General features: G+C 44.6%; 7 protein-coding genes across 11 annotated transcripts; 2 read left to right on the forward strand and 5 right to left on the reverse strand.

The window, feature by feature from the left end:
• Positions 1 to 2,220: 2,220 nt before the first annotated feature.
• LOC149348763 (cytochrome P450 3A4-like) lies at positions 2,221 to 20,124 on the reverse strand. 4 transcript variants are annotated; one of them, XM_089588326.1, is made up of 14 exons: positions 19,886 to 20,120; positions 18,894 to 18,990; positions 17,001 to 17,053; positions 15,583 to 15,679; positions 14,513 to 14,638; positions 11,709 to 11,961; positions 10,733 to 10,863; positions 9,349 to 9,457; positions 9,130 to 9,250; positions 8,276 to 8,384; positions 8,113 to 8,201; positions 5,810 to 5,950; positions 3,192 to 3,357; positions 2,223 to 2,550 (listed from the first exon to the last, which is right to left on the reverse strand). In XM_089588326.1, the coding sequence occupies exons 1-14, from the start codon at positions 19,939 to 19,941 to the stop codon at positions 2,470 to 2,472; spliced, it is 1,629 nt and encodes a 542-aa protein (XP_089444452.1). In that variant the 5' UTR covers positions 19,942 to 20,120; the 3' UTR covers positions 2,223 to 2,469. The 4 variants fall into 4 exon arrangements, with proteins under 4 accessions (XP_089444454.1, XP_089444452.1, XP_089444453.1 ...); XM_089588327.1 differs by having other exon boundaries at positions 9,157 to 9,250; positions 19,886 to 20,118; XM_089588329.1 differs by lacking the exon at positions 2,223 to 2,550 and having other exon boundaries at positions 3,239 to 3,346; positions 19,886 to 20,124.
• A 2,759-nt stretch (positions 20,125 to 22,883) lies between these two features.
• On the reverse strand, positions 22,884 to 54,848 carry LOC149348764 (cytochrome P450 3A4-like). 2 transcript variants are annotated; one of them, XM_089588330.1, is made up of 14 exons: positions 54,689 to 54,848; positions 53,911 to 54,007; positions 50,754 to 50,806; positions 48,194 to 48,290; positions 46,337 to 46,462; positions 43,459 to 43,711; positions 40,750 to 40,880; positions 37,341 to 37,452; positions 36,184 to 36,277; positions 34,224 to 34,332; positions 34,044 to 34,132; positions 28,518 to 28,658; positions 26,737 to 26,902; positions 22,884 to 23,084 (listed from the first exon to the last, which is right to left on the reverse strand). In XM_089588330.1, exons 1-14 carry the CDS (start codon positions 54,742 to 54,744, stop codon positions 23,001 to 23,003), a joined length of 1,608 nt encoding a protein of 535 aa, XP_089444456.1. In that variant the 5' UTR covers positions 54,745 to 54,848; the 3' UTR covers positions 22,884 to 23,000. The 2 variants fall into 2 exon arrangements, with proteins under 2 accessions (XP_089444456.1, XP_089444457.1); XM_089588331.1 differs by lacking the exons at positions 48,194 to 48,290; positions 50,754 to 50,806.
• Positions 54,849 to 60,570: 5,722 nt separating this feature from the next.
• Positions 60,571 to 64,514, reverse strand: LOC149348765 (chymotrypsin inhibitor-like). The gene is made up of 2 exons (XM_089585896.1): positions 64,384 to 64,514; positions 60,571 to 62,261 (listed from the first exon to the last, which is right to left on the reverse strand). The coding sequence occupies exons 1-2, from the start codon at positions 64,460 to 64,462 to the stop codon at positions 62,053 to 62,055; spliced, it is 288 nt and encodes a 95-aa protein (XP_089442022.1). The 5' UTR covers positions 64,463 to 64,514; the 3' UTR covers positions 60,571 to 62,052.
• Positions 64,515 to 70,817: 6,303 nt separating this feature from the next.
• LOC149348766 (uncharacterized) lies at positions 70,818 to 74,114 on the reverse strand. The gene is made up of 2 exons (XM_089585897.1): positions 73,957 to 74,114; positions 70,818 to 72,216 (listed from the first exon to the last, which is right to left on the reverse strand). The coding sequence occupies exons 1-2, from the start codon at positions 74,027 to 74,029 to the stop codon at positions 71,486 to 71,488; spliced, it is 804 nt and encodes a 267-aa protein (XP_089442023.1). The 5' UTR covers positions 74,030 to 74,114; the 3' UTR covers positions 70,818 to 71,485.
• Positions 74,115 to 76,968: 2,854 nt separating this feature from the next.
• LOC149348767 (uncharacterized) lies at positions 76,969 to 82,343 on the reverse strand. The gene is made up of 2 exons (XM_089585898.1): positions 82,046 to 82,343; positions 76,969 to 77,360 (listed from the first exon to the last, which is right to left on the reverse strand). Exons 1-2 carry the CDS (start codon positions 82,116 to 82,118, stop codon positions 77,035 to 77,037), a joined length of 399 nt encoding a protein of 132 aa, XP_089442024.1. The 5' UTR covers positions 82,119 to 82,343; the 3' UTR covers positions 76,969 to 77,034.
• Positions 82,344 to 94,481: 12,138 nt separating this feature from the next.
• Positions 94,482 to 97,159, forward strand: LOC149348768 (ixochymostatin-like). The gene is made up of 2 exons (XM_089585900.1): positions 94,482 to 94,629; positions 96,427 to 97,159. Exons 1-2 carry the CDS (start codon positions 94,554 to 94,556, stop codon positions 96,627 to 96,629), a joined length of 279 nt encoding a protein of 92 aa, XP_089442026.1. The 5' UTR covers positions 94,482 to 94,553; the 3' UTR covers positions 96,630 to 97,159.
• A 10,711-nt stretch (positions 97,160 to 107,870) lies between these two features.
• On the forward strand, positions 107,871 to 115,827 carry LOC149348769 (ixochymostatin-like). Its single transcript, XM_089585901.1, has 2 exons — positions 107,871 to 108,164; positions 115,594 to 115,827. Exons 1-2 carry the CDS (start codon positions 108,086 to 108,088, stop codon positions 115,806 to 115,808), a joined length of 294 nt encoding a protein of 97 aa, XP_089442027.1. The 5' UTR covers positions 107,871 to 108,085; the 3' UTR covers positions 115,809 to 115,827.
• Positions 115,828 to 143,049: the final 27,222 nt, after the last annotated feature.

The following is a 143,049-nucleotide window of genomic DNA, read 5'->3' on the forward strand; positions in this document are numbered from 1 at the left end:
CATACGATTATACATCTTATGATAGGCCCCGGATACTTCCAAAGCCCCATTCGCTGCGACTTCGATGCCAAGACGGTTTGGCATAGCAATGCCTCGTGATCGGTGAGCTGCCGGCTACATCGGCAGTCGGAACTTCGCAGCAAGAAGCGCGTGACGACTCAAAAGCCGAGGTGCAGTGCATTTTAGCGTCTACATTAGATAAAAGCTTATCCATTGCCGTTTTTCAATTATAGAATTATCAACATATCGAATTATCGTGAACCTGCTCGAGTTCGGCATATGAGGTTTCGAATGTAGTTCCGGAGATATCTTTTGTCCTTGCTCGGCACCCTTTCCGATTGGTATTTTAACACTTTTCCTGTGCAGGACTATGGTCGCTTTGCAACCGCTATAGATATTCTCCAGTACATTTAGATATGCCCCTTCTGCATCCTGGTAACGCTATGCCTGCATGACTGGTGAAGTTTCGACAGAGTCACATGCTTTCTTGTAATTTGTGAAGGCTATAGTATACAGTGGTCGTTTGTATGTTGCGCATTTGGTTATATCCCCACTGGTGGTCTATTGCAGTCTATCATCGTGTAACCCTACAGTAAGCTAGCGCAGTCTTTTTCTCGATTGATATCTAAGTTTGGTCTAATTCGCTAAAGTTACCTGAATGAATACCTTGAAAACAAGGCAAAGCCAAATGATCGGTCTCTATTTGTTCAAGTCCTTGACCTCTGCTTTGATATGCATTACAATAATGTTAGTGTCCTTGCAAGATACAGATGCACGGGAGTTTTTGAGTCGCGGATTATACAGGTGGTAGGTACTAGTAGAATGTCAACAGTTTTTTTAGGAGGGTAGATGTGTAGGCCAGTTGGTGAGACATGAAGGAGCTAGACACCGCAGCGGACACGGGACAGAGAAAGAAGACGACACAGGTCTTCTTTCTCTGTCCCGTGTCCGCTGCGGTGTCTAGCTCCTTAATGTCAACAGATTACTTAAAAAAAAGCTTCAGCTATTTCATGATCACCTGTCGTTTTCCGTCTTTACATTGTGAAGCTTTCTTTACTTCGTCTTTCGTTACTTGTGGCATGTCCAATTTCATCACTCCACTAGCTTCGTCAGTCACATCCTCATTATTTCGGCTGCTGTACAGATCTATGTAGAAGGTTCTGGCTACTTAAACTGCCTCATACATATTGGTAATGTCATTGCCCCCCCCCCCCCCCCTTCCCCCCGCCCTTCGTTCTTAGGGTATGTTATTAGTAAATAAGATGGTCTCATTGCCTCGAGGTGCTGCTTACACACAAATAAATACTGCCACTGTGAAGATAGCCGAGAAACCTCTAGCTTTTCCGAGATAAAGATTTTCGTGGTCTTGTGGCTATGGCAGGTAGGTGCGTAATTCTTAAGGTATGTACCATAACAACTGGTCAGCCAGCAATGATGACTGTTTATTTAAAGTAGGAGCCCTTAAAGCAGCTTCGGTCAGCCCACAGGCTTTATGAAGGCGTTCGTTGTAGAGGGATGACGCAGGGTGACAAAGTATCCGGTTATTGATTTGTAGGTACTTCATTTACAAGAAACAGGAAATCTAGTGGGTTGGTTTCTAGGCTCAGGTTGTGTTTTTATGCGAAGCATACTACTTTAGCTACCACTTCAGCCCTTCACCGTGGTTATGCGCCTCCAAATCACGTGATACATGACGTCACACCACGTGACACGATGACGTCACGACAGTAGAGAAACGGGGGCCCACCTGGCGCCGTCGCTGTGGTTGTGCGCCTCCAAATCACGTGATACATGACGTCACACCACGTGACACGATGACGTCACGACAGTGGAGAAACGGGGGCCCACCTCGCGCCGTCTCTGTGGTTGTGCGCCTCCAAATCACGTGACACGATGATGCCACACCACGTGACAAGATGATGTCACGGCAGTGGAGAAACGGGGGCCCACCTCGCGCCGTCGCTGTGGTTGTGCGCCTCCAAATCACGTGATACATGATGCCACACCACGTGACACGATGATGTCACGGCAGTGGAGAAACGGGGGCTCACCTCGCGCCGTCGCTGTGGTTGTGCGCCTCCAAATCACGTGATACATGACGTCACACCACGTGACACGATGACGTCACGGCAGTGGAGAAACGGGGGCCCACCTCGCGCCGTCGCTGTGGTTGTGCGCCTCCAAATTGCGCTACACGATGATGCTTCGCATTCTCCAGGCTTAACCAAGTTAAGACTCAGCCATTTTTTTTTCTTTGTTTTTTTTTGGGTATGGAAACCTCTGAGAAATTGGGTTAGTTTATTGTGTTAGTTTTCACTGTCTTGAAGAATTGTGGCTAGTGAGTCACAGGGCACGCATGGAGAGATCAATACACACTGATTGTTTTTAGTTGTGAGTGGTCTCTCTTTATTTCCGATCATGATGACCACTGATGTCAGCTTACTGGAGGCGCGGGAAGTGGGCAGCTGGTCAGATTTTTTCGACCTTCAGCCAGATACCATCTTCGGGGTAAGCAAAGAGAAAAGAAGATCCTATCTTCAGCTCCTTCTCCTGCAATTGCCGCAGCCAAATGGGTCAGTGACGAAAGATGATGCAGACAGTCGCTGAATTGTCATCACTTGAATTTCTCAGATTGCTGAATCCTCAAGCCCTTCTTCTATTTCTGCGCCGCACTCACAGCGTCGTCAAACGGTGTCCTTCAGCCTACTGCCGTATTCAGGACTTAGAACTGTTCAATAAACATTCAGTAAAGTGCTCATTGTGCAAGATGATTAACGGAAATGTCGAAGTGTTACGAAGTAACCAAAGCATGCCAGCCGAGGAATGGAAAGCTTCTGCACTTTTCTCTCTCTCACTAGCCCTCTACACAACTGAGGGGCGGTAGTCCTATCAATCAATCAATCAATCAATCAATCAATCAATCAATCAATCAATCAATCAATCAATCAATCAATCAATCAATCAATCAATCAATCAATCAATCAATCAATCAATCAATCAATCAATCAATCAATCAATCAATCAATCAATCAATCAATCAATCAATCAATCAATCAATCAATCAATCAATCAATCAATCAATCAATCACTTCTGCTCCTGGTGTTAAAAAGATGAACTTTTCCAGCGTTTTTATGATTCATATGAGAAGGGCCGACCTTGCACTCTGTAATTATTCGTAATCAGCACTCACCTTCACGTGACGGTCGTCGAGGATAAACCTGTATTTGGCGAGTGTCTTAGCCATCGTGAGTTTCATCTCCATTTGAGCAAATCGCATCCCGATGCAGTTTCTTGGGCCCTGACCAAATGGCTGGTAAACCGTAGGGTCAATCTGGCTCTTATTTCCTGTGGAAAATCTGAAATGAAATTCCACCCGAAAACTCGAATCACAGTCACACTTCACATCAGTCCAAAGGGCCGAAATCTTTGAGAAAAAATGTGTAACTTATAATTTTAAGCTCTTTTTTCATACTTTATTGCTCACTCATCTAGTCAGATGCATTCGCTTTTGGATTGAACCACTTCATATAAGCGTTCCAAACCAGTGATTGGCTTAGACTCATTGATCTCCGTGGACCAAGTCACACTTAAAAAAAATTTAACCTTCGCAAGCACTCAGTGGAGTCATGGGGAGCATGCGGAATATTTCCTAATTCCATCTGGAATGGTATTAAGGAAAGTGACGTATTTCACTGTTGAATCCGGATCCCCACTGGACGCAAATCGAGCCAAGGGAGCCGCTGCTCAATGTGGACTTCTCTAAGGTGCCAAGTTTCCTTTCCGTTTCTTTAGTTAACTGGTGCTAAAACTGGAGTTTATTACTCGTTACCTTCTTTGTTAAGTATGTGTAGTAACCAGGCACTTATTGTGCAATCAGTCACCGGGCCCAGAAAATATTTCCTACACCTGCGAATTTTGCTTGCAAGAAGCTTGCGTGATCCATGTTTAGTATTGCATTTGCAGTACGCATAAAGAAATAATTAAACTCTCAAAATTTATTCTAGTTTCTCACGGGTTAAGTTCCGCATTGCATTATTTGCTTTGTACAGAAAACCTATTTCCACGAACGCATTGTCCAGTTGGCTGAGTTATGGATATGAACGGCTTGCCTGCGCGACTTGTATAGGCGTATAGCAGCCATGAAGTGAAGATTGAATACAAACGATAATATTCGTAGACACACTTTTTGTGCACATTTACTGCAGAGAACTATATCACGTGACATGAGATATGGGAATAATATTTACCATCCTCGGATTGCACTTAATACCTTAGATTTTGCTTTATGCTCCGAGCATTATTGAGGGGACAGCATTTTCATAGGAAAACTTGGATGAACGATCATAAATTTGATTTTGACTCTTTGCTTGCGTAAAACGGATCCTAAGCATCGCGGGCAACAAACGCAGGAAATAAAAAAAAAATTCACCGCAATGGTGGCGTCAACCACCATAATCACTGTACAAAGTTGGGTGAGTTTAATGTAACAGGTTAATGTAATATAACACTTTTTATTGTTTAATGTAACACTTGTATAACAAAGGCCACACGTAGGACAAACTGTCTCCTCCTGCCCGTCCGTCGTTTCTCGTTCGTGCGGCAACTACATCATGAGCGTCATGTGGCTTCGGCGCTTCCGTTTTTTTTGTATGTTCAGATTATGCTGAATAAAGATTATTATTATTATTATTATAACCACCTCTGAGCAGCTACCACGTTTGGCAAGAATTACAATGACAATTCGACTTGCAACAACTCAATGCTTTAAGCGCAAATTTAATATTCATTCTTACTGCACTTTTCTGTTCCAAACTGCAGTTTTGGCCGAGTTTCTTCCCGTTGATTTTCTGGTTTTTACCTTGATATCTTTATTGAAATAGCTAAGCAAGAACGAAAAACATCTATGATAACGGGCCTACAAACTGGTTGGCCGCTCAACCCTTGTGTAGGAGAAACAGTGAAATAAATCAGGCTGAGCAGAAATGTTTTGTCACACCTGAGGAGGGTGCATATTGGGGGAGCCAGCCATGTAACCACTCGCAACAACAGCCGCCACAGCAATGCTTCACTGCAGCGGGTTGTATTAGGCCCGTGTACTGTGCGATGTCAGTACACGTTAAAGAACCGCAGGTGGCCGAAATTTCCGGAGCCCTTCACTACGGCGTCCCTGATAGCCTGAGTCGCTTCGGGACGTTAAACCCCATAAACCTAAACCAAACCATATTATGTTTTAAGTTTGGTTTGGTTTATTGGGGTTTAACGTCCCAAAGCGACTCAGGCTGTGAGGGACGCCGTAGTGAAGGGCTCCGGAAATTTCGGCCACCTGCGGTTCTTTAACGTGCACTGACATCGCACAGTACACGGCAGTCGACTTTCGCCTCCATCGAAATTCGACTGCCATGGCTGGGATAGAACCCGCGTCTTTCGGGTCAGCAGCCGAACGCCATAACCACTCAGCCACTGCGGCTGCTCGGGCTATATGGTAAGGGTTGCCCGAGCAGTACTCTGAGCAACCACGTACAAAGACTTCTTCAATGGGATCAAAAGTACTGTACAGAGTACTGCACGTGATCCCGCTTTGCTCAACTCTGTCACAGTTACGCTGCGGGTGGAAGCCGAGTTCGCGTCATTTTTTCGTATGCGATAAGGCATAAGATTACTTTGATAAGTATCAAAACTAGCTGCAAAAATTTTCACCTTGACATCTAGACAGACGAAAGAGGAAGCATTTCGCAACAGTGCAGTAAAATTGGGGTCATTACATAAAGGAGCATTGCACAGGAGGTGAACTTCGAAAGGCGATATTACCTGTCCGGATCAAATTTAGCAGGCTCTGCCCAGTAGGTCGCATCGCGGCTCATGTAGTAGCTGGGCACAAGAATGCTGATACCAGCGGGAACAGTCTTGTTGTTGTGTACGTAATCGTGAGTGCCGGTTCTTGTAATGAACCTGTAAAGAAAGGCAGGGGTTTGACTAGTAGGCAGCATGACAGCGGCACCAGAGGATTCAAGCAAAGTGAGCGAAATTAACGGAATTCAATCACGCTGAAGTACGTTAAAATAGAAGATTTAAAAAGGTAACGAGGGTTAATAGAAGTCTCGAATACCGACGAATCCTGATTCAATCGAACAGGATGAAAGTCTGCAATCAGTTATGGCTGTCTAAGGAATCTGCATGGAACTCTTATCAAATGCATCATTTGAAGATAAACGCACCCTTTGCGTAATATATGCTGCCAAACTGTTTTCTTTTATTAACAGGACGAAGAAATATTGCCTGCTAGATATACTCCATCAATGAAAATACTAATCGTTTATGTTCATCTCGACTCGGACTGTATCAGCGACATAGTCATTCTTTCTGCGTGTTCTGAACGAAAAATTAATGCAAATAATTTGCCTTTTCTTAGTGTTAGAACAATCACTCACCACAGCCTTATCATTTCAGGTTGAGAGAACAGGAAAACATTTATTTCAATTTGCTGTACTTATCGAAAAAGCTGCATCAGCTATCTCGAGCCTTCTATGTGAGGAATCGATGAAAAACTTCAATGCTGCGCTGAATAGAGCTACCTGGTACTGTTGGCAACAATAAAGTAAGCGTAGACGGTCCACTTCGCAAAGCAAAAGAGAGCGAAAGAAAATTTTGTGAAGAGAGCTTTTGATCAGGAAAATCAGGTAGGCATAAATTACTCAAGCTCTGTTGGGAACCGTACACCATGTCAGCAATGATTAAGACAAAATAATCAACATCACTCTGACTAGGTCTACTGTAGGGCAAATGCATGTCCCACTGACTACCGATTAAGTCTACCCTGAGCCAAGAGTGGACACATTGTCCACGCAAAACTTTGAAATCTCATCCGTCCACCTGACTCCTTTGCTGCCCCTCGTTACGTGTGCTATCTTATGGAATATACTTGGTCACTCTAAGGCGCCATCGAATATCCTCACTTCGTATTGGTGTCCGTGCCCATGTGGCTTTTATTCTTCTTAGTTTTATCTTGGACAGCATCATCATCATCATCATTAGCCTGACTACGCCCACTGCAGGGCAAAGGCCTCTCCCATGTCTCTCCAATTAACCCTGTCCTTCGCCAGCTGCGGCCACCGTATCCCCGCAAACTTCTTAATCTCATCCGCCCATCTAACTTTCTGCCGCTCCCTGCAACGATTGCCTTGTCTTGGAATCCACTCCGTTACCCTTAAGGACCAGCGGTTATCTTGCCTTCGCATTACATAGCCTGCCCAAGCCCACTTCTTCCTCTTGATTTCGACGAGGATTTCATTTACCCGCGTTTGTTCCCTCACCCGCTCCGCCCGCTTCTGTTCTCTTAGCGTTACACCTATAATTTTTCTTTCCATAGTTCGCTGCGTTGTCCTTAACTAATGCTGAACCCTCTTTGTTAGCCTCCACGATTCTGCTCACTGATACATTCTGCTCCCGTCCTGGCTCTTAACGATACAGATGTCATTTTCTTTATCGTAGGACTCTGCGCTGTTCTAAAGCTAATTTTCAAAGCATTTCTTTAGTTTACAAGATTCTTCCCACAGTTGTGTACTGGGAAGGTAAAATTGTTATACACTTTTCTCTTGACGTATACCAATAAGCTAGTAAGAATAGAGAGAGACAAAACAGAGTATGGTAATGCATAGATGTTTCCACATTAACAACACTATGAACGGGATGTGAATCGTGTAAAGTTAAATGCTTAACAGAAAGTAGAGTTTCCCACCGTTAATCGAACATTTGCTATTGTATAACTGTACCAATTTCTGCCATGTTTTATCATTTAGATTATGAAAATATTGGCAATGAGTAATTTGACATGGGGGCAACATCAAAAGCCAGGACTTATGAAGATGAATGCTTGACAAGTGTTCTACAGTCGTTGACACTCCAGCCCTGTGCGAATTGATCCCTGTGTTCACCAGAATCCTCAACTCATGAATAATGACTTCCGTGCAGCTCACACGATTGCTACCACTTATTTATTTTTAATTTTCTTCGCACAATCAAGTATTGCATAGACGACTGATAACCTTTACGAATCGAAAACTCATAAACAGGCTGCAATTCTTGAAACTGCTGAACGCCTTCGGATAACTCACCCAACAACCGAAGGTTGGTAGCGAAGCGATTCCGAGATGACTTGATCCAGGTACTTCATACCAAAGACATTGTAGTAATTGAATGCACCCTGAAAAGTTTTTGACAGCGCCATTAAATCTGCCCACGAGGCAATTTAACGAATTTGCAGCAGCGGATTCGTACGTCTCTCTCAAGGACGGCCAAGACTTCTTTCCGAAGGCGGTCTTGAACGTCCTGGTGCCGTGCAAGCGCATATGATAGAAAAGACAGCGCCGTACCCGTAGTCTCGAACCTGCAATGCGAACGGTGGACAAGTGTTGGAATAATTGTCGCGGGGTGAAGTACTTAGTGAGGTAGAGAAACCCTTTAATGAAAAACGCAAAGAACATAGACGGTGTTTAATAATCGCTGGCATTCTACTGTGCATGGAGAAGAAAATTTGGGGGATCAAGACGGAAGGAGAGCGGTACGGGAAAGCTAAAATAAAAATAAAATAAAAAATAACAGAAAAACAAGGGGAGAACATAACGAAAAGTGCGTAGCAACAGACAAGGCCGCCTGATTGTGCGAGTTATATTTCAGCATTTCTTGCGTTCTTCTTCACCACTACACCTGAAATGATATGTACACAAATAAAAATTTATTGTGTACCAACAAACAGTGTAGTACATACATATCGTCCCCATATCGTTTAAGTAAACGCTGTCAAATTACTTTGTACCAGTCTTCAGGCAGAACGCTACCTAGTTGGAAAGCAGTTCTTGTTTTCTTATCGCTTTTGATGAAAACGATAATGGACAGTAAAGGGAACTTAGTATAGACTGGACGAATCTTGACGATATCTTAGTTGACACGCTCCGCGCAGAGTGTGAATACTTTTTTTTTCAAAATAATGAATATTTCTCTCAAGCCGTCATTAAAAAATGGGGGGCAAAAACTCCAGGAAGTATTATTAATTTTTGTCATAAGACTTTGTTACCCTTCTTTTTGTTGCTACAGATAATGCACATCGTCTGGCAGAACAAGCGATAAGATACCTCATTGATAACAGATGACATTCATACCCGGCTACAAAGAAGAGGAGACCATTGGCCACGATTTCCGCATTTGTTAGGCCGGGCGTTTTTGGGTTCTTGTTTTGCTTCTGAGCATCGTTTTCTGGAGCAGAAATAATTGGATGTGACGTCACACAACTTGAGCGCAAATAATATATCATCTTAAGGCCAGCGTCATAGAGAACGGAATGCTTTTAGTACCTTCCGCAGCACGCTCAGTGTCGCAGCCTGTTGGAAGCGAGTTATCGTTAACAGCTCCTTCGTCCGCTTCGGAGTTAAGCATCAGTTGAAGAAAATCGGTCGTAGTCGCCTGTGGAAAGGAAAAGGAAATATTATTGCGAAAGCATCTCTTGGCTCATCAGTGGCATCCGTCCAACGAGACAGATCCATAGCCAATCCAACACTAGCCACATAACAATCCATACATTGGCTAAGCTGGCTAAACAGTCCTTTCTTTGCAAACAAACGAAACCTCAAATAAAGACAGAAAAAAAAGAACTATTGCGAAAAAATTAAAGAAACAGAAATAAAAAAGAAAAGTAATAAAAACCTAAAAAAACAAACATTTTGAACAAAAAGAACAAAAAGAACAAATGAAAACAACAAATAATAAAAAGTGAAAACAAAGATAATGACCAGGAAAACGAAAAATTTGGAGGGAGAAAGGAAAGGGAAATGCTTTAGAATTTCCCTTTTTGAGCAGACTTAAAGGGCAGCTGCATCACTTTGTTGAGAATTTCGCCATATTCAAGGATTGAAATCTATATAGGATGTAGGTAAAGCATTCCAAGTGTTTTTGCACTAGCATTTAAAATAGTGACGTAATCGACGATTGAATTTTGCGCTTCTCCTCAATGCACCAGAGGAGTGCGGAAAAACTCAGCGTGACGTCACGCAAGGTATGATTTCAAATTACTGCTGTCGTCAGCCCCACCCTGCCTTAACTCGTTAAAGGCTGCCGAACAACACTCGGCAGGGTTCGCCTTCGGTGGTGTTGGTTTCTTTTTTCCATCAAAGCAGGCGTTTGTGCGTTGGAAATGTACCGATACCTTCGATGACGTCATCATGCGCCCCCCACTTGGCGTTGTGCGCTGCGGAGAAGCTTGAAGGGCGTCTAGATTTTAATTGGTGATTACTTCACTATTTCAAGTGCTAGCCCAAAAAGACTTCGCGTGCTTTACCTGCAAGTTTCACACATTCGGCCATCTTAAGCTTGTTGATTTCTAAAACCTATGCAGTTTCCCTTTAAGTGCAATCCTGTGATTTTTTTGGGTCGTAGTACCTGAGATTGATTGACTGATTGATTCCATTTTATTTAGATGACACTGCGTATCACTTATGAATGATTGTTTCTTTCGTAAATATTTTTCAACTCGACATAGGAATTCAATATTAATATAACAGCGCAAAAAGCGACGTACAAAGAATAAATTGCGATACAAGACCTTGCAAGGCAACAGACCCTATAAAGTTTCAGCCACGGTCACCCTAGCCGATTAAATTTCCCAGTGTTTCTTCTAAAACATACTGACTTTGAATAAAAATATCAGTAATGAGTAATTATCCAGCTTTCCTAACAGCTTACGTCTCTGTTTTCGCGGCGGTACTGCACGATGGGAGTGACGTCATCCAGAATCATGTCCGTAACGGTCTTGTTATACCGGGACGTCAACCAGAGAATCACCCGCCAGAAAGGGCCAAGCTCTGGAAAGCAGGCTGGAAAAGAAGATGTGTACTTGCTCTACAACACATAACACATTAATCTCGCCATGTTTATTGAATTTGTGCATTGTCTCTATTGTGGTCTTGATGACAGTAGGGCTCATCGGGGCACTGCTATGCTAACTTTGTTAGAGTCATGAGGAGAAGAAGTGTCTGGTTAAAATGGGGTTATTACCTGTGCATATTGCGAAACGCCACTCTATTCATGACATGTCTATACCATTATAACTTTTAGGATATAAACGTTAAAAAATACTGTTTTAGAAAGAGGATACAAGTCCAGGATTCTTGCACACAAATTTTGAATATTGTAATGTTGCAAGGTACTGTTACATAAATATTGAAGCTAATTTCCCATTCTTATTACGAGTAGCAAAGTCTTGCTTTTAAATTTTTTTCATCACTCGCATCGAGTAGTCAAGACTGGCATAGAACCAGTGGGGAAAGGTTTTCACGAATGAAAAAAACGTTTATAGCGAAAGAATGCAAGCCTTCCGACGGGAGTCCTGCGGATTTATTAATTGGTAGAATTAAATCTCACAATGTATGAAAAGATTGCGTTCACAAACTATTTCCAACTGACAAAATGCTTTTTTCAAGAACTTCTGGGTATTTGTCTCCAAAGCATGTTAGGAATTTAACTGCAGAAACTTTATGTCCAGAGACATACCGCTGAGTCCTGCCCCGTTTCGCTTCTTACCTACCCTTTTGTTTCTCGCTGCCAAAATTATAAATAAATCACCACCGCTCGCTTGACAAACAGTCATTTCCTATGTGACCACGTCCCGCCTTATTCGCAATGAACATGAGAGCATGGGCGCTTCATAGCATCCTCTTACTAAAAAGGTAGCCTCTCCAGGAGAGCCGGAACATTTTCAGGAGCCCAATGCTGCCCTGGAAGAGTGACTCAGCAGTTTTGTTGCTGCCTGTCCTCTGCTGCAGGCCCGACTTGAGTCCGAACGCAGATCTGAAGATGCCGTCGGCCGACAGCCTCTGGAAGAGCTCGCGTGCTTCGAAACTATCGTTCTTCAACCTCAAGTGCTCGACCACAGAGAGGAACTCGTCGGTGCAATCCTCCATTAGACTTGCCATCTGAAATGGACACACCGAGTTTTACTGGCATAGCTTTACTGACATAGCAGACTTAGTAGACTTAGACATAGTAGACTTAGCAGACATAGCTTTACTGAACCCGCCCACTCCTAACCTCCCCCTTTCCCATTGCAATGAGTGGACACAGTTTCGGGCACGTGGGCCACGTGACAGGGTTGTGGCATTTTCTTGGAAGCGCCAAGTCTCAGATCCGCATATCCCCATGGCTTAGGCCTAGCTCTCCTGAGGCAACAAATGAACGCAAGTGTTTTCGCTTGCCTTCCCCTGTTAGGTAAATTGCCGTAGGAAGGTAATGTAAATCGTAGACTGTAGCCGCTCTCAGCAGAGCCTTTCCTGGAGGTGCAACCCCTGTAGAACAATCTCTTTCCCGATTATCTTGCTGCCTCATTCAAATTTGGGCACCTCAATACTGAGCCTAAGCGATAATGGTGATAACGTCTACGCCACTTTGTTTCCCAGGCTCAACTTTTCAGCCTGAAAATGCTATTCCGAAAGGTCGCATTTTAGGCTACCTGGGCCACGATATACTTTATTACCGTGCTGCTGATGCAATCTTTTGAAAGTTTTTTTTTTATGTTTCAATTTGCGTTACACTTTGATTCATGCCTCACACCCGCCTCTTTGTATATGCACTTTGCACTTTTTCCATCCCTGCCTTGTCCGGAAACAGGCCGCTGGTAGTGTTGCAAATAAAATAAATTCAGCTACCAGACAAGCAAATAATTACTGTGGACAAAAATTTTGCCCCTTCGTACAAATAACGGAGATATCCCAAGCAGCACAGGCAATCCGGCCAATATTGCAAAATGGATGATTTCAGTCTGGTCGTTTGTAGGGCCGGCATTTGCCGATATATCTCCAATAATGGGCCGATTAATTGTGCTGCTTGGGATCGGCAACCCTTGAGAAACAAAATGGCGCCCCTCAACCGCATAGCTGTCGTCTCTATCACCGAATAGACGCGCTGACATGGAGCTCCTCTTAGTTCAACACAGCAAGCAATGCCTTGTCTCACGGGTCTTGTGTAACAAAGAGTTTTAAAGCTGTCGTACCACGCGATACGGCGCGTCGGGAGGAATTGAGCCATCGTAAGTGGCCGTGCCTATCACCAGCCTCCAGACATTTGATTGATGCCGAGTCGACAGTTTCGTCAAACGAACGAATTGTATCCTATCGTCTAGTACGTCCACGCAGAACAAATGCTTTGCAAAACTTTGAAAAATTGGCTCTATATCGATGTTATCACCTCTGTCAGCACGCTCTGCGTGTATGACGCACGCTGTCAATAACTCACGTCAGCATTCTAACCTAACCTAACCTAACCTAACCTAACCTAACCTAACCTAACCTAACCTAACCTAACCTAACCTAACCTAACCTAACCTAACCTAACCTAACCTAACCTAACCTAACCTAACCTAACCTGCACTGCGAGTCTCAGTGCAGGTTAGGTATTGGGACAGGGCAGAGTGAAACACTGCATTGTATGTCCGATGTCCGGGATATTAGGAACTGGTGTCCCGGGATAGCGTTTCGTGACCTTTCGTTCCGCAGTCTTTTTGTTTGGTCGTCTGTCATTGGTCGCTGCTCCCGGTGACGTAGGTCTTGAGTTTTGAAACCACGGTGATCTTAGCTGGAGTGCGCCTATGATGCCTCTTACATGAAAGAACGCTGCCCACGACCATGATGCGCTAGGGGACCACCACCTATACCAATCAATGTCGGTGCACAAATACGCATTTGACATGTCGGAAGAGGCATTTTGGCGCTAGTTCGGTGTCAGGAAATAAACTTCGCAGTGGTTGTGCGACAAATTGGTGGAATGGGACACGGAGACTAGGACGGACTGGATGAGGCGTTGGGAGATTGGCTAGCGGCGGCAGCGCCTTCACATCGCCCTGTCTGTGATTGGTCGCTTGCTTTACGTAAATACCAAACGAAAGAAAAAGAAAGCAAGGCATTACAAAATTCATTCCCTGTAGGATTACACCGAAGCCTCGAAGGGCGCAGAGGCAGCTGTAGTTTCTTAAAGGCGTGTGATGCGTTGTTTTAAGCAAGGACAGAGAACTGGACGAAGACCAACGATTAAGCAACAACACTCTCCAATGTAAAAAGTGCCCAAGACAGAAAACGGTATGGAAAGAAAAGATATGGTGATTGTAGGAAGCAAAAGCAAGTTCATCCACCTCGTTTACGGGTTCGATACCCAGTGCCGCCGGGATAACAACCAGCGATACAATGGGTGCAAGCTTTCCTCAGGCCTGGTGCTCGGATTCTGTCGGGTGAAATGCTTGGACAATATATCTCCGACCCCACCTTGTCTGCGTACTTTACGGAAGCGTGCTTACTTTACGGAAGTAGAGCCCTCACAGATTCACCAAAGATCAAAAAGTTCTTTGAAGGTGAGGACAGTGGTTCTCTACCATACAGAGGTTTAGAGCTTGAGGGCTGGCACATTAACTTTAATGCACTACTGAGAAGCAAACCGTGCAGCCTGGTAACCTTTTGCAAAGACTGTGCGAGCGCTTACCTTCTTCATGTTACTGGTCGCGAAGGCACGTGTAATGAGGCTGCGCATCTCCTTCCATCGGTGGCCCGTCGTGTTGATGAGGTTCAGCCTGTCGATGGGATGGACTCGAGCGAAGCCACTGAACACCTGCAATCCCACCCAAATAGTAACGGTTCTTATTGTGTTTTAGCAAAACTCTCACACCACTGCAGTTTTATACAAACCCAAGCAGCGAAGGTAATCTGCCCAATATATAAAATGCCTGCTTTCACGCTGGCCCTTTGTAGGGCCAGCGTTTGCCAATATGTGTCACATATTGGACCAATGACTAGTGCTCCTCGGGAAGCCACTCATTGTGTGATAGGGCCTCGATCACTCTCGTCTTTCTTAAATGACTGCATAGTCCCATGTAGCCCAGATAATGGGCCCAATATTGCAAATGGATGCTTTCACTCTGGTCTATTGTAGTTCGGGCCTTTGCCAATACGTTTCCAATATCGGGCCGGTTACATGTACTGCTTGGGGTCGAATAGACAGGCCTGCTCGCTTTTTGCAGGGCGTTAAATGGAATTAAGCATGTGTGTAGTTAAAACTTCGCGGGATAAAAAAAAATGTGGAAAAGCATAAAGGGTGGTAAGTATTCTTTTTTTTTATGTTGACTATGTGCAGTTCAAAAGCGTTTTGGCATCTTTCTACTCCTTTTACAGCATGCACGATTTTGTATATGTTGTCCCTCCTGCCGTTTCTGATACTTGACAAGGAGGCTTTGTTACAACGTTACAAATACGTTGTGTAGCGGTAAGCCTACATACACCAATATACGCCATTGGGTTGCCTGGTCTACTTGAACGCCTTGTTTCAGCAAGGCTGAAAGCAGGAGCTAGATTAAATATTCTATGAGCAGCGATGCCTTTTGTAATGAATAGAGTTTTCGGATTACCTAAACCAATATAGCTTTCATGTAGGCCTATTCTATAAACACTACTAATTTTTTTTCAACAAGTGCTGCGCTGAAAAAAAGGGACAGGAGAAGGAAGGAATAATAGGTTTCTCATGAAAAGGTCAAAGAGCAGAACGAATTTTGAACTTACGCCTCTACTGTCGAAGTTGCTGAAATCCTTTATTTGGATATTTTTGATTAGCTCCAGATCCTTGACAATGAGGCAAGGGTAGGCACCGTTGAAGAATCTGCGATAAAACAAGATGCGATATCTAATCAAGATAAAACAAGATATAACAAGATATAACAATCCAGCATATATCGGGCCATGGCTGCCCAGAGCGAACGTCGTCAGCGAAGTTTGTAACAAAAGTAAGCAGTGGTAATTTCTGTCTACAATAAATTGTTAACACATCGAATAAATTTGCTGACCTAGTGAGCCTTTGTGAGCCTTTAAAATTTTCTCAAGAGGTTGGGAACACAGTCAGCGACTGACGGTGGACCTGATGCGTGTTTCAAGCCAATTTAGAAGCGAATATATTTCCAACACCCGAATCTACACTTCGTAAATAAGCACAAAAACCAAACAGAACATGAATTCATTTTATTGCAAAGTGAACTGTAATTTCTCGTGATGTTCATCTGTTCTGACCATTTGCAAGACATCTATAAACTCATTGATGATCAAACTGCGCTCAGACCAAGTCCTAAATAAGCACGAAAACCAAACAGAACATAAATTAATTTTGTTGCATAACCAACTGTAGTTTCGCGTGATGTTCATCTGTTCCTACCGTTTGTAAGTGATCTATAAACTCACTGAGGTTCAAACTACGCTCAGACCAAGTCCCCTTTGAATGACCGAACTTTAAGCGCTGAGTTGGGCAGCTTTATTTGCTAGACTAGGGACTTATCGTCACCAGCAATTCCATGCTGTTACTCAGTTAAGCTTTAAAAAAAAATATGCTTCGTTGCCGCTTCATCTTTCTGCCACTCGACGTGCCGTAAGTGCAAATAGCTGGTTATTAAAGGGCGATTGCTGCACTTTTTGAGAATTTAGCGATATTCAAGGATTAAAATCTATATATGCTGTAGGTAAAGCATGCCAAGTGTTTTTCCGCTAGCATTTAAAATAGTGAAGTAATACGTCACGGTAGGTATGATTTTAAATTACCGCTGCCGTCACCCACACCCTGCCGTGCCTAGTTGGATGCTGCCAAATAACGCTCGGTGGGCTCTGCGTTAATTTTTTTCCTTCGAAGCAGGTGTTGATGCTTTCGAAATGTACCGATACCTTCGATGACGTCATCATGCCCCCCCTCCCCTTGCCGTAGTGTGCTGCGGAGAAGCTTGAAGGTGGTCGCAATTTTATTCGACGATTACGTCGCTATTTCAAATCTTAGCCCAAAAAGACTACGCATGGTTTACCTACAAGTTTCAAACATTCGACGCTTTTAAGCTCGTAGATTTCTAAAACGTTCGCAGTTTCCCATTAAGAAAAGCTACCGAAGAAACCATATAAGAAACAATGGCTTGCGTGCCTTTGGAGAAAACAGAAAATATACGCACCCTACGTAGTCCCCGTACTTTTCTATCCATTCGTTGAAGGCTGCAGCTGCTCCCTACAAAGAAGAGTGAAGAATAGTCAGTGGGTCTAAAGACTGAATTTTTTTCAGAAGAATGGCCTGAGGGGCGAGTTGCTGCATGATGAAATGAACGCTGGCGCAACAAGGACACTAACAAGAAAGGGATGCATCTAGTGTGGTGCACATGTGGTGTCCCTTTCTTGTTAGTGTCCTTGCTGCGCCAGCGTTCATTTTAACTTAATTATTTCAACGCCGATGAGATCGGATTAGATTCCCAGGGGCATAGCATGTCATATGATTTATTTAGCGAGTGAAAGGGGGTCAACGGCTTCTACCAAAGTCAAAGTATTGGAAAAAAAAACGATGATTCTAGGCACTTGTGAACAAATGGGTTGAATAAAGCCCAAATTCTCCAGACTTACAAAATCTGAAGGCTCAAAAAGGGGTTGACAGTTTCACTCGTTGTCCAGGACTACTCCGTAGTACAAACGCGCTTCTCGTTTTCGTTGCGAAAGCAACACTACGCGAGTCGCCGAGCCATTTCGCGGAGCTGACGAAAGACCATACTACGCATGCGCGAGGAGCAGTGACGTCACTCGGCGCCCAGCTGGCGCGCCGCCGCCGTCGCTGCGCGGGTGACTCAGAGGTGCCGCCGCCGCGCTCGCCAGTTGCGCATGCGCAGTAGCGGCGCATAGCTAACGTGCCGGGGCCGCCGCCGCTGCCGCGCTCTCTCCATCGCCTCTCTCTCTCTCTCCTCGTTGCTTTCGCAGTCCTCCATGTTTAACCAGAGCTAAAGCACCGCCAATTTTTTTAACAAAGCCTTAAAGAACGGTGAAGAGAAAAAGTGACAGGAATTTGGCATCTTGTATCGCCTCCGCGTAGAATGTGACGTCTGGTGTGCGGGAACCGGAAGGCATGCACGCTCTCCGTACGCAGCTGTCAGTTTGTGAGCGCTGACAGCTGACTGGACAGAGGAGCCTGGCCAGGGGTTATTTATATATGCGAAATAACTATTTGAAGCTGAATGATTAACGCCGAAGATGTGTTTTACAGCGTTGCTCAAAGATGCATTTTCTTTCGAAGCTCTAGGCTTACTACAGCTAGGAGTTCATTACGTTGAGAGTCTACAAGATGACTATTAAGGCGAAAGCCTTTAATGGCTCATACTGTCGTCCGTTAACAATGCGTGTCATACGCGTTTAACTCGGGAACGAAAAATGATAGGAGAAACCCAATGGTTGCTTCAGATAGATGAAGAAAAAATGAACCTAGAAGCCGAGTTTGATGACTGTAGATTAATTAGTTAATTAATGATAGACAAAAATGTCGAAATTGCGTCGCAATAGCGCGGACGTCGATGTAGCCACGGGAACGGTGTGGCGTCACATACACCGGAAATCGTCACGACATAGTAAAAATTGTCACAGAATGGTCAAAAAAACGCCAGATTTTTGTCAAATTAGATGGAAAAATGTGTAATTAAGCGTAATTAACACTTAAGGTCCCCGAAAGATGTATAGTTCGGGTATCGATATAGCCACGTGAATGGTGTGATGTCACATCCACCTGAAGTCGTCACAGCATAGTGTCCCCGGCTTTGGCCTCTAAACACTTTAGTTGGCAAATTGTTCTCGCAATTTTTTTATGGCTACTACTTCCACTAAAGTGCGTTACTATTACTGCTAAAGGCTTCGTACGCAAACATTACGCAGCAAAATAGCCTATCGCGGTAGGGCAGTCCCCGGGCTTTAGTGCGCAAAAAATGTCGCGCGAGATATTTGTAATTTCAGTAACACACGGAACACGTCATCTAAGGAATCCTTTAAAATAGTTCTGCACGTAGAAGTAATTTCATTTGTGAGTGCTTCCGTCATACCTTGGCAAGAATTTCGGAGAGATTCCCAGAAATAAAACTTGGTGGCGGCCCTGGAATCCCGAGATCCTTAAAGATGGAAAACTTTTTTCTCCGCTCCCTGAAAAACAACGAACAACGCAGATCATGTCCCCATATGAGCGGCAAGTGAGGCTAGGGAACTGTTATTGTTCTTTTCAAAAACACTATAAGTGCGAAAACGTGGCTTTCAATGCACGCAGAGATTTTTACGAGACACAGACTGCACCCCCGCTCAGACAATCTCATACATGTCGTTCCTTTATATATAACCGCCACTGACCGACTTACATGTGTCGTACGGCGTTCGGATGGTTTCATTACATTTCTAGTTGCATATAGCTTACACGTGCTAATCAAGCTGGAGGCTAGGTTGTGACAAGGATTCCAACCGACGACATAAACACCTTCAATTGTATGCCTTTCTAGATTTTATATCAAAATTGTGATGCAATGGCGCAGTTGTGGTGTCCATCAATAAATGAGACAGTTACTCCGCCATTTTCTTTCGTCAAAAAACCACCAGTTCATTCGTCGTACAGCATTCAGTGTGGTGTCATAATCGAGCGCGCGTGTGGGTGTCGATGGCGTCATACTTCGAGAGAAAAAAAAAATCAATCGTAAACAGCTTGCAAACAGCTGCCGATGGTCTACGTCTAAGACGTGCTTTCGCGTTCCCACACGTAAGCAGTGTTGTGCGTCTCTGCCGAATTTTTAAATGATGAAAAACAGTCTTCAGAGTACTACGACACCCCTTTGAGAGCGAATTACGATCGTCAAATATGCCACTTATTTCCATTTTTCACTCTCTTTCTGGAACGTTGTGAACAGACACTGTGAGTAGTATAGCGTTTGGCACATTACAGGTGACGATGACCGCCGAGCTTTTTCACGCATCGACTAATGTCCGGCGAACGCAAGCTAGGCATTTTTTAAAAAGACACTGTTTTAAAAGCTTCAAGACACGGTGTACTTACAAGAAAAACCACGTTGCAAACAAGACGGCTATGCTGCACAACAGAACAGTCAACATAGTTGCTGCCGTAGATCGGTTCACCGTATTCCACACGTGTACAGGAAAAGCCAATGTGATGTGCAGTCGGCGAGCGTTCCTGGCAAAGACAAGTCTTGTGCAAGCAAGTACCGAACAACTCTTATCTCCTTTTGGCACCAAGCATATCGCCCGCCTACGTTCCTTATACTAGTGCCTTTCAATGTATGTATATGATGCAATCGCTTAAGCACGTTTATCAGGAGCGCAGTCCTACGGACAGGCTCAGAGCGACATCTAAAAAAAAGAAGACGAAATGAAGACGAAACTTTCACTGCTTACAGCTTGGTTGAGCGCACGTGCGTGTTGGACTGTTATGCGCATGCGCAATAGATACCTGTATGAAATCCCCCATTTAGAATGCTGCAGGCATAGACCAGTGGAGATATGGCTGTGCCCAAGAAAGGGAAATGTGGAAGGCTTTATAGATGCCTCTGTTATACGAGTATAAGGAGCAAAGAAGACCTCCTGAACGGTGAAGAATGGGAGAGAGGCAGGGTAGCCGGAAGGAGCGTATGTACTCGACTAAGGCCCGCACACATGTATTGGCCGCTTCCCCCCCCCCCCCCCCCCCCCCCCCAGTTTGCGAGCGGATAAATAAAAAAAGTGATCCGCAAAAAGCAGTTGCGTTTCACGTGTGTATAAATTATCTTGCTTTACAAGTTCCATGGGTAGCTACCATATTATTACAGCTCCCTCCTCGTATCATTATTATCACAATTATCACAATTCAGCATGCACCACTGTGGAGCTATGTGGTCTTTGAAACAGAATTCACAGCCTGTCATAACCATCATCAGCCTGACTACGCCCACTGGCGGGCAAACGCTTCTCCCGTGTCTCTCCACTAACCGTGTCCTATGCCAGTTGCGGCCACCGTATCCCCGCAAACTTCTCATCCGTTTATCCAACGTTCTGCCGCCCCCTGCTACGCTTGCGGTCTCTTGGAATCCACTCCGTTACCCTTAAGGACCAGCGGTTATCTTGCCTTCGCATTACATGCCCTGCCCCAGCCCATTTCTTCCACTTGATTTCGACTAGTATGTTACTAACCCGCGTTTGTTCCCTCACCCATTTCTTATCTCAACGTTACACGTATCATTTTTCTTTCCATAGCTCGCTGCGTTCTCCTTAACTTAAGCAGAACCCCCTTCGTAAAACCTCCACGTTTCTGCCCCATTGATGAGTATCGGCAAGATACAGCTCTTGTATGCTTTTATCTTGAGGGATATTGGTAAACTGCCATTCATGATCTGCGAGAACCTGCCATATGCGCTCTACCCCTTTCTTATTCCTCTAGTTATTTCCCTCTCATGATCCGGATCAGTGGTCACTATCTTCCCTAAGTAGACATATTCACTTACTACTTCCAGCTAGCACCTCGCTACTGATTACGAACTGCTGTTCCTTGCTTGACTGTCGAACATTAATTTGGTTTTCTGCGTGTTAATCTTTTAGTCATAACATTCTGCTCTGCCTGTCTAACTCAAGGATCATGCGTTGCAGTTCATGCCGTCAGTGACTTAGCAAGGCAATGCCATCAGCGAATCGCAGATTACTTACGTAATCTCCATTAACTCTTATCCCCAACTATTCCTATTTCAGGCCCCGGAATACCTCCTCTAAACAGGCAGTGGATAGCATAGGCGAGATCGTGTCTCCCTGCCTGACATCCTTCCTTATGAAAATTTTATCGCTGATTTTATGGAGGATTATGGTAGCTCTGCAGTCGTTCTAGATATCTTCCAATATTACCACATAACACTCATCTACACCCTGATTCCTCAATGCCTGCATGACAGGTGAGGTTTCCACTGAGTCAAATGTTTTCTCGTAATCAATGAAGGCTATATATAGGGGTTGGTTATATTCCGCTCATATCTCTATCATCTGATTGATAGCTTGAATATGGCCTATTGTCGAGTACCCTTTATGAAAGCCTGCCTTTATGAAAGGATTTGAAGTTTCAGGAATCTGGAATGTAATGGATGTAACCGACGATGACTTCATTCATTAAAACTGTGAGGCTCAGTGCCCGAGGAGCGGCGACATTGAAAGCGACGAAGAACTTTGAAGGCATATAAAACTAGGTGCCAGATATAGAATGAGGGTGTATGCTACAAGTGAGTAGTTTTCCGTGAATATAGCAGCAAAAGTAAACTGAAAATTTTAGACTTTGTTTAAGGGCTGCACGCCGCCGAAGTCAGGCTGCCAGATTTTCTTTTTACTTTATTTTCGCAGCTATAAACTTCTGTCTTCTAACTTTATTTCCGTAGCGCTTCAACGACTCACCACTCCCGCGTCCTGCCAGCCTGTGTCTACTTGCGCTAGCTTTACAAATAATCTTCAAAAAACAAGGTGGATACCGCGGTGTAACAGACACGCACCGCACGGTTGTAATGGCATAGCCTTTCACGCTTAATAAAAATCGAATGATAAGAGCGGCTTCGTTGGTTGGCGCAACGTTGGCTTACCGACGATACGCCAGCTATCCCGTAATCGCTTGCATTCACTCAATTTGTCGCCGGAGAGGGCTGGTGGTTATCAGAGCGATCAGAAAACATGGTTAAAGTGTCAGAGAACGCCAGCTGGTAGGACAATACAACGGCCGTTTTAATCAAGCTCAAAACTCTTTTTGAGGAAAGGAGATGACGAAGTAGCTGTCTCACATATCTCGGTGGACACCAGAATCTCGCCGCAAGGGAAGGGAGGAAGGTGGGAGTGAAAGAAAATAAAGGTGCCGTAGTGGGGTTCTCCGGATTAATTTCGACCACCTGGGGATCTACAACGTGCACTGACATCGCACAGTACACGGGCGCCTTTTGGCGTTTCGCCGCCATCGAAACGCGGCCGCCGCGGTTGTGTTCGAACCAGGGAACTCCAGCTAATATAAACGCCGTTTTATTGAAACAGAAAATTGAAAATTGGCTTTTTAGGCATTTTATTTCCGCTATGCTTCTTTCTGCCTTTCCCGTAGATGATGCACCGTCGAAAGCTCTCCACTGGGCCTGAAGATGACGGCGCGTAAAGCGAAAGGCGGATCACTGTATGTCTTCGACTCTAAGCCAGATTCCATTCTCAGGATATGCGAAGATGAAAGAAGATCCAATCTGCAACTCTTTCTCCTGCGAGGTGAAGAATAAAGAAATTAATCGCCAGCAAGCAATAAGCCACACTTTCGAAAACCTCAAAATGACTCGGTGTCCTCGCTGTGACTTCTTATTCCTTTAAGCCAGATTTATTAGAATCTAAGGGCTTTATTGAGATGCCTTATTGGGGCTTCATTGGTGCTTTATTAGATGAGCTATGCTTCCAAACATTGGCTTGAAAATTCTGGTCATATATGTAACTTGAGCAGTGTTTTCGGGGAGCCAATACAGAACACAGGATATTGTGAAAAAGTGGTACTGTTTTTAAACACAGCTCAGGATTATTGTTAGAAATTCGAGACATCTCCGAGCCCAACTGACGGTCTGTAGTGTTTCAAAAAGAGAGGTCATTTCCTCCCAGATATTAACAATAGAGACGAAGGTATGCAGTTTTCCAGAGGTGTTAGTTTCTAGGTTATATTCCGCACACGTTAAAGGCAGCGTCGTCTCGATTTCTCTCTGAGAAGCTGTTTCCGATTCATTAAAAGTTTAAATCATTGGGCTCCATGGATACGACCATAATTGAGACCAATTTTGGCTGACATAAACACGATTTGCGAATATTCGACTGGAACGCTAAAAATAGAGGAGAAACTGAGCTTTCTGTTGGTCAAGGGCGTGTTTACCACAAAAACAAAACCAAAAGCAGAGTCTAAAATGGACATTATGTGAACACGGTCACCCCCGCGTCGCTCAGTAGTTGTGTAGGCCAGTTTTTCACCACGCCCATACACGTCGCTCTGTATGCGAATGCTATAAAGCTGCGCCGCAGAGATCTAGAAATTACTAGATTGAACGTGCGCCGCCGTAATGTGATTTTTTTTTCGAAACGATCTAAGGCCTTCAGTTTCTTGCCGTGCTCAATGTGATGGCAAAAGAGGCGAGCTCTGTCGCTGCCCCAAATTTCTAGTAACAAAAAATTGTGTGGACACTTTGGCAACTAAAGTGTTGAGAGGTGAAAGCCGAGGACACTATGCCGTGACGACTTCCGGTGGATGTGACGTCCCACCGTTCCCGTGGCTATGTCGATACCCAAATTATACATCTTTCGGGGATCTTAAGCGTTAATTACGCTTAGTTACACAATTTTCCTTTTCATTTGGCCCAAATCCGACATTTTCCCGACCGTTCTGTGACAATAGGTGAGGTGCGTTTCCGAAGTGAATGCAAACAACCATGGAAAAATCGTCTGACAGCTGCTTTCGGTTCCAAATTTCTCCCACGCACTGCCTTCTGCATAGCAAATGCCCTGCATTCGTGCATCGTTTATTCGCTAATCTATTTGTTCTGCGACATTGCGTATTGCACAGCATCACCGTAAGATCAGCGCGTGCTGTGTATGAACACGTCCTGAGCGCAGAAAATGACAATTACGAAAGGTACGAGTGTTTTCTCATGGTTATAATATTGCCAGCGTAGCCTGGATTTTCTGCGTATGCACGGCAGCCGGCTGTGTGCCCGATGGAACTTTTTTAACGAGTTGGTCGTTATATATTAGTTTTTTTTGCTGCATCACGAAGGCAACGAAGGCTGAGCTTGCACAGTTTAGCAAACGATAGATGTATTTGCCTCAAAGCGTGTAAAAGCTGCCAGTGGGCTCTAGGAGACTATCCATACAAGCAACATTGCACGCAGCGCGTCTCAACGCATCGCACTGCGTACGCACAGAAAGCATCCGACCGTTTACATTATTTTGGTTGTACATCATGCGAAAACACGCTACGAAGCAGAACAGAGTCGACGTCTAGTTGGTCTTGCGATGATGCAATACAATCAGTGGTGTTGCAGTGGAAATAAATTAGTGTTAGAAGAGAATTAACACAGCGACTGCCGTGAAGCAAGCAAGCAGGGGGAGAAATTTGGAACCGGAAGTAGCTGTAGCAGACGACTTTCCCATGAGCCTCTGCGCTGACTCTGGAAACACACCTCACCCATTCTCAGTATGCCGTCATGACTTTGGCGGATGTGACGCCTCACCGTTCCCGTTGCTAAATCGACGTCCGCGCTATTTCGATGCAATTTGGACATTTTTGCCTATAATTAATTACCTAATTAATCTACAGTCATCAAGCTTGGCTTGAAGGTTCATTTTTTCCTCCTCTATCTGAAGCAATTATTGGTGTTGTTCTATCTTTTTTAGTTTCCGAGTTAAACGAGTGCGACACGCTTTGTTAACAGACGACAGGATGAGCCATTAAAGGCTTTCGCTTTAATATAGCGTTAGTAAAACCGTAGACTGGCTCAGCTATTCGCGTAGTTTATCTTATAATTTCACCAGCCTGTCTTGGCCATTTCTGAACTGGTGGGAATCTCAGTCCAGGGTATATGAAAGGCAAAACACAGTTTGCAACTGCTAAAAACCACACTTCGAACTTTAATTTGCACCAGTCCTCGCTGATGTCTACTGTTTGGATTTATCGCAAATTGTGCTACATTTGCATTCGCTGCGGTATTTAGCTTCGGCCTTTTTCTCTACCCATATCTTGCTTCTTTATGAGCGGTGAGTGCCGCCTTTGAGCTCAGGACAGCAAGCAAAACGACGACCGCCAGGACTGGCAGGAAAGCCTCCAGTAATAAATGGCAAATAGGACAGAGAGTAAGCTGTGAAAATCAATCCGAAATAAGACATCTGATCGCAGTGCTCTCTTGAAAAGTCGTCTTAATGGCGGTGCCTTTTTCGACGGTCTCATTAGTACATTCTCATAGCCTATTTTCCTTAACGAGGATTTTCTCCTGTCGTTGCGTCATTCCTCAGGAAACAAGCTGCTTGCCCATTGTTTGAGCCTTGTATTAGGGCACCAGACCTGTCTTGACTATACTCCGTTTCGTACATAGCAGGTAATGCTGCGGAGGTTACTGAAGTAGTGCCTCTGCGAAACTATATCACTCCGGCACGTATCATTCGTTCTTCTCGAAACTCCGGTCATTGTTTGGACGAGAATACAAAGAGCGGTATAAAACGATGTGGTAGCATTGAAAATCATGGTCGAAACTGTGAGGCGCTCAGTGTTCCGGTTCTCTGACCATAATTTTCACGAAGTGTAAACTACTTTTTGGGCACGGATTTAATAGAAGCGATTCGCCCTACCAACCGCGTATCATACCTCCACGTGTATTTTTTACTTCTCGAAATCTCGACAAGTCGCAGGACGGAAATGTGGCAAGAGGTAAAACGAAGTCCAGGAGGTGCCAGTCACGGCACTTAAGATTAGTCACTAGGAACTATGTGTTTGCGTTGGTTGTGTGGCGAACTACTTTTTGCATGCGGACTTAGCCTGCGCGAACAGGCGCGCTAGCTTTGGCAGCGTTGCCTGCTATGTATGAAATGGAGTATAGCAACAAAGGAATTTAGAACTCGAAATTTGAGCGACATTCAAGCTATCGCCTGCAAAGAAATCATAGAAGTGCCTGTTTCATTTCAAACCAGCGTGCAAGAAAGTGGTTGCGTCCGTATTTTATCGGCTAACTGAACATTCCCTGTCATAATGAAGTCTATTTTTAGTCATGCTAACATTTTTTATCTTCATCGCCGAGGGAAAACGTCTTGCACCTGGTTCTACTGGTGAACTTAGCTTATTATCCCTAACCTAAAAATGGTCAAAATATGCGTTTATTCAGCAGTGCTTACCTTGACATGACGATCGTCCAGGACGAACTTGTATCTGGCCAGTGCTTTGGCCATGGTGAGTTTCATCTCAAGCTGTGCGAATCGGATACCGATGCAATTTCTCGGACCCTGGCCGAAAGGCTGGTAAACTATGGGATCAATCTGGCCTTTGTTTTCAGCGCTGAACCTGTGATGGTCAATTCAGATCGCATCAGCTGTATCACATACGAAAATTAGAAATGCAGGGTTGGTTTCGTGACTGCTGTCAAAATGTCACCATTTGTTACCGTGCTTAGGTTACTGCGACGACTTGGAAAGTTGCGTATTGTCAACGCTGTATTGAAAAGCTTTGCCTTTGCGGGACAAAGATTGGATTTACGGAATTCAAGACGCCTTGCTAGAAGCAATGAAAGAATTGCATTTGTTAATAAAAGGTCATAGTGAAATGCACATGACGCGAGAAAATCTTCGGCGCAACTGTCGGGATCCAAATAAGAATAAGTGCCCTGCAATAATCTTTCAATTCATCTTGAACATAGCATCGAAGGAAGCACCTAAGACACCTTTTTAAGTTGATGAAGCCTTTATTTTAACTAAAAGAAGCACACCAGATGCATCCGCATCGGCAAACCATTCGTTAGATCTGGTTAAACGCAGTCTCCAACACATTCCTGCATAACACAGGCAAACATGCATTCCCTTTTTAGTCCTCCCAAAACAAAATAGGCACCTACCACCTGAGATCTGGACCAAAGTTCTAGGTCATAATTACCATTTAATCACTTCAAAACTATGCGGTGCGCCTATTTCACTCTGATTACTATCGTCGCACCAGTTTCACAGCTATAAAACTGCGCCCCCAGTCACCTAAACTGTCTTCCTGTCGCAAAATTGCGCGCCTTTCACTTTATCACAAACTTTATAATTACTCTTAGCTTCATAAAGATTTATCTCAGCAACAATTGCCAGTTTTTCGCGCCGTAGCCTTGCTCAGAAATTATGAAAGCGCATAAGCTTTTTCGCAATGTTGATCATACAGCGCAGCATTAGCATAGAATGGAGCAGTTTGGAATATAATATCCCTACCGAGTCTGACACAAGCTAATACCAAAAAATAATGCACGCTTTGAATAATACTAAGTGGTTCAGGGAAGACCGCTAATAATTTTTAAAGGTACGCTTTTTGAGGTGGATGGCCGCAGAATAATACCCGTGTTGGTGGGCACGACAAATCAGGTCAATTATGCTAAATAGTTTTGCGCTTAACTAATTCTGATAATTACCTTTTTATTTATTACAGCTAGACACCTGCTTGCAATTAGAGATGTGTAGCTGGTCGTTAGCAATAGACATATCAGTTTTTAGAATTTAGAAAACGAGATTATGCTTGGCGCTCTAGCTCGACAAAGTTGGCTATTTCAACCAATTTTGTGCACTGGATGGGCTGCTTTTCCTGCATGCTTTATAAACGCTCATGTATTTTGGCACGATGAAGGCAGACATTTTTAGCCCACAGCGCGGAAGATAATCGCGTTTTCGAAATTCTGAAAACTGATATGGCTGTTACTAACGACCGGCGACAAATCTCTAATCTCTGTTGTTTCTCTGTTTTCATGTTTTGACGCCGCTCTTGTAGTGCCATTCGGAAATTGACGGCCTCGGAATAGATGTAAGTGGAAGAAAAATTGACTATGATAAATTGATGATCAACCGAAGACATTCAGTCATACACTTAGGAATATGAACACAGATGTAAATATTCAGTCATACACTTAGGAATATGAACACAGACGTAAATGTACCTCTCCGGGTCAAATATGTCAGGCTTCTCCCAAAAGGCCCGGTCGTGGCTCATGTGGTAGCCTGGAATTAGTATGCTTATACCAGCTGGTATTGTCATACCGTTGTGTTCGTAGTCCCTGGCGCATGCTCTAGTCGTGAACCTGCACAGAGAAAAGAACTTAATCAACAAGCTGCGTGCAAGATAAAATAAGCAACTAGCTTCCTTGCAGAGAGAATGCAATCGAAGATTTCATAGTGTTCTAATAAAGTCTTATCCTGAGATGATAAGCCTTTGAAGTCGTTGTCAACTGTGGCGTGAGTCGATAAAATACTTTCACAGTCGCATTTCATCCAGACAGGGCTCATGCCAGCCGACGTCCTTATCCTTTTTTTGCTGAACTGGCAAAGAGCTCATGGCGGTAGCAATGTGAATGTTCAGCACTGATAGTGAAAGATGTATGAATGAATGAGTGAATGAATGAATGAATGAAACACTGCGAGAATAAGCGACAGCCACCGGGGCTTGTTCTAAACTGATATAAGTGCATTTGCTCGAATCTTGAAGTAATCAGAAATTTATCGCAGTAAATCAAAAAGAAATATTTAGACGACAATTTCAATTTCGGTGCCAACTCTATATTCCTTTTACTGTGTCATCACCGCTGCACGTGGGTGACCACTTTATATCTACCAGCTCAGCTCCGGCTTTGGTCAGGAAGCACAGCAATTTTCGAGACTAGAAGTCGGAAAGGTCTGTGCAGCTTGCTTGAAGGACTTTGTTGCTAGAGGCCTGAAACATATATGAACGGGTGTGGTATCGTAATCTGATTTGGTAGAAAACAAATAAGTTTTGATTATTTCGAACAACCAGCGCTAACACAAGGACGCAATGGAAACACCTCACACAAAGTGTTGATTTGAACCTTCTTTGTTTAAGAGACACGTGTCCATTATGTTTTTACGAAGCCCCATAGAAAAATTGAAGGGTGCGCTTAAAATCTCCGCCTTAAGGCTATGACGCGATAACGTTAATCAGTTAATGCCCATGTATGCAGAGCTCGTAATTCTCTACTCAACAACCATAGATCCTTGGCAGTCGTCACACCACTCCTGTCGCAGTGGTGCGGTGGTTAAGCAATGCGCCACTGCCCTGCCACAGCAGGTGCCGCCACCTGTGGGAACTTGGGCGAGCCCTGGTCTTTCCGAACAATCTCTCGCGACGAATCATTAATTTAACTGCCACCTGCCAGGGTGGGCAGGCTGCGATGACGCCACATGGACATGTGACCTAGGTCTCCCACTTGCCACCTATGCGGCCCACTTAGGTTGCTTCTCTGGGAATTTTAAGGCGAAAGCCGTTAATGGCTCATGCTTCCGGTGTCCGTCCGTGCGCTGGAATCGTGCCAACTGTGGCCTCTCCTCCGCGAAGCGGTGCAACCTCCTCCCCTGCTTAGCAACCGGCGCGCCTGTGGGGGGGGGGGGGCGCAGCTGTGCATAGCAACCGTGACGTCACACAGTAGCGGTAGAACGAGCGCGCACGAGTCAGCGGTGGCAGCTGCACCGCGGCTCCTTCGCGAGACGTCTCATTGCAGTCGAGTGAGTGAGACGCATGGCTCCGAAGCAACCCAGTGATTCCGCGCCAAGCGGTTCGGGGAAGTGGCAGTGGATTGACCACAAGGCTTTCGAAAAGCGCACTTTAGAATTTCCAAAGTGTCTTTGGTAATTTTTTTCGCGGATTTGCGCTCACGGTCGGCGACGCCGACAATAGATGCCGGCTTTTCTGCGATGCGGGCGCTTCAGCGCCATCGCGTTGAAATGTTTGCTGCGCTCATACTGACAAGTCCCGACCGCCATAAGTTTCACTGCGATGTCTCTAGAACTTAAAATTCCCGCGGTTGGATGGATGGATGGATAAGAGCGCCCCCTTTGAAACGGGGGTGGTGGCAATTGCCACCATGCTCAGCTTTTCTTTCTTTATTTTTGTTCTACTGTGCTGTCAATTCTCATTAAGATTCGCCATCTTCTTTACCTACGGTTTCCTACACTTGTAACCTTATGCCACATCTCTGCTTTTCTGCCACCAATGTTTTGAGTGCGCAGCGCCACGCGGCACTTAGCGGCAACCGTGAAAACTAAGCGTTCAATCTAAAAACATTTGTCAACATTTCTTGTACTTCTTCCGAAGCCAAGAAGTTGAATTTTTTCTGTCAGCCTCAAAAGGTGGTACGGTGATATACTCATCACCTGTGCGGGCGATTTCCTGCCTTTCTATATTTTTGCCGCCAGTCAATATTCGTTATCTGTTGGGGAGGATCTCCGAAGTGGAGCATGTTTCAATTAAGGAGTAAATTGTCATTAGTTTTGAGCTCAGCCATAAGGGTACAAGGAAAATAAGTACTGCATTCCTTTTTAGCCTCACGCTTGCGCCGAGGCGGATAATGATGAATAAATAGTCCTCAGTAAATTGTCCTCAGTGAGTACACATACTCTGTCACTATGGCGACCTCACTTAGTGAAGTTGAAGAGCCACATGAGTTGCAGTGCATTAAGAAATTACTTCTGGAGCCTTGGTTTAACAGTGCAGCCATGCTTACGTTGTCGACCGCTGATGCAGTGCCCCGTTATGTACACGCAGAAGTAATATTAGAGGGAACACGGGAGCGCGCGATCTATGCGTTCCGTAAAGCGCTGCTTCCGACAGCCGAGCAGTATGGGCGAGACAAGGGGCATTCACGGAAAGAGCAGCCACGCATTCCCGTGTTCCCTTTAATATTGCTTCTACCTGCAATGTTATAACATAGCACGACAGGGAAAGAAAACTGCATACATTTTGAATGAACTCTCCCAATGTGCATGTACGTGCGCTTTTCTTTCATACTCCTTGTCCTTCGCAGCTTGTGGCCTAGCCATGCAACGCAACTTGGCTAGTTTGCTCGGAGCTTAGAAAACAACTCTGACATCTGCACATTGAGCAATGTACGCAAGCTTTTTGGGGCGCTATATAAAAAAATTAGTTACATAGTTAAATTGAAAGCTTTCTGAGAGTGCGCTAGAGACAGATGGTATTGGATTACTGCGGAATAATTTAACAGCCTTCCTATCACAACAGCTGTCCATTAGAATGTTAGCTAGGGAAGGCAGCGAATAATATTCTCAACAGCACGGTGCAGAGAAGGCAGGAAGATGCGGCTCTTTACAACAGGAAACAAAATAAACTAATACTGAGGAGAGCCCAAGTCTACTAGTGAACGCTTCGACGAGAGGACATTTAATCCTGTTTACGCACCGACCCGGACAAAGAAAAGTTCTCCTGTCAAAAGTTGAACAACGGAATTCTCCGACCCCTGTTCGTTTCTTTTTTAGTATTCCTGATAAAAGTGAGCTCCGCAGCAATACATTCGATATTTCCAAGCCGACTTACTTTGTGGGGGGGGGGGGGGGGGGGGGAGTAGCTTTTTGTAAGTTTCTCGCCGCCGCATGCGCCCCGTGGAGATAAAAAAAAATCTCTCTTCAGTTCCTATATAACAAATCGTGATGTTTCGGTATCAGTTTCTAACCATTGCGATGTTCTGTCAGAAATTTATACGCGACTTTGAACATTGACAGTTGGCGTTTGGTTTTGTACAACTTTTGATTGTCTTCAGGCCTGTAGAACTATTTCACTAGGCAAAACGTATTTTCGGGTGAATTGGCAAGGGACGTTCAAAGGGCACACACTACGAAAAAATTGCGAGGACACTTTGGCAACTAAAGTGTTGAGAGGTGAAAGTCGAGGACACTATGCCGTGACGACTTCCGGTGGATGTGAGGTCACATAGTTCTCGTGGCTATATTGATACCCAAATTACACATCTTTCGGGGATCTTAAGTGTTAATTACGCTTAATTACACAATTTTTCATCTTATGTGACACAAATCCGACGTTTTTCCGACCATTCTGTGACAATTTTCATTATACCGTGACGACTTCCGGTGGGTGTGACGTCACGCCGTTCCCGTGGCTATATCTACATCCGCGCTATTTCGACGCAATTTAGACATTTTTACCTATAATTAATTAACTAACTACTCTACAGTCATCAAACTTGGCTTCGAGGTTCATTTTTTCCTCCTCTATCTGAAGAAATCATCTGCTTTCTCGTATCTTTTTTAGTTCCGGAGTTGAACGCGTGTGACACACTTTATTAACGGACGGACGTCAGTATGAGCCATTAAAGGCTTAGCGAGATAATATAGCGCAGAATTAGACAGGACAGAAGACAGGAAATAGCGGACATAGACAGGTCATAGCGGACATAGACAGGACATAGCGCTCATGTTGTTCGTGCCTTCTTGTGTCCTGTCCTACACTGCGCTATATTATCTCGCTATGACCATGCACCAACAAGCCCAAAAAGCTACGCTTTTGAACTACATTAAAGGCTTTCGCCTTAAAATTAGATGAACGTAGGGCCCATACTGTACTGGGCAGGCTACTCTTAGGCACCATGCCGGAACTTGAAGAGAAGCAAGGTATTTTCCGAAAACGCACAGGAACCATTTGTACAGTGGAAGAAAAATATTTTGCACCATGTGCTTCCCTTCCGTAGAAAACAGCAGGTCAAAAAGGGTGTTTTATCAGTACTCAACCGCGACAGCAGAACGATAACGGGATTTGAAGGCATGAAGTGCAGCTGTCAGCTTACTGAGAACAGGTGAGGCTCTTCACCTTGAGCGGAGTGAATGCGCTATCCTGAGTAAGCACAAAGACCTGCTCAGGCGGGAAACAATAGAGGCTAGCAAAGCAGTCTGCTCAGGTCGTGCGCACTCCAGGGCCGCGTGCGTGTCGTTGACAGTTAAAATACCTGAAATCTACATCTCGATAACACGTTTTCCAATCTTTTTCTTTTCTCTCTGTGTGTCAGCTGCGCCACTTACGAATGCGCCGGTATATGCGCTATTCGGACGCATGCTTCGAAATTAGAGGTTTTGGAATTGAACAGTGCGTTTCTTCCACTTCCTTACTGTTTATTTATTTGATGTAATGATTTTAATTTTAATGCTATATCTACGGTAACGAAGAAACAAACCCAAAGTCTCCTCTTGAGATGCGCAGTTCTATAAAACATTTTCTATTAAATTGCCATTTATGCAGTACTCGGACTAACATGCCATAAAAAAAAATCAGTGAAGGGGTATTTGGATTAAAATTTCGCCCTGCAACTGCAATATATTCTTGGTTCTTACAGTGGGAACAAATTTTTTACGGGTGCGGGATGTATTGAAGAAGAAAAGTAGTTTTCGCGTCGTCATGCAAGGCAATCGCTTGAAATGCCTACGAGAGGACTCGTATTCACCATTCGCTGGTATTAATACAACGGCAGTACATCGTGACTGAGTGTTCTAATGGCTATATTCTCGAGTAGGAGCGTCTCGCAAACTTGTGTCACACACTGCAAACGCCCCTGTGTTGAGAAGCGCTCTTTCTACTCAACCGTCAGCCGAAGAAACCGACACTATCCAACAACCACCCTGTAAGTACATCAACGAGTCAAAGCAGTGCTTACCCAACAACAGGAGAGTAATAGCGAAGGGTTTCCGAGATGACTTGGTCTAAATATTTTATTCCAAAGACGTTGTCGTATGTAAAGGCTCCCTGAAAAGTAGATTTCGTCAGTGTAAAATCAGTGTTCCTGAACGAGTTCAGTAACTCATTTTTAGTAGAAAACAAAAAAGCACTTCCTCACGTCTCTCTCCAGGACTGCGAGCACCTCTTCCCGGAGACGGTTCTGAATGTCCTGATGCTTTGCTAATAGATAAGCCATGAAGGACAAGGCTGTGCCCGTGGTTTCAAACCTAGAACGTACACCGAGAGAAGTAGTTTAATGTATCGAAGAAGGTTGTTTGCCTCTGTTTGATGATGCTGGCAATGTTTTGTGATGTGCGGGTAACTGACTTAATGAAACGAAGCTGCCGCATTTATTGAGTGAATTCTCGGCTCAGAAGCATGAAACACATTGTGTTTAGTGCATACAGGATATTGGATTTCAGCTACTGTTCGTTGGCAAGTAACTGGTTCGGAGAAATGAGTCGAAAAGATATGCGTCAAGCTTGACACCCTAAATAAGCCTTCTCGATATGAGATTAAAAAGTCAAGGAAAGTAAATCTGATTGTGCTTCTCTAGAATACTGGAGTGTAAACAGCTGGACGAGAATTCTGCAGTATTTTGGGCGTATCAGTGTGTGAGCTCCATGTGCGCAAAAAATGACAGCGGCGCGACGAAAGCCGCCATCGTTCGCTCTGGTGCTTTTCAAGCAGCTCAGGTAATCGATCCAATATTGCCCAATATTGCAAACGGATGGCTTCACCCTGGTCCTTTGTGGGACGGGCCATTGCCAGTACATTTCCAGTATTGGGCCAATTACCTGTGATGCTTGGGTTAGTGATTGGAGCCGACGCACTGTGGCTTAGTAAACACTCCCGTAATATGACACCTCGAACGGCTTGTAAATGAGCAAATCACTCGAGCGAGTATACGGTTCGCGTGTGATTTTCCACCGACGGCTGATTCGCCCCAAGATGCACAGGTAATCGGCCCAATATTGGAAATAAATTGTTTCACTCTGATCCTGTGTGGAGCCGGCCTTTGCCAATACATTTCCAATATTACGCCGATTACCTATGTTCCCAAGAAGCACAGCTAACTGGCCCAATATTGGAAATGTATTGGCAGATAGTGGCCCTAGAAAGAACCGGAGTGAGACCATGCATTTGCAATATTGGGACGATTTTCTGTGCTGCTTGGGGTGCGGGGGGTAGCGGCACTGGGTAGCGATCACCCTGATTTAGCTCGACACGCATCTCGTTTTGCAGTGCATGCATCCAACCGTAGCCCTATCCAGATGTTCCTAGCCTATACATTACGTACAAGCGGATTGCTCTCTCTCTCTCTTTGTGTTAATTTCGCGGACCTGCCTCGAAAGCCTGGGAAGAAGGTACATTTTTTTCTACGGCGACGGTGTGGCGGCACCCTACACGAGAAAGCTGGAACGCTTACTGAGATGAAAACACATCATGGGGGAGATCAATATGTGAGAAATTATAGACGCCCGGTGGGGCCTCGATTGGCTAATCGTGAGGGCACTTCCGGGTGAGAGGGAATTTTTCAGGGAAGGTAGAACTGGACGCCGAGGCGACCAAAACGGGCAGAACACTTCGCGCGAAGGCGCTGCGTAGCATGCCAGCGATATTTAAACGCCGGCTAAATTCTCTGTATTTCATTAAAGAGTGTCCCTCTCTCTCTCTCGTCGCTTCCAGACAGCGCTTGGTCCTTCGCGCGAAATTTCGCGCAGATGGAGCTCAGCCCTAAGAGTCTGAATGTACCCGACAACATAGTGTGCCTGAAATGGCAATAGCGCTACAACAAGACGTACACAAGAAAGACTGACGCAGGACAGATGAGTGACAGATGAAGTTAGCTCATGTCCAGCGTCTGTCTTTCTCGTGTACGTCTTGTTGTAGCGCTATTGCCATTTCAGTCTCAAATAATGCACCATCTAGCCCAAATTGACTTTCTTCTAAAACATAGTGTGCGTTTTATTTCTTTCGGATAAGCCTTCACCCAAACTATTTATTTCTGGATGCAAGCGAATTTATAAAGGTTTAATTAAAAATAAGAAAAGTTGTCATACTAATGATGCGCATACCCGGCTATAAAGAAGACAAGACCGTTGGCGATAATCTCCGTGTTACTCAGAAAGCGCTTCTTTTTTCCCACGCGGATCTTGGAAGGCTCGTGTTCTGAAAAGGAAGCGTCATGAAAATCTCCTCATTCTGTTAATATGCCGCGCAGATTCCGGAAGCTTGTCTTGATTACGTGTCTGGTTTTGTTTTTAACGTTTTTTTTTCGTGGCAAAAAGAAAGCAGTTGTATTCGTCATGGGAAACGGCTATCATAACTGCATGCTATCCGGTTCTTTCTTCAATGTTATCCTTATTTTTCTATCTATTCGACTGTTTGAGTGGAAATGGTTCACAAGTAAGATTTGCATACTTTAGCACTGCGGAGTTCTTAGCTACAGTGAAAATCCGTGAAGACGTCCTCAGTATTTAAGTAAATTTTCTAAGAAGAAATTTTAAAATGGCACCACTAAAAGTTAAAGAGCTTCTTTATTTCACCTATATTCGGCCAATATTGGAGTATGCTTGTGTTGTTTGGCACCCCCCTCCTTTAAATTTAACAGACATGCTTGAGCGTGTTCAGAACTTTGCCGCTCGGTTTGTCTCAAGTAATTATGATTTTAACAGCAGTGTTACTAACATTAAACTAACGCTGGGATGGGAGCTGTTACGGAAACGCCGTACCAACTCCCGGTTAGAAATGCTGTATAAAATCTTTCACCGAAAAATAAATATAGATAAAGAAAATTATTTGCTTCCACCGCATTTCAGGTCAAACAGACTTGACCATGGGTGGAAGATTAGAGAAATTAAATGCAAAACTAACACTTATCAAAACGCATTTTTCCCATCTACCATTCATGACTGGAATCGCCTGCCCCATGAAATTGTTGAGTGCCGTTCAGAGTCTATGATCCGCGCGTTGCTGTGGGATGTATGAGTGCGCAGTTGGCTTTTTTTTTTCGTCATGTCTTTTTGTTGTTTCATATTTCATTCATTTTGTACTTGCTGTGTCATGCCTTGTATTGCTTTTTTTTTCTTCCTCTTTTTTTTTCTGGCCTATTCTTCTGTTATGTATCCTCATCCCCCATGCAATAATGCCTTCGGGCGCTGCAGGTATTTCCAATAAATAAATAAATAAATAGAAAGCAGCTGACATAATCGATGCAGCATATTTACGCTACCTTCCGAAGTGGACTCAGCGTCTTCGTTTATTGCTAGGGAGTGCACGTTGACTGGTGCTCCTTCCTCCACCTCGGCATTGAGCATGAGTTGCAGGATGTCCGTTCTTGCCACCTAAAGAAACGAAGAAGGAAATGGAAAGCGAAGGGGGAAGAGTTAACACCTTTAGTGACGTAAGAATTCGTTACCATAACAACGGTATCGAGAAACGCAACAAAAAATTTACTGTTGTCATAAGAGACTCTTGTGTAGTGTTTTAGGAGATCACAAAAAAAGTTTTTGCGGTAACAACAAGATTTTCTGTAGTATCGTGCATTGTCCTGTCTTAACGGCAGAGTTATACCCCTGTCAAGCGGGCAAGTTAAGTGCACTTAAAGAGAGTGTACTTCGCTGTAAGTACACTTTGTCGCATCTAAACGACGCAAGTGAGTGTCACTCGCGGAAGAGTGCACTCCGCAAGGAGTGCGTTCACGGACCACAATTTGCTGGCCGAGTGCGTAGCCTCGACGCCAGCGGTTCCAATGGTACAAAATTTAAGGTGCATAAAAAGTACAACTTTATTTTACGTGCTATAACACTGTTTTCAGAAAAAAGTTCGTTGGTTACAGCAACAAGCGAAGCAACAAAACAAGTAAACATGATCAGATGCAACATCGCTGCTCGCCGCCATATTGTTTGTTGTCGAAATTCTGGATAGTCTTGGCTGGACTTGGCTTTTCTTCTATTTTCATTTTTTTCATCGTTAAAAACTGTTGAACCTCGTTTTATTTGCGCTATCACGTTAAGCAATCAAATATTATGAGTCTTTTTTTCTTTTCCATCGTCCTGTTCAGAAATTCCGCTCATTTTCTGTCGCCATTTTTTTTTTACTACCAGTGCACTTTGCTTTCCCGTTTAGCACCCGCGTAGCCCAAAGTGTCACTCGGGATGCCGAAGCGCACTCCCCGTAAGTGCACTTAACTTGCCCGCTTGACAGGGGTATTAATCTGTCTCGACAAAAGACAACTTTGCTGTACTATAGAAAAATCTGTAGTAACGACAGGATGACCAAATGTTTTGTCGTATTTTGGAACCGGCTCTGTCCTTTGACTGATCCATTATCCTGTCACAACGGCAGAGTCAGTCTGTCGGGACAACAGACAACTTCGCAGTACTACAGAAAAATCGGCAGTAACGACAGGATGACAAATTGTTTTGTTGTATTTTTAGACCGGCTCTGTCGTATGAGCGACTGGGAACTCAGGCATAAAAACTTTGCTACCTCTATCTGCCGTCTAATAACCTTCCGAGCACCACTTCGTTTATTTATTTATTTATTTATTTATTTATTTATTTATTTATTTATTTCATTTATTTCACTTATTTCATAATACTGCAGGCCACTGCTTGGCCCAAGCAGGAGTGAACATACATTGTTACATAACAAAAAAAGAATAAAATTATTCAATATTAGCAGCACACGGATACCAAAAGAATAAACTTATACAATGTTAGCAGCACACGGATACAAAACATACATATAAGCAATATTAGCAGGTAAGTAGACGATCTAAGGAATCAGAAAAATTTTGCGAGGAAAAAACAGATTCCGGTAACGAGTTCCAATCTTGCACTGTTCTAGGAAAAAAACTGTATTTAAAACTGTTAGTTTTGGCGAAAGGGGAGTAAGTGAATGTTCATGAACGTTCCGAGTCCTTCTCACTAGAGGATGCTTAATGCACTCCGGAAGCTTCAGTTTATTTTTACCTGTTAAACTATCAAACAAGAATACCAATCTATTAATCTTTCGGCGGACTTCTAGTGTAGGAATGTTATTTGACATCATTAACTGCGGTTCGGAGGTTCGCGCTAAATACAAAGATCATATTTTGTAATGTGGCCTCCCCACCATACTTTCCTGTGGCTTTTGTACGCGTGCTGGCGAACCAAGGGTTGCATAGTAAAAAGAATCTACTTTTACTGCCTTACGTATCACTGCCTCACCTGAACATGACGCAGCTGCTCGTAAATGCATATCACTGCTGGAGACAGACGGTCTAAATAAGCGGAAAAGGCGGCTTCCTTAGGAGTAAATGACCGTTGCGGTATCATACACAGCTGTAGTAACGACGACTCCCTATCGGCTTTGACGCGACAGTGCTTCAGTGACAACGAAACAAACGCCGTAAAAAGCCTCCTGCCTGCCTAGTTTACATCTTTGCCGGAGACGTTGACAGGAAATCATGTAATATTTCCCAGGGCGTATTATGGTACTCCTGTCATCATCATCGCCACCACCACCCTGACTGCGTCCATTGCAGGCTTTAACCCAGTCCTGGCTGCCACCCTCCACTACGTTTACCTTCGCTTGGGATTCATTCCGGTGCTTTGAGAGCCCATCGGTTGCCTTGCCCGGTCTGTATTTGTTTCAAGTCCTTAGCGTCACCTTTCGTAAGGATCAAATAACGTTATTATCCTTCCACGGTCCTGTACGCTCGAGGTCACGAGGCATTAAGCCAAGGCTGTGGAAAACTTCTCTAGTACAATCTCCTCAGTCTCCTTGAGCAGATCTGCAGTTACCGAATCCCCAACAGCTGCTTTCTCCCGTTGCATTGCTTCTAGGGATTTATCTACTCCCTCTTTCGCTACCGGCGGCATTTTCAATTGATCCGCATCCCCGCCTCCTTCATTAGGGTCCTATTTTAACAGCTGCTGTTTAAATGTCCATAGAATCCTTCAGCTACTTGAACAATCCTATTTAGACTGGCAGTGGTACGGGGTATATTTTCCCGGAGCATATTTTCCCCAAACGATTGTTCAAACCTAGGCTCATTCGAGACCTTATCATCCTATGGTCAGTGCATGTAACCTTCTTTGAGCAACTCTGCATTCTGCACGATGCCAGGACGCGGCTCATTATGACCTCTATTTCATTTTCAGCCTCGCCAGTCGGGTTCTTTCAAGTCCACTTCCGGTTCTCCCGTTTGCGGAAGAAGGTATTATTATCAGCATGCCATTTCGTGTGGTGAAATTTACTAATAATAGTAACCTGCTTTTCCTACAGCCAGTGCCATAGCACCCATCGCACGGCCTCCTGTCTGCTTTTTGTCTTCCTTGGCATTAAAATCGCTCACCAATTCAACGTACTGGTTGTTTACTTTACTCGTTGCGAATTCTACGCCTTCAAAGAACATATTCACTACTTCGCCACCATGACTGGATGTTGGTGCGAAGGAGTGTACATACTTGAACTTGTAACTCTCTTTTAGTTGAATTACCTTAACTTCCACCCTTCCATTAATGCTGCAAAATTCTTCTATGTACACAGCGGTAGCTATACTGATCAGGAATTTACACCCTGGCTCTCACCGGTTCACTAACCCTGATATCACTGTTGTTAGGTTGTTGTTGGCTTCCACAGAAAATACTTACCTCGCGGTTTCCGCGCCGGAACTGTATAATGGGAGTGATGTCGTCGAGAATTTTGTCAGTTGGGGTCTTGTCATATTTTGAACCAAGTGTCAGAATCAGCTTCCACAGTGGAAAGAACTCTGGGAAGCAAGCTGGTGAAAGAGAAAACGTTCCTTATGGCATCGCATACTTTTGATATGTCAAATATCCAAAGTATAATAACTTGCAGGCCCCTTCTTATTCCCTTTTTTTCTGCACTCAGAAACAAAAATGTGTGACATTGCGCGTACCTTGCGAAGTACACTGCATGACACGAATAATCCTTGTAGTCATATCCCCGCAAGAAAAATCATCTCAGAAAACGAGTGGAAGTCAGGAGTTACTTATATTTGTTGTACTCGGTCCTTAAGGGTAACGGAGTGGATTCCAAGAGAAGGCAAGTGTAGCAGGGGGCGGCAGGAAGCTAGGTGTGCGGATGAGATTCGGAAGTTTGCGGGGATACGGTAGTCGCAGCTGGCGAAGGGCAGGGTTAGTTGGAGAGACATGGGAGAGGCCTTTGCCCTAGAGTGGACGTAGTCAGGCGGACGATGATGACGTTGTGGTCGGTAATGCGCGTGCAGCATGCAGCAAACCACTGATTCGAAGCGAAATACAAATATTCGAAACTTTTCCAGACATTCGCCATTGAAGTCGAGCGCCCATTCAGTTGACGAGACGCTTTTACTAAATACCCGCGACGGACGAAATCGCCGGTGCCGAGAGCGAACCGAGCATCACGTGACTCAATACCGCTGGCTCCGCCTTGTTCGTTGGCGGCGCAGGCTTCGCAGGCCAAGAAAAGGTGATAGGCTCTTCCCACTCACTTTCCGGCAGTAGTTTGCTGCGTTTCTAGATGTACAACTCTTGAGTGTACGCTCCCATCCTCGGTTATTCATATTTTCGTTGGTTTATTTTTACAAGGGCTGGGGTGCATTTGTTTTGTTTTGTTTTGTTGGTGCGGTGCCGTCGCCTGCCCATGTCCTTTCTGCTGGTGTTGTCGTGGTGCGTAGTACCTGCCTTGCTCCGGGGAACGCTGCGCGGCTAGTCACGTAACCTACCTGTATTTGCCTTAAACAGCGCCTGTTTGTAGCTTCTAGCAGACGTCCCAGGTTTCTGCTGTTGTTGGCTCATAGGTGTGCTACTAGCCCTGCCTTATTCTCACGGGTACCACTCCTAGTTCAGAAACCATCTTTTGTGCTTATATCTGAGCAAAAAGAAAACACTTAATATCTCATTTAAATCATTACTAACCCTATCAATCACCTGTTGTTTCTCCTAGCTTGGCTTCAGGCATTAAGAGGTGCCTTAGCGCGCTCTTCTTCACGCTGAAGTTTCTTTGTTCATTAAGCATCAGTTCTTTTGGGTTGCTTTATGGTTTATAGGGTTTAACTTCAAAAAGTGACTCAGGCTGTGAGGGACGCCGTAGTGAAGGGCTCCGGAAATTTCGTTCACCTGGGGCTCTCTAACGTGCACTGACATCGTAAAGGTGTGTGCTGCCGCCTGTATCGGGGAGCCAAGGCCTAGTCAGGCCTACCGCCTTTTGCTTTGGCTTCCCCTTTCATTTTTGAAAGAAAATAAACACCAAACCAAACCAAACCAAACCAGTACACGGGCCTCTAGCATTTCGCCTGCATCGGAATGCGACCGCCGTGGCCGGGATCGAACCCGCGTAATTCGGGTCAGCAGCCGAGAACCATAACCACTGAGCCACAGCGGCGGCTATCTCTTACCGGCATTGGAAGCATCTATGATGCTGTTAGTGCTGCCTTGCCGCTACATGGGCGGTGAGCAGATGGACAGGCAATTCTCTTGAAAAATATTTTTGTCTCTTTACTAGAAATTCGTTTGAAGCATACTGGGACGACGTCAGGTTGGAAATTCAGAGACTGTTCTCGTTGGAATAGCATTTTTAGTGCATTAGCATTTCTCCAGCCATGTGACATCCGCAGGCTGACCTTCTGAGGCCTGGAAGGGAGCGGCTGCGGCTTGCTGGAGATCACGCAATTCAGCGCAACAGGGATGTGACTGCGGCTTCAAAGCATCGAAAGCGACAAGCAGAGATTGAAGACAAGAAGCGTCATGTAGCGTCAGGAGGTGAGTATGGAAGACGCAAAGGCCAGGCGGACTGTAAAGCTTGCGCATTCACCACCCCATGAGTCGCAAGGATCATCCGCGATTTTTCGGAGACGCAAAGGCCAGGCGGACTCTAAAGCTTGCGCATTCACCACCCCATGAGTCGCAAGGATCATCCGCGATTTTTCGGAGACGCAAAGGCCAGGCGGACTCTAAAGCTTGCACATTCACCACCCCATGAGTCGCAAAGATCATCCGCGATTTTTCGGAGACGCAAAGGCCAGGCGGACTCTAAAGCTTGCGCATTCACCACCCCATGAGTCGCAAGGATCATCCGCGATTTTTCGGAGACGCCAAGGCCAGGCGGACTCTAAAGCTTGCGCATTCACCACCCCATGAGTCGCAAGGGTTATCCGCGATTTCACAGAGGTGTGCACGATAGCCTCCTCTACCGAAAAAAAAAAAGGCGTTCATGACCACGAAATATGTTTTAGCGCAGTGATTGGCGACGGATACTTTGCGTCCAACTCTTTTGCAAAGGCAAAATCTATTGCTACGCATTATGGCTCGGAACTTTGTTTCAGGGGATTTTCACAACTGAACCTGCCCTTCTCTTACTTGTGAGATAGCTTTTCCACGCTGTCCGAAACTGCTTGAAGCTTTCCAAGCTGTCCTGAAGCAGAGACTCAACTGTGCTGTTTTTGCCCGTCTTCTGCTGCAGGTCGGACTTCATGCCGAATGCCGATCGAACGATGACGTCAGCAGTTAACCTCTGGAAGAGCTCGCGAGCTTCGAAGACTTTGTTCTGCGAGTGCAGTTTCTTGAGGACGCCGAGAAGCTCGTTGGTGCAGTCATCCATAAGACCCGCCATCTGCAATTGCAGTCTCAATGTCAAAGTCATGCTTAGTGGTATTCAAGTACCAGATCTTGGCGGGGCCCATGGAACGTGCCCCCAATCGTCATCATGGTTATACCGCGTGTTCCGTATTTATCTGTCCCTGTTACGAAAAATTCCGCTGCGCAATCTACTGCACTATATGGGCTCAAAACGCCGACTACAAGGTACCTTATGATGGTCTTCGTCTTTGGATGCGTAATTTAACATCTAAAATTGCCTGCATTTTCAGGAATCGGCGAAAAAGTGCACTCTGCTGCGGCGGAACTTTTCGTCCAGGCGAGCAAAGAAGCCAGTTTGACAGGCTGCGCCATCTGGCGAGGGGCGTTAATTTCAAGGAGAAGACGACACGCAAATCCGAAGAAACCGCGCGAGGTGCGCATTCCCGCCCATTAACTCTATGTTCCTGCCCCAAGCCGTGACATCGGTTGCCTCACCGCTCGCCAGATGGCGCAGCCTGTCAAAGTGGCTTCTTTGCTCGCCTGGACGAAAAGTTCTGCCGCAGCCGAATGCAGTTTTTCGCCGATTCCTGAAAATGCAGGCAAGTTTAGATGTTAAATTACATATCGAAAGACGAAGACTATCATAAGCTACCTTGTAGTTGGCGTTTTTGAGCCCATATAGTTCAGTAGATTGCGCAGCGCAATTTTTTCCAACACGGACAGATAAATACGGAACAGGCGGTATCTAGACGTAGTACTCGCTACAAAACGCACCAACCCAAGGGAGCGAAGTACATAGCAAGGCATTTATCTTTCAATGAATGAGCAAGCTTCAGAAATTGGAAGCTTGCACTATCGACAGATCTACGAATGAAGTAAATATGTAATGAAGCCTGTTTTTGTTTTCCTGCCCCATTAAACTCCCCGATCTTGCGTTAAATCGATAATCTTTGGTAGGAGAACATATGTACTCAAGTGCTGAAGGCGGCTGCGTGTAAACGGACCAGGAAAGTCGATGTCATGTGCACTATGCATTTTATAACTTCAGTTGTGAAAAAGAAGTGCTTTGTTTATTATAGTACTTCGTTTGAAAACTTGTGGATTGCAGAAGGCAAGGGGAGATTTCTGATCTTTGGAGGGTAAAAGGTAAAAGTTGTGAAACATGCCATAACTGGCAAACAAGCAATCCATTTCGGTGTCTTTGTTTATTTGTCTTTGTCTCGTGCCTATTGTTTGTTGCTGATGTTCGACACTTTCACTTGGTTTTTCTGCTAAAATCCACCGCGAATAGTGACCCCTAGTGCGACTATATTCATCTGCGTTTTCTTTTTTTTCTATATTTTCGCGCACATATTGCTGTTTCGGCCGTATAAACGTTCAGTTGGAAGTCGGTGCTCGTGTTGTGTTCCTGTCTTCTTCTTTCTTCATCGTCGTTTATTTGCATTTGATTACCATGTTCTTTATCTGCTTTCAAACAACTGATGCAAACTTTCCCGCAGGGTGGTTTTCTTTGACGAATCATTCAAGCTTTATCCTACTTGATGCAATACACCCGAAGAAAGCCAACAGTTACCGAAACCAAGGAAAGTACACGCTAATATAATTTTATTTTAATTCACAAATGAGATATTAGTAGCGGAATACTTTTTCGCTTAACAATAATTGATAAGGACAAAAGCTACCACATGTCGCTCAGTTAGATCCGAACCCAAGACCTCCGCATGTCACGTATGGTGCTCTACGAGTGGCCTATAGTGGTGGCTATTCAGAATGGTTAATAGCTGAATAAGGACCTCGGTTTTTGCATTATTGGTGCCATAGATAGCGTGGTGGTTTCCGCACCACTGCCCCCTCCCTCCAGCTTGTGATCACGTTGCGCTAGTAGTATTATAGAACGTTGCAAGTCCGCCGCTATGACCAGATTGGTGGTGGTGAAAATTCTCAGCTTAGGTAACACGCAACACGAATAGACTCGAAAGTAAAATATTGGACCTTCATACGCCAAAGCTCACTTGGTAGAACGTCGTACGCGACATGCAGAGGTCGTGGGTCTGGATCCTATTGGCGGCATGGGGTTGTGTTTTCTTCGACTTTGCAATCAATCAATCAATCAATCAATCAATCAATCAATCAATCAATCAATCAATCAATCAATCAATCAATCAATCAATCAATCAATCAATCAATCAATCAATCAATCAATCAATCAATCAATCAGATTTTATTTCACACCAAGGATGGGAGGAGCGGGGACAAAAAGCCTATACAGGCCTGACGGTGGTCCACGCACCCTACAGCAGCTTCATTGTGCACCAAAACGCACAATCACACAAACGCTGCAGTACTTGGTATGGCGGTGAGATATTTAAATAAAGAGCACAATGCATCGAAACCAACAAGTTCAGGGCATCAATAAAGACATAACCAACCATCAAACATTCATCTAAAGGAGTCAATTTTTTTTTCACACAGAAAATGATCACACTACTCATCTCTATTCATTGAACACCGCACATAAAAACCACATTCCGTTATGCTGTTTTAGGTTTCGGTGAGTGTTGGATGCCTTCAAATCTCTGTATAACTAGCCCCAAGTATCCTACCCTTGTTTTCTTAACCACTTGGTGGAAAGATGTTTTGTCGTGTTACGGAAGCTTACCTTCTTCATGTTGCTCGTCGAAAATGCAGGTGTGAGGAGGCTACGCATCTCTTTCCAGCGGTCGCCCGGAGTGTTTATCAGGTGCTGTTTGTTCACGGGGTGGACACGGGCGAAGCCCGATATCACCTGCAGTCGAGAAATCATTCCATGTCACCATCATCATCAGCCTGACTACGCCCACTGCAGGGCAAAGGCCTCTCCCATGTCTCTCCAATTAACCCTGTCCTTCGCCAGTGGCGGCCACCGTATCTCCGCAAACTTCTTAATCTCATCCACCCACCTAACTTTCTGCCGCCCCCTGCTACGCTTGCCTTCTTTTGGAATCCACTCCGCTACCCTTAAGGACCAGCGGTTATCCTGTCTTCGTATTACATGCCCTGCCCAAGCCCATTTCTTCCTTTTGATTTGTACTAGGATGTCGTTAACCCGCGTTTGTAGAGAACACGCATTAAAGGAATGCCGCCCGTTCCAAGAACGGTGACGTCTATTCTGAGTAGGTGGGCCAGTCATTTTCCAGCATTATCTTTGCTCCATCTTCGCTCTTAAAACTTCGTTCGTAAACAAGAATCGCATAATAAAACCAATTGATATTTTAATAATTATCGTCCGCAACTATCATGTTAAACATTTTGCCCTGAGAACCATGGGTACGTATGAAGTGTTTTGAGACTATTCATGCGTTAACGTTAGCTCAAAAAGTTCGTTTTTGATTCATTTGGCTGTGGTACTCATTGCAGAAATGTATAACGCATAACAGTTCTGTACAACACACGAGTTCTTTGCTTCAGATTTATTGTTTTCTACAGTCGTTTTATTTCACATTTTATGTTCTTAGACTTGCAGTGCATATGCTGGAAGTGTATGGTATCGCTGAAAGAACAGTTGTAAGAGAAACTGCGCAACGTCCTGCAAAGATTGCTGATAAACACAGTCAAGTTCTCTCGCTGTCTGTTCGACATTCTTTTGTTGTTCATGACGGGAATTAATTTGAATTTGAACTTTAATCACAAACAGAAGCCGGATCCGTCGTTACCTTAGCCAAAATTGTACCGATCATGTTTTGCATTACTTCCGGTCCTCTTTTTTCGGCTGTAGTTTGTTTTATTTTCGCTCACATCCTTTTGCTCACTTCTTCTCTACCTTGTAGTGTTATGTGATCCCCAGCAGTACTCCTACACTGCCTCCGACCGCCGCTACTCATATTTTGCAACCTCGCACAATTGGCTTTCGATTTGTAATCTGAAGCAACCTCTCGATAATGTATAACTGTGATTCGAAAGTTTGACTGAAAGGCTTGGACAAAGTACCTCTAGCACAAGAATGACTTTTTATGCCTGTTAACATGTTCTTCATCTTCTTCCTTTGCGGCAAACTTTCAAATCTGAAATACGTAGCAACCAAGCCGAAAACGAAGGATTCTTGCAAGTGTACTATTGCAACTGTTAGTGTTGTCAGGGGGCGCCAGCGAGCCTTTGAAATCTTATTTGTGCAAACACAGAGCTCATGGCGGTGCTTTAGACAGAGAAAATCTGCATGCAGTAGTCTGAATGACGTCTGTAGTACATGCAGAAAATTGTGCAAAGTAAGTAGACGACACGATTAACTACTGAAGAAAAAAATGCGGTAATGTTGGAGGCTCTACCCCAGAAGGCTCAGAGGCCTCAGTTTAAGAGCAATTCAATGGCGTTATGTCGAGCGCCACAAAATCATCGTTGATTTCGCGTCTTGTTTTAGCTGATGACATACTTTGAACACATGATTATCTCGTTCGAACTGTACAAGGATAAAAACATTAATTGTATTTCTATGCTGGGCGTCAATTTATTGTGGTACGAAAGCGTGCAATTTCCAACTCACGCCTCGGCTGTGAAAGTTTCCGAAGTCCTTTATCTGGATCTTCTTAATCAGCTCGGGGTCCTTGACGATAAGAACGGGAAAGGCTCCATTGTAAAAACTGCGGAACAAAGATGGCAAAAAGATGCAGCAGAGGCTGAAGTCTTGTCCTGTCAGCGACCGAGATGGCGTGGTGCCAGTCTAAGGGGACTAAAGCAGTTGGTTAGATATAAAACTATAAAACAAAAAACTGGCGAAAGTACGTGCTGTAAATGCTGTTCTTTTATTTCATTATATTTTTTCATTCTTTATATGGCAAAAGCAGAGTGCGCAGAGCTATGATTGGCAAGATGCTATAAAGGTCGGGAAGTATTAACACAGCTTTATCGCTCCACTGTATCTACTAAACGGCCGCAGTTGTGGAGTTGGCACCCAGCTACCTTGTTTGATGCTGGATACCTGCCCGCTTCTTCCTATTAGTGCTAGCGCTAGCAGACAAAAACATCGCAGCTCTCTTGGACCTCTGAACCTCTTGCCGCGTCACAACACGTATTGCTCTGTAATGAATATAAATGCTATGATGGGCAATTCAAGTCACATATTTTGTTCATGTTTGTATGTGCGGCCGCGGTGGTTTAGTGCCTATAGTGCTCTGAGTAAAGCAGAAATTTGGGCAAGTTGGTACGTATTCATTTTTGAAACAGTGCAACAAAGACGGGACGTGGAAACTGAGGGGTAAAGACAAACAGGCGCTGACTAACAACTGGGTTTATTGAAAAAAAAAACACACAAATATATAGACAGAGTTAGGAAAGATTAATCGCCACCATAGTCAACTCATGCCACATGTGACGCCAGATACCCAATCTCCCCTTCGGAAAGGGCGACCGATGGGCAACTAATGCACGTTGCGCCTTTCTCACGTATAAGAAAAGCTTCAATAACTTCTCGCGTCATCTTATCACAATGGCGGAACACGATATTGGTGTTCTTATAGTAGGGGATCTATATAGTCGGGGGTCTATAAGGGGGACTATAAGAACACCAATATCGTGTTCCGCCATTGTGATAAGATGACGCGAGAAGTTATTGAAGCTTTTCTTATACGTGAGAAAGGCGCAACGTGCATTAGTTGCCCATCGGTCGCCCTTTCCGAAGGGGAGATTGGGTATCTGGTGTCACATGTGGCATGAGTTGACTATGGTGGCGATTAATCTTTCCTAACTCTGTCTATATATTTGTGTTTTTTTCAATAAACCCAGTTGTTAGTCAGCGCCTGTTTGTCTTTACCCCTCAGTTTCCACGTCCCGTCTTTGTTGCGCTGTTTCAAAAATGAATACCTATAGTGCTCGGCTGATGATCCGAAAATCGCGGGTTCGATCCCTACCGCGGGGGTCGAATTTCGATGGAGGCGTAATTCTAGAGGTCCGTGTATTGTGTGATGTCAGTGCATGTTAAAGAACCCCAGGCGGTTGCAATTTCTGGAGCATTTCACTACGGCGTCCCTCATAGCCTGAATCGCTTTGGGACGTTAAACACCCATAAACCGTACACCGATCCATTTTAGCATTTTCGAAATGCTGAGAGGCGAAGATTTTTAGGGCATTGTATGATTGGTCTTACACTTTTAGTGCGCATAGCTACACTAATTTAGTTTTGAATGAGGATTTGTGCAACGGTAAGGATTGTATATTGAGCACTAAGATCGTCTCTAATGAGGGTAAGCAAATGAACATAACAGTTGGCTGCACATTTACTTCCGGTAATTATACTCATTTCGTTCTCGTTGCTACTGAATAAACGAGCAATACTGGAGTCCAGGATGACGTACTTTAAATTTCTACTCTGATGCCTTAGGTGGGTCGATGCGCATTCGTGGTACTGACTTGCGCTACTCCATATGTTCTCTTCAAGAGGAAGTCTGGAGTATGTTGGTTTTTCCAAAGGAAACGTAATCAATGACATCATCGGACATCCTTACATGCTGTGTAGGAGGGTCCCGCCTTCGAGAAGTCACCCGTCAGCTGGCTCAACAAAGAGGAAAAGTTATGCGAAAGCAATAACCCATTGAATCGTGCTAAATCGCAGGTTATCCTAAAGCTAGTTTTGGGAATCAAAGTAACTGGTACTTTAATTTGGAAACTTGGGCACATTAGAGTTTTTACATCGCTTGCGCGAATGAAGCCAAATGTTGTATGAAACAAAGTATTCTGATGAGATGGTCGCGGGAAGTACAGAGGGCAAAACACATACCTAGAACAACCAAACTGTGTGCTCCACCGCTCCCAAAGCCGCTGTGACGAAGAAGGCAAACATTGATAATTAAATTCTATGAGTTTAACTGCACATGTTTACATCCAGACCATTTTTAACCAAATCTCATCGCTAGTTATCGCGTGTTCAGCCCGAAACACGCTCAGAACGTGTTCTAGATATGCGTTTTGCCCTCTGTACTCTCATGGCAGCTTGTACGAAAATTCAAAATCTAGACTTGTTGAATTCTCCTATTCATAAATGGAGGTGCTAATGAGAAATGTGCTTTATAAACAAGAAGCTCGTTGTGGAGAACAGAAATGATACGTACCCTACGTAGTCCCCGTATTTGTCCAACCAATCTTGGATCGCTCCTGCTGAGCCCTGCACGTTCAGGGGGTAATGTTTTTAGGAGCTAGGAAATGGGCGCTGGCTGCCCACTGTGGTGGGCCAAGAGTAGTCGCTGTGCGCTGCATTTGCACAATGTCTGTATCACGAATCATTACGAAAATACCGATAGACCGATGACGCATTGTCTCTATGTGCTGTCGACAGCCCTCTTTGTGTGACTCATTCATCTTTCTAGTGACGGAAATCTTGATAAACGTTGCAAGTTAACGCGGCTGTTACCACGTGGTCCATAGAGCTGAACATCAAAAATTACCGCGGGAATATTTAACCTTTGGTACACACCATTGATTTGCTACTGCCTTAAGAACAAGTAGTTGCGAAAGGAGGAGGCATTCTATAAGTCAGATTCTGCCACGCGTTGGAAGACTAGGCCATCAGTGTCCCCCCCCTCCCACGCCTCCCCCAATAAAAAACAAAAACAAAACAAAAAAGATTTTCATTAAGTTAAGCGATGTTCGCTTCTGACTTCCGACAGATGGCACTAGTAGGATATATCCGCGAAAGCATATATCTTCGTGACGGTCAGAATCTCCCAACACTTGCCTAAAATTGTCGGTACGACATATAAATATAAACTTTTAATACTCCAAGTAGAAACCCTTTCCTTAGTACATTTGTCCCGCCATGTATAACCTTGATGTAGCTCTAATGCTCGTTTTATACGTTTAATCAGCTTCGCTGGTAAAATTGTCGGTGGAGTAAGGCACACCGATCCGAAGAAAGGGAAAGGTTTTTCTTTACTATTTTTGAAAGCAGCCTTTTTTATTTCAGGACGATCTCACAAAGTATGTGAGGTCATAGAAGGCTAGCTCACTACAAAATTTCGTTGCTAGGAGTTGGCTCAGCGGGGAAATACACATAGCTTGGAGCCTGAGTTCTCGAAGGGGTCTTAGTTGTCCTAGTTAGAAAGACGACAGCACTACACAAAAGCAGGAAGAAATTGGAAAACTCGTGCCTTCACACCACAAGTCAGTTCAGAGCTGGCTATTCAGTTCCACGGCTACACAAAAACAACAACAAGCACATTGGCAGGGAATGTGGATAGCTCGTTTCAATTCTGTGTTCTAACGTAAGCAAAAAAAAAAAACAGTCTTACAAATAAAAAAAGGTGCCTAAAACAGGCCGCCAGCCGTTTTCTATCTCTATTTCCTATCAGCACCCGTACTTGAATCACTTGAGACCCCTCTTCAAAAAGCCAGACTTTAAGCACTGCGAAGTTGAGTCCGGGTCTGGGATTTACATCGGAAGGTGCGTTTGCAGTTGTGCTACTGTAGTGCTTCGAGTGGGCTGCGTATCTGCGTACCTTCTTTTGTTTGCTGCCCTGTTAGGACTCCCACAGGTCGATGAGTTTACTGCTTCGTTTTAAAGCATATCCATATGATCTGGGATCCGCATTGTAATTCAAGGCTTGTTCACTAACAACTAGTGCACATTTCAGTCCTACTCGTCACTCTACTCTCAGGCTAAGATGTGATTTGGCATTTCGCCAGTTTATGCTCGGAAATCTCTTTATTGGAATCTGTCGCAACTTTGGAAGAGACTTCCTGTTTTCCTCCAGTCTTCGTAACACGCCCCCCACAGCTGTGTCTTCCTTAGGCCATCCTTCCGTTTTCTTTTTTGTGCTGATTCGCCTTATTTGTACCTAATCTTGTTCTCTGGCCGCTTCCTTTTTCCTGTTTTTTTCCCATGTCGCAACAAAGCACACTCAACTTTTACTAGCCGATTCTGTAGGAAGCAAAGAGCGAGTAGCCGTGCTTTCCTTCTGAACGCATTGAGAGTCTACTAAAAGCAGGTGTTTTCATCGTGGAATGAGATAAATACAAAGGTCGCTGCACATCTTGCAAGCTGTTATAAGAATCCAAAGGGCCTGACGATGCTAGCGCATTTCTAAAGAAGCACTGGTAGCCTTTGAAGCAATCCTCACGGACTCTCAAAACCATACAGTTCGCTTTTCTTAGGTGGAATTATTGCTCTATAAAGGAATGTGGCTAGGGAACAGCTTATCGAGCGCATGGTTTGGCTTTTGTAATTTTTTGTTGCCTGTTCCCCGGAACAGAAGACTACTTTTACGGAGCTGCAGCAGCTACACGCGGTCTTCACCTTTAGTTCCATTATGAGGAAACGTTCCCTTTAAAGTCAGTAGGCGATAACTAATTCGCCCGGGTCTTAGTGGGTGTGCTCGTCGCTGTGTCTTGTCGGTAGAAAGAAGTAGATTTTTTTTCCGTTGAGTAAAGCTGAAATTTAGGTGAGAATGTATGCATTCATTGTAGGGGAACAGCGTAGCAGGGGTGATACATAAGCAAGACAAGTGCCGTTCCGCCGCCCCTGAGTTGTTCTCCTACAACGATCTTATCCCCTATGCGTACCGTGGGTCGATCCCCCATTTATAAATATCTTTAGGGCCTTGCCACACGACATCGGTCATTGCTAGGGTGCGAAAAAAATAGCGAAGGCACTTTGGCAACTAAAGTGTTGAGAGGCGAAAGCCGCGAACACTATTTCACGACTACTTCCGGTGGATGTGGCGTCACACCGTTCCTGTGGCTATATCGACACCCAAATTATACATCTTTTGGGGATCTTAAGTGTTAATTACGATCAATTACACATTTTCGATCCAGTTTGACACAAATCCGACGGTTTTTCGATCATTCAGTGACAATTTTCACTATGCCGTGACGACTTCCGCTGAATATAATGACACACCGTTCCTGTGGCTAATCGACATCCGCGCATTTCGATGCAATATAGACATTTTTGCCTTTAATTAATTAACTAATTAATCTACAGTCGTCAAACTTGGTTTCTCGGTTCATTTTTTCCTCCTCTATCTGAAGCAACCATTGGTTTTCTTCTATCCTTTTTAGTTCCCGAGTTAAACGCGTGTGACACGCTTTGTTAACGGATGACAGTATGAGCCATTGAAGGCTTTCGCCTTAATATGAAACTTGCAAGGCCGCCGACCATGCGTCCTCCTATTACATGTTTTTTTCGAGGTGAATTCACGATATAACGACGCAATCAAAAAGCATTCCTGTGAAAAGTGATGTCCGTTTTTTTTTCTTGATGCACAATACCTTGCGTATAAGCTCAGAGAGGTTGCCCGAAATGAAACTTGGTGGAGGTCCGGGAATTCTCATGTCCTTGAAGAAGGACAGCCTTCTTTTGCGTTGTCTGAAAGGGAACGTAACAGTAACTGCTGTAATAAAATCACTACGTCCCTACAAAGAGCTTAGGCATATTTATTACACTGGGTTCAATGCGATGACGTCATATATGAGAAAGTTCGATGCTGTGAAACTGGTAGATATTGATAAAGCAGTCACTCCAGCTATGGTCTACTGAAACGTAGCACCAGTGACCATTAATACAACAACTATTCATTCATTACACTTTAAGCCTGCCACAAACTGCTCTACTGCGCTATTTATGATTCGTGCACAGCATATTGCACGGATTCATTTTGCAGCCTGCAAATAGACTAATAATTCATTTTGCATAGCGAATTCTGAACAAAACTTATCACAGGTGTGACTTAGTGCCATAGCGCCTAGACCATGAAATTTTGAACAGTGATTCTTCACTACATAATTTTTAAGTTGTTACTGCTCTTTGTGCTGCATGTCACCGAGGTTGTTGCAGTGAAATTCATCACAGTTATGTTAGGCTATTATCCTGACTTACTCTGATCACAGGTTTGCCCTTCCTTTTCCTTTTTTTTTATCGTGAAGAAAGAAAACAAGGATTTTGGAGGGACTTTTCTTAGAGGGCGGCTATAATCAGGTACGTTGGGCCAAAATTTGCGTCAGCTGCTGCTGATTATGATGACGAGCCACGAAAAACCGACGTACTTACATGACGAACCATGTTGTGAACACGATAATAAAGGTCAGGACGAAGACTTCAAGCATGCTTGAATCAGTGTCGGCCCGGGTTAACCTTTCACATGTAGCTAGGTGGGCTGCGCAAGAGGTAGTGGGCCTCGCGCAAAGGATGCGGTGGGTAGGAGATTGCAGGCGCCGACAGCCTCCTTATCTCCAGTTCTTGCACCCATAATCACACATCTCTTGCAACTCTGGCGCGCAAGCCAGCACGGTAGGTTTATGTTATGTCGTAGGGAAGGCTTATCAGGAGCCCGATGAGAGGTGGTAAAAAAAGCTTGAGGTAACCTTAGTCTTTGTCCTTGGTTCTTTCTGCTTATATAAGGACAAGGACTTCCGCAGCGTACATGTTACGAAATAAACTACATCACATTTACGTGAGCACTGACCAACATTAATCTGAAAAAAAAAACAACGAGAGATTGGTTACGGAACTGTGTGTATTATTGCAACAATAGTGTCACCGCTGCTGTTGAAGTGCATCATGAGCAAGTTGATGGTACTCTCTCAGCAGGAAGAGCTGAGAGAGTATCATGGTATACTCAGCAGATGAGTACTTGGCTAGGAAAAATGATGCCTCCATGAGGCGCTCGTCGGTGTTGTAGAGTAGCAGTGGTAATAAAAAGAAATGCGTGTGGTGGCAGCGCAAGTCTGGAATATACTGATGAGGTTGACAAGTTGGTTGCGATAAGATTAAAACTGCTTCTGGAGGCGACAGAGAACTTGAATATTTCGTGCACTGCTCAGCTCTACTGAGCTGCGGCTGATAAAATGTGACGCAGAATGATAGCTGCAGTTTCCCTGTTTTTACTGCTTCAGGATAGGAGTGACTACTTATGCTTTCGTTTGCAAGGCGCTGGAGAGGATGTTATGATGATGGTCACACTGACCGCACAAAGCAGCTGAAAGAAATTTCTGGGTTCTAGCTACAGACTTCCCATGCTGTCATCATTGATATCTACACAGTGGACAGCTTTCCTGTTTTTTATTTTGTTTTTTACAAGCCCGATTTTGCGCGCATCGGAAATCACGTCCTACAATTGTTAACTATCGGCAACCGCATGGTACTTAATACAATTCATGTTGGTCCTCACCGCGAGCGGGCTGTAATCTCAGCATCTAGGGCCGTGAGGCCCAAATCTTCTACTTTCACATTACATGTGGCAAAAGAATCTGAGGTCTAAAAATATCGGTAACAAAAGAATTTAGTGCTTGTAATAATAAAATTTCCCAAGCGCTGTTCTTTTCGGCGCAGGTCCACGGATCCTTCACTCTTTCCTGACGTCCGTAAGTAGCGCCGTCCTGCCCTCGTGAGGATGCCCGGATAATGCAATATGTGCAACGGTGCCTCTATAGACACTTCTGTTTCAGCGGCAGCGATTAGGAATCCCTTGAACGGTGTGGGGGAGTGGTGAAACATCCTCGGTATTATGAGAATTTTTGTATACGTGCTTGACATGTTTACGAACGCCTGCCGCCGCGGTGGCTCAGCGGTTATGGTGCTCGGCTGCTGACCCGAAAGACGCGGGTTCGATCCCGGCCGCGGCGGCTAGAATTTCTTTGGAGGAGAAATTCTAGAGGCCCGTGTACTGTGCGATGTCAGTGCACGTTAAAGAACCCCAGGTGGTCGAAATTTTCGGAGCCCTTCACTACGGCGTCCCTCATAGCCTTAGTCGCTTTGGGACGTTAAACCCCAATAAACCAAACCAAACCTTTACGAACGCCTCATACACACGCTCGACCAAAGGATGTGCTGTACCACCACTATGCGTGCCCGGTTTTCGCTCCTTCTCTTGACTGTAGCGCTTATCATTAGGCTCGAAGGGCCGTACTGCTTATCTTTAGGCTGTTGTCTCCGACGAGTACACGTGTGCATCTGTCGTCTCTTGGTGCGTCGTTCGGGTTGCACCCGGAGTAACGGGGCCATTGTGGGCGTTTTTTCAGGTATCTTCAGAGTACCATGAACCTGCAGCTCCTAATATACACTTGTGGCAGTTGTAGCACAGATACGCTGAGCGAAGCGTATTAAGGTGAATTTATTGCAGGTCGATTAATTGCTCAATAAAGTACCCTTGGTTTAAAGGTATCGTTCGATAGGGCGATCGCTCGAATCAATCAATCAATCAATCAATCAATCAATCAATCAATCAATCAATCAATCAATCAATCAATCAATCAATCAATCAATGTTAAGAAATCGTTCTTTTCTAGGTACTAATTGTTGCAACATAATGGGACAACAAAAGAAAGCCAACTGAACAGTGCGCCAATTAGAACATGTGAGCGAATGAAACTTGAATTTCACCCGCCGCGGTGGTTCACTGGTTACGGCGCTCGGCTGCGGACCCGAAAGACGTGGGTTCGGTCCCCGCCGCGGCGGCTGAATTTCGATGAAGGCGAAATTCTAGAGGCCCGTGTGCTGTGCGATGTCAGTGAACGTTAAAGAACCCCAGGTGGTCGAAATTTTTGGAGCCCTTCACAACGGCGTCCCTCATAGCCTTAGTTGCTTTGGGACGTTAGACCCCAATAAACCAAACCAAACTAAACCGAAACTTCAATTTCATGGTATGCGATCGATAGAAATTTTTTTTGACTGTACTATGCCATACCTTCCTTGATGTTCATTTCATTTCATTTCATTTATTTTCCTTAAAGGCCCGGTGAGGGGCATTACATAAGGGGTGGGTACAATATTCGTTGGCGGCAAGTGTTAACACGATGACAAATGAGCATGAAGATTATCAGCGAAGGTCGCGGAACAGTGCGATGCGCAAGTCGATGCGAGATTAAGTCAAGCTAACATACTTCCTCCATCATGCGTTTCTTACTATGGGGTGTCCTTGAGCGTTTTAAGCCAGAAGGTCTAATATATAGCCTCGGCCCCACGTCACGCACTATCAACGCCGAATGAAACGCGAACGAGACTACGGGAATGGGGACATGGCAAGGCAAAAATGTTAGCAGGTGGAAAACTACAGTCCGTTTCTGTTCACTCCCATGCAGTGGTCTGCAAGTGACCGCAGTGAAAATCAAGGGCGGTAGACTAAAATCTCCCTCAACTAAAACCTTCTTTTGCTTTTACTGTTTCAATTATCCTTTTCGGGTTTTTAACTTTGTCAGTACACTGAGTGCATTCCTTTTGCCCAATAAAATATGTTGTGAGTGGCGCATCATTCCGTCATTTCTGTGTCGTTCTGGCACCTCTGAAGCAAGATGAACTGTAGCTAACTAGAGAACGACACATTCTCTTTCACAGGCATTTTTTTTTCGTAAGCTACAGCAAGTCCATGTGAGATTAAGTCAAGCTAACATACTTCCTCCATCATGCGTTTCTTACTAACCTTTTTTGTTATAGGTAAAAAATTGACTACTTGAAAGTTGAATGCTGTACGATTGACTAAGTAGCACAACTGACGGTCACCAGAGGCAGTAAATCCGAAGGTGGACTAAAGCTCGCTGATATCCCTTTGCAGTTAGCCATTGCGGAAGTAAATGCTTCCTTTCGGCGCGCTAATTGCTGCAGCAACGCGCATGTGGTACCTTGTGCAGCACTTTTATTCCTTTATGGCTTTAGTGAGCAGCAAGTCCGACTAGTTCCGGGTAATGCGGCTGCTGGTAAGCTATTAGTAAGCAAGGACCATAAATTCAAGCCTGCTGGTAATGCTGTGAATAATATTGTTACGAAGAAGAAGAAGAGGGCAGTGGCGCGGTACGGAGCGCTCGTGCTAGGCCCACAGCCATTAAACCATATCATCTGTCATCATGTCGTGCTTTTCCTAGGCTTGCCACCTCGTAACATTTGGTGGAGGTGCTGGGTACATCGTCATCCTGGTCCCTGGAGCATCGCCACCTTCTGATCGCCTTCGTCGTTGGCCGAGGGGACCTGGACTCCGCCACCGGCTCAACCCGAGCCCGACCTGACCAGAACCGACCAGCCGCTTTCCCCCGCCCTGTCCCCAGCCCCGACCACAAGACACGACGACCAGGACCAGACGCAGCATGACCCGACGACGCCCCGAATCAAGGCGGCACCCCCGCCCAAGCTGTCCGGCGAGTCCTTAATCCCTGACCTTCGGCTGTGGCGACCGACCGCTGGACCTGATGCTCCGGGGACAACCGTTCACCAGGTCATCTCGTTCATCTTGGTGGCAAGCCTTTCATCTTCTTCTATCCTCTGTGATCATGGTCATCGCCACCTCATCTTCGAGAATTTACGCAATCGATCGGGACGATCGCTCGGAGGACCCGGGTCATGTTACGAAGAAGAAGAAGAGGGCAGTGGCGCGGTACGGAGCGCTCGTGCTAGGCCCACAGCCATTAAACCATATCATCTGTCATCATGTGGTGCTTTTCCTAGGCTTGCCACCTCGTAACAATATTAACTTAAAGCTAAAGCTCATCGAGTAGCTAAAATGACCACCTTCATGATCTACTGCGTGGCTCTCGTCGCAATTTCCGCTTGCCCCACTTAGTTTTTTTCGTGCTTCCCGCTCTGAGCACGTGACGGCGATGACAGGCTTACAGCTCTATTCATCAGCATAGAGTATACTCTCGGATTTGGTCGTGGAGCATAGTTAGGCTGGTAGTCATGAGATCACCGAGGAGCGGTTTACTTTGGGTCTAATGCGATAATCAGCATGGCTACGTGAGACTCATTGTAGAGATTACTTAAGACTAGATTTGTTCTGGCCTTAAACAACGTACAAAATAGGTTGTCGAAGCTAACGCTACATTTAGAAAGCGTTTGCAGTAAGAAAGAATGCACTTGGCAGTGCAGAAACTTGGGCGACGCTTAACCTACCCTTAATTATATAATGCGATACCATTAATAACCCCTCCCACGCAAGTACTCCGTCACTTTCATAGATTAATAGACCACAGCAAGCCCTCATACTGCTACTGGCACAGTGGTGCAGCCATTAAACGATGCGTCATTGCAGCTCCTGGTGGCTGTTTGAAACACAGCCATCGGTAGTGCTTTTGAGATCCCGGTTGCTTCTCCCGAGCTGCTGTAAGGTTAATTTTTTCACAGATAGTTCCATTTCTCGGCCAATAAGCTCATGTGCAGTGCCACAGTGGTGATGTGATAATTTCATTATATATATATATATATATATATATAAGATAAGGTCACCAGATAATTGAAAAACATAACAAGATTTAATTCACGACGTTTCGGCTGGAGGACCAGGCTTTATCGAGTGTATTACAGTATTTGAAACAAGCAGCTTTTATAGCATCCGCGAGGTAAAAGCTGCTTGTTTCAGATACTGCAATACACTCGAAAAAGGCTGGTCCTCCAGCCGAAACGTCGTGAATTAAATCTTGTCACGTTTTTCAAGTTCTGGTGACCTTATCTTATATTAATCAATCAACTGCCAAGAAATAATTTTTGATATATATATATATATATATATATATATATATATATATATATATATATATATATATATATATATATATATATATAATCTTGAGAAAGGACAGGCTCTGTCCGAAACATCGAGTCGCACGGAATGTTTACCTAAATGAAGCATTTCTCAATTTCTCGCATATATATATTGAGAAAACATGCTTGGGCTCGGTTGGAAATATACACAAAAATATATTTTTGTATATATTTTGTAGCGTAGAACAATGCAATTACGTTAAATTCTTCATTAAATTGTTCTAAGCTACAAACGTCTTCATATATATATATATATATATATATATATATATATATATATATATATATATACATAGCCAACTGACATGGTTGGCAGGTTTCCCACAACCCGGCTGGCAGCTTGCCGCCTGCCCACCAGGGCAGGTGGACCACGACCACCTGTTTCGAGACACGGACGAACGCCAGCCTTTCTCGGGAAAGCGACATTTAATGGCATCACACTAACCGGAATGTGGGCAGCACGTGGGAGCTTTCAGCCTATTTCTATAGGCTAGCCGAAGGTCAGAGTATCCTTCAATAGGACTCCGGAGAGAGGTCACTCAATGCGGTTTATGAGAAGGGGGCACACTGACAATGCTGGCCTCCAGGCCATCAACTCTGTCTCGGGATGAACTTTGTCCGGCTGTAAGGGCTTGCAGGAGGCCCATGTGGCGGTGTTCAGATAAGTGCTGACGTTTGTTGACCTGCGCCGTCCTGCAAACAAACTGATTGCGGTCCACGATGCCAGGAGTTGATAAGTTCAATGAGCGGTCATTTCCCCTACTGTGGGCGAAACTTGGCTCTTGTGGTTGCTGCAATTGCCTGCTAACGACCTAAGCTTTTTTTTACTGTTACCAGAAACAGTTATTACCCCTATTAACATATTGCAGCCGAGGTGCGTTTTTCTGACATTTCCATATTTGTAGCTGCGCTGTATAATCACCTACCATTTCAACTGTGAGCGCAGTGTCACTAGCAACACGAGATAATGGTGTTGTTAGATGGGAAGGTTCTTCCTAAGTAAACTTAGTGCACAAACATGTATTTTTTATTCTGGCAACGGCGCCTCTTGAAGCATTCTTCTAGAGCGCCCGTCGTTACGTGCATTCGTAATTCTTGGGGCAGATTCCGCATGGATACAATGAAAGAGAACACACTTTGCAGCCAGAACCTGGGGTACTGGACGAATGGGTTCTAGCTTGAGGCACCATTTGCGGTGCCATTTTTAACGACGAGAGAGAAAATAACGAAGCACAAAAGAGTATTAGCACGCAGAGATATCGCATACAGCACGTCAGAGAAACACTTCTTTTACTGCGTTTATTGTCATCCTTGGGAGTAAACAGGAATTGTTATGCAAACAAAAAAAGCAGCGTTTTCAAATGAAACAAGAATACAATGAGTGATGATGGAGTCGATGTCACCTCTGAACAGAACATTCGGCGTTGCTCAACGAGTGGCTCGTTCCTGCCAGGTACAAGACTCCAACGTGTAGGTGCGCAGCGCACGCCCACAGCAAGTGAGAGATGTCGAGTTCAATGAACGATATCCAGACGCTCTTGCTGCATGTTTTTCCTTGACTGCTCGCAGTTACATAATCAGTGCACAAGCTAGAAATTTCAGATCTTCGATGTAATGATGCAACAACTGCTTATCACTTTCTCAACAACAGCTTATCACTTTTTTTGTGTGTCTCTGTGCCGTCCGGCCTTGCAGCCCCTGCAGTGGCACACAAATGCACCTATATTGCAAGAATTTTCTCTTAGGCCTCTCGCTGACTTCATGGTTGCAATTTACTGACCGGCACTTGCGCCTGCCCCGTTTCGTCTCTCCTTGGCGGGTGTCGCTATGCACTTCGGCCACTCTCAGATGTATTTGCTTGGGGCGTAGCATGACATTCGGTGCCGGGATTACGGGCACTGCTTCCTGGGCACGCAAATGCGGCGGACGCTCCTGAAGAAACCCTTCCTGCAGAAGCAGCCCTGACGGCAGTCCGCAGTGCAGATCGGCCCAACCACAGGCTTGGCGCAGGTGGCTTCTGCGCAGCTGCTACTTTTGCAGGAGCTGTACTCCTCGTTTTGGCCGCACTGCTGTGGCCTGTTGTTGAAGATGCCACCACCTGGGAAGGCAAGAGGAAGGGATGTGAAGTCACTGGCATATGGTTTGCCCACAAAGACAGTCGGCCTGCCTGAAAAAGTCACATCCTCATCATCATCATCATCAGCCTGACTACGCCCACTGCATGGCAGAGGCCTCTCCCATGTCCCTCCAATTAACCCTGTCTTTTGCCAGCTGCGGCCACTGTATCACAGCAAGCTTCTTAATCTCATCCGCTCACCTATCCGCCCCCTGCTACGCTTGCCTTCTCTTTTAATCCACTCCGTTGCCCTTAAGGACCAGCGGTTATCCTGAATTCGCAATACACGCACTGTTCAAGCCCATTTCTTCCTCTTGATTTCGACTAGGGTGTCATTACTTCGCGTTTGCTCCTTCACCCACTCCGCTTGCTTCCGATCTTTTAATGTTACACCTATAATTTTTGTTTCCATAGCTCGCTAACTTGTCCTTAACGCATGCTGAACCCTTTTTGTTAGACTCCACGTTTCTGCCCCATTGGTGAGTACCGGTAGGATACAGCTGTTGTATACCCTTCTCTTGAGAGATATTGGTAAGCAGCCGTTAATGATCTGAGAGAACCTATCTGAGAACCTGATCTGAGAAAAAGACACGTTGTGAATCAAATGCCTAAAGGCGTCGTTCCTGTGGAGTAAGAGGCTATTCGTTTGAGGGCTGCTGCTATGTTTTGAATTAGCATAGGGGTTGACATAAATCAAATTTATCACAATGTTAATCCCAAACGTAATCAAATTTTTTTATATACGGAAAGTTACCAATCTTAATCTGTCGCCTTACTTCGCTCGCGCCAGCACATTTAGGAACAGTTTTATTCCTCGTGCCCTTGTACATTGGAATTACCTGGTTCATTCGATTTGGTTCCAGTGGGCAAATTTATGCATGCCATTGAGAGTGCCTCCTATCTTTTTGTATACTGTTCTTCGTGCATTCAATTCAGATGTTTTCATTTTTGCGGTTATAACATCTATTTTTTTTGTATTTTCGGCTGTTTTATATTTGTCTCACTTATGTAATAGCACCGCTGTGGTGTTGGAATATATATTAAAAATAATACTAGGTAAATATAACAGATTTACTTGAACACTGCCTGCAAATGCTCACTTTTTTAAACGCGCGCATGAAAAGATTCTGGCCGTAATTAATTCGCGATCCTATCCAAACAGGAATCACACGGCAGAATACAGTTACCGCTGGTGCATTTATTATTGATTTCTTGATATGAGTTCACTAAGAAGAAGTACTTCAAGAAGGTAAGGAAAAATAGCTTACTGCGAAGTAGCTCACTGCACGTGAGAAATAATATTTTTAGGCCATGACTCTTCGATAGTTTTGCCATCGTGTTCCCGAGTTTGCACTGACCAATCCAACAACTACTGACTGGTGTCATGCATCTATTTATATGCAGAAGCAAAACAGTAGGTTCCGAGTTCATTTTCTGTAAAATCACTAGCCTATAGAGCAGAGTTAGTCCATAGTTTGGATTCATGCATAGACCGTGAACATGAAGATTAAATTACACAACTGCACCCGCACTCTATCTTCTTTTCATCCGTTACGACCTTCCTCCATCTTCCCTTTCAGCGACTCCGCGTGTAGAGGGGTAGGCTAGACCAATCCTCATCGGGTTAACTTCCCTGCCTTTTGGGTCTGAAAGTAACCGTCCGCTCGGATAAAATGAGGGACAAACATTTTCGGACAAAAATTTTGAGATTTGGAGAATTGCAAGACACTGTTATGGAAATATTGGAGGTAATGGTTCATTCTTCTGACATGCAGCAAAATCTTTCTTTTAAAGTGTTTCCATCGATCCCATCAAATAGTTAAGACTTACTTAGAAAACCAATGGGAAACGCTTTTGATAGTAACAAAAACGTCATCAGACTGCCGTCGACTGCCGTCGGGTGATCTGCGGATACACTGATTGATATAGTGAAATTTAAAGTTATATAAAAATAACTGCATTCATCAGATGTTTCCCGCTCCAAAATGCTTTTGTCCAGAATTGTTGGGTATGAACTACCCTAACGACTGTTAAGCCCCGACTAGGCTTGCTGTCACAATCCAAGTCTTTCTCATCAGCATCTGAACGCTATGCACATGCTTACCTCCATTATGTGGTCTCTTCTGAGCCGAGACAGCAGCGACCAGCACAAAAGCAAACACGACCAACGCCAGGACCTTCATGGTATTCGTTCTTTCCTCGGTACAGAGCAAGTCTCGAATTCTCCAAAAACTGCGGAGCAGGAGCGTTTTATACTCTTTCCCGGGACACGTGCCGGCTTGCCGGTTGCACTTAGAGCGCGAAACTCGCGGAAGGACAGGCAAGGCCACGATCGAATCTCGTCGGTTGGCTTTCCAGGGTGTCCACGTGCCTGTAAAAGCCTGTTTCTAGACCGCGTCTTATTAAAACCATGCAGTGCTGCAGAAGCAGGAACTATCGTTGGCTAGTCGCTACTCAAGTCCTTTCGTTGCTGTTGCCTCGGTAGATTGGTCGTCATATCAGGACCCCAGCAGCACAGTTGGTCGGCCAATATTGGAAATGCAGTGGCAAACGTCGGTCTTGCAAGGACCTGTGTACATACATCAATTTCCAATATCGGCACGACATTGAATACATACTGGCAAATATCAGTCTTACAAGTCCCAGTGTGCAACCATGCATTTCAAATATTGGCCCGATTACTCGTGTGGCTCGGGGACACCCAGTGATGCACAGCTGTCAAGCCGCCACTGTTAACAAAGAAGCACTTTTGAGTTTACGTCAGAGCGGCTGTGGGAGCGATGATTCAGGTCAGCTGACACCAGTTCCGGCTTCGATGACGCTGCATGAATCTGAGGGAACGGGATGTCATCAACCCCTTCTTGTTAGTGGCAGAGAGAGAGAGAGAGAGAGCGAGCACGCTTTCTATTTGTTGCTAGTCTGAGTCCACCGGTATGTGACGTAAGTGTTTTGGTTTTGAAACGGACGCCTCCGGAGGAACCTGTCTCGCTTTTTGTCACGACTGGAGACTCGTGTAACTAGCGCGTGCCTAGCCTTCCGAATAAATATTGGGTTTAAAAACACACCTTATTGCAGCTCCTGCGGAACTGTGGGTAGATGCTGTAGGAATGAACAAAATGAAAGGGCTTTTCTTGGAGGAAGATAGTGTATTCTGGGAACAGGCTTTGAAAATGTATTGGTACGGCCATTGGTTGGGACCACGCCATCAGAATCAAGGAACAGAAAAATGCATTGAGCAAGAAGTCTTAGGCCGGCCTCATAAAGGGGTAAGAGTGGTGGCTAATTTTGTGAAACACGTGTCTGCGTTTTTAGAGTGCCGCCTTGGCTCCTTAAGTGAAAGGCCAACAGAAGATTAAAAGGGTGACGCAAGACAATTCCTCTATAACCCTCATAGCGTTTCTGTCCGAACATCAACTATAATACAATCGGTTATTAAGCAAGAAAGGAACATATAATTTTTTTCCGTACACACCAGACTGCAATCAGATGAACAGATTCAGAATTGACTTATACACAGGGCTCTTCGTGTTTCGCGAGTTTTTTTTTCCGGAATTCGATACGTAAAAATTGGGTGAGATTTTTTCAGCTGAAATTCAGGTTGAAATCGTGTCGTCGAGGAAAATGTTCCATAATCTTTTTTCAAAGTGTATTTTTGTAGTAAAAATAGAAGTTACTGTTAGCGCTGACTTTCGAGTCGTACACAAAGGCGTCTATTTTAATCATGATTTTTGTAGCGAAAGCTACATTGGCCACGATCTTGATATTTCGCTGTGGCGGTGCTCCGAGGAGGCGCAGAGACCGACCTTGAGGCGTTGCCTAGCAATCGCCGCAGCTGGCGGACGCCGCTAAGACGCCGCGCGCTCGCCGCGCCATCTGGCATGACGTCACACCGCGCGCCTCGCCGCGGAGCCGCCGCCGCCGTTGGGTATGACGTCACAGCGCTTGCCTCGTCGTTGCGCTCGCCTCCGCTCGCTTCGCCAGCTGTGTCGCATGCCTGATAACATGTCGGAGGATTGACCAAGATTTGCCTTAGCTTTCGCTACGCATATCCTGGCATAGTCGAGCTAAGCCACTGCCAATTTTTATAAACAATACGAAGCTCGAAGCTGCAACAATAAGTATTTTGAAAATTATTGTTTCGTTTCTTTACAATTACCTTTTCATTGCCGTTCCCTGCGCAGTGCTTACGTATCTGTGCAAGGCCTGATTTCTTTTCAAAACGACGAAGATATTCCTTCATCATCGCTGCTAGCAGGACGTTCTTAGCGTGGGTACTGCTTAAAACAAAGATCCAGATTTCGTGCTTGCTCATAAACGCACATTTCGGCTTCATCTGCAAAGTAAGCAGTGTGTTGAATAAGAAGCGTTAAAACGGGATTAAATTATCAGCCAACCGAAAACACCACCCTAAGGAACAGGATACCTTCTAGCTTTATTTGCTGTCTTGAGCTTTTTGGATAGGAAGGATACCTTCTCTAGAAGGAGACTGTTAGGTAGTAATCAGGATTAAGCCGTTTTTTAAGCAATGCGTACACATTTGAACTCCCAAGAGAAAAAATTAGTTATACCTTTTGCACCTGTGTTTTTTTTATGCGAAGCATATTACTAGAGCTACATACAGCCCGTCGAGCGCGGCGGTGGAGCTATCATTGACCTTTAGCGTGACCACGTGACACCACGTGACAACATGACGTCACAGCAGAGGAGAGATGGGCTGCCGGCTCGCGCGGTCGGCCGCGGCGGTGGAGGCTCCACATCAGAGGCGCGGCGGCTGACCACGTGACAACATGACGTCACAGCAGAGGAGAGATGGGCTGCCGGCTCGCGCGGTCGGCCGCGGCGGTGGAGGCTCCACATCAGAGGCGCTGCAGCTGACCACGTGACGCTACAGCAGCGGTATAATGCTGAGCTTGCCTCGCTCAACTACTGTAGAACCACCTCCTCGTACGTCGAGGGGAAATATTGCTGCAACCGCCGGTACTACAGCTGCTGCTGCTGCTGGGGGTACATCAATACAGTCTATAGGGAATGGTGGCGGTGGTGGAATAACTAAGGGTGTTTCCAATGTACTTTCCATGGATGCCAAGAATGCTGTTGTAGACGGTGCTGGGGCAACGGTTGTACACTCTGCATTGAATTCACCGATGATCCCGTATATAGCTGCCACGGCAATCCTTGCTACACTTCTAGTGGTTGTATTAAAATGACCAAGTATTCAACCAAGGAAAGCCATGTATTACCAAGCCTAGACATCAATATGCTTCGCATCTGACTAGGCTTAACCTTAGCTAAGCCTCAGCCAATTTTTTTTTATTTTTTATAGGATTGCCTATCATAGCGTCAAGAAAAACTGAAAATTCACTGAGGTACAAACTATTGTCAAAATTTTAAAGTAGTCGACTATTATAAGCACCTTTTAAGTCCTTCACATGCCTGTTCAAACAGCCGTTTAAAGTAACTCGTTTCCAGCGGATTTCTTTGAGGTAGTCGCCTGAGGAGCCAAATAATGATTTCACAAGTTTCATGCGCGTACAGAAAGACTTAAATTTTTTGATAAAAGGCTGTTTTAGTTCCAGTCAGCCTCTGAAAAAAACTTTCACCACTAAGATGCGTCCACCTGATTGCAAATTGAGGAGAAATAAAGATGTCGGGTGTAATGTAAACTTTTAAACATCGGCAATGTTTACTTGTCAAACCTATGTTCGTACAATATCACGCTGGTTTTAAAGAGTGGTGCTGAATTTCCTTTCTAACAACGTGTTTGGTAGCTGTTCAGAATTCGTAATGACTATAATTGCTCGCCGGGTGTTACACTCACGATGAAGCAATGAAGTGAAGTAGCAGTCACTGACCATAGTCGAAAAAAGAAAGACGTTTCGATGAAACGATGAAACGTTAGTTAATAATTTTATTTTATTTATTTATACAAACTATTTGCCCTACCTGGACCGAGACAGGAGAGGGTACAAGCATTAAGTGGTGGTTATTGAGCGCAGCACTGTCCACGCGATGAAAAACAGTGAAATTGGAAGGAAAATTAATTAAATGTATCGATGCCAATACCACTGAAACGTCAGCAGAGAATTATTAGTCTGCTCGATGCTCAAGTGTGACCATGCGCAACCAAACCATCTAAATGTTCCTCATTTTTAATAATCTTTGCTGGATCGTTTAAGTGTTGTTCTGACGACGCTAGTATTAACTTTTATGATGATTTCTTCAAAGAGTTGAATTGCAAAAGGCCTCAACATTTCTTAACAGTGATTCACAGAAACATTTTTTTCATACGATCTATGTCCGGGCTATCATCACCGTCATTATCGTTTATAGGAAACAGAGCCTAAATTTATATTACAACCAGTGCGACTTCTTTAAGCTGTTTAAATATTTTCGACATAACAGCAGTAGGGTTCGTTGAGATCACTATTGCTGCAGTACGTGCTGATATTAGATTATGTAAATAAACAAAGTCTACCTGGTGGAGTGCTAAAAAATACACTGTGTACTGTCAGCGTCAATTGAAACGCGAACAAGCCAATTGAAACGCGAACAGTACAAATCGCAGATATTAAACTAGGGAGGCAAAATACATGAGCAGTTGATTTTCCCATCGAAGCGGAAAAGACCGCTCTTCTGAAATGTTAATAGCCCACGCCTATATTTCACCTCCATCCTCTAATATGCTTGATTTTTTGTGCTCCCGTCTCAGGTGTTTTGTTCGCATTTCATTTGACGCTGATAGTACATACGTGCTTACCCATATCAGGACTGCTGCGTTTGGCGTTGGAAACTCGTTTCGCTTACTCATTTAAGCACTTTTCTTTACAAATGCGTATGCTGAGAACTGAGAGCTCTTTCTGAGAACACGGTATAGCGAAGAGTGATTTATCTGCTTGACATAAATTGACTCCCTGCTTATGAGAAGTAATGTTGTCCTTTACGTTGGACAGGGAAATTAGTAATTTAGATTTCTCGAAATATTGAGCTCGTTAGTCAGCCCTTCGACACAATTATGCAGGTATAGTTTGCCAGCCCTACTAATATTTTCTTCGGGATTTGAATCAACAAAAAAGTACGCAGAGTGTCCTTATCCTTTCAGGGCCTGAAGAAGAAACATTTAGGGGATGCTTAAGCTCCGCCTTTAAGGGTATGACGTGATAGCGTTTATGGGTCGCGTCAGTGACTCCTCTTGCCCACGTAGGCAGGCCGCACGACGTAAACATAAAGACCCGATTAAACGAAGCCGAACCAATGTCACTGTTTGGTTTAGCTTTGAGTGTCTGACACGGAACCCAAGGGTAAGGGGTTCGAATCCCGATGAATTGCGCCAATTTACTTTTCCGCGCAATTCATTTACTTCTCATGCCTACACGTCTAATGACGTTTGAGTTATGTTGTGAAGTTGTAATCACCAGTTTTCAAATCTTTAAAACCACTTTTCATTCGCCAGCTCCACGTGTGACGTCACGACCTTCTCGACCAATCTGACCTTCCCGCACACCTCAGCGACGACGCCAACTACGCCTTGTTCTACGCTGAACGGGACTTTCTATGCTATCGCCTTAAAAGGATCCGCGACCTGAAGCACGGCTTCAGGCAGGCAATTTGGCACGCAGGGGCAACCTTTTCCTGCACCGTGTTGTTTCTTATAACGAGCCTCAGTTGATAGTTACCGCTGGTACTATCCCCTTCTCTGTAACCCTTTTTTATTCTTCGAAATATCGGACCAACCGGCCCATAGCATCACATAGGTTGAGCTTTCAATCTGTAATTGGCAAATTGCGTGTGCATAGAGTTCTGTAAGGAATTTTTCTGTATGGAGTTTCTGCATAGAGTGCTGTATAGACTTCTGTATAGAATTTTTTCTGTCCCTTTAAAAATTAACAGTGTATTGCGTTTACTCCTGCCCAGCATTGATTAGTAAAGTGAAGAAAAAACTTTCCAGAGAATTTTAAGTTGTGCCTATAAAGATTAGTTTCTTTATATGCGTTCAAAAGGTTCCGAATGGTATCGACGAAATCTCGAAATTTTATACTGTAGAACATTGCTGAAAATCAATTTGTAGGTGTGCAAAGGCAGGAAGTGATTGTAGTGTACAGGCGCGGACAAAAGTAAACGGAGCCCGCAACTGTCTTCAAATATTTTTAACGCGTCACCTAATTGAAATTTTCAGCAGTGGTGCGCGCACGCTGGTAGAGGAGGTTGGTGGGCTTTCTTGTAGACAAACAACGCTTCTTCATTACCAATGGAGAAATCGTTATTGCACTTCAAACGCAACAGCGTGCTCCGTTTACTTATGGCCGCGCCTGTACACTGAATGCGAAACCTACACAGTTTCGGAATTAAACCTGATTAATGTCAAAATGGCCTTCCTCCTGCTGTTGTGTACAACTCTGGCACATGAAATGACGTACCAACACCCCTAAGAACCGCCGCAAAAACCCTGCGCTGAAAGCTATCACAAAGAACGGTTAGTTTTGCTCCACGAAATCTATTTCTGTGCGCCGAGAACAACGCAGCAATGAGGTCTCTCCTTCGGAAAAGTGCGCTGAATTTTTATTAAAAAAATGCAGTGAGAAAGACGAGAAAACAGATGTATCAAAAAGCAGAAAGCACTGCTGCTCGATTTTAAGATTGCAGTGTCGATAACTGCGTTTAGGTAAGCCTCAACATTTTTGGAATTGTTCGAGTATTTGAAGTCGTAGACAGGCCTCATAAGTGTTCTTATCTTAAATCAGTGCAAGGTGGTTTTCTGATCAGTCGTTGAATCAATTCACACAGTACTTGCCATTTTAGGCTAAATGTTTAAAAAGAACAGAAATCCACTGCATTAGTGTCGCCTTGGGAGGTTCCTTAGTGCCTGATATTCAACTACAGAAACGGCGGGTAACAAAACTAGCAAACTTTTTTACATTAAAATATTTAATGGAGGAAAAACAGACGAAGCAAATTAATACACGACAAGATGAAGCGCGGACTTCGAGCTTCCAGTTTGAAGTTGTCGTGTACCTATGTGTTTCATCTGCTTTTTTTTTTTTTGGGGTGGGGGGGGGTTGAGTTGTACTTAAATACGAATCAACACCAACTAGCTCAACCGCAGGCTCTATCAAACTTTATTACTTGAAAAAAAAAGAAAAAACGGTGGAAAACTTGCTTCTCAGCAGCCACGCCTTGCGCAGGACACAACAGTATTAGTCCCCCCGATCTTAGTCTAATGCTATTGGGACCTGCTGCTGAATCGAGTCTCCCTTGTGGCCCGGCTTGTAGTGGGGCCCGGATGGTGGGTGAGGGTTGCGTACGCCAGGTACCGCTGGTAGAAAGTCACGAATTGCAGGAGGATTTGAATCGTAAGGGCGCTGGGGTGGAGAAAAAGGATCACGTTCCCCACGAAGTGGAGGCCTGAAGTCACGGATTCCCGGTGGATGAGCATCAAAACGGGGCCTAGATGGTAAAGAAGGGTCTCGTGCACTGCGGTCGGGGGGCCTGAAGTCACGAATACCCGGTGGACGAGCGTCAAAGCGGGGCCTAGAAGGCCGAGAAGGGTCACGTGCACTGCGGTCAGGGGGCCTGAAGTCACGAATTCCAGGTGGCTTGGGCCCAGATGGTTGATAAGGCCCAGATGGTGGATAATCACGGGGCCTAGATTGTGGGCCCGGGGGAGGGTACGGCCGAGGACCGGGAGGGGGGTACACAGGTCCGGGCGGAGGGTGTGGACTCGGAGGCTCTGATAAGGGCGCGTTGCGACATTCGCTAATGCAACGACCCTGCGGGTCTCTGTAGAAGCCGTCGGCGCAGTAACAGCCGAAGTCGCAGGTTGAGAGGCAGCCTTCAAACTTCTTTGGCGGGCAGGTGTCCTCGCCGCAGCCCCGACTCACGCATTGCTTCCAGACCTCGTTGTTTCCACATTTCTCGGGCTTTGGTGGTCGCCATGATCGGTCTGCAAATCCGGACAAAAAAAGTGGTAGGGGTTTAACGTAGTTAAACCGAGTCGACGTGCGAAAACAAGGAGCCTTTAGGATGCCGAGGTCATCCTCAAGGTCACCCTCCAATCGGCTAGAGATGGCACGAGGCTCCTCCAAACTTACCTGAGCCTCCTCCCATTGGGTGAAGCTTTCGCGATGCTCCTCCGAATTAAACCGAGCGTACCCGAGTTACTCCTAGGTTTCACACAAGATTTTTGGTTGAAACCGTGTTAAGTAGTGCTTCCACCCCCCCCCCCCCCCGGAAAAAAAAATGATTACGCGAGGTAAATGTTATGTGCATACACATTGACTTCAGATGAAGGCAGCATAACGTATTGAATTTCAGAGTACTGTGTATGCGGAAAGAATGACACATACACGACGACATTGGTCTAACAGCTATGCTATATTGAAAATTTGAGGTTTTGAGGTTTTTTTAACGTCCCAAAGTGACTCAGGCTATAAGGGACGCCATAGTTGAGGGCTCCGGAAATTTCGACCACCTGGGGTTCTTTAACGTGCACTGACATCGCACAGTACACGGGCCTCTAGAATTCCGCCTCCATCCCGGTCGCGGCGGATATTGAAAATTGAATCCCCCTCCCCCTCATAAACCAACATGTTATGCGCAGAGCAGCCAATAACAATATCGAAAACAATGATAGAGGGTCAACAGAAGCATACAGTGAATCTCTCGTCGGCCATCTAAAATACCTTGGATAAAATAACGGTCGTGCATCCCGGTGCATTCCCGGTGTATTGAACAGCGGGAAATCAGTTGTGATCAGTACAATGAAATTCAAGGAATCGTAGTGCTCTCTCAGCGTTCTTAGAAATTGTAGGGGGCTTACAAGAGCGCTTTTCTAGAAGCCTATCACATCAGTTTGCATGGCAGTGGTGTTAGCAGCGGTCAATCGCTCTTCCTGTCAGGAAAAGACACGGCAGGTGAAAGTTCCGCTACATGCTATCCCCCCTTTACCAATGATATATTTAATCGCCCTGCTGGTTTCTCTGCGCATATTGGTTAGCCTTGCTGGGAGCCACAATTCTTAATTAAAACACAGCTGTTAGTAGTCTAGTGTAGTCGCTTGTGAATTCCTTTCCAGTCCTTCGTCGTCTTTAGCGCTTTTATGCTTAAACTAGAGAATTTCGCTGTAAGCTACCGAGCATGCTGCCAGGCTTTAAAACAATTTGTTCGCTAGTCAAACTAAAATGATCACTGCGGCTTCACGGTCGCTACTTAATCACTATATCACGATACCAAATAAATGAACATAGGAAGTGTGTAATTTCAGTTCAAGTTGCAAGACTTTTAAGCGCACATGTAGAAGAATGTCCACTGATACCACCAAATCCTAACCCTTAATGTGCCTCAGTGGCTATGGCACTTTGCTGCTGACCCGAAGGACGTGGGTTCGATCCCGGCCGCGGCGGTCGAATTTCGATGAGATGCGAAATTCTAGAGGCCCGTGTACTGTGCGATGTCAGTGCATGTTAAAGAACCCCGGGTGGTCGAAATTTCCGGAGCCCTTCACTACGGCGTCCCTTGTAGCCTGAGTCGCTTTGGGACATTAAACCACCCTACCCCCGCCCCTCTCCAAAAAATAAAGAAAGCTTAAACCTTTCTCAAAGTGCCTCTAAAATCTTTCGTGGTACCCGTTTCTAACAAATGATACTAACGCTTTAAAGCTATGAACGAAAATTGCGCGTCTTACCTTTAGTCTGCGAAGCCGAAGCTACCGCTGCAGACAATACCAGTAGAAAGGCAGCGCTTACTAGAGGCCGCATTTTGCGGCTGCCGGTCGGTCGGTGCTGAGTCTTCGGTATTGCCTCGAGGAGGTAGAGCAAGGGCTTTTTTATGTTCGCCGCAACCTACGACGCAACATTTCCTGACAGGCAGACATCACGAGTCTAGTGGGTGCAGCAGGATGCCATCATGCCCTTGCGTCACGAGACACTCGAATCGAATGCATGTACCTTCCTAAACAGGAGATTGACAGACAGCGCAAGCCGCACGGAAGTTGTTCGCGCGGCGTAGGCGGATGACGGTTAATCGAGGAAACCCCTTGAACAAGACTTCCAGGTAGCGGTAGCGCAAGAGCGTCTTTTTTTGTGTGTGTGCGTCAAAGTTGCGTATGACTGAATCCAGTGTTGTCGCGCCAATTTGGTGACTCGTGTCGAACGTTCTGGGACAACATTTTTGATTGGAAACCTGTGAGGTATTGGGCTAGATATATTGAAGCTAAAGGCCTATTCTTCCGATATGTAGCAAAATCTTTCTTTCATAGTGTTTCCATCGCCCGCATCGAGCCGTTAAAGGTGCACTAAAGAGGAATCTGAACTCGTCCTTTTACCGCGGGAACTCAGTCCACACTTTCCGAGCATTCTTACAAAACTTTGAATTATTATTCTGTGTGGCCGATTTCCCTGATTTGAATCGGATTACGTCCCGGCTCCCGCCTTTTTTTGAACTCACCGCAAACGGTAGGAGGAGTCGACCAACACGTAGTGTCTTTCAGGCAGTCGCGTGTAGGCTTCGCCTTCGCTTTTACTTTGCTTTTTAGTTTTTCGTGAATAAATCGATCCAGTAAAGGGCAACTTAGCTGCAAATTAGGCCCTAGATAAATAAATATACGCGTGGACTCTTTATTTTCGCGGATCGCTGCGTATCACTCCGCCGATGACAGAGCGGCAAGCCGAGACAGGGCTGGCTGAAAGCCAATCCACGCGTTGGTTGACTGCCCCTACCGTCATCGGTGCGGTCAAAAAAAAAAAAAAGGCGGGAGCCGGGACGTTTGATACGGTTTAAATTAGGGAAATCAGCCGCACAGGATAATAATTCTAAGTTTCGAAGGATGCTCGTAATGTGTAAATCGAGTTCCCGCAATAAAAAAGACGAGTTGAAATTCCTCTTTAGTGCAGCTTTAAAACTGCCATTTAAAACCAATGGGGAACGCTTTTGACGATGGGAAAATCATTAATAGCAAAAAATGCAAGCTTGTCGACGGGAGATCTGCGGATATATTGATTGTTATAGTGACATCTTACAATATAGGAAAAATTTGCACTTATAAATTTTTTCCCGTTCAAAGTGCTTTTGTGCAGAATTGTTGAGTATGCCAGAAGCTACGGTCAGGCCGATGAGACGGACATAATAGAGCACTGAGTTGACTGCTTTTGTAAGAAAATTGCGAATTAGTTATGCTCAAATTAACGAGCAACCAAGACGTACGGGTCATCAAATGTGGGCAGCGTGGTGGTGAAGATAGCAGAGCAGCCGCATTTATTGTAGAGTTAGCCCAACCGAGGACAAGATGGGGCCGATCGCTGACGAGCTGAGAAGCATGGTTTTCAGTCGGGCGCCCAGATGTGTTCTACTACACACTCTAGCAACTTTGTCTTGTGTCAGCGTTCCTAAGCGGTGGCACTGTTGATACACAACGCGACATTTGTGTATGGACGTCGAAGAAGCCGCATACAGTATGTGGACTGGCACTATGAAGCCAAGTAGTACAAGGCATCGAGATATTCTGCGTTGTCCTACGTACCAAAAGATGTACAGGATTCTGCAATGAGCAGAAATGTTTTGAGCATTGTTAGCATCAAAATGTGACTTTCCTTACCGCAGAACACTTCGTCTTTTGAATTTCAATAGAGGCGAAATGATAATGACGCACTTGTGCGAAATAAAAAATTTCGTTCATAAGCTGGTTCCGTTCAAATTTGCTTTCGTCCAGAATTGTTGCATATGATTAGTATTCATATGTTTTGTTTTTGCGCTTTTATTTACGTTATTTTTCGTGCGAAAGTTGAGAGCTGTATTCACCTTTTTTGTTAGAGCTATTGGCGGTTCCCTGTTTTTCACGTTATAGTTTGGCTTTACTTTCTTCTGGTCCTTTATAAACTATTAAATACACAAGGGAACAAGCAAGCCTCGCAAGCATTTTTAGTTATTTTGTTCTAAACGCGAAATTGCTATCGCGAGCTCATGGCACTGAACGAAGTACTCGTGGAGGAGAAAAAGTTTATTCGATAAAATATTACACTTCTCAACTCGTCTGAATCTCACCAGCCATCGTCTGTGTTACCTGCCCTAAACCATTTCATACCTCGTGACTGAAAGCGCTAAGCTGGGTGCTTGAACTGGTAGCAAAAATCCACTGGCAGGTTCTCTGGATCCGTCGCATGTTGTTATCTCTTCATCTATCGGAACTAAGTTTAATTTATCAGCGGACCAAAGATCGTCGCAGCAACAACACCAGCGCAACCATTTAATGGCTTGGGAGCCATCCTTGCCGTCACCCGAACGCTCACTTTCGATTCCGTGCTCTAATCACCACTATCTCTTCCACAAGACATGTAGTCACGTAAGTTCCGCACGAAGCTTGCGTCCCCCATGTATTGAGAATGCTAAAGCTTTCAAGGGTCGCAATAATTGTATGCTTATACGAAGAAGCGAAAGTTAGCCTGTATTACAAAGTAGCTTGAACTTATACGAATACTACGTTACTGGTCATTTTTTCACAGCATTACAGTCTCAATAGGGTGCAGCCAAACATCGTCAATTAGAAGATGCTTCTTCCTGCCAAGGAATTAATAAGCCCTTCTTGTATTGAAGTACAAGTTAATTGAGGCTCGCTTCGAGTGAGCTGTGTTGTGTCCAAGCCACGCAACAATTATACAGCCATTAAAGCCGCCAGCACAGTGTGTTTAATTCCGGCAAGTTCATCCCCTACGACAAGTGGCGATTCATCCAGTTCCTGCCACAGTTCTTGCTCACCATCTCTGCGTAGTTAACTTGGTGTCCACCAGGGCCCAGGGTAGCCATTGGGACCAGAGTAAGGATAAGGAAGAGCGTGAGGCGGGTGTGGCTTAGCCTTGGGCTCTGATCTGGGAAGGAAGCTTGAAAAGGGTGTGCTTTCCCTTCGACAGTCGGTGACGCAGAGGTGAAGATGGTTTCGGTGGAATCCGTCCGCACAGAAGCAGCCCGAGGCGCAGTCTTCGACGCATCCGCCAACCCTTGCGGGGTCGCACGTGTCTTCTGAGCACGTGCTGCTCACGCATGTCTTGTAGACCTCGTTGGGGCTGCACTTCATTGGAGCTGGCAGGTACGCCGGCACTGCGGGCATGGGACCAAAAGAAAAAAAAAAGCGAAGAAAATGGGCGACTTTACCTCAGTCGAAAGAAACCGCTTTTCAGCATTTTTTTAAAATCAGTTTTGTGTGCTTTATATGGCCGGGAAATATTGTCAGAGAACAAAGCAACTGGTATGGGGGTGCCCGGACGCGTATTCGCCAACTGCAGCCTGTACAGCCACAAGGCTTGAAACCACGGTGAATTGATCACGGCGACTGAAGATTGTCACAACGGCTTACCTAAAAGGGATAATAAATCCTCTTAAACGCGTTATATGCCACTAAGCATCACGATTTGCGACCTAAAAGGAAAAAAATGGAAAAAATGAGATTAAAAAAATCAATAAAATTACAGTACAGAGAGCGGAGTCGAACAGCCGACCTTCCATACGCAACACGTGCCTCTAATCCACTGCGCCATTGCGGCGATGTGAAGCCGTCGTTCTGAATGAATATTTATAACCAGCCTTAATGTGGCTGCTACCTGCCGGTGGGCGGCGCTGTAATCGCTGGCTGTACCGGCTGCATTTGGCGAACACGCTGCCCGGACACCAGGGAGTAGAAGGGAACGAGGCTGCGCATACAGCCACTCCAGCTCCTCTCCCCCGAAGTTCTACTGAATTCCCAGACTCTGTCGGGACTCCTGTACCGAATCCGCTTAAGACTTATGCGGACATAGCAGCATATCTGCGCATCAGTAGGCAGACATTCTCAGAGGTCGTTAAGGGACTGGCTAGAACTGAGGAACGACACCTCTAAAGGCTGTAAACGGGGTCATTTCTAATCCTGCGATTTTAAAACATACAGACCGGACTTTTTCGCGGTACTGTAAGTTTTGTGAGATGTGGGCAGACGCATATCATATGGCATGGTCCTGCCAGAAAAATCCAGTAATAAAGAGAATAAATCAGCCAACGAGAGAGTGCTGGGAGGCGACCTTGACTGACTGCTTGGACCTGGAGTCCCAGAGGGCTCTGGTTCAAAGAGCGCGGGCAGCGGCTACCGCCAATGGTGTCCCGGAATAAGACTACTACCCAGACAAGGCAGCGGTGAAACCCTCCACTTTCTCCTAACCCGGCCTCAGTGCATTTAATAAAGTTTTTACCAGCAGCACCACCAGCGTTACTTACTGCAAGTTATACGAAATCATAGGAAGTAAGCTTATGCTTGAAAGAATGAAATTAAAGAACTAAATGCTTGCTGGGAAAGACCACGGTGACGCACATTATAGCCCCATCATTTCAGCAGTGAGCCCAACCTTGGGCTCTGGAGTAGCATGCCAGGCCCATAACCAGGCAGACCTCTCCATTATTCATTAAAGTCTCTCTTTATCTCTCAACCTTGAGCAATCTTCAGCGCTTGATTAAGTCTCCCACTACCGGATGAATCACCATCCCACACCGCATCATTACACCCTAAATGAGAATATGCAGCTGTCGTTTGGCGCCCACATCGACAGTACATTTATGTAAGCACCGAAGCCATCCAAAATCGCGCCACCAGATTAGTATGCTCCAGTTAATTATCATGCACAAATATAACCGCACTAATGAACCGAACGAGCTTACCCTCACTAAAGGAGTGCCGAAAATTACCCGCTTTAGCCTTTTTTCTTCGGCTCTACTACTCTCTTACACCAAGCACCTACGGGACAGAACACTGCTCCTCTTCAAAGGGCAAATCTTAAGTTTTTATTATCGCGCGGTTTTTACCAAAACTTTCAAGGTTTTTACCAAAACTCCGCGGTTTTGTGGTCTTTTGTGCGAAGTTTAGCAGTCGGGCTAAGCCTTGTTGGAGTGCAAATAAATTAAATGTTGTTAATTTCATGGCCAGAATTGGGCCCATTCCTACGGGCAACCTGTCGTTTGTGACGTCACAGTTTGCATTCTCGTTGTCATTCGCTTTGCATTCGCTGAAGGAGAAAAATTCGTGCCAGTTCTTGGTCTCTTCTCGCCGCGGTGGGCGCATTTCGATGGGTGGGGGGATAGATAAGGGCGCCCGTGTGCCATGCGATGTCGCCGCACCTTGAATCCCAGGTGGTCTAAGTTGATTCAGAGCCCTGCTCTATGGCGTTCCTCATAACGTATGTGCCATTTTAAGACGCAAAATTCTATAATTGACGATCACAATTTACAATCACAGTCCCAATTTACAATCGCAATCACAATTGCCTTCTATTCTGTGCTTGTTTTTCTGAAAATTACTTTTCACATTTACTGTTTTCGCGGAAGCCTTTGAGCGCTTTGCATTAGCAATCAATATGTTTTCCAAAATCTGTTGTAATATTTCTGTTTCCTTATCTGTTATGATATTTCTATACAACTCTGCCTTCATGCCATGCCCGCTACAGGCGTCTTTGACATTGGTAAAATAAATTTTGAAAATATTACATGAAGGTATTAGGTAAAATTTATCGAAAAAAATAATTTTTGTACCTAACAGTTAAAAAGCGCCATTATACCTGACGAACATGCACAGGTGGCGCGCCGCCGCCGTCGCTGCGCGGGTGGCTCAGAGGTGCCGCCGCCGCGCTCGCCATTTGCGCATGCGCAGTAGCGGTGCATAGCTAGCGTGCAGGGACCGCCGCCGCAGCCGCGCGCTCTCCGTCGCCTCTCTCTCTCTCTCCTCGTTGCTGTCGCAATCCTCCAGGTTTAACCAGAGCTAAACCACTGCCAATGTTTTCGATGATGACCTTGGTTGTTGTGTTGGTAACGATTCGCACTTCTAGGTTTACTGAAAGGCGTCAATTTCGTTTTGCTTTCCACATACGGTTTCGAAACAGCGGCACTTCGTTCCTCAACTAATCCGCTTTGGAAGTGCGTGTTTTCAGCAGTATGCCTCTGTGTAAAATTCAAGCGCTGGAAAATAATGACACAGAACGGGACACAGGTGTGCGTAATGTGGCTCTGAATCACTTGGACAGTGGCCTGAAAATAAGGCGAGACTTTCAGGCCTCTTTCGAAAGGAATAAAAGAGCGAATGTGAAAGGATGTGCAAGGAACGGTTTCATTGGCAGTTAGGAGATAGCAGCACTGAAACGTTGCGTATGGTGCATTTTATTATTTGAACTGCACCATGAAATTTCAAACTGCACTTTCGGAAAGCGCCCTTTTTGTGTACTGGGGACTTTATCGGCAGCCAATATGCCTTTAACATTGTTTCTTTTTTTACATTTTACTCTATGTCTGGTGCCTTTCCTCAACTAAAACACTCCTACTCGGTGGAAAAATTTTTAATATTTCAACAGTTTACTTTGCTGGAAGTCTGAAAATTGAATCACCAGAGTTTAAAAACTTTTGAGAAAAGACAAGAGAAACTATTGTTAAAATTCTGGTTCAGAAGAAGGCTCACTGCCAGGAATAATTGAGTCGGGTGTCCTTGCCATAGCTAAAATAATTGCTTCCGAAATATTCTTTTATGAAAATAAATTGTAGATTAATGTACTTCTTGAAATCAGTGAGCCTGTGTTTTTGAGTAAAAATTCTAGGCAGCATGTAAATCATTCAGTAAGCTCTGTACAAAGTCCAATTTTGTTTTGGCTAGAAATGAACAAAAAGTAACGACTGCATAATTTGAGTTTTATATTATCCTACCGTCACCCCTCAAAACAGTAAACAGTTAGGCGATGGGCTTAGGGAGAAATATGAACGACTGGATAGATCTCGGAATGACTGCCAGATTTTCAGGACACGCTGGCTTTCATTGCTATGACCAGTTTCATAAGACCAATCAGCGCCCCCCAACAGTCGTCATGCTACCAGAAACGCGAGTGTCATAGTAAACCTGGAAATTTCGTGAACCATGTGGATTAGTTAAACAAGACTTGTTAATACGTGGCGGAAGTTCGCAGGGACTGCTTTGTAAACGAAAACGGCTTTTCCCGAAAGCCCGAGTTCCCTCCTAACCACAACTCAATATCAAATCGGCTGTTCGGTTCTTGAAGCCACACTACGAAGCTCAATCACTAAAAAAAAATCCACTAAACTACATGCGTATTGTACTGACCTCCCGATTTCCATAGTTACATTGCATGCTCCGAGCATCAAAATTAAGGTTTGGTTTGGTTTATGGGGTTTAACGTCCCAAAGCGACTAAGGCTATGAGAGACGCCGTAGTGGAGGGCTACGGAAATTTCGACCACCTGGGGTTCTTTAACGTGGTGAATACAAGGGGGGGGGGGGGGGGGGGGGGGTACTGCGCACAAAAGACAACGACAAGAAGATAACACAACAAGCGCAGACTCGCGACTAACTTTATTTGAAAACACGATACTCCTTTTATAGTGTTTTCAAATAAAGTTAGTCGCGAGTCTGCGCTTGTTGTGTTATCTTCTTGTCCTTGTCTTTTTGTGCGCAGTACCCCCCCTTGTATTCACCATGATTGACCGACTAGCCCAACAACGTACGTTCTTTAACGTGCACTGACATCGCACAGTACACGGGCCTCTAGAATTTCTCCTCCAAAGAAATTCAACCGCCACGGCCGGGATCGAACCCGCGTCTTTTGGGTCAGCAGCCGAGCACCATAACCACTTAGCCACCGCGGAGGCTCAAAATTAAGATCACGATGTGATAACCTAGTACCTAGCTGTGCTCCCGCAGCGATTTCAGAAGACCAGTCTTCAAGGTGTCCGTAAAAGTGAGGAGGAGTGAAAAGAAGGCTACGCTACCTGGATTGCTTAGACCCGTCGCCGTTGATAACGATAAGGCAAGAAGCACCACAACCAATGTTGTTGTCGCCATTCTCCAATCGCCCGCTGGGCACGCCGTCAGCTTCAAAGATGGCGCTACAACTGGTCGCGCCAAGTGCTGGATTTTTCTTTTCTGTTGCTACTCCGAACATGCGCAGGCGCCGATGAAGAAGAACGCAGCCGCTACGACCTGCGTGACATCCATGTAAATGCGTCTTCGAAGTTTTCGTCCGCGCAACGTCGCAGTTGCCTCGGGCATTTCTGAAAGTGTGCTTTCCTCAGCGCGTCGGACGGGTTCTTGCTGCGTAATACGGAAGGCTATAAGGATGCGGCATTCCCGTTGCCCTTTTTGTTATGTCCTTAGGCGGAGACGGCGTGTTGACCGTATTTACATTTGAGGGGAATTGCTAGACAAAGCGAACGATGACATATGAGCCGGTGTTTGTTGGAAATATTACAGGAAAAGGAGTTAGCAGCAAGGTTAGGCTATTGTCTCAAGCTTCTCAGATGTGCGAACTATCCAGATGTGGCTATTATATCTGTCATTCAGGCCGAACAGAACTAAAAGATATATCCTACTGTTACGGTGAGTTAGTTTCCAGCAAAATATTAAACTCAGGACAGATGAATGAAGGGACTAACTAATCTTACGTATTTTGTTAAGCATCTTCTAAAAATAAACCTACTCAAAGCACTGAAGTTCTAGTAAGTTAGGCCTAAAGCGACCACCTTCAAATCATGGCAGACAGTACTTTCGGCTCTGGATGCACTGCGGATGGTCTATGCTACACTCCTGAAACCAGCAGAATATTTTTTTTTGTTGGATACCGACCGGCATGATAGGTGTCATTTTTTTACTTCTCAATAAAAATAAAATAAAATGTTTTGAATGCAAACAAAATGAAACATATATAGTGATATACAGAATAAAGTCACATATGCATGGGCTGTACCGAGACCCGCGGAGTAAGACATAAAAGTGCAATAAAAACACCACTTTCACTAACTGTGCAAAGAATATTAGGGGAGCTAACTCTTAAAAAAGAAACAAAATATAGTTATAAAGCAACAACGGCTAAAAATTACATTTAAACTACTAAATTACGGAATTTAATAAAACACCGACATGAATTCAGTGACAATGGCGAAGTTCGCTCTAAAGCACACCGTAAACAGCTAGGATAGTTACGCAAGTCTGAGAGGTACTGCACATTTTAAAATCAAAAGCAAGGAAATGCACGCGGAAAGCAAAGAGAACTACTTGTTTCCTTGATAAGGTCAAGCAAGCCCATTGAATTCTGTTCACCAGTAGAGCATATACCAGGAAAACATGAGTTCATATTCTTCGAAACCTCAAGAGATCGTAACATGGAAAGCAAGAAAAAAAAGCTCCATATCTTCTAGCGCCGACCAAAAGAGGGATGGGATGACGTTTCGGTTCACACACAGGAGCTTTGTTCACAGGCGCCGTCCAAAAGATTGTGAACAAGGCTCCCGTGGGGGAGCCGAAACGTCACCCCATCCCTGTTTTGGTCGGCGGCTTCTATTTTCGTCACGTACCGTCCCGACCAGACGGGTTTCCGTGAGACACTGAGTTCACGCTTAAGCATGTGTTTAGCCTGATCGGCTCATTGTTTTGCTTTGCTGGGTCCTCGGCACATCTGCCGACGATGTTAGACTCAGGATGACCTCTGATCGAGGTAAAGCTGACTTCATCTATTCGCGCAGATAGAAGTTGATGAAGTCAAGCATGCTGTCAAACACGCGCAGTACCAGAACAAAACACCAAAAGCTCTTAACTGAGTACAGATTTCACAATAGTATATTCAGGTACTCTTCCTTCCCACAAGCAATGCGTAAGTGGAGTAGTCTGCCTTGCGATGCTGTCAACGGCGCATCACTCGAAGATTTCATCGCCAACATATCCCGCTTTATTTTGTAATAACGACTGCGATGCTGGTGCGCTGTACTCTTGTACTCTTTTTCCTTGATGACGATGACATCCTGACATTCTTATCCGATTCTTGTTTTTTTTTTTCTAACCTTATTGCTCGTTTCTCACGACAGTATCATTCGTCAGCAGCTATTGTTTCATTTCTTGCTCCCTAACTTTAAAACTTGTCTGCATTTTCGTTACTGTGGTTGTTTTTCTTTGTTTTTTTTTCATTTCACGTGCCTAAGTCCTCAAATATGCAACTTGCTGCTGTTTTGTCATTTTCTTTTAGCTTTTTTAATGCATATCGCCTTGCTGGACTACGATCTCCTTTGCATTTACACATACTTGAACTCTGATATTTTAGTTTATACGATGTCCCTCTCCTGCGTCGGCCTCAAAGGTAAGGCTAGCAGTATGTTGAAATAATAAATAAATAAAAATAAATAAAGACGACGATGTGCAAAGCAGAAGGCTGGAATGTGTTGCAGTTTAACGCGATGCGTGATCGGTTATTGCGTCGATAGCATCGTGCTCTCGTGGGGTCGCCAGCGAAGCTGATGTGCTCGCGCCGCCGCGGGTTCTAAACCCAGTCGCGCAATATTTACTTTATTTCTGCAACCTCAAGGTCAGGGACGCCACAAGATTCTTGGTTGGGCTTGAACTCGCTAAGGACGCTTTCGCAACTAAAATTCAGTGACGATGCAATATAGCGCTGCTTCTGCGATGCTAAGTTAACTACCCATCATGTCCTTGGGCAATTTTACAGCGTTGTAACCTCCGATCGCGCATGTTACCTGTAAATAATACGCGACATATTAATGCGTCGGCATTACAACGCCCATTACAACATAAAGTGTCCGGCGTTGGATAGGAGTGTGTAGGAAAACTTTTAATGTCTAACATTGGAGTTGACGTGCGCGGCCTCGGTTTGCAGGAGGCAGACTTTAAAGAGGGGAATCGCCCTTTCACTTTCACTCGAAAGGAAGGAGGGAGAGGATTAGCGTCGAGAGGGAAGAGAGTGAGAGTCGACGGGTGCCGAGTGCTCGATCGTAACGGAAGAGTGGAGCTGAGGTATGACGCGTAACACAGTGATTGATGGACTGAATCACTCCACCTGCTCGCCCGTACTCGACCAGTCAGCGGCATCGGCTATCCGTCAGCCGGGAACGCTGAGGCATAGTTTGCTGCTTGAATTCTATTGAATTTTTTGTTGTGGACACGATTTTGTATGGTATGAAACGTCATTACTGCTGCTTTCTACGCCATATTGATGCGAAATCATTAAATGCCTCGCTGGGAAAAGTGTGGCGTCGGTCGCAAAATTGTCCCACTTGCTGGAGGGAAAGGGCACCACTAGAGTGGAATGCGATACATTTAGAGTGCTATTGACTGTAATGCCCAAGAAAGCTAGAAATGTTGCGGTCTAAATCCGCAGGCATTACAACCCCAAGGTAAATGTCTCCGCAAACCATTTCGAAGTATTTGCGATCCATCATCATTTTTTTGCCTTCGCGGACTTTTGTAAATCAGTTTAGTTTTCTTCATAATAATTTATAGACACATCGTTGCTATTTACTTGTTGAGGCCATCAATACCAATATTTCATAGCGCGAGCGCAGCATCACACGCTGTAAAATGTGTTAATAAATAAAGAAGCCGCGCCTGGGACGGCTGATAGGTTTTATTTAATGTACACGAAACGTTCACTAATGGACCATACCACTTAAACTAAAATTGCCGCCGTCAGATGCTCAGATAACCAACGAATCCGTGAATAAACTTTATTGAATTACCATTATTAGGCTAGCCTCGTGTGAAACTTTTCGATGGTCGGGGCCCCTATTTCAGAGCTCCATTGGCTTCCGCAAGCCTGTTGGCTCTTCTGACCAGAAGGATAAAGCTTTTACCCTAGTAAATGAGGTAGAACTAGCGTTAGCTTTAAGCTAACACAAGTTCTAGTTGAGTAAAAGCTGGTCAGTATGGTCCTCTACATCTGAGATGGCAAGCAGTTCCTCCCACTGATCTCTATTTGGATTGGTTCTATGTTACGTCATGTATTATCCCATGCTATGTGGTACGGGTACTAAAACACAACGCTTTACTAGTAGACTGACTCTGAAATGAAACAATAATTTCAGTCAGTGTTTTATATTCGAGGGTAAAAAGCACTGTTGGCACAATGTTACTCGAGTCCTTTTTGTTTTAACACTGACTGACATACCAGTTCATATTTATTAAAATCTTTGGCCTTCGAAATGTGACGGGTAAGGCAGCGTCGTTGCGCAACTGTGTGAATTTGGTACGAACACTGTGAAGCCAACATGCAGGTAAATCCTGTTCACGCTCAAAGAATCCCTCTGATATGCGTGAAATACGTTTTGGATTTGATTCTTCTCGCAGCTTTCCTACCCCTACTGAAAGTTTCCACAAGGCGAGTCCCATAATCCAATATATTTCGATATAGATTACACAGAGGCAGTAAGGAGTGCATGGAGTCGGTATAGACTTTATGGAAAGCACGTGAAGAAACTTACGGACTGCTTATGACGTCATGCACTTTTTATGGAAGGCATATGGAAATATAATGGAATGTTTATTGACTCCATACAAAAAATGTATGAATGTTCATATATTTTTCCGTATCACATACACTCCATATTCCCATAATTCCACACGAGTTCATACGAGTCATTCCATACGAGTCACTCGTATGAAACGTTTCAGTAGGAACGCCAACACATTTCATCTTCAATGCGGTATATAGTGAAGCAGGATCCGAAGGTGGAGCTGAGAGGAAGTGGTCGAGTGCTGTTCCCCGCTCCCATTTACCACGGTATAGAACTTCTCAGAAAACAGCGCTTCAGCGTTTAACGTGTGTGTTACGATTCAGGACAAGAGTCTGAAATCCTGTGGCAATAGCTGAGAAAATCGCATGCTCTTCTCAAACTTGCCGTTCGTGCGGAACTGTGACGTCACACGTCGCAGCTGCGTCTCTCAGCTCCTTCAATAGACGCACGCGTACCGCCTTCAAGCTGACGGGTGCCTTGCGCCCCCCCCCCCCCCCCCCCCTCCATGTTGTCTCATCGATCAGCGCTCTGCTCTGCGGTTGCGGAGCGAGCAAGAACTAAAAAAAGAAACGGATAATGAAACACAGAATAAACGCTGTAGCTCTGAGTGAGCCCGGCCTTGGCGCTTCGCCCGTGGACGGAGCGAGAAAATGACAAGCAAAAAGTAAGGCTGCGGAAGACGCGAAAAGTGGCGCCGAACGTCTCCCAACCCTCTCCACATCCCGTCAGGTGTGTATAGAGCGCACAGGCGTACGTGTGGAGCCAAATACACGTGCCGCTTTAATCTCGAACGCGCGCAGTCACTGCGTACGGCGATTGCCTACACGGGTTTCCCAGAAACTTACTGCGTTCGTCATTGACTGCAGAGGGTATTTTTAAATGGCTGATGCACGGTATCTATGTTGAAACTTGTGTTTCACTGGAGCCATTTGGATTAAGCCACCTGCAGCTCATACCCAACAATCACGGGCAAAAGCATTTTTCAGAGGGAAACCGCTTATGAACGCAACTTTTTATATAACTCAAGATTTCGCTATAAAAATCAATGTTTATTTATTTACAGATACTGCCAATCCCATCCGGGATTATTGCGGGAAGGGCACATATAAGATTGTCAAGTACATATAACACAGTGGGTTGAGCTGGGTTTGGCGACATGTTGGTCTAAACAGCAACTTGTAGCGGTTTAGATAACAGGGTAACTCAGCGCGAAAAGGAAGTATGGGTTTACAAATACAGATATTCATATTATTTATACATTTTGAAAAAAAAAGAAAGATAACTGGATCGCAGACAAAACTCCGAGGAAATAAAAAAACGATGTCATACTTTCTGTAAGGATGTGTCTTATAAATGATTCACAAGCAATGAATGAAAGCTATCATTTGATGGACTATTAAGAATGGATGGATCTAGGCCATTCTATTCAAGTATGGCTCGTGGGAAATATGAAAATTTGCGAATTAGCTGATACACGAACTTTGAACGCGCTAATTTGGCTATGTTTTCTAGAGTTAGAATGTCATCGTTCTTTTGTAGCTCAGTACGAAATTTGTTAATTTGTATTTATTAAAGATGAATCTCACTACGTTCCTTTGCACCCGCTCAAATTTGTGTATGTGTTCTTTAGTAAACGAAAGAAAGTTATGTCAGCGTACTCTAAGGCGGAATACGTCCGCAGATCACACGACGGCAGTCTCGCATTTTTCTCTACTAACGTTTTTTCTATCGTCAAAAGCGTTCCCGGTTGGTATTCTATGACAGCCTTAACAGTTCGATGCGTTTGATGGAAGAATCTTACAGAAAGAATTGGCTGCATATCAAAAGAATGGACCAGCACCTTCAATACTTCTGTAACAGTATACCACAATTTTTAAATTTTCAAAATTTTAGTCCGAGAACGATGGACATGAGTACGTTGGGGCGGATGCGCAGTTCCTGCGAGATGCAGTTCCTCTATGCGGTTAAAGCCAATTTAGACCACTTTAAGGAAAATGCACAGCTATATCGCTTACTACGCAATGTTAACAACCATCTTTATGCACCCAAACGAATTCAAAATATTTGGGCTTCGAATTGAACAGAAACTTGTTTGCTGAACGTTGAACGGAAGCACCGATGGCCGGTTGCTTAGACTGGAAGCTAAGGCGATCATCGAATATGAATATACAAAATTCACAACCAATACTGAAGGTGCATCAATTGACATGCGCTCCTGCACATTTTGTATTCATTTACACACTTATACAGCTGCAGGAGGGAAAGAGGTGACTGATGACTTGTGCGAAAAGATCTCTGCGTGCGGCGCTGCGGTTCTCGAAAACTCCAATAACTAGAATGGCATGCTTTACCAATCCCGCATTCTTCCTGATAGTTCACCGAACAGTTACCGGTTACAAATTATTCTTTTTTTATTATCTTCCATTAAGCCGGTTGTCGGACACGTGCTAGTCCTTTTTCTACATGTTGTGCACGAAACATAACACTCGGATGTGGACAGGAAAGGACACCATGTTCTGCTCTTATGGAGGGATATGAAGAACTCTGGTAACAATCATCTGGGAAACAAAATATCAGCATAGAAAGAACTCTCTCGCAAAAAAAAAATGTCAGATATCTGTCGCGCAAACCTAGTAATATTAGGGAGCCTGGTCAAAGAGATGTGACCGTTGGGGTATGTATTAATTAACATCAGTGGCTCATACTCAACGGGACAAAAAGCACGAATAAAATTTTAAAATAAACGTTTGGCTCACTTTGAACGTTATGAACCAGTCTGACCACAAAGCTTAAGCTATTGTACTGAGAATAGCTCGGTAAAACTACAGGGTATAAGGACACGCATTCAATGTACCCAGGAAAGTGTGTACCGTGTTCGCTTCCCGGGAGTAAAAAAACACGCGAGTCTAGTTATCTGCAACCATGGAGTTGAGATTTTTTATATGAAAAAAGGCGTAAAGATGAATTCTTTACTTCATCTCCATTCAGACAGACATTTCCTCTACTTAACGTGTTCAGTAGGACGTCCTCATCTCCCCGCTATCACCCTGGTCATTTCTATCTCACTTTGAAGGTAAATGTAGCGCACGACAAAGAAAAACGCTTGAGTTGTCGACCGGCCGAGCACCAAGTGTTACTGAAATATATCCTTCTAAGCGCTTCATAAGTAAGCCAGTGAAACAGAAGAAAAACAATAAGCAAGAATAAAAGGGCGCTAATCCTAAAGGTTTTCAAATTGTGATGGATAAAAGAAGTGCTCAACTCTATTTGGTGCTACTAGCTAAATCATTTGTTAAGCTCACATATATAAGTTATACTCTCTGTTGCATTCGCGCATTGAAGACAAGGTCAGACACCCCTATGAGTTGCACAGTAATGCTTCCTGCCGGAGATTGAGTTAGCATAACTATAACTATAACGGACCAGGACGAATTTTTCTTTAACTACGAAGTTTCTGAGAAAGCTGTATAGCTTTCCTTTGTAGCCGTATGGCTGCGCTTGGGTGGATGCCAATGAGTAATTACTCCCTTATTACAAATTTACTCCACCTTGGGGGATTCCCCTAAACATTTGACCATAACTATAACTCTCAAGTTGTTTACCTCCAAGAGTTTACCTTCAATAAGTGGAGTCGTGTCGATATCTTTAAATAGAGAAGCCCTTTTTAAGACTGCCTTGGCGTGGTTCCAATAGAGTTTCATAGCGGCGGAGACTGTCTGCGTGTTGCAGAAAATACATTTTAATACCGGAATGCGATGGTAAACTGGGTGGCCCAAAACATACCTTACTTGTTTGGAGGAGCGGCTGCTTTAAGCAGTGATAAGGACAATTTGTTCTTTTTGGGTGCACGAACGAACATCTACCACGCTTGCATGTTTGCATAATAAGAGGAATAAAAGTGGGTACGGGGGCTAACGTTTAAAATAATTGTATGCAAATAAAAAATGCAACCAATTTTAAACTTTAGTCGTGTACAGAAAGAGAGATTTGCAATAAAAGCAAACACTGTGATGTCATCTGGTAACAAGGTCTTCTGTTCTGCTTATACACACTAGAACGAAGAAAGCGGAGAAGAAGGATATAATGGGTGCTCATGTCATTGAAGGTTGCCAAAACTCACTAATGTTTGGACATTCAAATCAATTTGTTTTTTACTGTTTATTGCTGTTACGACTTATGCACTGAATACATGCTTGTCTGGAAATATTTTTGTTGCATTAGTTTAATGTCCTCATCACTTCCACAACAATATTCTAATAGAGATAAATGATAGTTTACTTCAGCTGAAGAATTATTATTTGAGCACTTCGAATTCTGTCACTATTTAGAGTCTGAAAGTAGTTTACAGATTAGTATTATTTTAAAACTTCTTTTTCTTCTTCTGTTTTTGCGGCATATTTATAACTTCCTTTTCTTCTTCTATTTAATTTCTACTTTTATAACTTCTTCACGACGAAGTTTCCTTCGTCGGAAAGCGCAGGAGCGCTTCACGACAGAGCAAACTTGCGGAAAGCTCCGTAATAAGCACGGGATCAGTGAGCCTGTGCTTAGATTTCCTCCCTCAAAACCTGCAGGAGCGCGGAATACGGGGTCGTCAAGCGCGCCAGCTTAAGAGTTGGCCGGCTGTACATGAATACGTTGGTCGAGCTTGAAGAAATGGTGGTATGTTTGCGTACTTTTTTTATAGTCTGTGTAATAAAATCGTATTTATAAGATGTTTGACGGAGCCGAAAAATTTACCATGAAGAAAAAACCTTTCTCGCTCACATTTTTCGCACATGTGCCTAGAAAAGTTTTCAAAACACCGATACCACGAAAAAAATGAATTGCCTCACTACCTACGGCTCGGCCAAGCTTAGAGGGTTTGCATTATGCGGTCGAGGAGGGAGGTACAAAGCTCACTTTTCAGTTCATGACGGCATGCTTATACGCCCAGGCTGTTTATGCTTTTTAAAAATTTCGGTCTTCCGAAAACTTCTGTCGACACGTATACGGTGTAAGCCGAAATTTCACGAAAAAGAAAATGGGCACCATAAAAACCCTTCGTTTGAAAGAAAACTCTGGATGTGGCTATTGATGCTGCCGCCGTCCCACTATCATATTTGGACAAATATTTGCGGCTGTCCAAAAATGACCGGATCATCTGTCAGGTACTGATCTATAAAATAAGAACACATGAAAATCTAGTGCCAGTTCAGGTAATACACGACAAATATAGAGAATAAAAATAGCCTCTGAGAAGAGAGCTTTGTCCCCGAAGCTCAATTTAACATTTTGACAAAAACAAATTGTGTAGCGGTGCATTGAAACATGCTTTTGGTTTCTCATCAAGCGCTTTCTTTGTTTAAAATAATGCGAGCGCCATTTATAGTCTCTTGAATGATGATAATCATCGTCAACATCAGCCTGACTACGCCCACTGCTGGGCAAAGACCTCTCCCATGTCTCTTCAATTAACCCTGTCCTTCGCCAGCTGCGGCCACGGTATCCCCGCAAACTTCTTAATCTCATCCGCGCACCTAACACTCTGGCGCCCCCTGCTACCCTTGCCTTCTCTTGGAATCCACTATGTTACCCTTAAAGACCAGCGGTTATCTTGCCTACGCATTACATGCAATCTTCACTGTGTGATCACTTGTGTTAACGAGCAAACGCGAGACACCTAGGTGTGCAGAAGTTCACCTCATGCCGTATTTTTTGACCAGCTCTTTGCAGTTCTATTGTTTATTTTCTTGGACATGTTTTGTTACCACAGCTTCTGTGCATAATTGCTTTTTCGTCGTCAACGCTGACATTTCAGGAGCCACTTGCCAATGGTAAAGTGGCAAACGAATTAATCGAGAAATGTATGCAAAAATCACAACGACTGGTAAATATTTCAATAGCAGATATTTTGCGGTCCCGCAGAGCCCTCTTCAAATGACGAGAATACCGTGGATGGCTGGAGCTTATATAATGTTATCTAAGCGTTTTATTTTTATTGTAGGTTATGTTACGTTGCATAATGTTTTATCTTAGGTTCGTTATGTTATACCTCAGGCTATGAGAGACGCCGTGGTGAAGGGCTCCGGAAATTTCGACCCCGGAAACTTCGACCCCAGGTGGTCAAACTTTCCGGAGCCCTTCACTACGGCGCCTTTTATAGCATAAGTCACTTTTGGCGCATCAATCCCCCATAAACGTAACCAAACAATTCTATAGCCCCAAATTTACCTCCTACAGTCATACACTTTCTCCGTCTGCGTGTTAATTGTTTTCTGATACACATATTTTTATACTGAGCTTCTTCCTTTCTTGAATTTCGCATTCTCATATCTGTCTTGCTGTCACTGCTTGATTTATAAAATGTTCACGTTCGCTCTAATAAGCTGCAATTATAACACATGTCTTTTCAAATGCTGAATTTTGCTTTTTACGTTTTTTTCTTTCTCTTGTCTCTTTTATTTTGTGGTTCTGTTCTTGTTTGAAGACAAATATTTTTCTTCACTCCCGTGACCTTTTTCTGAAGCCTTCGGGTTCAGCACAGAGCAGTAAATGAAAGAATGAAACTAATGTGCTGCTATGCTATGAATGTCGTGTTATGCTAAGTTACGCACACCAAGAATGATTGCAGAGCCATTGGCGGCGAAGAGATGCGTCCAGTTACTAACACGCAGAGAACTTCTCGGCCGGCCGGCTTTGCATTCTGTTGATGATCCGTTGAACAAGGATTTGAACTGAAGAAAGTTTATTTTCAGACATACAGCAAATGGGCCTCGGGTGAAAAGCTACCAGGGTAGCTCTAGAGATGCTCGAGGCCCGGTCAATGCAGAGCAGCAGACCATGTGCACATTAACGGTGATCATACATATAGAAAATGAAATTATGTAGTGCTTAAAACAGCAGAAACAGGAGAAATACTTGCTTTCATGAAACAAACAAATTAGAATGAAGAGATTAATGAACGACCAGCGATCGTCAAGCAGTATGCAGGCAGCGTAGCTGAACTTAAAAAAATAGTGAGTACTCATGACAAAGCTCATCTATAAGCGAACATTTATAAAGCTCACCTTTACAAAAAAATCGCACTCCAACGAGTAACAACCCGAACTGAAGGAACGTTTTTCCCAAATGATCACGCAGAGATTAGAGCTAATGGCTTTCTTAAATTATTTATCAACATTCCAGCATATCATTAGGTGTACTGATTGAAATAAACATGTCCATTAATAACGTTTTTGTATTCTTGTTGTCGTGAAAGGTTTTGACAGCACATCGCAATGCAGCCTGTTTACAGCAGACGCTCCATCCATACGGGGGAAAGGGGGTCAGCGCTCATTGACATTCACGACGTCGCGCCAAACACTGCGGGGAGAACCGGTCCCTGCTCAGCTTAATCAAGGCAATAAATCGCACACGCGGACCACAGGGCGGCAGTACGAGCAAAGTGGGAGTGCATTCTTTCATCCGTCTCGGATTTGGCCTTGAACGTCGCATAGCGTATCTTCGATTGCAGCCGCGTTTCGCTGGAGCTGCGAATGGCGAAAAGTGAGCTTGCGTTCCCATAAACCCTCGCTCTGCGTAAAACCGTGCAGTACCCGCGAAACTTCAGATTATAGTGGCGTAATCATTGAGTAAAGAGGGAAAGTTGTTCGTTTGTACAAAACCGTTCATGGTTTAGGAGGCGAGGTACCTATCTTTACATCTTATTGATCGAGACAACCAGCGCCTCCTAACGATTATTTTATTTTTAACCCGCGAACAGCATTTCCGTTTCTGTCCTTGATTGCCTCGCGTCATCTCCCTTTCTTTCACAACGCGGTGCAGTGTTGGTGGGGGGGAGTGTGAAAGGAGAGGACTGTAGAGGCCTCATTGGCGTGTTAACAAAATGTAGCCGTCGTTGCGTAGCCGGCGTCATATATAAGGTTCGGCGTTCGACCACAGTTCTAGCGAGAAGAAATCGGTGGGTGTTTCTGAAGACACGTGCGAACGCAAACTTACAAACATGGGGTTCAAGACTATCGCTTTTCAGCTGGTTGTGCTCGTCGTGGTGGCTGTGATGGTCGCAGAGGCTAAGAAAGGTACGTACGCCTCGTCGAAATTTTTAATTTCCTCGACAGGAGTTGAGGTAACTGTGGCAAGCTTAGTGCCAAGGAAAAGAAGAGGCCCTTATCAGTAATGCAGGCTTCTCGTTTCATGAGAGGACTACTCTCAGAGCTTTCCGGAGTGGTTATCCTGTTGAAAGAGATTATTGAAGAAAAAAATACGGAAAGGGAACCTGAGGTTATCGGAGTGAATTCAAGCCTGTTTTAAATTCATAACATTTGTTTGAGTCCGGACCTTGCACTGGGAATTTTTTGAGGTTCACAATTCGCATTTTTTGTTTAAGTCACCGTGGTTTTTACTCCCACGTGCATTTTTCCACCCAGATAAAATAATAGGAGCGTTGTAGTGAGTGATGGAACAGTAAATTATTTGTCTTCACAAGCAAATTACTCGACAATTCTGTCGAAAGGCTTAGGCACTGTCCAATGCAGGTGTCAGGCACCATATTAGAAAATGAGGATTATAGAGTAAAACATACAACCTGTAGTATTTTCCACAGGCCAAAATAGTCTCTTGGCCACAAAACAGATTAAGTGATTGAGCAATCAAACGCTCAGAAGCATCTTTAATTTAGTATGCGCCATGTAAAACGCTCGAGGGACGACTACAATGCTCCAAATCTAGCCGCCGATGGTGCTCAGTGGTTATGGTGTTCGGCTGCTTACCCGAAAGACACGGGCTCGATCCCGGCCGCGGCGGTCGAATTTCGATTAAGGGAAAATTTAATTCAATTTAAATTAAATTCTAAAGGCCCGTGTACTGGGTGATGTCAGTGCACGTTAAAGAACCCCCGGTGGTCGAAATTTCCGGAGCCCTTCACTACGGCGTCTCTCATAACCGGAGTCGCTTTGGGACGTTAAACCTCAGAAACCAAACCAAACCAAACTACAAGTTTAGTCCACAACAAAATTACTGTAATCCTTCAAGCTACCCAACACGCTGAAGTGGCCGTGTCGGCGAAAGGCATTGAACTTAGAGTAACTACATCACTGATTGCATAGCAGTGACCACATACAGGAGTGCGAAAATGAGATTGATCTACAATGTAGGTGAGTGGCCTTTGTGGGGGTTCGGCTCCATGTGTAACCAATGAATTTGATCGAGGTCTGCAGCGTTTTCAATGATAAGAATGATGACCCCGTGACTGAGGGTTCACAATCTCTTGGGCAGTGCCAGCCGAAGATTGTGCCTTAAAAAAAAAACAAAAAACGTGTAGGTGTCTTAATAGAGAACACCTACACTTGCAATTGTGCACTTAATATACCCACTGAATAATAAACAATCATCTTATTTATTCACTTCAGTGTTTTCAACGAGAAGAATGACAACTCCTTGACCGAGGCTTCTCAATCCCTTGGGCAATGTCGGGCCAAGATTGTACATATAAAAAAAAAGTTTAGGTATTTAAATAGCAAACACACCTACACTTGATACTGTAGTCCTACTGCACTTACTGCATTTACTGAACAACAAGCAATCACCGTATTTATTCACAGTAGCATTTTCAATAAGAATGATGGCACCGTCATCGAGAGTTCTCAATCCCTCGGGCAATGTTGGCCCAGCATTGTACCTCTGAAAAAAAAAAAGTGTAGTTGCTTGAATAGCTTGTCTACACTTGTTATTGTACACCTGCTAGACGTACTACACCTACTACAAACATTCACGGTATTTATTCACTCCGGGGAGGAGTGAGAACTGTGGATTTTCTGCGATTTCTTTTGTTCTCTGACCGTTAGATTTACATAAATCTCGTCTCTCTATCCCGACAGACCTGGACCTGGCGCGTCCGAAGAAGTGCGGTCGCAATGAAGAGTTCAAGGAGTGCCAGAGCAGCAGCTGTGCCGAGACCACCTGCAAGAAGCCCACCGTTGGACCAGCTTGCACGTACGACTGCGTCTCGGGTTGCTTCTGCTCCGACGGGTTCTTCAGGAACAGCCAGGGAGCTTGTGTCACCAGGAACCGGTGTCCATGAGTACAAGGACGACACTCAAGCCTGCTTTCGCACATATCATCCAACGTCCCTTATCCCTTGCCATCCACCCCCAGAGCCCTGGCTCCTGCCCACTATGTTTTTCGACGACCTGCTAGTGACCCTACCTGCAATCATCCTGCCATCGTACAAGTTAATACGTGCAGTGCTGTTAAAAATGTGTAGTTTTATTAGTGGACGACGTCCTGCTTAATATACGATATTGCCCTGTCTTCCTTGTAAGGCAAGAGGTCATCAAGCGGAGGCCAATACTTATTGTTAATAGAAACTGAAACTTGACAGCCGTTCGGCGGGAGCCATGTTTGTGACATGGTTGGGAATCAGGCTTCCCAAACATCTTTTAATTTTATTTTCAATCTGGAGTGATTGGTTGGCGCATGATGACTTTCCGCCTTGAATGTTCCCGACTAGACGGGTTTCCTAGAAACCTCCGATTCTCACTTCACCTTAACATGTGTCACTGTTACATTTTTGTCGATGTTCTCGCTGTGTTGTTTCACATGTCGCGCGTTTGATAATAAAGACAGAAAAAAATGAAGTGCCCAATTTTTACTGGAATGTCTAAAAAGAAAAAAAAATAATGTACATGGCTGAACACTTGTAGCAGATGTGTCAAGGTCTTTATCGGTTCACTGCAAGCCATTAATTAAGCAAACCTGTCGGATGGCAGTCCAGGATTTTTCGCTAAATTGTAAAGATTATAGAGGAGAGTTATTGAAATCTATGCTGGAACAAAAAATAACTAGATGATTCACTATTGACTGCAATACCACGCCACATATCCGCGTGCAGTGTGTGACAAAAATTGCTGGAAAGCTCATTTGCATTCCATTGTGTCAGCCCACAGAAGCTTTTAGTGTAATCACAAAACAAACTTAGCCATCTAAAATACCTTCAATGTATTCAGTCAACGACCATCCAGAAAAGTATATATTCTGGTTGCAGACTGCAGCAACATCATTCGGTGCCTGTTCGTATTTTGTTACCAGCGCATTTTGCTATACGGGTTTATTACATGATCTCTACTCGTCCCTTAATGCAATGGCGCTTTTTTGTAAAGCTGCTTGCTGCTGGGTTTTCTTTTCGTGGTATGTTGTTGTCCCTCTGGTTTCCTTTCATCCTGCGGTTTAGTCGATGTTCTGCTTTGATGCCAAGGTATTTTTTAGGTGTGATTTTTTCGCGTATGTTAATCTGACGCTTATACTAGCCCATGGAGAGTTTCTTTGTGATATATTTTATCCGGCGTCTTATTTACATAATTACATTTTCTCGCACAAATGCTAATTAGCGTTCTAGTTACTTTGCTTCCTCTCTAAGCAAGCCTGTTTTTCGTACATACGGAGAACACGGTTAGTAGCCGGACGTATTCGCCTTTCTCACCCGTCCTTTACACTTCACTACGTGCTACCAGTTCACGCACTTCAAATGACGTCCAGATCATGTCCCCTTACACTGAATCACTTTTGGTTGGCCTAATGGTAATCTCTCTGCAGATTTCTGGTTGATATCTGGCCCCGACTGTACAGGGACAAAATTAAGGTCTGAACTCTCAGCACTATAGAGGAAGACAAGTCACGTCTAACTACTTTAGTTTCCGGCTATCAATATGTCGCTCACTGCACGCGTGTTGTGTTTCGCCAGTCGATACAGCTCCGGCAATAAACTCACTCTTCTCCCGAGATTCCACCCTGATGCGGAGGTGACCCAACAGCAGCTGAAGCTCCCTGTCAGCCGAATTGTGCTCGACGGTGTTTGTTTGGAAGCGCAGTCGCTTTTAGTAGTCGATGATGGTCTCACTCGGTATTAAATTGGTCAGTATTTCCACCACAGAAGTGCCAAGGGCGACCGTGTACTGTGAGATGTCAGCACATAAAGAATCCCAGGTGGTCTAAATTACTCCCGCAGCCCTCCATTACAGCACTTCTTTCTCTCTTAATTCTTTCACTCACATCTCTCTCCCTTACCTCACGGCACGGTTGAGGTGCCCACGGAGCCATGGGACAATTACTGCGCCTTCCATTTTGTCGAAACCAATTTAAAATTTTTATTTCGTTATTGACAACGCAACGAATGCTGCTGCTGTTGCGATTGAGAGAACGATGAAAAGGAAAGTGCATGGGCCTGCCGACTGGCTCGAGCCGAGCCACCACCGCTGCCACGTTCAGATAGAGGAGAGTTAAACGATAAAAGGAAATAGTAAACCGAACGACATCATTTTGTAAAGGTGTCCTGTTTGTATAACCTCACACTCGAGCTGTTGCCCCGCATTCCATATGAGCGCTTAAGTGCCTGATAAGTTGACATCAGCGCTAAATCTGCGAAGACAAGCAGCACTGCCACCTGGCGATGTTCAAGTGAAACGTCTAAGACGCTGCTTGAGCTTTCTATCGCCAGGTGTCATGGCCTCACACTAACGGCGTGGGATGCCTCATAGGAGGCGATGCCTGCGGAAATTGGACAATAACAGGTGGGCAGCCAGGCACGTAGCAAAGGGCGTGCCCAGGTTGCCCCCCCCCCCCCCCCCCCCTTACGAAATTAAGTGCTATACATCCCCCTCCCCCTTCCCACATACACACTTATATAGCGTCGCCACATTAGTCCTGAGACTTGACAGATATATGCTGGTGAACGCTGGGTTGCTGTTACTGTGTCGTTATAATGTAGGCTTAGAAGTGATCGCTAATCGGGTAACAAATGTTCCTTACGGAGGGGCCAGAGCCGCGCGCTGAAGTGGACAAAGACAGAATCGTGAATCTTTTAAGGAAAGGGCACCGAACTGAGGACGTGGAACAGCCTAGTACTCTCAGCTAAAATGGCCGTATGTTTTTGCCTTTATCATTATTTGGAAGTCTCTTCTTTCGAAGTTTGTTTCGAAATCTAGAGGCGCTGCCATTGGAAAGACATCACGGGAAACTTTCCAACGATCTGCGCTTCACACCGCAACCACCTAAAATTTAAAAGCAGTGGACCTCGTACTGTTTGTATGCATTCCTATGGAGCGTTGTACCCGCTACATCTCAGCGCCCCAAAGGAGCCACGGCTGTGGCCAAAGATGGGAAAAGCCACGGTTCGACAGCCAGAAAGAGCCTATGCGCATCCCTGGAATGAACAAATTTATTTACCAAAGTGCCAAAGGTAAGCGCTGGTGCTGGTTATAGTTTATGAGAACTGAAGTGCTATTGGCTATTGAAAAGTGCTATTGAAAACTTCGGTTGCGAACAACCTAAAGGATGTTCCGGAAATATGCATTCGCCTAGTTTCAGAACACCTAATGTTTCGATATTTTATTTATTTTTATTTAGTATTTTTAGTAAGGAACCCACAGCGCCGTGGCATTACAGTGGGGGGGGGGGGGGGGGGGGGAGGGGGGGGGGGCAATGTACAACAAAGAAGCACACATGACACCTCCGCTCGCAGGCAGAGTTACAAGCATAAAACTTTCACCATGTACATCTCACTTCAAAAGAACACATCACAATCGCATCACATCATTAAAGAACGAAAGAACGCATCATTTGATGTCACACTCACAACATCGCTCGGTAGTCTGTTCCATTCTCTAATGGTTTTCGGAAAGAATGACCTTTTAAACAATTCAGTTTTTGCCGCGAATTCGCGGACTTTAAAAACATGGTCAACACGGTTGGATCTATAAAAAGGCTCCTGCACATACCTTTCGCGTTCAACCCGAACAGTTGAATAATAAACAGCATGAAACAGCTTCAGACGCAACTTCTTTCGGCGCGTGTCAAGCAATTCCCAGTTGAGTGCATCCTTCGTACGCGATGCACTGTAACGAGCCAAGCGTGTGCCAGACACAAAACGAGAGGCAATGTTCTGCACCCTCTCCAACTTATCTTTATCTCTAGCAGTAGGCGGGTCCCAGACAGTGCACGCGTAGTCTAGAACCGACCTGACATAAGTCTTGAATAAAATATCACGACATGACAGTGGAAAAGTGCTTGCATTTCGGCGAAGAAATCCCAAGTTTCTGCATGCTTTAGCAGAGATATAATCGACGTGACGGCGCCAGCTCAAATCAGGAGTAATATAAACGCCTAGATATTTAAATTCGAATACCTGTTTCAACATTGTGTTCCTAATAACATATGAATACACATCAGGGTTTTTCTTTCTTGTAAACTTCATATGAAGTTTTTAAATCGTGGTTTATCTTAGAAAACAAAGTATAACCGCAAACATTTAAGGCTGCATTACGCGGAAACTGATCTACTGACCGATCAACTGACATGTGTTTTACGGATAAAGAAGTATGACAATTTCCATTTTGGCCGAAGCCGAGAGAATTTCCCGACTGAGATTTATTTCTCAGAACTTGCCTCTTGTTCGCTGCTTTGGGTGATATGAAGAGCAGTTTCTATTTTCACGGGTTCTGCTTCTCTAGGAAGTTCTTAATAGTACAATAAATTTTGTTATTGCCCTCCCGGTTAGAGCCCCTAGTCCCGCGTGCGGGTTACAGTCCCCTTTCGCGACTTCCTCCTACTTCGACAAGGATGAACGATTGTTAACTGCTATTTTCGCACAATTTGGTTATGAATTTATGGTTAGCTTGAAATGCATTGCACTGAGGTGTCTGGAAATTTTATAGCGCTTTTACAAATTTTGCACTCTGCGCCCAGCTATTCTTGATGATTTCCGAAATATAATAATCTTTTCAATTTGTCACACTTGTCATGCCGAAAATTTCCTTTTGCAAGTTTGGAAGTCCTTATTTAATGAAAGGAAGAAAAACACTAAAAAGATATTGCATGGTATTGCTGAAAGGCGCGGCATCTCTAAGATACCTTTCTGCCATTTTGAATCTCCTTTGTACCTACCAAGGAATCCATTTTATGAGACGTCTTTCAAAGGCAAGCAGTTGCTTTTATGTGAATTAGTTAATATTAATTTAATAACCTCACCTCCAAGAAAATCCCGGTTACGGGCTTGTGGGCAGCTAAAGTATCTGAATACTTTTACAGAAAGAGCGTTGACTCCTAATGGCGGGAAATAACGAGGAAACTAACCAGTAAGTATGCAGGGCACAAGGACGCAGAAGGAAAAAGCGTTAAACGACAGGTAAAAAACGCGTAAGGTAAAAACTGGATTAATTCAATGAAAAAGAAGCAGATTCTAGAATTATATCGACATACCTATATGTCGTTAACGTACACTCTTTCTCCGGAGTAGGTTGGAACATTGCACTCGGAGTTTTCTGAAACATTCAGGATGTCAACGAAATACAAAACGGCAGTATTAGAAAACAGTATCGACGGAACGGTGCTGCAAACGTACGAATCCTGGAAGGTTCTTCATGCAATGAAATTTTATGGAACTCCGAGTTTGCAGCCAGTCTAGTTAATACTGTTGCGCCCGTTAATTCTGCTTCTGTATCTTCGCATTTTGGCATTTCATAGTGTTTTCGCTTTACGCCTTCGTTTATTTCGCTAGACTCGACGCACATTAGGATTTCGCCCACTTTTTACAATCACGACAGGAGTCCCCCAATCTGTTGCTTCTGCGACCTTGGAAATTATCTCAGCCTGTTTTATATGTTGCAGTGCCACCCGAAGTGATTTTCATAGATCGAAGGGTACACATCGCGCTGTCTGGACTGCGGGTATTGCTCTTTCGCGCAATACCATTCAGTAGTGCCGTAGAACGCAACCTGTGCCGCTGAAGAAATGTAAAGAGTTGCGCATAACTTCATGCGAAGTGTTCAGTGATACGCTGTGAATTCTCCGAGGTACGTAGAAATATCAGTTCTTCACATGCTTGCAGGCCTGATTGCTTGGTTTCCTTCACGTACTATGGAAAATTTCAGAGCGCTGATTCGGGTTGTTGACCTCCACTTCCGTTCTCAGGACACCAAGGTGCTTTTTTATATGTTTCTGCCATAGGACCGCATAACGTATACCGTATAACGTATACCGTATAAGGTATACCGTATAATGTATACGTATAACGTATACCATACCCTATGCCGCAATGACGGCATACGGTACATATTGATGTGGGGACCAAATGGCAAAAGGTTGGCTTAGGCTCCGCTCTCTACGTTAAACTTCCCAAGCGTGCTGTTTATGCATGCTTCGACAATCCATCCTCGTTAACTGCTGGAGCTCCTGGCCGACACGTCAACACTTCTCCGGGTCCTTGTTGTTTTTCAATCTTGTCATTGGCTTCGCAACAAGCAGCAAACTGCGAAACGTATATTTGCTTGACGCTTTCTGCAAGTGAGTCCGGATGAACGCAGGGCAGCTCGGCGGCTCTTGCGTTCATCCGGACTCACTTGCAGAAAGCGCCAAGCAAATATACGTTTCGCAGTTTGCTGCTTGTTGCGAAGCCAATGACAAGATTGAAAAGCAACAAGGGCCCGGAGAAGTGTTGACGTGTCGGCCAGGAGCTCCAGCAGTTAACGAGAATGGATTGTTGAAGCAAGCATAAACAGCACGCTTGTGAAGTTTAACGTAGAGAGCGGAGCCCAAGCCAACCTTTTGCCATTTGGTCCCCACATCAATATGTACCGTATGCCGTCATTGCGGCATAGGGTATGGTATACGTTATACGTTATAGGTATACATTATACGGTATACGTTATACGGTATACGTTATACGGTATACGTTATACGGTATACGTTATACGGTATACGTTATACGGTATACGTTATACGGTATACGTTATACGGTATAATGTATACCTCGACGGCTCTTGCGTTTGTCCGCATTTTCCACACTTGCATTGCTTCAAATGCTCTCTCACTTCTAGCACCATGTATGTCCTCTTCAGCCGCTGAAACATGACACGACGCCGGGTGCAGGAGGAGAAAGAAAAATTGCGTTGGGCGCACTTAAGACCACCCCAGTGCTTTGAAAACGAGAACATTGGTTTTAGTTTTGTTTTATTTATTTTAAACTTTTCTCTTCCTTTCTGACGTCACCCCTTCTTATTAGCATACATTCCTATGGAAACGCATATGCTAAGTTCCCTTTTGTTCGCCAAGCAGCAACGCGGCATTGTGGCCTATCACGTCCCACGGGCCTATTTGTGCAGGAGGATTGGGCTCAGTTCACCGCTGTATGGGCGGTTAGTTGCCCATTTCTTCGTTTTTAGAGATTGATCCCATCTGATTATTGGAACACCCTCGCAGTTTAACTTCATGACCCTGCTTTCATTTTGCTGAGTGCCCCTCTCTATTAGGCTTTGTGCAGGAAGCATGCGCATCTGTGAGCTTTCCGACAGTTCGATTTTCTAACGAGCACTTGTATTCTCTTTCGCTTAATAGTCTATACAAGTTTGTGATAACGATGCTCTTTCCTTCGCCGTTGTATCTTTTTTGTACTTCGGCCTCAAGGGTCATGATATGCTAACGCGAGCGTGCAAAACACCGAATACTCTCTGCACCGAAACGTTTTTCTATAAGTTACACACCGAAGCTCTACCTGCTAACATGTGGTTGCATAGGAAAAACAATTTTGCAGCTCTTGTTAACTTTCATTTGTGCGATGCACCTGAAACTATTGGACAGTTTTATTAACTGCAAGGATGCGATTTTGTTTGGGGATGTGCTGCAAAGGACGGTGAAGAAAGAATTCGTTCGAAATAATTCCTGCAATGTGCGTTACCTTGCAGCTGCTCAACTCGATTACGAACCCTATGACATGTTTTTCGCCATTGGACTTCGTAACCGGTGGAAAAAGCGCTTGCTGGACCGCAACGTTTAACCCCTTCTTTCAGCCAGAAGCCATTTAGCCGAATGATGCTCGAATTCGTGGACAATTATGATTACATTGACTTTTTACTTGTCTGGTTTCAGCTGTTGATACGGTATCTATCTTTGCCTCCCTTTTAGTTTTTTTTTTCTGAGAAGCTAGTAGAGTGCTGCCACTAGTTGGGTGCTTTGTAAGTAATCTGTATATAGCTGCTTTCTCTACTTACATAACCTCGTGTGGCAAATACCACGTCGGATAAAAAAGTATTGTGACCTATGTGTTGCCTGCTTTCCTCGTAATCTGAAAGTCCTGGGTACAAATCCCCGCACCATTGGAAGCAATTCCAAGTGCTGTGCTTTACAACATTTTATTCAAGGCCAACACTAAGACTCAGTGAAAAACAGCGCTTGCTGCGCTCATACCCGTTGATCATCTGCCGACCCCGAGTGAAGCCAAGCGCTCGAGAAACGAGGGGGAGAGTAAAAAAAATAAGGAAAGGTAATTGCAGTGTTACATGCGAACAGGATGCCGGGAATTAACGTCCGCGTGCTTGTTGTGTTTGATGGAAGGATGGAAAGGAAATTGCACGGGCCTGCCAACTGGTTCGAGCGAGCCACATTCGCTGCCACGTGCAGACAGGAAAGAGACGTGAGATGAAAGGCTGAAAGACGCACATCGCAAAAGCGCGTCCGCCGAGCCGACGACGCCTGTTTTGTGAACTGATGGCCCCTCTCCCGCCTATGGCGCAATCTAGGGTAAGTGCCTCCTTTCTCAAATCGACGCAGTTGAGCCAGGTCAAGCCCGAGCTCTCCTCACGCCAAGATCGAGACGCCACGGGGAGGGATAGGATATGTTACAGCCAGCGTCGTCGCTTCGGTGGACGCGGTTGTTGCGACACGCGTCTGTTCTTTCACTCTTTCGCCCTATATCTTTCAACTCTCCTCTATCAGTACATGGCAGCGGTTGTTGCTCAGCTGGAGCCAGTAGGCAGGCAAATGCAATTTCTTTTTCATCCTTCTCTCAGTCGCAACAACAACAACGCCACAACGGCCCCTTCTTTGTCGTTCCTGCTATGGCGGAGTGCAAATATGTGACAGGTATTTACTTTGTCTCTAACATGGCAAGCTAGCATCTACGCGTAGAAGCGCCGAGGTAGTCGAAACTACATTTTTACCTACTGCTGAGCGGCTCAGCTTTTCAAGGGCAGATAATATACTACAAACAGGTTGTAGCCGACGTCATGTAGGAAGCATTCTCACACGTACGTGATCTATGGTATTGAATAACTGGTTGTCGCCCTCTTACACGTGTCGGCAAGAAAGCTGACCAGCGCCACCACATTTCTTCACGGGAAACGAGTATGTCTTAGGTAACGAAGCGTGCGGTCCTTGGTAGTGTGCCTGGTAGACAGCCAGCCTTGGAACTGGGCGATTACCTGTCTTCTGGGGCTGAAGTATTTGTTTCATTACGTCAATTACATGTAGGAATTTAAGCGTCAACTCTCTCACCTTTCCTTGAAAGCTCTCTAGCGATGCGGCACGGACGCGAAATCTTTTCGTCCACTCGTTCCTTACCTGGTGTGCGTAGTTTTTCTCCGTACCTCCCTGCATTACAATATTTCGATGAGCTTTAATATAAAAGTCAATGCTTCTTTATTCGGTTCATTAGGAACAAGGTTTTACGCTCTTACGTCCCTTCCGCGAGAGGTCAGTCAAACACTTTTCTCAGCGACTGAAAACGCAATAAGTACTCCTGAACAAAGTTTTTAAGGCAGGAACATATTATGAACGTATGCGAAGTATTACTCAACATTTCTGCTATGCTGGTTTTCAGGACATCGTTTTGTTCACTGCTTTTCAAAAACTTATGCTGTGTTTGTTTTACGTTATTAGCTCAATTCTAACGGCGCAAGTCTGCTGAAAATCTCCTCTAGGGTTGATTCACTGGAACTACCGCGGCATTTAGATGGAGATAGAAAGCAAGAACAGCGAGATTTTGTTACTAAAAATCAATGATCTCAGAACCCTCCACTAAAGGATATCTTAAAACCTCTCCTCCAGGATTTAAGGCGCGAAAAAAAAATTGAATAATTAGTGTGCATAGGCTCATTGTGGGTGGTACAACTCGAAGGAGTCGAGGTGCGCTGAGTCAGAACTGAATTTTTATTCTGAAGAACAATTATTTGATACATCAGAGTCGTGCGACGCTACAGAGTCTAGAGCTCCTGAACAAAGTGGTTTCAAGAGACACACATTTAACAACTCACTGCCACTCGGCGAGCCCCTGTAAACAAAAAAAAAGCACCCCCCCCCCCCCCCCCCCCGTGCCCCATATCTTTCTAACCGAAGTCCGCCGCGGTGGCTTAGTGGTTATGGTGCCCGGCTGCTGACCCGAAAGACGCGGGTTCGATCCCAGCCACGGCGGCCGCTTTTCTATGGAGCGGAAATGTTAGGAGCCCGTGCACTGTGCGATATTAGTGTGCGTTAACGAATCCTAAGCGGTCGAAATTTCCGGAGCCCTTCACTACGGCGTCCCTCACAGCCTGATTCGTTTTTGGATGTTAAACCCCCGGAATCCAAATCTTAATCATGAATTATTAGAAAGGAAACCTCTTTACCGCTGATCAATAAAGAAGGCCTGCTTACACAATGCGGTTGTCCCTTACACATGAAATATTCGTCTATTAGTTGTCTTGTTGTCTTATCACGGTGGACAAACAAAATATTTCGTTGGTAACCAAAGGAGGGCACTTTTTCTTTTTATTGTCCTCTTTTTCCGAAATCGCGGTATTGATCATTCATATGAGAAGAGCCCGAATCCGATAGTGAATTAAGGTGTTCGCGCGGCGAATGCTGATACATAGGCCGGTTTGAACTATTTATAGTTTGTTGCATAACTGTGCGAGCTGATAAATTACCTCGCAATCACAATCCATAAGACTTAACCTGTGTGATATTGGAGATTTGAGCATGAGCTAACTTTCCCAGCTTTCAATTCTTCTTGTGCATATACTTTGTTTCTCAGTTTCTTAAACACCTACTCATGTCTAAAACCTCGCGACTTGAAAGCGACTTTTGGACGGGATAAATGGAGGCTATTCTTCTACCATGGTTGCATAATAGCAGCTAGACTGTTCCAGTTTGAGACCTGAGTGCCATAAGCCCCCCTCTGCACGCTATGGTAACAGGTTCCCCCGCCTGTTCCAGCAGCCAGGAATTTGTTTTGCACAGACGAAACCAGGTTTCGTCCGTGCTTTCCTCTATGGCTCGCTGTGGCGAGAGTTGTGTCGCGCATCGCAGATATAGACGTACAGAAACGAGCAAGCCAGGACCGGTCCTTGGCGGACGGACTGGAGGGATGAGAGCGGAAGAGTCGCGTCAAAACGGGTTTGCCTTTCGAAAACACAAGCAGGCACGAACGAAGACCGTAAAAACGCGTCGGGATGCCCGCTGGTTGTTGCTTGAGACGAAGGGGGGGGGGGGGGGGGGGGGTGCGATATAATACCGGAATGTCGAGATTTCCAGGAGGCAAGCGTCGCGGCAGCAGCTCACGACCTGAAATGGGTCAGGCGGCCCCAATCGAGAGGTCATCGCGACAGCAGCAGCAGCAGCGTCTCGCTTAGTCGCTCCACAGCCAGTTCTCGCCCAGGGCTTCCAGAAGTAGGAGCGGTAGGAGACATCTAAGCGTCTCGGTTTCACCCTGCTCGCGACTTTATCAGACGGAGGATGAGGAATATTACGACGCTGCTGTTCGCGATGGTCGCGATTGTGTCCGTGGTAGTTGCGGCTCCTAAGACAAGGAAAGGTGAGTATAAATTGTTATCGCGTCTGCTTTCTCCGAGCAAGGGAGCGCTTTTTCAGTGACCGCATCCTTTTTTAAAAAACGCACTCTGATCAGACTTGATAGGCACTGCCTCGTTTAGAGCTCGTTGTATACTTTGTACCACTTGGCTGCGCGGTATCGTGTTCGCTTGAACTGCACGAGTTATATGCCGTTTTACTGCATCGAGAGATAAAGATTATGTGTATAATATTGGAAACCTTTTCCTTTTCGCTTTCTTGATATTAACAACTAGCCCCAGTTACACGTCAACGGTTCATATGCAACAGACATGCGTTGAAGCTCTTGCATCAAACCACGTGCTTTTAGAGGCATTTTATGCTTTACACAACCTTGTCTAAAACTTATCCAGGCACAATCGCAGGAACGTTTTTGTTATCACAAATACAGCATAATTCTCTAAGGAGCTCAAAGCGTACTTGTCGGCATGGTAAGCTTTAATACTAACTGCTCGATTGTTTACCCTAGGCAAGTAAATCTTTCTTAGGTCCTCTCTACTCAGTGACGATGTTGGTGCATGAGTTTATGGAATAGGCGCCAGTGTGATCCAGGTAAATGTGCGCCATTCACGGTGTTTGGATAAGGAAAAGTCAGGTATTATACGTTTGGCAGTAGAAGCTCTTTTGCTGGGAAAGGCTGAGCTGGAGGGGGGGAAGGGGATTACATTTATTTCGTCCTTTTTTCACATTCAGGCAGGTTGAATAGTGCGACTTTTTTGTTTTCTTTTTCAGGTCCAAATACTAACATTTTATATTGGTAGTCAAACGTAGAAGGACAAGCACTTAATGCTGATTACTAAGCTAAGCGTTTCCTTTCTTTTTTTGATTTCTTCTGGAATGAGATTCTAACTTACAACCATAGAATCTGCCAGTTTTGAAGCCAGAAATTGTTTAGCTATGATCGCCGGAGTTTTCTTCATCTTTAACATAAAAAAAATTTATAAAACTCCATTTGTGTGCTGGAGGGGTAACTTCTGTCGAAACTTCATTAAGAACGTCGGCTTCAAATTTTTCTGAACGAGCACATGACTAATTGCTTCGGAAGTTTTTTAAACCATTACGTTCACGCTTGCCTGACTACATGCTACGGCATAGCTTGAAACCGTTTTTTCTTCTTTTTTTTTACTTTCACTAATTACTAGGGGCTGCCCAATGTGTTAACCAAAAGGAGATGAATAGCGTCCTTACAATGTTTTGGCCCTTCAGGCTCAGGACAAGCAGTGACATATAACTTGCAAACATTGTTGATAGCAACTCTGCGCACCTACTCATCTACCTACTAAAAAGCACACCTACTCATCTTACATACCTTAAAATCATATGCCAAATTCCTGCCGGCTATGGATTAGGAATGTATTGTTCATGAAACGGATTTACGATGAAACAATCCCAGTGATTAAGTACGCTTTGGATTACAATACCCCTGTTTGACAAATAAGTGCTTGAGAAATCTTGAAGGAAAGTCGAATGTAATTAAACGCTACAACTCGCATCTATGATAAATGCGGGTCACATACAGGCCAGAACATTTGTAATTCAGTGCAGAGGCCTTTTTAAGCAATGCCAGCAAGTCCCTACTCCCCTTTTCGTATAGACAGCGGTTGAACGGATAACAGCCAATTTCATCCCAGTGATACTCGCCGGCGCATCCAGCTAAAAAAAAAAAAACATCCTGTGCTGAGACTCCATTTGCCACATAAACAAAAGAAATTATGCAGTAGGCCTGCTCTCTTTCACATTTGAGCCTGAGCTCACGCTTACATATGCGTTGCTATTTGAGCTCCATACCTTTCGCATATTACGCAACAGCGTAAGCCCCCGTTCATTGGATTAACCGCAGTAGTTGTTGGCGTTGGCGTGTCGAGAAAATCGTGATTGGTCGAGAAGGTAGTGACATCAGACGTTGAGCTGTGGAATGGAAAGGATAAAAACATGGGCTAAATTGTGATTACGAGGTCGTAACGTGACTAAAATGCCATTCCAAAAAGTTGGATGTAAACTATATTGACTACGCTGAAAAGAAAGAAAGGGTAATTAGTAGGAAATCGAACCCATGACCCTTGGGTGGCAAGTAAGACACACTGCCCCTATTCCACTGAGGCATGTTCGTTAGACTTGGTTAAAAGGAGGCTTTGTGCTTCTGGTCTATCACAGGGCCTTGTATGCTTTCTGATGTATGCTAGTGAGCTTGTGTAATTAGAAAGAGTTGGTTGTTAAGAAAGCAGCAAATAACCATTAACGCAGTCCTGTTTAAGTGTGCCCCAATTTTGTTTATATACACCTCAAACGAAATGAGTTTCTAAAGTACATTAACCTGCACGTTAGCTGTCAGGGGTTGTTCGTCTTGAAGACACGATATTTTGTAGGCGTTAGCTGCTGCAGTTACGTTTGATAACATTTCCCATCCACGATAGCAGCGCACTAACAACGCCAAGTATTGCTACAACAAGTATTGCTACAACAGCAAGTATTGCAACAAGTACTGGAGCCCAACAAGTATTGCTCTAGTACTTCATCATCGTTAGGCAGTTTTCCTCCAGCCCCGCCGCGGTGGCTCAGCGGTTACGGCGCTCGACTGCTGACCCGAAAGACGCGGGTTCGATCCCGGCGGCGGTGGCCGAATTTCGATGAAGGCGAAATTCTACAGTCCCGTGTACTGTGCGATGTCAGTGCACGTTAAAGAACCCCAGGTGGTCGAAATTTTCGAAGCCCTTCACTACGGCGTCCCTCATAGCCTTAGTTGCTTTGGGACGTTCAACCCCGATAAACCAACCAAACCAAGCAGTTTTCCTCCAGACACAAGTTGTGAAGAAAATGTTGCAAGAGAGGCGCAGGCGCTGCCTTTCTTCCTCATGTCGTCTCATATGCCCGCAAATTAATTCCCTCTAAGCAATGCACTAAACAGCCCTAGAAAGTCCGTGTTGCGGTCAAATTATTCGTGGCAGCCCCAATCTTTCAGCGCCGGGTAGCATCGCCCACGCTTGCGGGTAGAGAGATTGCTGCCTCGTGGCTCGCTTAACCAGACGTTCCCGTCTCGCGAAGTCGTGGCCGCGTGAAATCGTTTCCGAAGCCGCAATGCCTGGCGCGACAGGTGCGACACATTTGATAGCCGCTGCCGGCCCGAAACCGGTTACAGAGAACCGCACGTCGTGAAGTCTGAGTGCGTGTACAGACTGAGCGGGCTATAAAGATACAAACAAGAACTGGTATGAGTACGCGTGGGAAGAGGGGGGGGGGGGGGGATGGCTGCGGTGTAGAGGCAAGTTCCTTGTGCAGGCATGCTATCGGAAGCCCACTTGAAACGAAACGCGCACGTTTCGATCATCTGGTATTACGCCGACGGAGAATGTCTTGCGCAACGTACTCTCCGATAGCGCGTGCAGGCGGCGGAGTCGCTCGCATTCGACGCTTGGATGTCGGAATAGGAATGGCCGCCTTGTCACTGGTGTGCATCTGGTTCGCCCAGCTGCGAAGTGCGGTGGACTCCGCTTAATGTCACACCGAGTGCAATATCCAAAAAGAAAAAAAAACAATCCCGGAAGCCAACTCTACCCACTAGCCCACATGGTTACCTTGTTGCAGCTCTACCAGTTTCCAGTTTACGCCGTAGTTAGTTTTGTGACCAAGAGAGGAGATTTTGTGGTTTGAGCAGTTCATGATCACCGAAAGGCTTTTTTTGCAGGGCAGAGCCACTGGGCATAGCTTGGATAACGGAGTTATGTGATTTCCGTTGTTATGTGTTTCCGTTTTGGGAAGGGTATCTCAGCATTAAAAACTTTTGGGAACGTTTACTGTATCAAGTTAACTGCGGTTACAGCTTTTCCTTTGCGTAATTGGGTGTGTGCCGACCAACTTCTGTATATATTTTTTGCTCGAAATTACCCCTTAACGACAAGAAAATGCAAGCTATGCGGCAACTGCAGATTCGTTACATGCACTGGTTTTTGACCTTAGTGTATATTGTTTAACTGTTTTATACCTGTGAAAGGGCACTGACTCTAAACACTAGAGTGTTAGATAAAGCGCATACTGGTTGTTTTACCTAACATGTTCACAATTTTTAAAAATTGGCTTTTTGAGTTAGAAGAGCGCTTTTTTCTGCATAGTATTGTCAGCAGTGTAGCGCAGGAGAATAGAGCCAAGTCGTTTTAACTAGTAGGCTGCTTAAGTAGTTGAGTAAACCTTTTAACTCTTACTGTTAGCCTCACCAATTGAGTGGCGTGTATCCCACTCTAAGTAATATACAGATTAGTTTTTAGAGCTATGAAAACGCAGTTATCCTCGGTGCTGTGGCCCAACAAACTTTGCCTACATCGCACCAAAATACATGCACTTTCGAGAAGCTTAAGGGCAAAACATCCTCTCCTGAGATGTAATTCGTCTAAATAGCCATAATTTGGTGGGCCACAACGCCGAAAATAACTGCATTTTCTCAATTCTAAAAACTGATATGAATATTACTCACGGTTGGCTACACGTCTCTCAATAATCAAGGAGCCACACAGTAATAGTAGAAAAATTAATTATTCAATATTAGTTACGAGGCCACTAGTTTGGACGTCTTAGTTGCATTCTGATGCGCTGCGTCGATGACAATACTGTGCCGAAAAAGGTGCTATGCTAACTGAAAACTACTACTTTTAAAAATTGTGCAACATCGTAGGTGGGACACCCGGTATATATTCTCGAAAGAAGCTTGAGTTCTGGGCGTGTATTTTTTAGCGCGTTATTGGTAAGTGACTGAGTTGTATTCTACATTGAGAGAGAGAGAGGGAAAGACAGACCAATGAATAAAGGAGAGGTCTGCCTGGTTATTAACCTAGCATGCTACTCCATATGCTTAACTTAGGTATACAACGCTGGGTGCACTTGCAAATGAAAGAAACTCATTGGCTGGAGAAAACAAGTGTCTGTGATGGTTGTGAATTTTTCGACAGACGTGCATTGTACAGTAGTGTCAGGTAGAGATTTCCAGGCATTAATCGTTATTCGAAAAAAACTTCACTTAGAACAATGACTGCGAAAATGGGGCTGGAATAAACATAGAATGACGATGGCGTGATGTCTCGTTAGAACGAATTTCAAAAAATTTCTATCTGTCGATATGAATATGAATATGGATAATGTGGTACAAGGATTTTAGCCTATCAAGCTTTGTACACGACTCTAACGTATGAAGACCAGCTTGTGAACAAAGATCGGAAGGTGAGGTAAGATGTCGGAATTTGTTAGATATGTGTACAATAGAAGCTCTTTATGGTGTCCGGGCGGGCGAGTCACCTGGGGCCCCGGCTTTTTTTCTATTCTTCTGAGTATCGCGAAATATAAATGGCACCAAAATTCCACGAGACATAAAGAAACTGGCATAACCACAAAATTTGCGCATGTACGGTGATAAAAAAAGTCGTAGGTCCTGGGTAATACATATATGCAATGGACATCACACGGCTTGATTGTCCTATGAAAGCCAGTGTACCTAATTTTAACGCCCTCCAACGAGCAGGCAGAGAGTTGGACTGAAGAAAAAGCAACAGCAAGGTAAAATGATGTCCCCGTTCCCCGGCGTAAAAAGCTAAAGTCAACGCGTAGTGTTCGTAACGTTAAATGCGCGAAGTTTCTTTCCTTTATAGCTCAACTTATGAATTATAAAATAACGGATGCCTGATGGCGCTTCTAGACCCGAATCAGTGGATATTAGGTGCGCTGCACCAGAGAGCTCTAGCCTAATTGCGAAGACCTCAGGTTCTTTAACGCGGGCTTGAATCTCAGAAGAAAGACGTTATTGTACTTCGTTTCTATTTAAACGCTGACGCCGCGGCCTCCGCGACTAGAGACCGCACCAGCAGTATCCTGTTCAAAAGCGGAGTATCAAATTGATTGTATTCAGGAAGTCGACGCCGTGCTGCCTGCGCGCCGCGAACCAGTTAAGAAAGTTTTGGGTTGGTTTTATGGGGTTCAACGTCCCATCGGAACTTAAGTTATGAGGGGCGCCGTAGTGGAGGGCTCTGGGCAATTTCGATCACCTGGAGTTCTATAACGTGAACTCATACCGCACAGTACACGGGCTTCTGGCATTTTACCTTCGTCGAAATGCGACCGCCGCAGACAGATCGGACCAGCGTCTTTCGGGTAAGCAGCCGAGCACCATAACCACTGAGCCACCACTGCGATGGTAGTCTAAGGACTGGCGTGGTAAAAAGCGCTTGACTTCGGTAATAACAATTGGTTTTTGAGGAAAAGAAATGGCACAGTATCTGTCACATTTCGGCGGACACCTCCACCGCGCCGTAAGGAAAAGGACAGAAAATGGAGTGAAAGGAGAACGGAAGAAAGAAGTGTCGTAGTGGAGGGCTCCGGAATAACTTCGACCACCTGGGGATCTTTAACGTGCGTTCACCTCGCACAGCACACGGGCGCCTTTTGCGTTTCGCCTCGATCCGAACACGGCCGACGCGTGGTGGGGATAATTCTATTTTTTGCCTCATTGTTATCTTATTTGTACACTTTTCTTTTGTAGAGCCGGGTAAGTCCGAAACATGTCACACTAACTCGCCCAAGCTAGAGAAATCGCAAAATATACCACTTATTTCAATATCAACTTTGCAACTGTTGTGTGGTGACACCCACAACAGTCGCTGTCATGGACCTACTGTACTGGTTGAAATATGTACAACAAATCCTCTTTGTTTACTTGAAATGCCTTTAACTTTGCCCTCGTTGGTGTAGCAGATGCCTGACGATAAAGTTTGCGTTTACTACACGCATATAAGTATAAAATAAAATTCACACCAGAGACCTAAAATCAATACGTGTCGGCAATGCCACAGCATTTGTAGCTCTTGATGCCTTCGCATGAGTGACGTAACGTCCGGTCTACTGACGTCACTTCCCTCCAGTTAACTGCAATGCTGTCCTTTGCGACGCCAGTTCTTTTAGCCAATGGGAGAATGTTACTAATGACGATGCATTTTGCTGCCGTGGGGCTTTTAATGCTCTCGCATTAAAAAAACAAAACCTCTCGTTGGGCCGACGTAAAATTTGCAGGTAGAAGGAAGCTTGTTCACAACTAGTTCGAAAAGTTTCGTGGATGAACAATGAACCATTGAAAAGGAGCGGCTCCCTGATACTATCGGGTTCATTACTGCTTTGATGCTTTGGAATCTTCTATGTGTGACCCGCTGCCATGGCTGAACGCTTAAGGTATTCGTCAGATGGATCTGGCTCAGGCAGCCGCGTTGATTTAGATATGTAATTAAAAAAAAATCTATGAACTGAGATGCGAGTGCCTGGTAGAGAACTTCAGCAGGTCGGATCTAGCACAGAAACCCTACCAACCCACCGCGATGCCTTTGAGGTATAGAATCCACTAACTACAACCTATTGTATGCCCGCAGACGACGACCAAACGACCACCCCCGACCCCAAGGCGTGTCCCGGCTGGGAGCAGTGGCAGGATTGTTCGGGCAACGACTGCCGAGAGCTGAGCTGCGACAACCCCATCTCAGGCCTCGACTGCAAGGACTGCACGAGCGGATGCTACTGCGGCGACGGCTACTTCCGCAACCACCAGGGGGAATGCGTCAACTGGGACCACTGCGCGAGGGAATAATAAACACACTTCACTCCTATTTGTCCCGGTTCATGTGCCCCATATTGCCTCTACGCGCAGTTGGACTCATTGTACTGTGGGCGACATCGGTGAGTGACACTCTGCAGTGGTGGTCGTAAATTTTGCCCAAATTATTCGGCAAGTTTGTTAGAGAAATACTTAGAAACTTCGCAGAATGAAAACACACATCTGAAATGAAAGGTCTGACGGAAACCCGTCTGGTAAGGAATAAATCATGGCGGAGAAGTATCGCCGGCGAATGACCCGTTAATGAAGGAAATGAAGTGAAGCTTGATATATATTTCGTGTTATGACGCAAGCAGCGGTGGCAGATCGGGAGTAGATTGCTTTCTTTACGATTGAGTGTGTCCGCTGTCGTCTGCATGTAAGCAGTTTTCAGGTAACGTCTTGTCGTCTTGTTCTTTTTCTTTTCCAACTATCCTTGCGCTGTCCCAGTCGATCTCATGGCCGGAGGAGACTGGAATTTCCACCAGCGCAGTTTTTGTCAGTCGCTACCCGTTGACGTCATTGTGGGGCTGCTGCCATCTTTTCTTTTTTTTTCCTCCGAAATGACACGTGTCGCCCATGTACACATGCCTGCAATCAGCGCAGGACATCCTATATGCGACAGCCGTGAACTTCTCGCTTGGTATTTTTATAATCACGTCGACTTCTTCTGAAGGAAACATCCTAGACAAGCTTTCGCTTATGCCATGGACATACGGTATCGGAATCTTTTTTCTTTTCTCTTGTCGCCTTGGTTATTGTGGTACTGCATTAAGTAGGCGATCTTCTACGGTCCGAGCATACAAACTATCATAGCATGAAGACAGTAGGTCACGGAGTATGGTGACCAGATTAGGCGCTTTGTTCTTCGTGCTTATGTAGAGTTTTTTCCGCACAGCGTACAGGTGGAGCAACCCACGACTTGTGAAAGACCGGGTGCACGGAGCTGAAGTTCAGGTACAGCATTTATCAAGCCATGTAGCGGTGCTATCTAGAGCCATAGGCAGTCCTTAGCTTGGAAAGATTGAATACATGAGTTTCCCTCACCTTCGAGCGACTAGGGTCGCTGAAATTGCAGAACGAACCACGCTGAAGGAGTAGAAAAGAACCACTTGGACTGTATATTTTTGACAAAGGCTGTGCAGGCCTGTGGATGTGTCTTTCCCGAATACACTAAACGACATACCAGCGCCGTCAAGATTTATTGCGATGTCTAGGAGTGATAGAGGGCTGTCAACTTCTTCCCAGGTCGTAAATTATGTGCCCGGTATTATACTGTTTAGGTGCAGAAGAAATGCTCTCAAACTCAACTTCATACGGAAGCAGAAACAGAAGTCTAGTTGACGAAGGAAGATCTTCCTTCATGGAGTGAAGCTGGAGAGCGCGCTAAACTTGAGCAACTCGATTGTCAAGTTTTCTACGGCGAGTGAAAATCGATGCCACCATGGCCGTTGCATGGACCGGTTTAAAGATGTTTTCCTGGAACGAGGAGTACATATTGGACAGACAGAACTGCAGAATTCTGGTGAGGTGAGGAACGTCGATAGGTGTTCTTTCTGGAAGAGTTGAATCCGTTCAAAGTACCTCGGTGGAAAGTTTCACAGCAAAGTCAATTGGCTCGCTCGTAATAACCATTTTCGCCGAGATGCACAACTGCATTCTTGAGTAGAAAGCTTTACCGGCGGCTAGGTTACTATTTTCGTACGTTCTGGGTACCTGCGTGTTCATGCGTTCCACTTAACTTGTGAGAACTCTCAAAACAGCAAATACTGTGGAATCTCGGTCATTAAAACTAGCTAAGTTCATTCTCCTGGTTTACTCTGGTTTACTCAAAGTGACAGTTTGGTTCTTTCGACACTAGTTATTCTAACAAAGCTCCCCTTAATTCGAACTGAGGGTAAACGGCTGGATATTCAATTGGAACTGAGGGTAAACGGCTGGATATTCTCTAAGACACCACAGATGGGAAATATAGCAGTGGGTGAAGGGGGAGTAGATATACTTTGACATTAAAGGCAGCGCACGGAGCTTCTTAAAGGACAACTGAAGAGGTTTCAGAATTTGATGAATTTAAGCGATCCTAATGTGCGAAACTTGCAGGTGAAGCACGCGAAAGTTTTGAGATGACAAAGTAACGATTTCACTGTTGGTAACCTCAGCACGCTAGACCAATGGACGAATTTTAGAACGCATACAGTTTGTTGAGGTCGGGTTTCTCTGGGGGCAAGCGACGCCAAGAGACATCCAGCTTCGATATCCCTTTAGCTCCAGAGGGCTATAATGTTGCAACAGCGACATGTCATATGTATGCTGACGGCACGCGCTTCCGAGAAGTCGGCATTCAGCAGCGACTGAAAAAAGAAGAGTGCCATCTCTGAACGTTGTAACCAGACATGAAACACTTCTGGCCGACCTTTGTCGGCAACTGTATGCCATGCCCCAGAGAAAAACCGTGCATTAAAGATGCAACTGCATGCAGTGTCGACCACCCGGGAGTCTAATTTGCGCTGATTTTTCATGCAAATCGGGTCCGAGATTATTGTACAGGTAAATTAGTGTTGGACCAATAAAATAATGCATCGAAGTCTCCTTTCATGCGCACACAGTTTCATTAAGCCGCTGTCTTTTCATCGGCCTAGGTGCGCTGGTATCTTCAACGCTGCATGGTTTTAGACGAGCTGTTGCTCCGGCGCTTTCAAAGCAAAAGTGGTCTTTTTTGGTTGTGTTCGGTTAGCGTCGCCACCTGGTGGCGTAAAGCAATAACCCGCGCGGGCCCTCTTTTCAACGTTTTCAGGACGAAAAGGCCTACGCATCTGCGTGCCTAAGGCTTAACGAGTTTTCCCCGCAGGCTGGTTCCTGCTGCCGCGGTGGAAAAAAAAAAGTTTTTTTTTATTCCTTCAGTCGATCCAGCATAGGAACGTGCAAGAACTCGTGTTTTTATTTTTTAAGTTGCGGCTCCTCTTTTCTTCAACGAAACCTGTCGGAGATGTTGAGACTAGCTGGAAAACGATTTCGAATTCGCTAAGGTTCTCGCTGTACGTGAATATTTATACAGCGGCGTTCTGAGGAGAACACGTCAGAAAACGACGTGTTTACCAGGTTTTGGAGCAGTATGACCTAAAGCTGAACCTTGTAAGCAAGACGGAAAACAGCGTACGGCTTCTTAAAATATACAGCTCTGGACAGGTGTCGGTATTCTCTAGCGTGCATGTAAACCAAGTCGTATCCTTGCCGTTGCCTTCCCAATATTTGTAGGGCAAGTGCATGAAGCCAACGAAAATGAACAACTAAAGAGACTAAAGCACGACAAGTGGTACTCCTCGTTCTGGTCGACGTTGTCGAGTCATTTGTAAACGCTTCTACGCTCAGTGCAATGATGACTAATAGAACCAGCTCCTCAAAGCCAGGAGTGAAAACTCACAGAACAAGGAACGACGCAACTTTTTCCTCGCCATGAATATATTGAAGAAAATTCGAAGACCAATCGTACAGATCTTAAGTTTCGTTATGTAATCTCATCCCGTTTGCTTTTTCACGCTGTTTTTAATATATTGATTATTCCATTGTGTTATATTAGAGCACGAAAGCCATATCGTATAGCCGGTAAAGCACAGCCTTTTGAAGTACTCCGGATTAATCAACCAGATGAAATGCGAACAAACGCTTGTAGTTTGCACGTCTGCCACCACGTAGCACATGGCGCTGCACACACAAAACCGCCGTAGGAATCTGAAATGTTCGGCACACACTACTGATTTTTTGTGGCCCGAAAAAAGTAGAAGCCAGAGCAGGAAGCAAAGTAATAGGTAAGAGAGAACGGCTGCACTACCCAGTGACATGCATAAAATAATAATTTTCAAAAGAGTCAAACACTTTTCATATCTTTGGTATCCAATACTTAGGGAAATATTTTAATGGCATAGAAAACGGTGATCTATATCTATTCCAAGAAAAATCGCGTGGTTGCATAAATGAAATATTTTATGCCAGGAATCCTTTCCCAAAGTGTATGTGCTGAATTTTAGAACTGCTCTTTCGGCAACCAGCCTACCTTTTTGGTTGATTACAATCCAGCATGCAACGTTGTATTAATCATTCCGAAGTATAACTACTTTACGGAGCAGGTGGAAGGATAACGGGTCTATAGATATTCAAGTCTTTAACTCTTAATTTATTAATTACTCTAGTATTCTTTCATGTGACTGGCATGCTTGAAGTCCTAAAGCGTTGTCTGCTCAAGGTTATTCGCTTTACTTGCGCAGTATCTCCGAAGTCTATTTGGCTTTCTCCAGCAATAACCCTTTCATGCTCAGTCTTTGTCCAAGTCAGTTCTGCGCTGTTTCTTCTTCTATAACCATAGTTGGAACTTTTGTTTCCACGGCGCTAATATTGACAGGAGAGGACCCCTTGTTAACCTGGCTGTTCTAGAGATCACGATAAAATTAATCTGTGGCCTTAATGATGCTAGCTAATTTCATAGTGGCATTGCTCTCCTTACATCTTACGCCGTACATTTAGTTCTGGCCTAGCCTCCAGTGGCTCCTCGCAGCCTCAGGCTTTGTGCATGCTGTCATGGATTCCTTTGCCTTAAAGTACTTTCCTTTCTCATCCTCGTCCATCCTTTTGATGGACAATTTGCCGAAAGTAACATTGCGATCATTGATGAATCATGAAAGCTCTTCCTTTTTTATCGTATCAGCTGTTCGAGTTCTTTTCAAGTATATTTTATTCCTTAATGATCACACTAACAAAAAAACATGCAAATGCTTATTACATCAAACGGTTTCGATAATGCAATCACATTACCAACTCGAATTACGAAAGACAATAAAACACTACTAGACCTTTTTGTGACAAATTTTGACAACACAAACATCACAGCGGGAGCTATATCATGCAGTCTTAGCGACCATCTTCCGATATTTGTTATGGTAAAGAAGCAGAATTTAGAAGGGTGCAAAAGCCGACCACCCATTTTTTTCAGCCTATCACTATGTCAAATTTAGACAGCTTCAAAACTGAAGTACTGAAGTCAGATTTTACATGGGTAATGGAGATAAAGAATGCCGATGAAGGGTACGAGAGGTTTATGAACCAATTCCTGCAAATTTACAAGCGACATTTTCCAATAAAAACTTTTAAGCTAGGTAAAAAGCCCGAAAGCCTTGGATAACTCCCACCCTGCGCCGAAAGATCAACGAAAAAAATAGGCTTTACCACCAGTTTATCAAAACAAAAGATCCTGACACCTTAAAGAAATTTAAGACGTACCGAAATAAGTTAAACAAGGAGGTTAAAATAAGCAGATCTAGTTACATTTACTCTGAATTCCAGAGTTGCCTAAAGAAAAGTGACCTCGTATGGAAAAAGTTGAACACTATTTTCAAACGCTCGAAACTGTCACCTAGAATCGAGAAGTTGTCAATAAATGACTGTGAAGTGTCTGGTTGCGCCCTAGCAGAATCTTTCACTGAGCATTTACTTCATTATTCTGATCATGGTATACTTGAAGATATTTACAATTTTATGCCAGTTAGAAATAATTCCTCTGCTTTCCTAAGCCCTGTAACAGAAGATCAAGTTACATCAGTTTTTTCTTCTTTAAATAATAGTTCAAGTTGCGATGCTGAAGGAGTTCAAACACGTCCGGTGAAATATGTGTTGGATGTCTTATGTCCATATTTAACTCATATTTTTAACCTTTGCTTGACAAGTGCATGTTTTCCAAAACGAATGCAAATCGCCAAAGTAACTATGCTCTTTAAAAAGGGTGATCCTAATGATATGAATAATTACCGACCCATATCCGTCTTACCCATATTTTCGAAAGGCTTGGAGAAGCTTATCCATAATCAGCTCCGCTCGTTCTTTGATGTACACAAACTAATTTCAGATGCTCAATATGGATTTAGGAAGAATAAATAGACCGAATTAGCTTTGCTGGAACAGAAAGAGTTTATTTTGTCCGAATTTGAAAAAAAAAGGACTTTATACTTGGTATTTATGTCAACGTTTCTAAAGCATTCGATTGTATTCATCACTTAACTTTGCTGAAGAAACTGGAAATATATGGAATCCGAGGACATTTTCTCGAACTTATTAAATCATATCTCAGTTTTCGGCAGCAGTTCGTCCAAATTGAACAGTATCCTTCTGAATTAAAATCCATAATCAAAGGTGTTCCTCAGGGCAGCATTCTTGGTCCGCTTCTTTTTAACATCTACATCAATGATCTCACTAACCTCTCTACTGAGCCTAAGTATGTTTTATACGCCGACGACGCTAGCATATTTCTTTCTGCTCCAGATTTCCACATCTTACACAGCGACGCCAACTCTCTCCTTACCAAGCTTAAAACGTGGTCAATAGCGAACCATTTAAGCATAAATGTTAATAAGACGAAAGCTGTAATATTTAGACCTAAATCTAGGCAGTTAAATTTTCATGTAAGCTTAATTTATAGTGGAACACCAATAGAAATCACAAATAATATCAAAATTCTCAAAAACCGTGAGCGATCGATGAGGGGGAGGGTAAAGGCGTTTCGCTAGGCGGAGCTCGAGGTAGACCTCTTTTATGGTGCGGCGAAGGGTGAGTCTCCCACCGTCCTCCGAGGGCTTGGGCCAGGGGATCAACGTTGCCCGGAAAAGTGTGTCACGGGCGGGCGGATGGGGCAGCTCATTGCCGTCAATCCCTGAATGCCCAGGGACCCAGCGGAGGAAAACGATGGAAGGCTGCAGTGCGGAGACCGCTCGTTCGACATCCTGTTGGAGAGAAGGGGTCAGGGTGCGTTTCTGTATGTGTTGTATCGCGGCTTGTGAGTCTCAATAGACTGTGTACTCTTGAAGAGAGGGAAGGAAGGCGAATGACTGGAGGGCATGCGCAATGGAGAGGACCTCGAGGGACAATGCGTCCGGAGGGCGTAGGTATGTAGTCTAAGAAGGCGGCGGGGCATCAAGTACGGGCTGCGCGGTCACCGGTATTCGGACTAGTCATGGCAATGAATAAAACATGACTTACGAATGATGAACATGTTAAAAGCCGCCAAAGCGACAGAATCGATAAAAGCCGTAAGGTGCAAACAACAAAAACAGTTAAATCGAAATGTAGAGATTAAAAGTGGAAAAAAGAGGCTACAAAAATGAAATAGGCCATTTTGCCCGCCCTTAATAATTAGTGGCCCTTTGGCCACTAGTCACTTCATGCCAAAGCCAAGAAAAAACACGTTGGTTCAAGTAGTAGCTTAATTTAACAAATTGTAGGCGCTTTTAGCAAACTTTACAGTGTTTTTACATAATTGTAATTTATTTCGAAATACTGTCAATCCCTTCTTGGGATCTTTACAGGAGAGGGCAAAACATACAAATGCAGGTTCAGTGCTAAATTTTTTTAAGAGTCAAAAATAAAAGCAAAACATGCAATACACGCGACAATAATAAATAAAGCAATCGTGTCGTAAAATTGATGATGGCACTTGAATACAATAAATACACGGAAAGGAACACTGTATTACAAGACTATGAACAAGGTTATGGTGAGAAGAATGTGAGCACAGAGCGCTCAGCAAGGATAATAAATTTGTCTATGGTGCCCTGGGCTGAGACTGATGGATGCCAGCGATTCTAATCTCGGACAACTTGTGAAAAAAAAGAACATCGGAAAGTATTACTGTGACAGAAATATTCTTCAAGGGTGAGTGCATGCTTGTGACGTGTTCCTCTTGTAGTGTTTATACGAACAATGTCTGTGGAGACATTTTAATGCGTTATTAAGCAGCAGATACAAAAACTCTGGACGGTCTAATTTGGCGCGGCTGGACAGCGCGTGAATACAGCTTGTAATGCCGCTGGATACGGATAGGTTTTATAATGGGTACAAGATTGCCCTCCTGTCTGTTTAACGGCGCTTCTGAGGTGAGATGCTACAGGAAGGTTCTTTGGCCAACCCCCCCTCCTCGACGCATTATCGGTCCTCGATTGACCGAAATCCGCCTTGTGTGTCAAGCCAATTGCGGCCTCTTTCGTAACTCTTTTCGACAAGGCTTAGTGTCGACACCCACCCGAGTCACCTTCTAATCGCTGACGTTTATTATCCAGCAGGCGAGGTCCGTACGGCCTCGCAGTCAGAAATAATTGCTCGTATGTATGTATTAATACAAGTACAACAATCTATTCGGGTGTCGGCATACTGTGACAAGTGCTTGATTTCGCAACTGCCAGAAATTCGCTTCGTCGAAACGCAATTAAGTTCCATACAACTCCTCAGACGCGAGCTGACAAATATTCGAAGCAAGTGCGGACGGCGGCGTGCACCCAACCCTCCTGTGTTCGCGTTCACGAACAAGAGACCAATCCTGAGCCGCGGTTTACCCAGACGCTGACACGTCGCTTTCTCGTAAAATGGGGTGGCACTCGGGTCGTGCCTCGACGCTTAATGCGAAAGCTTGTGCTGATCGCCTTCCGGGACTTGCAATTGGTTTTCCAGCTACCCGTTTTCTGCAGCTTGCCAAGGCATCCGGTTGATGCCACGGAGAAAAAGGAAAGAGGGTCGGGGAGGAGGGGGCGTGGGATACGGTTCTGATGGCCGCGAACTTTATCCCACGCGCTTGCTTTTTAGCGCCACAGTTGCTCGAAAGCAGCTGCGCAAACTAGAGCTCCGGGACTTTGTTGAGGCTTGTATAAGTACGCCAACGTCGCCCAGATTGGGTCTTGAGCTGTTTCTGGCTTGGGTTTACATCGACGGGCCCAGAGACTCTCCACTACGCAGGATGAGGTCCTACGTTCTTACCGGTCTTCTTGTGCTTGTCGTTTGCAGTAAGTTTCTTCACTTCATGGTTTTTATGTCACCTGCTACGCAAGAGTACTTTAGGCTGGTGTTCAGAACCACTTTTTATGCTTAAGGGCGCGTAAAAACGTTTTCTTAGTTCCTATTTAAATGCCGTGTCTAAATATGGAGATGAACAGAGGAAACCATTTTAGGAGCTCCCGAATGCCAGAGATAAAAAGCTTCGCTGCTAATGGGCACATCGACCCAAGCAGCACAAATAATTGGCCCAAAATTGGAAATTGATCGTTTTACTCTGATCCTTTATAAGAACGGCCAGTGCCAATATTTTCAGTATTGGACCGATTAGCTCTGCTGCTGAGTGAGTAGCAACAAACACAGGCACTTTAATGCGGAGCCTTTCATTCAGCGTTCGAGACCCTGCATTAATTCGGTAAACCTCTAAAAATATCCTGATGGATGCCCTGCGCCTGATATAGTCTTAATAGAGGTGCCAGTGGTAGTTATGAGACAGACCAGTGCTTTGGTTAATTGTGCTTTTGTGCTTTATATCGGCTATTTCAACGGAACCAATTTTAAGTGTGCTTGCTGAAGTATATATATATCAGCAACCGATGCTGTACCTACAGTGTTTTTATGATGGAATGCAATGTATTATTCTTCAAGGAGGAACAAAAATTGAGCTATGTTCCACAGTGTTACCAGAGTAGCACAGGGCGCAGGAGTATATGTACGACGCATGCTATCTGGGGGTCGTTTCTCATCTGCGTGTAATTTGAGAAACACGAGGTTCTGCGAGCCTGCGGTGTTTGTACTTGACTATAACTGTAGGCGGTTTGCCCCAAGATGACAGTGAACCTCGCCTTCGCATTGTCGGTATCCTCCCAGCAGCGGTGGTTTGCCCATTTAGTTTTCAGAGCATGCCAAAAGCTGTCAGGATGGTTTAGACTCCCTGACACTTATGGGGCAAATCACTGGTAGATTTATGGGGTGGAACTTGCCGGTGTAGCCTCGGAAGGAGCGTGCAGAGGAAGAAATGGCGTCCGATTGGAAAACGGCGATGCGGAACTTGTGGTTGGGAGCGAAGCGCGTTAAGATTAGAGAACCGCTGCAACAGAGAGCTGAAGAAAGGGTGAGCACCGCTTCTGCATGGCGGCAGAGCTTTAAGCCATTCTCTATGGTGCAGAGCTGGCTCGAACCATGTCTAAGGCAATACCTACCATACAGTTAACGTCATATAAAGCGCTGTAATGTTCAGCACTTATTCATATCTCTTTCCCTAGTTACCAGAAAGACATGCTATTGATTAGCGTGGGTACTCTTCTTACCAATGTTGTAGTTATCTTTAGCTACTTCTCTTCTACGTTTATTTCGGAAGAACTACTTTTAAAACAATAAAGTCAGTCATATAAATATTCCTTGATTTTGGCGCCTCCGATGGCTACGAGAAAAAGGTGACCTTGGTAATGACGGTGCACCTGCTTTGTGCACGGAAGCAAGTTTTCCAGTTGCGCACACTGTTTTGCCTAAGGAGAGAGGAACATGCTCGTTGGGTAGAAAGGCGTCTGGTAGTGGTTTATCAAGCATCTTGAGAGAATAGCAGCTCGCAAAAACCGACGTGAAGCACAGGAGGTGAGATACACTAGCGAGGAGCAGGGAGGGTCGGGATGATGGAGTTGCTACCGGAAACAAAAATTGCACAATGGTTAGGAGGGAGAGATCGATCCGCCGGCAAAAGTTTCCACAGCGGGACTTGTCGAAAATGCCTACAGCCCAAACGAAGACAAGCTGACTTGTTCGAACGTTGACTAACAGGCTGAGTCTTACCTTCTGCTCCTTGGTCATTTTAAGGCGAAAGCCTTGAATGCCTCATCGTTGCCAATAGAAGGTTGTCGACAGAAGGTTGTCAGCAGAAGTGTCACGCTTTTCGGTTGGTCGAAATGGTTATGACGTCAGAGTGCGCGGATTCCAAGTAATAAGGTCGCCCGCGGATGCCTGACGTTCCCTTTTGGAGCACACGACAACTAATAAAATGGTTGTCGTCCGCTCCGACAGGGGGCGTCAGGCGCCAGTGGGTAACCATATTACATATATCATTACTGCGAACAGAGCCATGGATACAACCGAATTAATTGAAGCAGAGAGAGAGTCGTGCTAAAGAAACAGTCAAAGTCGGCAGTCAAAGTGTAGTTGTAATGTGTAGTCAAAGTGTGTGGTCAAATAAAGCACTAGTACAGCACAATTTTTGTGTCCGTACACATTTTCTCGCGCTGTTATTGTCTCAAAAGCATATTTGAGCTTGGCTTCGATTTAGGCCATAGTCACATATGATGAGATAATGATGCATTCGGGTTTCTTGTTGATAAATTTAATTAATTGGACCGGATGACTTGCACCGCACCAAACCTCATGAACTAGAATTCGTTCGGAACATTCAGTTGGGGCACTTAGTTGCCCCATGGCACGAGAACTTCGATAATGAAAAGTGCCATGCCGACATAGATATAGTGCTTGAAATCAGCGCCGACGAAATTGACTTCGAGCAAGTAGGGATGCTGGTGCAGTAAGATCTATGTATTAACGTGGCGTAGCGATGAGCTAAACAGCGCCATCGCTGAAAAAAAAGAAATCCCTCTCTGACTGTCAGTAAATAAAGCAAGATAGCGCTTGTACATCGTACTTCTGTGCCATATGGCAGCGCTAGAAATTATAAACATAACTTACCAGCCACCCGAAAAGAAAGCGCTGCTTAACATTTACAGTTTATTCTGAAAGACTGTGATGTTTAACGTTTGCATCGACGTGCGCAAGACCTAGAAGAGCGGACACTTTACAGAAGGGGAGGATGTTAAAAAGACTGCCATCAAATTGTTTGCCTCACTCGTCGTGTTTTTCTTTCGACAGGTGTCGTCGAAAGCAGAGTAGCAAGGCAGTAAGTATGTTCTGTTTCTAAATCTTGAAATAAGTGCCTTACAGCGGCAGTAGTGGCATGAGGTTTACGGGAGAAACTTCTGAAACGTATGGCACTAAGCGTTTTTCAGCTGCTGTGCTTGATTGGTTGTGAAGTTTACGACACTTCGCTCGAGCTAACCGAAAAATTCCTTCACTCTTTACGCAGCTAACCTATAATACCGACAAAAATACCTCAACCTACTGAATTACATTGGTGGACTAGAGGAAGAACTCAGTGTGCAATGGAAAAATTTTCATTCAGTTGCGAGATATAGAAGAAATTACAGCCTCCTTATTTGCTGGCTCGCCAAAGGTCGCGCCTATAGCACAGGAGGAATACAAATATGAATTTTTGTTTCCTTGCGTCATTTTAGAAGTGGTTTTTAGTTTTTTTTTCATAAGCGTTAAATCAGTACGCTGAAAGGCGAAGATGACTACCAATTGTGCAACAGTTGCGCAAAGTCTCTGGACAGTACCTCCTATACTACAGACGTTAATAGCTTAAAAGACCAAACAATGGTTCAGGAGAGACAAAAAAAAATCTGACAAGGGAATATCAACAGAACCAGTCGTCTCAAGGAATAGCCATTTGGAAATTTCAGAGTGTGGTGTGTAGCACTGTAGCCGCTTTGCGTTAACAACAGTTTCAGTTTGATTTATTTCCGTCAAAGCGGCAGCAGCTCGAACAAAAGTGAAAAATAGTTCACTTGAGGAGGTTCAAGCCCCTGAGTACAAGGCATACAGCTGTTGTACAACATATTCACATATATAGTGCTTGATTTTTCAGGACTGACTTTGTAGAGAAAAAATAGATGTGCAAAGCCACTACGTGTACTCAAGCTAACAGAGTAAAATAAGAATATTGCACTTTCATGTCGGAAGACTGCATAAGCACAATTCGTATATACAGGACAGAAAAGAAATATACATAAATAATATACAATTCTTAGTGAAGGTACCATCTCTTTTATGACGCAAAAAAAGTCTTCAACAGGGACTTGCTAATATTTTCTAAATTGATACTTTGACTGTGCAGATAGTTAGGTAACGATGGAAGGGAATACTCTAACAACTGAAGGCTAAAATTTGTATGTAAAAAAGGAACCTTCCAAATTTCTGGCGACCGAGATGTCAGCCTACCTTCTCTTAAACTTAAGTTTGCTAGGAATGGAATAAGGGCCCCATCGCTATGGAGATGTTGTTTATATCTTGTGGCCGAGGCGAAATAATAAAGGCTATGTATGGAAAGTATTTCCAACTTCGTGAAAAGCCTTCTGGCGTGTCTATTTGTCTCAACACCTGCGATGAATCGAACGGCTTTCTTTTGTAGAGTGTGAATTTGATTTAAATTTGTAAGTGTAATGTTACCCCAAACAAGAAAGCAGTAATTCAGATCATAGATTAATAACCAATTAAACAAATGAAGTTTACCAGCAGGAGGTAAGAAATATTTGAATTTAACTAGTATATCCACGGTCCTTGGAATTCGAGAAACGACATTATTTACATGGACATCTCAGAACATTTGTTTATTAAAATATACATCAAGAGTTTTAATTGTATCGACAACTTCTATTGCTGTGTGACCAAAAGATAAATTAATACTTTGTGTCAATGAAGACAGTCTTGGGGTGAAAATTACTGCGTTTGTTTTTTGCCGTTTAGTTGTAATGAATTTAACGTGCTCCATAAATTCAAATCGCTGAGAGTTCTGTTTATGTGACCATTAGACAGTTATAACTATGACAGCTAGGCTTTAATCGCAGACATACATTCGCCAGAGAAGTCATAGGCACCCACCCTGTTCGAGCATGGGCCGATGGAATTGCGTGGTGGCCCAGGTTTGCCTGACGGCAAGGGCCGGACCCGGTCTGGCTATGCGGTTCTTGAATGGCTGCAGGCTGTGCAACGTCTGTGCAGTGGCGGTTGGCAGGAGTTCTCTCCGTGCCTGTCTATTGAACGGACCGTTAGTACAGGTTCGACCAAGAGGGAATCAGCGGCTGGGCCCACCTGTAATGGATGCAACCATTAACATTACATTCGCCAGTGCACCATTAAATAATTAACTTGCAGGCACGCACAGATGTGGGCTTCGCTTTCTTTACTTGCGTGGTAGCCCAGCTGAACAAGCATGATAGATTGATGATTGAGCGAATCTATTCGCAAGTTCCGTTGAGCTTGCTACATTACGCTTATGCCTACATTAAACCTATGTTATGCTTGCTACGCAATAGCGGAAGTGCAGTTAATTTGGTACACAAGACGGTGGAAGAAGGCGGCCCTTGGTTTAGCCGCCGTATTTACTCTGACGTAATAAGGTCACGGCGTGCGTGCGTGGCTGGTGACGTGCGATTCGTGAGCATGCCGTCACTCCGTCGCTCGCTACGGATGCGGGGAAGATGGGCCGCTCGGAGCGGTTCTAGGAAGAAGCCTTTGGCGAGCGTCGCCGCCAGCGTGAGCGCCAGCGACGGCTGCGTGAACATCAGCAGTTGCGCGCGCTTGAAGAGCAACCAACGCTTCAACGGCGAGCTCACGTTGACGAGATGCGACTAAGGCGCCAGGAACAGGAAGTGAGCGCGTTCCCAACCGTCGGGCACGAGAGACAGGCGAATCACGATAGTGCCACAGTGGTTTTTGACCTTTTCGCCATCCTGTGGTCGGTCTGTGTGACGCACTCAGATACTGCGAACTTCATGTGGTTTTTTTGCGCGTTTAACCGCCTAAGCAATCGCTAATTACCTTTTAAAGGAAGATAAAACGACCAGCTGGCGCTGAACATCGCAACAGTCTTCATGGCTGCGTAGAATTTTGTATGCGGCTAGCACTAATAGCGACCATTCCTCGCATCTAGCCAGTGTATGTTGGTCAGTTTGTTTGCTTGTCTGAAGCCGGTTTTTTGGCAGGCTGCTCACATGTCCACCGAGTGGTGGGCAGGTGAGCGTCAGCAGCCTGCCCTCCGCGTCAGTGGGCAGCTGAATTAACCGTGAGAGCCTGTTCCCAAAGAGCAACCTGATCGCAATCCAACCCAACGAACCCATCTGCCCCCCTACGTCGGTACCTGCCTCAGAAGGCCGGTGACGCATCGATTGACCGCTGCACCACTGTGCCAGGAGTGCTAACAAGACTCCCAGGGATCTATGAATGTTAAAGTTTGGTTTATTTTGGTTTATTAGGGTTTAACTTCCCAAAGCGACTCAGACTATGAGAGACGCCGTAGTGGAAGGCCCAGAAAATTTCTACCAGCTGGGGTTCTTTAACGTGCACTGACATCGCACAGTACACGGGCCTCTAGAATTTCGCCTCCTTCGAAATTTGGCCGCCTCGGCCGGGATCAAACCCGCGTCTTTCGGGTCAGCGGCCGAGCGCCGTAACCACTGAGCCACCGCGACGGATGAGTGTTAAAGAATGACCAGTTCCGCATACATGGACACTAACCCATTATCGCTATCTGAACAGCTGCCATTCGTGATCACTGGATGTGAAGCACCGGAACCGAAGTGAAAACCGAACTGCTAGAGCGCTTAATTTGCATTTGATTAACTATGCAAATCAGCCATTTTTTAGTAGCTTTTAGAGGAATTCCTCTGAAAAGCCCTCGCTACAATCAACGCCCCATTTTGTCCTTCCACATTTAGGTACGGCCATGATAGGAGCAGGCGAAATCTAGGATCAATGCCAATGCCAATGCCAATGTCAGGTACGTTTTTTTTCCAACAAACACGTTTGCGCGCGACCTTATACAAATACGAAACGTGCTTTCATGAAACGAGATGAGTGTAGATGATCTTTTGGGCTTTATGGTTCACAAACAGATTGGCTTGAACGCCAGGGTCTGTGCAGTACGACGTTTCGTCGCAGTATTTTGTTTCTCCCTTCTTTTTTTACAACGCACCCAAGTCTAGTATCGCCCACGACTAAGCTCGGTCAATAAAAAGTAGGTACGTTGTTTACTATGGAAGAAAGAAAAGGAAATATACTGTCAGCCCAAGAAAGGCCTAGTGCAAGGTTGTAGAATGGATTGTACAGTCATGGACAAAATTTTACGGGATGTGAATTTGCGATAAAAAATTTATTTCTGCGCTGCTGCAGTAGACAGGCAGATCGTACTTTTGTAGCAGATTGAGCAGACATGTCTCCTCATGTTCCTATGCATCTCCGTGATCTGCTATCCTTGACCTCCCCGCAATGAATTTTTTTCCCCGAATCCGCATGCCGCAAACTTTTGTTCATGACTGTACATTTGCGGGGGGTGTTGATGCTGGTTTAACTCTAGTTTAACTTTATTATCGATGTCTCTAGTTATCTCTAACCAACACTTGGCTTTAGTTATCCGTGCCATGTGTGGCGAAGGGCCCGGAAAACAGGAGGGTGTTGCAAGAACGATTGGCCCTGCAGTAGACGTCATTCGGGGGATAGTGGTGACAAGAGTAAACGACTAGTTTTTTGTTTTTGTGGAGATTTTTTTTTCTCTAAACAGAGCGAAGTACAGGACGAACGAAAGGCAGAAAATTCGAGCTCTGATTATAAACTGGCACTTTTACTTGAGAAAGCACGAAAATATAGGCTTCAGTCGGGTTGAACACGAAAAGACAAAGGAGAGTGCAGAAGTCAGCATAGCATTGAAGAAAAAAGTCTGTGCATATATATTATGCGTGTTATGCCGGGTTCAATACTTACAATTGTCTTCACAACATTAATTTGTTCGTCTTTTACTGCGCTCGCAGTATAGTCCTCGTTCGGTGAAAACCCCGTTGTTTTTCTGTCTGTGTGAAGCCTCTACATTCCGGTCACCCTGGAAGCGCAGACTGTGCCTCTTTCGGGGCACCCTACAGTTGAAAGGCATAGTTAAGCGGATAGAACTGTTCTGTGCGAAAAGAAAGCCAGACGGGCGGAAACGACATGTTCGAGTGCCTTATAGTCACAACAGTGCGAGCAGGGCGATGCTTGTACCCATTGGAAACATCGTGCTTACCGGACGCCGCCTGGTATCGAACCCGCATCTTCAAGAGAGGAGACTAGCCTGCTTTTCTGCCTCCTCGCTTAAGCCCTAAGATTATGGACAAAAAGGTTATAGACCAGCAAATCAATAAAACAGATGGTAGACTAAATAACGAGGGAGGCGTTCGACAGGGATTTATTGGAAATATGTAGATGGGAGTGTTACTTTTTCGGTTAGAGATATTTAGGCTGTTGCTCATAAGCGATCAAGATAATAAGAGAACGCGCACTTCTCTAAAAAACGCTCGAGCAATACGAAAAAAATTCACCATTCTAAAGGCGCAGTTTTATTTCCGTAAGAGGAGCTATTGGAATTGTCGAAGTTTTTGATGCAGCTCGACGAAGAAAGCAAGGACGGTAAAAAAGCATGCTACCCGAGTAAAGCATCCAGAAGTAATGGAAAGCTAGTAGGTAACCTTATTCCAGCATTGGTTCCTGCTTCGCACGGAAAACTGCAACTTTCTGGATGCTAATTTCTGTGTCTGGTAAAGTATTTTGATGAAATTAAAAGAACAACTTCGCCCGTTCAGCCATTTCAAAACTTACTTGATGAAAGTTTGATTGGCTCTTAAATTCTGGTGACTAAAGGCTAAAGTGGTGCCCCTGTTGCGACGCGGGTTATAAAAATACTTTAAGATGTGCCTACAGAAACGAGTATGTACAACTTTGTTGTACGTTCAAAGCTTGGCTAGAGAATTACACTGAGCAATTTTAGCCTTGTTTTATTCGGAAGATGAAGCCCACCGGAACACTTTAGCTTGAGGCTTACTGATAAAGCGCCAACATTGCCCTTAGGATTCTGTCAGAAATTAGCAATTTGCTATTTGTATTTGTTTGAGAAGCGTGCCTACCTGGCATTGCAAAGGTAGGCGGCGTCACCTACTTTCCAGCTGAAGAAACTGTAGCTCTCGAGACAAGGACACAACGAAGACAACAACACGTACGCTATGTGTTTTCGTCTTCGTTTTGTCCTTGTCTCGAGCGCTACAGTTTTTTCATCATGAGCAACCAACTCACCCAAACATTCACCCTATTTTCCAGCATTTCAGGATCTCTTTACTTTAGTGTGGCCGTCTTACGCATACAAAGCCTATTTTCAGGGGCCCACGACAGTGTCCAACCCATCGAAGGGGCGCATTTTGGAGGGTCGCCTTTCGGGTGAGTTTCAAACATTGGTTTGGTGTCATTACTGACTGCACCCGTACATGCAACATCAGCAGAGTATTTGCTAAGAAGAGCACGGATACACAAATTTCCCCTTGGCTCTGTTGTGAATATTTATTTATTTATACAATACTGCAGGCCTTGGAGCGGCCCAAGCAGGAGGGGCATATAAATAGTAATAATAATACAGCGGAACAATACGAGCAGAGATATAGAAAAGATTATTAAACAGTGCAGAGAAAAATCGCGTGGACACTTTGGCAACTAAAGTGTTGAGAGGCGAAAGACGAGCACACTATGCCGTGACGACTTCCGGTGGATGTGACGTCACACCGTTCCCGTGGCTATATTGATACCCAAATTGTACATCTTTCGGTTATCTTAAGTGTTAATTACGCTTAATTGCACCTTTCTGCATCTAATTTGACACAAATATGACGTTCTTCCGACCATTCTGTGACAATTTTCACTATGCCGCGACGACTTCCGGTGTATGTGACATCACACCGTTCCCGTGGCTATGTTGACGTCTACGCTATTTTGACGCAAATGCGACATGGTTGCCAATAATTAATCGACTAATTAACCTACAGTCATCAAACTTGGCTTCTAGGTTCATTTTTTCCTCCTCAATCTGAAGCAACCATTGGTTTTGTTCTATCGTTTTTTAGTTGCTGAGTTAAACGCGTGCGACACGATTTTTTAACGGACGACATTATGAGTCATTAAATGCCTTCGCCTTAATACCAAACCAGTCAATCAGCTGTAAGAACAAAGCCAGGAAAAGGATGGTTATCTCATATAATAAAGAAATTCCCAAAACAAATAATGCGGACATTATATGTAGAAATGAGCCATCAATACAATATGAGCGTAGTAAAAGAACAATATTGGAGAGATAAAAACGGATATATAATTCACAACAGCATGATAATGTCAATAATTCAAACGCTCAATAGAATCAGTACTGGTTAGTAGCGACCGATGTAAATTGTTCCATTGTGTAATAGTGCGTGGGAAAAAAGAATATTCAAAGACGTTAGTTCTGGCACTGTAGGGAGTTAGAGAGTCAGCGTGACGATGTCATGTTCGGCGTGCCGGCATTGGCGTGACACAAACCTCGGGAAGCACAGCAAGGAAGTTATTTTTATGCGGTTTATTAATATGCGGTTTGTGATGCGAAAATTTAACGTAACATTTCCAAACATGCTTTAAATTATTTTCTCTATCACCTTACTTTTCTGGCAATCAGGCTTCTGTATTGCCTGCTCCGTGATCTGAGCTTAAAAATGTCATCTGGCCGCTTTCAATAGCACATTAAATGTATATTGGTACTAGAACGGTGGTAACAACTTGACCGCAGAAAACAATGACGTCCAAGCTTGCAATTAGTTTTTTTTTTCTGTTTAGTAATGTGGCTGTATGGAACGCAGATGCCACAAAAGTGAGTTCATGTAATTATGCTCATGCCTTCAGGCTTTGCATTACGCTGATGTCGAGAACATTTTGGTAATGGTTAGAGAAACCGGAACAGTTTTTCAAAACACTTCATAATTGTGCTTGTATCTAGCTTTGCTTACCGGTACTCACCTACGGGTCAGAAACATGGAGGCTATCGAAGAAGGTGCAGCTTAAGTTAAGGACAACGCAACAAGCTATGGAAAGAAAAATAATAGGTTTGGTTTATGGGGTTTAACGTCCCAAAGCGACTAAGGCTATGAGAGACGCCGTAGTGAAGGGCTCCGGAAATTTCGACCACCTGGGGTTCTTTAACATGCACTGACATCGCACAGTACACGGGCCTGTGTGTGATGTCAGGGCATGTTAAGGAACCCCAGGTGGTCGTAACGTTGGGAGATCGGAAGCGGCCGGAGTGGGTGAGGGAACAAACGGGGTTAATGACATCCTGGTCGAAATCAAGTGGAAGAAATGGCCTCGGCCGGGGCATGTAATGCGAAGGCAAGATCACCGGTGGTCCTTAAGAGTACACGGAGTGGATTCCAAGTGAGGGCAAGTGTAGCAGGGGGCGGCAGAAAGTCAGGTGAGCGGACGAGAGTAAGAAGTTTGCCGGAATACGGTGGCCGCCACTATCAAAGGACAGGGTTAATTGGAGAGACATGGGAGAGGCTTTTGCCCTGCAGTGGGCGTAGTCAGGCTGATGGTGATGACGAAGGGATTTCGATGGAAAGACTATGCAGAATGCATAATATTCAGCTTCAGAATATTAAGAAAAAAGCTCCGCGGAACGTAGGAGATGGCGGGTGCGAAAAAAAGGTAAAGTTGTGTGAACAAGAGGCCGAAACAAAGAATCCTTTCCCAGCTGTAGTTAGAATTTCCTTGCTAAGTGGTGACGTGGTGCGCGTTTTATAGCAATAAGAAGTAGCTCCCTTGTTGCAAGCGTACGTGTTTGTTTTACCTTGATTTCGTGTAGTGAACTTTCTATTCCCACAGACGCATAGCATAGCTTGTACTGAGAAGGAAGCACGTTCGAACTGAGACTCAAAAATATCTTAAGGCCGTTAACAGATTCCTGCTTTCGAATGCACCCCTTACTTTCTTGGTGATTTGAAGCTTTTCAGCACCTTTGATACGACTACAAAACCTTCTTATATTTTCCGTCGATGAACTCAATTCAATAACCGCGCACTGTTTCTTTTACCTTTTTTCTTCACCTATCGCTGCCATCTTCCCGAAATTCCGCACCCGACACAGAGTAGCATGATAGCAATTTTCACATTCCGGCTTAAATCTCTGTTTTTAACAAGCAGCCTTTTATTCCTCTTTTCACTGCACGGGGGCGCTTTAGAATACAGAAAAGAATATCGTTCAAAGTATCTCTGTAAGCTAAAAATGCATTTATAACATCAATAAAATAATAACGTAAAATAATATCAAACATAGCTCTCTAGTGGAATTTCTAACCAAGGAAGGAGCAGCTGCAGGCTGTATTCATGGGCGGATCAAGAATCTTTAAGAAAATTGTGCGCAGTCATATTGTGAAAGATTGGGTAGCTTTATTTATGCCAGGAGCGGAGTCTCAAAAAGACGACCATGAAAGGTACTACACCCTGTAAAAAATATCGGCTGGCCAAGAACACAGACTAGGTCCGAAGGCGCTCTGCCTAAGGCTGTCTTTTCATCATTAAACCGGTTACGTTATATAGACATAAAGGAGCCCACAAGAAAACCGCTGGACACAGAAAGAGACAAAAATAAAGAAAGAACAAAGGGCCAGAAAAAATTCAAGGAATACACAAAGCTGGGTGAGTTGCTGATTAATGTTGAAAACTTTAAATCAGCGTAAAGTATGAAGGCCAGTACAGCCACTGGGTCCTGTGTACTTTTGTCGTCGTTCTCTCCCTGGTGCTCAGTTTTCAAGATGAGTCACCGACTCATCCAACTTTCTGCATTACTTGATGCCCAGGGCTATCTAGCAGTTCCTCAAGCGGAAGGCAAACGAGTTTCGCCTGGCCACTACAGAAGTGACCATTTTGTGGCCTTGTAATCTATGCCTCTGCTCCGTAAATGTATAGAGCGCGCTCCGCGTCGGAATTAGAGATGGAGACGTTTATTTGAAAAGGAACGGAAAAAGGAAGAGGGATAAACTATGGGACGATCAAGAAACATGATGCTAGAAAGCAGCGATAGCCGATCGATTGGCCCCTCCATGATTACTTTGATGCTTCTGATAAAATTAATGCTTTATCTCCAAGCAAAGGTTTCAGACAGGCGACAAGACTTTTCAGCAGTGTTTGTTTGGTGGCTAGCTGGTTCACGTTTTTTCAAGGCGGAATACTTTTTAGCGGCTGTCTTCTCCCCTTTATGCGTTGCACTGAAAAAGTTCTAAGGACGGTCGCGATACTTCCTAATGCGAAATTTTAGCGCAGCTCTGTAGTTGTCTCAGCCTCTGTAAGCTCATATATTTTGCATTGCTGGGTCGTCGGCACGTCTGGCGACGATATTAGTTCAGTAGCAGTATTCGTAGGTGAAGAGGACGATGTGCAATGCACAGCGCTCGAGAATGTGCCCGTAAGTTCGATAGCAAAATTAGTAATAGACGATGATGTGCAACCCACAGCGCGAGTGTGTGCTGCAATTCAACACAATGTGTGATCGGCCTCGGCGATAGCATAGCGCTCTCGTGCAGTGGCCAGCGAAGCTCATCTGTTCGTGGCTCCGCGGGTTCCTGGCATTCGGGTTCCTCGGACTGAGATGCCAGTCGCAGCAGAGTTTATTTTTATTTATTCATTTATTGCTTGGCTTGAACACATGAAACCGCGCACGGGTGCTTAAGAGGTGTGCATAAAAGTATTCCGCCTTGAAGGCAATATTTCTCGAGGGCGAAGGTGGGCGGGTGATGGATAGTGCTCCTGAAGGGTGGAGGCGGGGTGGGGAGACGGATAGAAGGCGGTGATGGGTTGGAGGGCAGCCAGTTAGCTATAGGGGGTGAGATGCGGAAATGGCTGGTGGGTGTGACTTGTGGAGATTGAAGACAACTCACGGTGTGTTCACACACATGGCGAAGCATTTTTCCGAGGGCCACCGTATTGCTATCGCAGTAAAAATAAGGATGGGTACGATGGGTGAGGATGGAGGTGGAACAGAGGCTCGAATGCATAAAAGGATGTCTCCAAATTTTGGGATACTTACGGAGCTCGAAAAACAGAGTAACGAGACAATCACCTTTGGGGGGGCTTCCTAGTCTCTCGCCAAGTCCCAAGTATTAGCCATTAGAACGGCCTGGTGTATAAACGCGCTACGCACATGGTCAACGCCCACCTTTCGTGCGTGCACTAGTGGCAGTAAGCGTATGCTGGTTGGTCGCTCCAAAATGGCCAGTGGAACTTGCGAACCCGATTGAGCTCGACCAGTGGAGCAAGCACTATCCGTGCAAGAATATCTCTATACCGCATGAATGATTTCGACGCAAATCATCTTTGACACTGACTGCAGCTGCAATCTCACCCTGTTTACTCCATGACCTTGCTTCGACAGAGACGTGCCGTAAGATGCTGTCTCTGATGTCATCAGGTGTCGAAGCAAAGATCAGCGGAGCAGTGTTTAAAGCGAAACGGCCGCAGTATTGCCTGACGGTGCTCTCAGATGCGAGGACAAAGTGCATCGCTTGTCTGCATACGTTTCCCGCCGAAAGAGGCCTGCACACGCCATACTTGGCCTAACGACCAGTCAGTAAGGCGCTAAAGTCGCATTTCCTATTAAAGAAAACGGATACATAAAAAATTCAGCCATGCTTCCCCCCCCCCCCCCCCCCCCCCCAGTAACAAACTACCTTCCACAGAACTTTGGTTTGTGTTACAGTTGGTGCAGAGTTTCAGTAGTGCTTGTGGTTGTCCTCTCTCCGTGGTTGTTCTTTAGTTTGCCCCCCCCCCCCCCCCCCCTTGCTCTCTTTAGAAAAACAACCGCGTAACTGTTTCTCATAAACAATAACGCAGCGTAAGCGAACTGGTAAGGCTTACATAATATTTCTTTTTTTCGACAACTTAGGTCCACTTATTCAAGCTTACGGACGTGCTATAACAAACGCGATGATCCCACAGTCGCCTCGCGCTCGCTCACACCGTGACCAGAATTTCAGAGCTCAGAACCTTTTGACGCGGCGGAGCATCGTGCCAAAATCAGTGAATGGGTGAAACGTTTTGTGAGAACTAACGGAAACCATCTCGACTACATAGCGAGCTGAAGAACACCAGGGTACCTACACGACGCCATCTTGTTCCTTTACCGTGTGATAAGTGAACGCTACTGTTGTTTCTCGGCTATCGCAGCAATGAAATCAAAAGCAGTGTGCACAAAAACGTCGATATTATATTTAGAGTGTATTCAAAAGCTATACACTACGGCCTGGCATTAGAAAGAGGTATCAACTGCAGGCAAAAAAGGCGACTGAAATTTTGATAGATGCCTTTTTTGATTGTTAAGGCAGCTTAGAAGCCAAAATAATATAAAAAAACAGCGTTTTATTTGGCTACTGCGATGGAACTTCAGATTGCTCCATCTAGAGCTTTTGTGTAGGAAGTCCGTGCATATGCCACTCAGTCTCCCAAGCTATGTTCGAATAAACTAATTTTCGGCAGGAAATATGCATGCTGTTTTTGTGTGTAGTTTTTGGCTTACGTTTATTGGCGGTATGTTTGCGCGAAGAATAAGTCTGTTGACTTTCTAGCAGTTGTTGACTTTTAGATCCTCCAAAAATTTAGTTAGGGGCGAGTTACAGAAAAGCAAATACAAGCGTGACTATCGAGTAAGGAAGCAGTCGAAGCGCACTAGGCAGCGCTGGAAACGAGAGATGCTCTTGTGTCGACCAAGCATTCAGCACGAACATCTGCAACTCTATTGAGCCCAAAACAACAGGAGGCTAATTTCACTAAACTCAACGAAATTCGCAATCATTGGACGTTTCAATTTACTAGTAATGGTTTTAATTTTTCTTCATGGAGCGAAATACAAAAAGGAAAAAAAAAAGACATCAGCAGTTATGGTTTCTTGGTACTGACTGGCCCTATATTACATTTTCCACTTAAATAATCATGCCTCTATGGCCAATTCTTTTAAGAAAATGAGCAGAACGCTGCTTGCGAAACTGCAGAGGTACGCATAGCTTTCAAATTAATTATAAATATACTTTGAGTTGGAAAAAAGTAAGCGAAAAGCAGGTTCACAGAAGATTAACTTGTTTGGTACCCAGGAACCGAGAATAAAATTGTGGACTCCACAGCACTTTCCCAAGCAAACGAGCAGTGGCACTTTCTGTAGTAGCATGCTAGGCTCAAAGCCAGGGAGAACTCTACTTTACTCATTAAAGCCCCCCCTCTCTCTCTCAGTGGCATTTGTTGCACAGTAAGGTTGTTAAAAAATCCGATTTTTTTCGTTCTCTTGTCCAAAATTGTAAGCATATGCGCACTTTAGCAGTCATTTAATATAGGTGTCTGCGGACGGGTAGGTCGCTTTCCATCTTTCCTAACATAACTCTTCCTAATGTACTGATGCTCATGATGATGCTACAATGGCCACCTCATCGCATAGTCTAAACTTAGTAAATGCAAAATTCTATGCTAGGTGCCATATGAATGCTGCCGCAAATCTGCTGGCTTCTATTTCACTGGTTGCGTTGTGGTACTAGTGATCATGACTTAAAAGAGTCTTGTTCGACAACTTTCAGGATGCCCAATCCCGGACCTTCACCATCCATGAATATGCCGGGACAACCGAATTTCCGTAAGTCACTACTCCTTCATAATATTTCCTGCGCACCAATAGCAAGGTCCATTAAAAATACATAGCAAGACAGGCCATCTGAGATTAAAGCTTAGAGAATTGAGAAAGAAGAATTTTCGTATTTCATTTAATTCCATATATTCTACGCGCCAAAGTACATGAGAATGCGAGAGAAAAAGGCTGCCTTGTAGGCAGCTTGACAACCTTGAATCCCCTTATAGATAAGGGCAAGGGCAGACATTAAAAGCGGTACGTGAAATAGAAAGAAACAGCACAATTTGTGAACATAACTGCCGGAGAAAAAAATAATTTGATATTGAGTGACATGACATGATTCTATAAATACAACAATAATATACAAATTTCACGCATAAAAAAGCCGCTAAGCCTTTCACTGGGATGTTACAAATTATTTTTTAATAAGTACAAAACACCAATATATAAGGTATATACAACTAAACCTACGCTCATCAGAATACATATGAGGTAATACAAATCAAGTGTTCGACACGTTGACGTCTCCAACACACTCGTGCATCGTATCATTAGTAGGAAGATTGTTTAACAATCTTGGAATGTTGTTTGACAGCATTTGCATTAATTAATGTGTTCTTGATGGAGGAACCTCTCACTACTCCTTGTGCCGTGTATGATGTGGTTGATAGTTTTTGCCTATATTAGACAACTGTGATTGGAAGTTTTTCTGAATTTTATCATTTATTGCGGCTAAAATTGTAATAGTGTTCAATGTTTACTAACTGAAGAATGTCCGTACCAGGTGGGAAAATCGCAGTTTGAGCGAAAAGCAGCGTCCTAAAGCACGAAATTTTCTTGTGTGCTCAATGCCAATAGAAGACAAGCTCCTTACTGCGCTTGGAATGCAATTTGATATGTTTTCTTGGACCTCATTGTCTACTGGTGCTAGTTTTGCAGCAGAACAAAGAAGAGCAAAAAATCTTCACAACCGCCATGTGAGGAAAAGCGAAATATGACAGCGTCTATTTTTCGGTCGTCTATTTTTCGCGCGGATTCGGGCGAAAGCCCGGCTTCGCTGGGCGCCTCGTGGTGTAGAAGAGCGAATGTTTAGAAATACATTGTAAATGATTGGCTCACTTTCGAGGTCTTGTACGCTGCGTGAATGCTCGGTGGCCTGTACTCTACATAACGCAAGGATATTATAGCCAACCTCAAACGCCCTTTTCAGGTGCCCTATATTTTTTTATTGCTATACACTTCATTCAACCTTGCTCCTTTTCTTTTTATGAAAGTGGTCGTGGTTCCCTAAAGCTGTAGATGTTAAGTTGTCACCTTCACTGTTCCTGATATGTGACAGAAGCTGGGACTAAACGTATATTTAAACAAGAAGTAGGTTAATGCTAAATACGCCGTAGTTATTTGTCTCACCTGGCCTTATTGACTTTCCACAGTCCAGCCGCCGCGGTGGCTCAGTGGTTATCGTGCTCGGCTGCTGACCCGAAAGACGCGGGTTCGATCCCGGCCGCGGCGGTTGAATTTCTTTGGAGGAGAAATTCCAGAGGCCCGTGTACTGTGCGATGTCAGTGCACGTTAAAGAACCCCAGGTGGTCGAAACTTCCGGAGCCCTCCACTACGGCGTCTCTCATAGCCTTAGTCGTTTTGGGACGTTAAACCCCATAAACCAACCAAACCAGACTTTCCACAGTCCATTCGTTCGTAAGACTCACGTCTATTGCTCTTGATTTTTTTCTTTTGCGCAGATAACTCAGTGGGCCCCATGCCAGCCCACAGCAACGGACTGCCAGGCATGGACGGCGACGTGGAACCCCATTCTCCGTAGGCTGCTCGTGCAATTTTTCTAAGCCTCTTTCAAGCTCAGTTTGTCAGTCTGTGTCTCATTCACATCCGGGTTTTATGGAAATTATTCATACGTGCTTATCTCCAGTCCGTTTTTTTTTCGTTTATCACAGGGTTTATTATCTTCTATTGTAATGCAGAATAATTTTCTACGGCTTCTGACGATTTCATTCCACAAGAATGCCTACTGGAAAACCAGGAATGGATTTCTGGGAAATTCTTGAAGAATAATGCTCAATCTGATGCAATCCATATTCACCTCCTTTCC

Source organism: Amblyomma mixtum, chromosome 4 (assembly GCF_055824585.1).
Source record: "Amblyomma mixtum isolate Tamu chromosome 4, ASM5582458v1, whole genome shotgun sequence".
NCBI classification, from domain to species: domain Eukaryota; kingdom Metazoa; phylum Arthropoda; class Arachnida; order Ixodida; family Ixodidae; genus Amblyomma; species Amblyomma mixtum.

Excerpts from the sequence above, each read along its gene's own strand:
- LOC149348763 (XM_089588326.1), bottom strand. The coding sequence starts at position 19,941 with ATGTTGACTGTTCTGTTGTGCAGCATAGCCGTCTTGTTTGCAACGTGG. Across the intron at positions 8,385-9,129 it reads TGTCATCTGTTATCAATGAG|GTTCGAGACTACGGGTACGG; the intron begins GTATCTTATCGC and ends TTCGCATTGCAG. Across the intron at positions 5,951-8,112 it reads TACCAACCTTCGGTTGTTGG|GTTCATTACAAGAACCGGCA; the intron begins GTGAGTTATCCG and ends CTTTCTTTACAG.
- LOC149348764 (XM_089588330.1), bottom strand. The coding sequence starts at position 54,744 with ATGCTTGAAGTCTTCGTCCTGACCTTTATTATCGTGTTCACAACATGG. Across the intron at positions 50,807-53,910 it reads TCTCTGAGCTTATACGCAAG|GGCTCAGCAGGAGCGATCCA; the intron begins GTATTGTGCATC and ends CTGAACGTGCAG. Across the intron at positions 23,085-26,736 it reads TGGACGATCGTCATGTCAAG|GAGAAAGAGTTGCAGATTGG; the intron begins GTAAGCACTGCT and ends TTCACCTCGCAG.
- LOC149348765 (XM_089585896.1), bottom strand. The coding sequence starts at position 64,462 with ATGAAGGTCCTGGCGTTGGTCGTGTTTGCTTTTGTGCTGGTCGCTGCT. Across the intron at positions 62,262-64,383 it reads GAAGAGACCACATAATGGAG|GTGGTGGCATCTTCAACAAC; the intron begins GTAAGCATGTGC and ends TTGCCTTCCCAG.
- LOC149348766 (XM_089585897.1), bottom strand. The coding sequence starts at position 74,029 with ATGCGGCCTCTAGTAAGCGCTGCCTTTCTACTGGTATTGTCTGCAGCG. Across the intron at positions 72,217-73,956 it reads TTCGGCTTCGCAGACTAAAG|ACCGATCATGGCGACCACCA; the intron begins GTAAGACGCGCA and ends CCGGATTTGCAG.
- LOC149348767 (XM_089585898.1), bottom strand. The coding sequence starts at position 82,118 with ATGGCGACAACAACATTGGTTGTGGTGCTTCTTGCCTTATCGTTATCA. Across the intron at positions 77,361-82,045 it reads GACGGGTCTAAGCAATCCAG|TGCCGGCGTACCTGCCAGCT; the intron begins GTAGCGTAGCCT and ends CCATGCCCGCAG.
- LOC149348768 (XM_089585900.1), top strand. The coding sequence starts at position 94,554 with ATGGGGTTCAAGACTATCGCTTTTCAGCTGGTTGTGCTCGTCGTGGTG. Across the intron at positions 94,630-96,426 it reads GGTCGCAGAGGCTAAGAAAG|ACCTGGACCTGGCGCGTCCG; the intron begins GTACGTACGCCT and ends CTATCCCGACAG.
- LOC149348769 (XM_089585901.1), top strand. The coding sequence starts at position 108,086 with ATGAGGAATATTACGACGCTGCTGTTCGCGATGGTCGCGATTGTGTCC. Across the intron at positions 108,165-115,593 it reads GGCTCCTAAGACAAGGAAAG|ACGACGACCAAACGACCACC; the intron begins GTGAGTATAAAT and ends GTATGCCCGCAG.